The sequence below is a fragment of the Diadema setosum genome, chromosome 20, assembly GCF_964275005.1.
Source record: "Diadema setosum chromosome 20, eeDiaSeto1, whole genome shotgun sequence".
Taxonomy (NCBI): domain Eukaryota; kingdom Metazoa; phylum Echinodermata; class Echinoidea; order Diadematoida; family Diadematidae; genus Diadema; species Diadema setosum.
Genome location: NC_092704.1, coordinates 18,608,607 through 18,751,795, shown reverse-complemented (window position 1 = coordinate 18,751,795; position 143,189 = coordinate 18,608,607). Strand labels below are relative to the sequence as shown.

General features: G+C 37.9%; 3 protein-coding genes across 3 annotated transcripts; 2 read left to right on the top strand and 1 right to left on the bottom strand.

Moving 5' to 3' along the window:
- Nucleotides 1-15,462: 15,462 nt before the first annotated feature.
- On the top strand, nt 15,463-43,894 carry LOC140243476 (uncharacterized). Its single transcript, XM_072323149.1, has 8 exons — nt 15,463-15,468; nt 29,800-29,850; nt 31,326-32,456; nt 35,662-35,736; nt 36,535-36,672; nt 38,044-38,238; nt 39,030-39,819; nt 42,242-43,894. The coding sequence occupies exons 1-8, from the start codon at nt 15,463-15,465 to the stop codon at nt 42,304-42,306; spliced, it is 2,451 nt and encodes an 816-aa protein (XP_072179250.1). The 3' UTR covers nt 42,307-43,894.
- Nucleotides 43,895-54,971: 11,077 nt separating this feature from the next.
- On the bottom strand, nt 54,972-56,321 carry LOC140243933 (BTB/POZ domain-containing protein 17-like). Its single transcript, XM_072323603.1, has one exon. It carries the CDS (start codon nt 56,319-56,321, stop codon nt 54,972-54,974), a length of 1,350 nt encoding a protein of 449 aa, XP_072179704.1.
- A 23,815-nt stretch (nt 56,322-80,136) lies between these two features.
- On the top strand, nt 80,137-133,144 carry LOC140243475 (retinol dehydrogenase 16-like). The gene is made up of 7 exons (XM_072323147.1): nt 80,137-80,153; nt 83,264-83,366; nt 101,207-101,346; nt 125,679-125,905; nt 128,744-129,002; nt 130,080-130,249; nt 131,961-133,144. Exons 1-7 carry the CDS (start codon nt 80,137-80,139, stop codon nt 132,182-132,184), a joined length of 1,140 nt encoding a protein of 379 aa, XP_072179248.1. The 3' UTR covers nt 132,185-133,144.
- Nucleotides 133,145-143,189: the final 10,045 nt, after the last annotated feature.

Below are 143,189 nucleotides of genomic sequence, written 5' to 3'. Positions count from 1 at the left end.
ATACTAATTAATGCAAACTAATACAAACCATTAGCGGTGAAAATTAGGGTGAATTACAGTACCTGGACCTGGCTCTTCGAGGCCACTCTCGCGTTAGTCCTCTCGAAACAAAAACTAGTATCGATCAAGTAATTCCATTCTATCGAAGAATGACTAACGCAACTGCTCAACAGTAAACACTAACTTGAAAAAAAAAAAATTATGAAAATATCATTAAATTCATATTTCTTGACCAAATAGATATCGTTTTGAATATATTTCGCTTTCAAAATTCAGAAAATGTAAAGCAGAATGATGCCCAGAAATACGGATATTAATGATCGATCATAAATGCCGAAATGATGTATTTGGATTTAGGAATGTGTTTTATCTGTATTGACTAAAGGCGGCATTTTTTCCGAGTTTAAGGTATGGCGTGCATGGGAGATTGGGGAGCGCGGCTCAGAAGGCCCGCGGCCACTCGTCTGAGTATTCACAGGGCTGGTCGGGGGCGTTTTCCGAGGAGTGTGGGGGTTAGGGATGCCATTTTTTCTTATCTCTTCTCCGGTCGCTTTGCGGTAATGTACCAGCTTAATATATTCTGCATTTAAGATGATGTCACAATGAGAACAGACAGGTGTGTGTTTTTTTTTTTCTCGCTCTCTCTTCGTTTGTGAGTGAGGGTTGTTAGTTTGTCAGCCATTATGGTGCAATGTACATTATCAATTTTAGCGCGAAGGAATTGGTGAAGGCCTTAGGGAGCTTCTACATGCAAATGAAGATCGATGTTTTATTTGAACATGTTAAACTCGTCTTGAAGGCAATGTTGGTTGCAAAGAGTCATTTTGTTTAAGATTTCATGTGTCATATGTACACTGCTTGAGTTTTGAATACTGATTGTTTGGTAGGTGGGGGAGAAGGCTGTGGGGTTAAGAAAAGATTTTCTGGATTATTGTTACTGGGGGTTTTAAGAGGTGGGCATCTGGTTCCGGGCAACTTCGTACTTTTCTGAGGTTAGGTTTGTTTTTGAGACATATTTCAGATATTTTTGATAATGAGTAATACAGATGAATCTGGAAAAGATTCTATAGATTGCAAAATGTATTCACTTAATGTAAAGGGAATTAGAGACAGGGGGAAAAGAGATTTTTTTTTGTGGTGTAAAGATAAAGGTGCAGATATTGTTTTTTTTTTTACAGGAAACATTTAGTACCAGAGATATAGAGGACAGATGGAGTTCGATGTGGGAAGGTCCCTGTTATTTTAGTCATGGTTCTAATCACAGTAGAGGGGTGCTTGTGTTAATCTCCCCAAAGGTTGATATTGATGTGTTTCAGGTTTTTCGAGACAATGAAGGTAGATATATATTTATAGATTGTAAGATACAAGGTACCAGACTGGTATTAGGTAATGTTTATTTTCCCACAAGAAATTATGAAAGTGATCAATTGATATTTTGGAAAGAGGTTTGTAAAACTCTTGCTAAAATTAATAAGAAAGGGTATCCGGTGATAGTAGGCGGTGATTTTAATATGATTAGGGATATTGAATTAGATTATTTTGGTTATTCTGTGGATAGGACTCCAAAAAGAATTAATCAAGTAGTTGAGGAATTTATGTCAGAAAATAATTATTTGGATATTTGGAGAATTAGGCATCCTTTGAAAAGGCAATTTACTTATACTCAAAAAAATCCTTTTATGCAAAGTAGACTGGATTATTGGATAATATCTGAAAGTTTGGATGAAGTAAGTATAACATGTGAAATAATTCCATCATTCTGTTGCTCCGGATCATCATGCAATATTTTTGCATTTATATAATAAAACAGGAAATAGATGGGAAAAAAGAAGAGGATCATATTGGAAATTTAATAATATATAGTCTTTGTGAAAATCAGGTATATGTATTAGAGATGAAAAAGGAAATCATTAAATTAAAAAATGAATTAAGTATGGAAATACAAGATAAAAGGTTGTTATGGGATTTTATGAAGATGAAGATTCGTGGTTTTACACAAAAAATTTTCTAAAAGGTTGGCAAAAGAAAAGAGAATGTTAAGAAAGCGATTGGAAAAAGATGTACGGGATTTAGAACAGAAGCGTGTGAATGATATGAGTGAAGAGATTTTGGAAAGACTGGAAAATACAAAAAAGGAATTAAGGGAATCATATGATTATGTAAATGAAGGTATAAAGATTCGATCACGAGCCTCGTAGTATGAAAGTGGAGAAAGGGATTCACGATATTTTAATCAGTTAATGCAAAGGAATAAAAAGAGAAGTATTATCAAGAAATTGAAGATATCGGAGGGTGTTATTTGTAGTGATGAAAAAATTATAGTGGAATTTTTATAGTAGATTGTATAGTACATTAGATACAAAGAATATAGAAGACTGGAATGTACGTTTTTTCAAGATTTACCAAAATTAAAGGAGGAATCTCGAGAATATTGTGAAGGTTTGATAAGTAATGAAGAGTGTATAGAGATATTAAAAGAATTAAAATTAAATAAATCGCCGGGGAACGATGGTCTGACAACTGAATTTTATAATATATTTTGGCCGGAGATTGGAGGAGTAGTAAGAGAAGCCTTAAATGAGGCATACAAATTAGGGGAAATGTCATCTTCACAGAAGCAAGCAGTAATTAAGTTAATTGCTAAGGATGGGAAAGATCCTTTTTTATTGAAGAATTATAGACCGATATCTCTTCTTAATGTAGATTATAAGATTTTAACAAAGATTTTAGCTAAACGGATAAAGGAAGTTTTGAATGAAGTTATATTGGGAGATCAAGTAGGTTATATAGAGGGAAGAAATATTGGGGAAGCCATTCGAATCATAGATGATATGATATTTCATACATCTCATTATAATTTACCAGGGTTTTTATTGGCTATAGATTTTGAAAAGGCTTTTGATTCTATTTCTCATCAATTTCTTCAGAAGGTTTTGCTTTCTTTTGGATTTGGCCCGTCATTTCAAAAGTGGGTACAAGTTTTGTATACAAATGCTTTGAGCTGTGTTTTGAATGAGGGGGTTTCTACCGGTTATTTTAAAGTGGAGAGAGGTGTTCGACAGGGTTACCCACTGTCTCCTTATTTATTTATTTTATGCATGGAAATAATGGCGCATAGATTACGAAGGGATAATTCTGCACAAGGAATAAAGTTTGGAGAGGAGGAAATTAAATTAGTTTTATATGCAGATGATATGACTATTTTTATACGTAATGAGAAATCAATCTATAGGTTAAAGATGTTGTTTGAAGAATTTGAAAAAATGTCGGGATTAAAGGTAAATATGGATAAGACTAAAGTATTAAGATTGGGATTATATCAGCATTTGAAATTAGATACTAATTTTGGAGAAACAGTTGATTTTGTGAAGATACTTGGGGTTTTCTTTTCTTTAGACGAGGGAATAAAGAAAAATATGAATTATAAAGAGATTTTGAGTAAGATAAAAGTTCTTTTGAATTTCTGGAAACAAAGAGATCTAACTTTGATGGGAAAGATTCAATTACTCAAAGTACATATTTATTCAAAAGTTATATCGAGCTTCTCTCACTCCAGTTCCTAGGTGGGTTTTTGATTCTTTAGACAAATTGGTTTTTGATTTTATATGGAAAGGAAAAAGAGATAAAATTTAAAAAGATATATTGTTTTTAGATTATAGACAAGGTGGGTTAAAAATGATAAATTTTGTTGATTTAGTTAAAGCACAGCGAGTTATGTGGGTTAAGAAACTTCTTAATAAAGATGAAAATATGAAATGGAAGCAATATTTTAATTTTGTTATGAGAGATATAGGAGGAGAATTTATATTTTTGTGTGATTATTTACCAGCGCTGTTGAAAGTGAGAGCTCCATTATTTTATAGGGATTTATTAGAAGTGCGGGTACAAACGAAACAAATGAGAAGTAATGTTAGTAGTAGTTTTTATAGTGGTAATGTTATAATATTTAATAATGAATATATACGATTGAATAGAAGTTGTATATATGATGAAAGTATGTATAAAAATGGAGTTTATAGATTAAAACATATATTAGGAAATAATGGTGAATTGAAATGTGATAGATATTTTAGAGATTTAGGTCTAGGAGTTAAAGATATTTTTTTGTTAAGATGTATTTATGAAAATATACCGATGGGTTGGAAGAGAAATATGAAAGAAAAAGAAAAAGATATTATGGAAACTGATTTTATTATAGGAGGGAAAACAATCGCCATTAGCAATTTAAGATCAAAACAAATGTATTTGCAATTTCTTAAGGAAAAAGAAAGTGCAGTATTGATTTTTGATAGAATTAATCAAAATTATGGGTTTTCTGTCAAGGAGATACAAAATATATTTTTAAGGCCAAGACAATGTACATTAAATAGCCGATTAAGAGAGTTTCAGTTTAAACTGATGCATGGTATTGTTTATACAAATCACCGTCTTTTCAGGTTTGGTTTTACTGCAAGTAATTTATGCTCTTTTTGTGAAAAAGAAGAAGAAACATACAAACACTTATTTTATATTTGTGAGCATGTGAAATTACTCTGGGAATCATGTGAAGAAATGATAGAGAATGTTGAATTTAAAAATTGTACTTGGGAAGAAATTCTGTTTGGGTGGAAGGAGGATAATAGGGGAAAACATCAGTTGTTAAATCACATTTTAATTTTGGTTAAATATTTGATTTTTAAAAGCAGAGAATATAGAAAGCCGCCTACATATCGTGAAATAAAAAATAATATTTTAGAGGATAGATTTGAGGAAAAGAAATTAGCATCAATGAAGGGAACTTTAACCATTCATTTTAGTAAATGGGAAAATTTGAAAATAAGTATGGAAGGACCCGGAGCCAGATGTCCACGGGGAAGGGGGGAAGGGAGGGGAAGGGCAGAGGGGAGAGGGAGGGGGAGGGGGAGGGGGAGGGGGGGGGTGATTACAATGGGAATATCGATTCCATTAAATATGGTCGTATATCGATTTTATTTGGGTGCATATTGATGTGTTAAATATTTCTTTGTATGAAGCACCGTTACGCTGAAAGTACAGCTCCATTTAAAGGCATAATTTACCATTTGCAGATGATTTAGAAACCCAGCATTAGTGCTTTAAAATAATTCTAAAATGTGAGTTAGGGACAGAAACAACCACTGTAAAAACCTGAATCCGTATAATTGATGTTAAGTATTGTTTAATACACAAAATGTGAACAATAGTTATAATAAGAATGCTTCCAGACTAAACCGTCTACAGTTACGGTTTATTGAGAAAAATACTGATATATCCTTATATTTTAGGCTTTATTGCAAAAATTGTATATGGTAGGATGTTTTGTGATGCAACAGATCTATACATGCGCATCAAATGTGATATCTTGAACATTTTTTAAATCACTGTTCCCAAAGGTAAACTGGACCTTTAAATACTTTTTTATATATATTTTTTTTTAATGAATGCGCTGTCATGTTGAAAGGACAGATCCATTTGATTTTAATGAAAGCAAGTAAGCAGTGTATGTTGGTTTTTTTTTCTCGGTGAATTGTATTTCCTTTGCTAATGCACTGTTCCTGCTGAAAGTACAGCTTGGTTTGATTTCATTATAATTGTGTTTTGTTAAATCGTGAATTCTGTAATACATATGATTCGATTTATCATGAAATTGTATTGAATATGGAATCAATAAAAGATTATGGGAAAAAAAGTATTTCTGGGCATCATTCTGCTTTACATTTTCTGAATTTTGAAAGCGAAATATATTCAAAACGATATCTATTTGGTCAAGAAATATGAATTTAATGATATTTTCATAAAATGTGTTTTTTTTTTCAAGTTAGTGTTGACTGTTGAGCAGTTGCGTTAGTCATTCTTCGACAGAATGGATTTACTTGATCGATACTAGTATTTGTTTCGAGAGGACTAACGTGAGAGTGGCCTCGGAAGAGCCAGGTCCAGGTACTGTAATTCACCCTAATTTTCACCGCTAATGGTTTGTATTAGTTTGCATTAATTAGTATTTTGCATTAGTTTGCATTGATTAGTAGTTTGTATTGAGTTTGCATTGAGTTTGTATTAGTTTGCGTCAGTTTGCATTAGTTTGCATTAGTTTGTATTAGTTTGCATTAGTTTGCGTCAATTAGTAGGACCCCACTTTATCTTATCCTGAGTGAGATGGCAGTATTTTTAACAAACTAGAGAATCACTAGTTTCGTAGAGGGTCTACTCCTACACTATTCACTGAACAATGGTCCAAATTAAAAATAGTCATAAAAATAGATCCCTACCTACAAATGTACTGATAGTTTGAACTGTTAAGTTTGATAAAACCAAAATTTTAGCTCATAAAGAGCTTTATAATCTACATGTATCTGTACTTTGGAAATTAATTATATTTCTTCCAATCCTTTCTTGCCTGTGTTACAGTATCTTCTTAGCTGCTTACCCATGAATATTAATGCATGCCTATCCATTATAAATATCATGCATTCACAACAAATAAGAAAAACCTAACAAATTAGTTAGACCCATATTATATTATATTAAATATTATACCTCTTGTGTGCAGGACGGGGCTGTGCCTATCTACACTAACTGGTTAGACCGATAAATTTGTCTCTTGTTCGGTAGCCTAATTGAATCTGTACAGTCTGTAATACGGTCGACTGCATTAGCGACCGTATAAATACACTTAACAAGAGGCTACCCGACAAGAGGCAGATTTATTGGTCTACCTCTACACATGACTGCCAATGAAATTAGCCAAGTTTCCATTTCTACGGTACCAGTTACATCTCAATGAATGCTTTATTTTTTTTCCCGGAAGCAAAAAAATAAAAAAATAAGACATAACAACCCCCCCCCCCCCCCCAGCATTTTGTGTCAGTTAGAGGAAACGGTTAGCCAATAGACAGTCACCTCTGCCTCGCATCAAAGGCTACAGTAACGTATACACGGAAAACGTTAGAGGTCTAGTACCGTAGTTTCTATGCCTAATCTTGATTGATGCAGTTCTCAAACACATTCCAAAATCCGAAAACGCATAACTTCATCAATTACTTCCCAATTCAACTCAGGGCCCAGCAATTGGACTTTAAAATTCGACCAATTGATAGCCATTAGCCATGATTTATTAAGGTTCTAACTAACCTTATACATGCAGTCTAGGGCAATCATGCACTTTGTTTTCTTCAAAATCATGAAGATGTGGCACTGTGCCCCTATCTTGATTAATAATAACACAGTGCACAGACTCTACAGTAACTGTTAGGCACAGCCATGCTTAATTGATAGTCATACTAATACTAGAACAGATAAGAGTTTATATGTAGACATAACTATACACAGCCCAGTTATTCGCACAGCGTATTAACAGCGTCTGGTCGGGCTAATGTAGACATTGTCTAATGACATGGTATTAGTAATGAGCAGACTCTACAAATTACAATACAAGTACCGGTACAACACACACAGAGTTCATAATATTCAGTCCCTTCCTAACCTTCGATGAATCATCTCTTGCTCAAATTAGGGCTACATAATTTCAAGGACCTACCTAATGACTAACATTAACAGATTAAGCTACACTCACTTCTGTACAAATTTGTAGTTTACGACCAACCCTAGCTAGTTGGAAAAGAAAACTTCTCTTCGTGTGCAAAGAGAGGCTAGCCAGAATCCTCTTCTACCAAGGTCCACAGTTACCAATTGTGCAATGTGAATGGTTGTACAGAATGCAGAGATCATACATTGTATCAGTGCCAGCTAGCTGCTGCGAGCTGCGTGAGCAACCCCATTCATCCGAACTTTCACACAGTCCAATATAAACATGTGGGACTGGATTAAAGAGGCCTCATGCACAAAACATCTCCTATATCAAAATAATCATCAAACGAGCGGCTATTCATGTACAAAAGAGAAATAATATAAGTCAGTAAATGAGCACTGTGAATAACGAATGATACAGTAATGTCATATGAATCGTAGTTGCAGAAAATCAAGCAATTTCCCTTCCAGAAATTACTCAAAAATCATCAGCAGACAACAAATGGCTAATTTGCATATTTTTGGATCGTACATCATTATTCAAATCGAATAAGTCAGTCTTAGCCTAAGATTGACTTTGTGAAACAGACTTAAAAAGTCGCACTTAGACTAAGATTGACTAGCGCTAAGTCTGACTTACTAAGTGCGACCTTTGTGAAACAGGCCCCAGGGCCGGCCCGGCGCCGGCCTAGTGTGGGTACAACCGGCTGCTGGACGAATTTGTTTTCATCTAACTTAACGTTAGGGCTCCTACTCTAACGTTAGCTCTTCACAGCGTTTATATGGATTAGAAACTAGTTTTCTACCAATTCTTTGGTTCGTCAATTTTTCACGGATTTTAAGATTGGATTTTTGTAACTGGATTATCACATGTGACGAGACAACATCAGTTCACAGAGACACAGCTTCTGTCGCGTCTGAGTTCTGTAAGTTCTATCTAGATTCTAACTAGTTCTAACAAGTTAGAGTAGAAGTAGTTTTCTAGAACCTCTACTCAACTGTTGGGCTAGGCCCTACGTTAGGCATATTTCTAGTCTAACATTTAACGTTAACAAGTTAAGATAAAAAATTATTTTAGATTAGGGCCTAACCAGCGGTTAGGCCTACACGTTTTAGGTGTAACGTTATAGATAGATCTATATCTAACAATTGTTAGATGATCCCATAAATAGGCCATAGGGCCTAACTTAGAGTCGTTAGGCCTACTGCGACTGGATACTATCTAACTTGTTAATGTTAGCTCTGACGTTAATGTTACTTCTACTTGTTAGACTAGAGTCTTTCTATTCATGTTACTAGTTAGTGATTTCCACATAACATTACTTGTCATTTGTAATAGGCCTAACGTTAGATTCTAACGTAAGGCCTACGAGTAGGGCCCCTATGTACTTTTACTATTACTAACGATAAAGGGGCCCTGAAATCCAATTTTATTTGAAAACATCACTTTTGCCGTGAAACAAATATCTCCATTGTTACAAGGGGGGTTCTAAGAAACATTCCATAGGCTCTAGCTTACTACTTTTTAACATTTTTTTTCTTCTATTTTTCTTGAGATAACTTGGGAACGCCCACAAAAAAATCCTTCAAAACTAACATGTTAATCAAGAGTTTTAACGTTAACGTTAACAGTTAGAACTAGGCCTAGATCCAGTCTAAGTATTATTCTGATATAAATATTCTTGAGATGACATCATCTGTCAATCATTGCTGAAGTACAGAAAATGAGAAATGTTTAACAAAAGACATTTGGAATGCACCTTCCTTTCGACTCAGCATAACTTAGATTAGAAGTTGCATGTTTCTATCATATAATATCATTGGGACTAACAAAAAACATGGCGAGGGAAGGTGTAGACCTATAAACTGTTATTCTAAATCTAATGTATTTTGTTAAATATTTCAGTAGGCCTACTTTAGTCTTTACCAATGACTGACAGATGAGGTCATCTCTAGAATAATATTGATTAGAAATGTCTTAAAGTAGATCTAGCTGTTAGCCCGTTAGAACTAACATGTAAGTTTGAAATGCGTGTTGTTGTTTTTTGTGGGCGTTGCCAAGTAGAACTCTAGAGTCTAATCTGAAGAATAAAAAAGAAAAAGTCGTTAAAAATAAATGGAATGTTTATAACGTTAGAATATTCGTTTCACCAAAGTGATGTTGAGAACTTGAGGGTATTTTAAATCAACACAAATCAACATGCATTTGAATTTCAGGGGCCCTTTAAATTAGGCCCTAGACCTAGAGAACCACTCTAACTTAACAAATTAAAATGTTCAGTAGTCTAACTGTTAAGAGTATTAAACACAAACGGCCTAACGTTACAACTAAACTAAGGATCGACTGCGTGTCATTGGATCTATAAGTAACGTTAGAACAAAGGCCTAACGTTAGGGCTAACGTTAACTAATAACTGTTAACTGTGTGTTAGACCTCTTTCTTCGGGCAGGTAGGATTTAATTCAGGTAGAAACTCGGGTCTATGGAATATCTACTACACTAGAACTGTAACGTTAGCGCTAGTAGTAGTACAATATACATAGTATAGTATTGTCAATAATGGAATGTAACAAGTTAGTCGTACTCGTACTACTACTAAGTCGTAGAACTAACGATAGGTTCTAGACTGAGTAGGGTCCTAGGTCTAGTCTAGTAGATCTAGCTCGAATCTAACGTTAACTGTTACTAGTGTTAGTTGCCTTGGTTTTAAAATCACAGCGCAACGGTGTTAAAATAACACCCCTGCCCCTGTTCGTGTGTCTTTTCTTTATGCTAAAATTCAGAATATTTTCTTTACAAGTTTGTCAAATCTGAGGCAAATTGTCACTAGTAACGTTAGAACCTGATACTCGGCCGCGTTGGAGACACCCAACTAACGTTAGATAAATAGCTGCAGCATGCATGCAAAACAATACGCTCATAAAAGTCATGGCCACATTACCGTACACGTGTACGTGTCAAACTGGTGATTGTCTTCCGGGTCAGTATCGGATTATTGAACCTGGCGTGTTTCAGCGCTGACACTGGAAACTGCCCCGGAAAGAACTACCTCATTAGACGGTTAAAGCCCAAAGAAAGTTCTGGTAAGCCTGCAAAAGTTGTCAAATTTTGCTCCAAAATGTGAACGTATGCCTAGGAAATGTGCGGAATAACGCTGTAATAACAAGATATTCGATGGGTAACGACGAAAATGGGAAATATTAACCAAAAACGTTCAGTCTCATAACTTACCCGAACGGGGTCAGGCTAGACTCGGACTCGGGGATAACTCGGTCTCGCTTTGCTTGACGGCGAGATGAGTTGTATTGGTTGTCCCTCTGTACCGGCCGCACAGAAACGCTGTTAGTGGGAGGTTTGTTAGCGCTATCAAGTCACTAACAAATCAGCCACTAACAGCATGAGCACCATGACCGCACAGAAAGCGCTGTTAGAGCGCTGTTAGACACGTGCGCTGTTACGGCGCTGTTAGTGAATTTAGCCTTAGAGTTAGGCAAAATCTACGCTGAGTCACAGTGGTAAAAATGTTATCGCGCACTTGTAGCAAGAGTACGCGCACTTGTAACAAAGGTTCGCGCACTATTAAAGCAAGCGTTCGCGCACTCAGTACGAGACACCTCGACAAGTGGCAATCATCACTAAAAAAATGTGTCACGGAAAAAGTCGCCCTGAGCCAACAAGTGCAGAGAAAAGAACGGGGGAAAACGGGAGGAGGGGGAAATACAGCAGTCGATGATCCTGATGTCCTCGATTCCTTGAATGATGATGAAAAAGAAATACTCTCAGTCATACCCCCAGAACAAATAATAGGTAGGACCCTTTTCCAAATGATGTTCCTATATCTACGGTGCTTCACAGACGTTCCTATAAAGGCGGACTGGGCCTAACTGATATTATCTTTTCGATTAAGAAAAAAAATACCAGATTGGTTGAAAGAGCTTAACTTGATTTTAGATATTTTTAACCATGTCAGAAAGTTTGCAAGTTTGACACTGCATGAAATGTTTATTTGTAAAATAACGTCATTTCTATGATGACATAGATTATTTGCAAACATCCTGTGAAATGTAACACTTTCTAACCAAACAATTGCTAAGAAATGATCACTTTTTAAACATATGACATAGCAAAGCAATTTGAACAACGCACACTGCGCCGTACACTGTCACTCTGTGAAATGTAACACTTTCTAACCAAACAATTGCAAAGAAATGATCCGTATCGAAACCGAGAAACTAAATGTCATGAAAGAAACTTTGGAAGTCAAGCAAAATCTACGTCTCCCGCAACCCGCAACATTCTCAATTATTTGTAGATCTCGGGTCATTTTCGGGCGAAGTAGGTTTACTTGGGAGACAACAACAGCGCATGCACTCAGCGCGCACGCTAGAAGCAGTAACATTGCCACTATCGGTGCCCCTGGCACTGTTAGTGAGTTGATAAAACAGCACCACTGTTGTTAGCTTCTGTGCGGCCTCACGCTGTTAGGCTAACAACGCTGTTAGTGAATTTGACTACCAGCACGCTTCTGTGCGGCCAAATCGGCGCTATCAGTGCTGATAGTGCGCTGTTAGCGCTAACAACGTTTCTGTGCGGCCGCCCCTGGATTGTACAGCGTTGTACTATGCATAATGGGAGCGGCCTGTATAAACTACTGTAGCGTTCTGGCTACTCGCAGTATTTGGTCCGAGTTGTTACAACGCGCGCATCAAAAACCTCTTTGGCGCGCATGCAAAATTAGTGTGCGCCTCTCAAGCACCTCTAAAAACAATCAAAAGCCATGTCTACACCTATCCAAAAACTTGTAGTTATACTAACTACGAGCGCAAAAATGCGTTCCCCTGACCACGACAAAACTTCGATGCCGTTCACACCTACATGCAGTTAGCAAAACCTCGAGGTAAAGATAACTACGATAGAAAATAAAGGGCGCCTAGTTTGCACATTGGGTTGCACACTATTGTGGAAAAAACTGAGCGTCGTGGTTAACAAAACTCCGTTCACATCTGTCATAGTTTAAGCGCGCTGCCACAGCGCGCTTAAACTACGCGCTTAAACCACGACAACACCCTAAGAAATCTTGTGGTGTTGTCGTGGTGTCTTCGCCTTAAGGTTTTGTCGTGGTTTTCTAAACTACATGCGTCTACATCTACGCTAACTTGGAGTTTAGTGCCTCGTAGTTTACAAAGCCTCGAGGTTTAGAAAACCTTAAGGTAAAGGGACCTAGGTGTGAACCTCACTACTGACGCTTGATAAACAACAACAAAAACTTCAAAGACCGCGCGTCTCAGCAACTGAGGTGATGTGCGTATACTATATAGGCTTGAGGACAGCGCGCTGTCCATTTGTTTTGTACAGGATTAGCACGCACTTTCCTGTCTGCTCATCAAGGCCTCGTTTGGTACCCGTAGTATAGAGTACTGATGAACATGGCGATCACGAACTGTGTGTAAATTGTCTGAAATAGGGTCGAGTTTTCCCTGAGACCGAGTTAGTCTGGAGCCTTCTGGAATAAAAGTCGGTCTACCGACTTTTATTATTTTTCTCAAAATACTCCAAAACGACTCATCATTCCGGCAAACCGCGTCAGCCAGGTAAGTTTCTTTGTAGACTCTTTCGATATATTGCAAGCAAATATGAAATGGTGCCAGACGGGTTCTCAGGCCCTTACCAGAACTTTGTTTTCACTTTAAGTTAAGCGGAATCGGTATCGGAATCTGCATCGGAAAGAAACCGTTACTGGTGTGTTTCTACAGCCCCCTCTATCGGATACAATCCGATAGACCCGGAATTTGGGGTTCTGTAGAAACACGCTGAAACATGCATGCGGCCTGACGTCACAATGCTTACACTAGTAGTGCGCACTCAATCAGTTGTTACAAGTGCGTCGCGCGCTACTATACGCGCTGTCAATCCTGTAAACAACTTCTAGGGTCCCGTTGCATAAAACTTTTTTAGCAACCTTAGAAAATTGTGGTTGGGATTTGCCCAACCTGAATTTTTTAAGGTTGCTAATCTAAGAATGTAAAATCCGTTGCATAAAAACTCTGGTTGGGAGCTTCCAACCGGAATTTTGTGATTTCAACCAGAAAAAAATCCGGTTGGAGTTTTATGCAACGGGCCTTAGTTCGGGCTGCCGGCCGCGTGTTTTTTTTTTAGACGGCACAGATTGGGGAAACTAAAAATCTATCGGGGACCCTATCCCTAAACCTAACCCTAATCCTAATCCTAACCCTAACCATCAAACCCTAACCCTAACCCTAACCCTAACCCTAACCCCAACCCTAACCCCAACCCTAACCCTAACCCAACGTTTTTCCCATAGGTTTAACACGCGCCAAGCCCCAATCTGTGCCGTCTTAAAAAAAAAACGCCTGCCGGCCGGCCTTTCTTGTGCATAACATGTGTGGCGTACGTACAGTACTTATGTGCGGGATTTCCGAGTGCGACGTGCGTAAATGTTTGGGACGAACATCTTCGGACATATCTTGATTCACAAAGGTACGTGAAAAATGCTGTTAGTTTTCGACCCATTTTATAAAACAAATGATGCACAGGACTGTGCATGTTTCACAATTGTAAATACCCTCGAGTGCGCTACATCTCCACTAACGCACTCTATCCTGTGCATCATTTGTATACAGTGATCGGCAGTATCATCAACAGCGCCCTCTACATTACCGGGACTATGCGCCTTTAAAAGTAGAATAACTGATGTACCATAAACCTGAAAAGACGGAAAACGTACCAATGCATTTGTTTGGACATTCAGCAGAAAGTACGTTCATGTTTTATTAACTGTCCTGTAAAATTCTTTGAACAGAGAGGTGGATACTGAGGTCATACATGTACCATGATCAGGGAGGTGTTACAGAAGGAGAATTAAGAAATCTTTCTTTGTACCCATGGCTGTGGCGCAGAGAAGTAAATGCACTAGCTCTGCTTTGACAAAAGACAGCATGTTAAAACTGAGCGCGGAGCACCGAGTAGTTCGCTGTTTCTTTCAAAATTTTCGGCGCGGCAGCAATTATATTAGTAAGTATAAAGAACAGTGCATGCGAACAAATATCAGTTTAAAAAAATGAAAATAAAATATTTTATTATACAATGCTATCAAACACGCAGAAACACGTATCAGCCAATAATCTGACACTTGAGTGAACAAAATAATGCACAAAATATAATGTGCGCATAATGATGTAACATGGCCAAATGTTGATTTTTTTTTTTATGCGATGTAACGACGTGTTCCTTTTTCTCAGTCCTGGTTGAGTATAGTGAAAACGAGTTCCGTAAACGTATGTATTACAACAAAAAAAAAAGAGTTCCATAGGATTCCAACATTTCCTCAGAAATCAAAATTATTAAAACCAAAACCTCTTATGTATTCTCAAAGTCAAAACTCTGTGATGTGGAACTACTAGCTGATGGAGCATGGAACATATAAACTAAAGCCCGACTGGGCTTATGTGTATACAACTCTGTACATGTAGTTACTGCCTGCTATGATGTTTATAGGCACAGCCCAGTCGCTGCTGTGTATTCGCGTAGCGTATTAACAGCGTCTGGTCGGGCTAATAGGCCCTATGATTTCTGTAATCTACATACAGGTAGTGGAGAACACTGGAAAGAAAATAGGTATCTACACTCGATACTAGCCAAGTAATCATCCATTTGAGAATTCAGGTTCGTCGAAATAGTTGAGAAGAATAATCATAAACATGACGTGCTCTTTATGTTGTGGGTGATATTTTTGTTCTCACTCGAAATATCTTACCGGTACCAATTTAGTATTGGAGCGAATGCTTTCAAAACGCGTAACTAGATTCGTCAGCCGCGAAATTACAATTCACATGGACGAAACTATACTGCCATTCGAAGTCCAGCCTCCCTAAATTCCAGCGAGATTATTATGTGCCATACTTTATAGTTGCATGAATTATGGAGGTAAGTAATGTTGGTATGTGCCGGTATGTTTTGATATTACAATCCCTGTCAATAAATCCAAATAAAAAGGTAAATTTTAGAGTTGTGTTCGTCAAATTGAACTCGCTGTAGTGAGGCCATTTTTTACAGTCACACCAAGCAGTGACAAATGTGCACGCCGTAACTGCCCGTTCGTGCAACCCAGTCCTCGCACGCTCCCACAGCTCGGTTCAGGTTCTCGGGCAGGCGCGCGTACATGTAGCTGCAGGCCTCTTCCTTCGGCCCTAAATGTTTGACCGACAAGTAGGCCCTAGTATCTATAGATCTATCTAATTCCGCGAAAAACTTCTCATTTATAATAATGACATTTGCTACAAGAATGTATGTCAGTTAGCGAAAAACTGACCCAGCAAATGTCATTATTATAAATGAGAAGTTTTTCGCGGAATTGGACATTATTAATTGGTCGGACCGGACTAAAAATTTACTTCCACAAACACAATAAAATCCCATAAAATAAGCATAAAATACAATTTTTTATGGCTTTAGAATAAATATTTTATACCAATTTTTGAGGTAACCTCTAAAGCAGAATGTGGCGATTTGTTTCATGATTTGTCAACCAGAACTTGAGTTGTAACGTTAAAGGGGAAGGCTAGTGTGTAGTAACTGATCAGTGGGAATCAGTGGAAATGCTGGGAGATGATTGTTCCAATCCTTATGGGATTCATTCAAGAGTTCATTGTATATCTATTGTTGTGTGAAAATGATTTGCTTCAGAACGGTCTCATATTCAAGTAATGTGCAGATTAATGCTCCGTCACTGACCAGGGACGCTAACCTGGAAGCATTAAACTGCACATTACTTGAATATGAGACCATTCTGAAGCAAATCATTTTCACACAACAATAGATATACAATGAACTCTTGAATGAATCCCATAAGGATTGAAACAATCATCTCCCAGCATTTCCACTGATTCCCACTGATCAGTTACTAGATCTAGCCTTCCCCTTTAAGGGTACACTAGGGCCCCGTTGCAAGAAAGTTGCAATCAATTGCAAATAATTGCTAATTTTGAAACGACAATTCTGATTGGCTCAGGGTCTTCCCTATTAAGAAGACATACATGCAACAATGATTTTGATTGGCCAGTGACAATCAGTTGCAAGTTGCGTTTAAACGCAAAGTTTCTAGCAACGGGGCCCTGGTCTCGCGCAGGGACCTAATGATTGCGCATAGCGTAACTGCGTATAGCAAGCGATATTAATTTACGCGTAGGACTAAGCGCAAAATTTGCCGATACGCCCATGGAATAAACAAGTCCTGACAACCGCTCAACATGAGAAGGAAGCAGGTAAGAAATTTTGATTTCCAACAAATTTTCCACTAAATTTCCAATTTTTTACCTTGTAATTTACCTACCTTACCTTAAAATCTGTTCTAAGGATGTTGTAGCCTAGACGTGTCGTCTCGCTTGTCTCGTTCGTAGTCGATAGAATTCGTAATTTGTTCGATCGATCGTTTACCACGTGACGTCATCATACACAAGAACAATGTATGCTGCCAGCTACGCTGAAATACTGCTAATAAATGTTGTTTTAAGTCAAATTTTAACACAACGATTATAATATTACAAAGGAATAAATATTTCAGTCTATCGAAGTTGAAGTGTGATTTCAATTTGAATTTGCTTGTGATTTCTTGCGCTAACTTGTGATATATTTGTGACAGGGGAGGGCCATAATGATACTGAAGAAAAATTAGATGAGAGTGTGACAAATGGGTGACGAAAATGAGAGGGTGACGAATGGGTAAGCACAAACACACACACACACACACACAAAATATATGTTCATATTTTACTTTCTTTCCATTTTATATTACGTGTATATTATTGGTTAAAGTGATTAGAAATATTGTAAGAAAACTTTATAAATGAAAATCATTAACGATTATGAAAATATCAATGATACAAATAATGATAATAAGAATGATAAAATGATGGTGGTGGAAGTGATAATGATAATGATGAAAATGATGATGATTATGATGATCGATGATGGTGGTGGTGGTGATAATAGTAATGATAATAATAATAACACATATAATAACAATAACAATAATATACACATTTTAGGTAAAACTGCTGTTGCTTAACAGGGACAAATTTAATATCAAGTGAAAAAATATTCTACGAAAGGCGGAGCAAGTTACAGCCGCAGAGGGGCAGACACTTTCACGCATGAAACTACAGAGGGCAGCTGCGCGATCTTTACATACCCCGAGAAATTGAACGCATAAAAAAAAGTCCGACATACAAACGGCGACAGCGCACTACTCCGTCATCGTATCATCAGGAGATTCTGGGAGGTGATTTTTCTGCATTTTCGTGATATTCATTGAGAAATTCAGGTACGATTATGGAATAACTTCTATTATAAGAGCATTTCAAATTTTCGTGCGCAATATCTAGACCCCTCAACCATACTAAGCGTGCAATATTCTATCACACGCGCGATTACAGCCCAAACAAAGTTCTGGTACGCCTGCAGAAGTTGTCAAATTTCGCTCCCAAATGTGTACGTATGCCTAGGAAATGTGCGGAATAAAGCTGTAATAAGATATTCGATGGGTAACGCCGAAAATGTGAAATATAAACCAAAAAGGTTCAGTCTCAGAACTTGCCCGAACGGGGTCAGGCTAAACTCGGACTCGGGGATAACTCGGCCTCGCTTTGACGGCGGGCAGAGTTGTAATACAACTTGTATTGCTGTCCCTGTGGATCGTACAATGTTGTACTATGGGAGCGGCCTGTATTATACTAGTACGTTGTAGCGCTTCGCGTTCTGGCTACTCGCAGTAAATGGTCCGAGTTGTTACAAACGCGCGCATCAAAAACCTCTTTGGCACGCATGCAAAATTAGTGTGCGCCTATCAAGCACCACTATTACAATCAAAGACGCTTAATAAACAACAACAAAAACTTCAAAGACTGTGCATCTCAGCAACTGAGCTGAGGTGATGTGCGTATAGGCTTGAGGACTGCGCGCTGTCCATTTGTTTTGTACAGGATTAGCACGCACTTTCCTGTCTGTTCAGTTAGGCCTCATTTTGGTATTATACTGTAGAATAAGGCGATCACAAACTGCATGTAAATTGTCTGAAATAGGGTCGAGTTCTCCATGAGACCAAGTTAGTCTGGAGCCTTCTAAAATAAAAGTCGGTTTTCCGACTTTTTATTTTTCTCAAAATACTCCAAAACGACTCATCATTGCGGCAAACCGCGTCAGCCAGGTAAGTTTCTTTGTAGACTCTTTCGATATATTGCAAGCAAATATGAAATGGTGCCAGACAGGTTCTCAAGCCCTTACCAGAACTTTGTTTTCACTTTAACCGCAGCAGCGACGCGACCCCAATACGTACTGTGTACAGCGTCCCGCGCCGGGTTAACGCGCGATGTGAAACTTGTGCGCGAGTCAGAAACATACGAAGACCCATTGGGGACATTTTCCAACATGACAAAAAACGAAACTTAGTACGTACGTACGTAATAATAATACATACGTACGTAATAAGTAATACGTACGTATGTAATGAATACTGCAAACGTGGAAATTTTGTCCGCCACTGTGAAGCTAGGCGCCGGACGAAAGTATACTTAATTTAGGGAGCTTTATATTTGCGAGGCGGATGTCCAGACCAAAGAGGTGTATAGATCGAAGTGCACGCAGTGTGCAGCATCTCAACCTCACACGGTTTCTCTCTCTTTCTTCCTTTCTCTCTCTTTCTCTCTCTCTCCCTCTCACTGACCCGCTCCTCTTGCTCCACTTTATCTTCGATCAACACTCTAATTCACTGTCTCGTTCTGTTGACAAACCCTCTGCATTGATTATTTGCGAGCTTCCGTTCGTAAAAGTTTTTATCTGCAATGTTATGATGGTTAGAGCAATTCTTGGTATTCAAAATAATTTGAGACGAAAGCAAGACGGCGCTTCTTTCTTCTTTGGTCTGTCAAAGGTCAACGACCGACCGCAATACTTCGATGCTGCCGCTAATGCTAATGCATAAATAGCTGTCCAATGTGGTGGTCACTGTCAGCAGTGACTTGTGGTTTGTGTCTTGTGATTTTTTTCCCTTTTTGACTAACAAGAGCATTCCTTTGTTTTAACTGCTAGTATACTGTATAAATGCTCGGTTCTTCTTTTGTGTGTGTGTCATGACGACTCGCTCAATCGCAAGACTGGAATGAACATCTCAATAAAACTCCGACATGACTCTGCAGGATACTTGTGTGTCTGACATTTCCTCTTTCTGCTAGTGAGTCTGACTGAGATGTGCAACTACGTGTATGGTGCAAACGACTTATAGCCTACACAAAACATCTCCTCTCTCAAAGGGTATAAAGGAGAAGTTCACCCAGAAGATGACTTGAGTTTTAGAAATGCAGAAAAAAATAAAGAAAAATATTGGTGAAAGTTTGATGAAAATCGGTTAAATTATAAAAGAGTTACGAGTGTTTAAAGTTTTAATTTTGTGACGTCATATGTGAGCAGCTCCTCCGTATGTTATGTAAGAATTATTCAATAAAATACAGTTTTCTCAGAAAAGTTCAGAATATTTTCATCTGTGCATTGGATATATTGTCAGAAATGTTATTCCCTATATTCTGAAGCCCCCCCCCCCCAATATTAATTTATCATTGGAACATTTAAAAAATGCAAATTTATGGAACCTTTAAAACCAAGGAAATGAAAGGGAGGCGGAATTTTCTCCATATAGGGTCGCCTGTAATAGACTCGCGATAATTCAGCATTGTAATTTTGTGTATTTATTGAATTGTGGGTGTTTTTTTGATATAGCATTGCTCTTGTTCTTTCCAAGAGCAATTTCTACAAAGTCGTTTCCATAGCAACCACGATTTTTTATGGGGAAATGTGACTTTGAATGACCAAGATGTTTATGGCGAACACAGATGCAAACTGAAATAACATTCTCAGACACTCACCGTCGTATATCGCATTTTTACATTTCATTATACATAATAGTTTGAGTCCAGGGGCCCGTTGCATAAAAGTTACAATTATGGTAACTTTGCCATCCAATGGTAACTTCCATGGAATTCTTGATTTTGATTGGCTGTTGAGTATTGTTGCCATGGTAATTACCATTGGATGGCAAAGTTACCATAATTGTAACTTTTATGCAACGGGTCCCAGGGGTGGTATTCTGAAATCCTTCCTAGGAAGAAATTTCTTCCTAAGTCAGGATTTTTTCCTAAGTGGTATTCTGAAAATCTTCCTAAGTTTCTTCCTAAGTATACTTAGGAAGAAACTTAGGAAGGGGGCGGGAATATGCAAATTTCTGACTTAGGAAGAAGTTGGTATTCTAGAATGCACTTAGGAAAGAATTTTAGGAAAATATTTAGGAAAGCCCCACCCCTGTCCTAAGTACGTTGTTAAGAATAGCAAACTGCAAGCATCGTGATAGGCGCGCTTGTCAGTCATTGCGCGCACATGTACTTTGATGCGCGAAATGAGCGTGAGAAAGGGGACATGCCGCACACTCGTGTATTTGACCCTACGTCATAGTAATATGTGATTGTCATTGGTTAGTTCCTTATGATACGGCATTTCGTATTGGCTTAGGAAAGGACGTGGGCGGGGATAAGGATGGCCTAATTTGCATTAAGAAGTGCCTCTAGAGGAAGAAATTTCAGAATACCAATTTTGTCTTTCCTAGGCACTTCCTAAGTTTCTGACTTAGGAAGAAACTTAGGAAGATTTTCAGAATACCACCCCAGGTATTTGAATGGGTAGCTGTAAGTCCATAGATTTAGCCACTGTTGTCGCAATTTTGATAATGTGTAATGAGAAAAAGTGCAATTTTTTCAAAAAATAATTCAGTTTTACCGAGGCAACAGAAGGCATCAGAGAATGACTGTAAGACTTTGATTGCCATAGAATGAGTAGTTCTAAATCTATAGATGTCACTGTGTTACATTTGAATACAATTTCATTTGTTACATTTTAGTACTATTTCACTGGAAATATGTATATCTTTATCCAAAGTAATTTGTTACCATGACAATGTTAGAAGACATCAGTGAATAACTAGGACTTTGATTGCAATTGAACAACTAATTCCAAAACTATGAATTGAGTCAATTTTTTGCATTTTATTGTATAATTGGAAATACATGATTTTTCCCAAAAATATTACCATGGCAACGGGTAAGACACCAGATTTCTAAAGGGCTCGATGGCCAAATATGTTTAGAATATCTCAGTCTACATGTGTGCCGAATTTGGTGCTTTTAGACAAGTTGAACAACTTGTTCACTACTAGTCATTGTACCCGTGGAGTGCTGAATCAGCCGAAGTGGGGAATGGGGGGGGGGGGGGGGGGCTATAATGAAGTTATCCATATGGGACCATAGTATATTTTGTGTGAATATACATCAGTTCAATAAAAATTTGGGCAGCATAGCCCCCCTCTCGGCGCTGGCCAGCAAAATCACTGATGATATTCAAATGACATGTAAAAATTCAGTACATGTCACTTGAATATACATCAGTTTTTTGTCCCACACAAAACAATAGGTATGGGACCACAGTATATTTTGTGAGACTTCTACTCGCGATTATCGGCAAAATCTCTCCACAAAATTATATTCAAACGAACTCGGGTGTCTCTTGAAAGGCTTCTCTTCCTTCCTTTTCGCGGTGTTGTTGGTGTATTGGTTGATAAATTGGCGGAGTCTCATGAAATCTGCAATAGAGAAATGTCGTGTAACATGGGCTTAAGTAGGCCTACACCTGGAAAATCCCCATTGAGGATATTTCTTGGGGAAATATGTCATACCGAGGTGCCACCGCATGAACCAATGCAGCCAAGCTAGGTAGGAAAAGTAAGAAATCAATGTAGCCCCCTCTATCAGGTGTCTGATTATTGCAGCTGACGAAGATTAGCAGTTATTTGACCTTTGACCCCAGTGACCTTGACCTTTCCAAAAATGAACCCCTCGAGCAATTTCGCGGTCCACCTGCATCCACCCACTAAGTTTGATGGAGATCGGACCAAGGACCTGGGAGGAGTAGAGGAACAAACAGACAGACAAACAGACAGGTAAACGTTGCTCGAATCATAGTATGATGTCACTGGAGCCTGGCATGAGAGAGAGGGAGAGAGAGAGAGAGAGAGGACGGCGGGGCGCATAATTGTTAGCTCGAACTTTGAGGGACTAAAAACTGGAAAATAAAGGTTTTTTCTTCATTCTTTTTCATGTTGGGTGTGTAAGTTTTTGATGCAAACGTTTAACTAGAGCCATTGTATCGGGTCAATGTGGCTAGGTTGACCTGAAATACCAGAAAAGTCATAAGACTTTCAGGAGTTGAAATGCTGCGCACATCCTCTGTCTTTGAAGAGTAGAAGCAAAAGAGGAAGAAATTTGGGCCAAAATGATGCAAGATGAGGTAGACAGCACCATCTTGCTAAATTAGAGAGTGGGTACTGCAATTCGAGAGGTTGTGGAGTCTTCAGGTGAATCATTACTGCGTATGTGCTTTATTTACCACATTGTAATAGCACTTATACACATTACACACGAAACATAATTTCTGAAACTAAAGAAATGTTGGGAAATGTCCCCAATGGGTCTTTGTACGTACACGTGCGTGTACACACTATTATTTGTTACGTAATAAATAATATGTACGTAGGTATTACTGTAAAAGTGGAAATTTTCGCGTGATTAATTTTTCGCTCTCGACGGACCATCGGGAATTTCGCGTGTTTTTAATTTCGCGCACATACAATGCACACTGACACAGTATGTAATGTGGCGCAATACTAGTAATGAAATACTTTGAAAATGTTCGCGCGTTTGTATTTTCGCGCTATCATCGGCGAGCAATGCAAAAATTTACAAGTTTACAGTATTTATTACGTACATGTACGTACTATTAGTTACCCCCTGCTTGTTCACGAAATACGGGAAAATATCTACGGTCTGGTGCCATATTCAATGAGGCCGAAGATTCCACGAGGCCGAAAGCCGAATGGAATATGGCACCAGACCGTAGATATTTCCCGTATTTCGTAAGAACAAGCTGGGGGTAACGATTTTATCTTTTTAAGTGTAATTGCTAACCTTCTCGCTGATTTCCTCTCGTGAATGATGTTGAAATCGCCGGCTGTCGGCCATGTCACCCCCATTGTTTACTTACGTCTCGCGAGCTGATTACTGTATGCGCGCATACGTACATGCGCAGCTATGCAAAGTCGCACATCACCTGAAGTTGCTTATCAAGCGTCTTTGCGTGGTCTCAGGTGATGTGCGTAATACGCTTCAGGACAGTGCGCTGTCCATTTGTTTTGTACAGGATTTGTGCGCACTTTCCTGTCTTTTCATTTAAGCGTCTTTGCTGTGTAACCTGGAATATCATGACGTCATATCACGGAAGTGGTTGTGGATTGACCAATGAGATTACAGAATTCACGATCACTAAAAGATAAGTATTATTATCACGTACGTACATATTATTTATTACGTACGTACATATTATTTATTACGTACGTACATATTATTTATTACGTACGTACGTATTATTATTATTACGTACGTATTATTATCACGTACATACGTATTATTCATTACGTACGTATGTATTATTATTACGTACGTACGTATAATTGTTACGTACGTACTGAGTTTCGTTTTTTGCCATGTTGGAAAATGTCCCCAATGGGTCTTCGTAGAATCAACAAACTTCAGTGTTAATCCATTCCCACAGACAATACACGCAGGCTGGCTACAACGTTCAAAATACATTTGCAAGGGTTTCAGTTAAAGGGACTGTACAGTACTGGTTGAGGTGGGGATTCATGTTTTGAACATTCCTAAGTGAGAAAATGAAAAGCCTCGTATGAAATATGAAAGAGCATGTTATTTCAAGAAGGATTCAACGTTTATTTGATGAAAATTGGTTTTCAAATGGCTGAGATATCCAAAAAAGTGCTAATAATAAAAGGCGATATGTCACAACTTTATTAGGATCTCTTTGTTTCACCTTGTTTTTGGATATCACAGCCATTTCAAAACTGATTTTCATCGAATTAACTTTTGATACCCCTTAGAACTGCATGCTCTTTGACATCTCACAGAGTGGTTTCTGAATATCTCACAAAACGTTAAAAGCTAAATCCTCACCTCGACCAGAACTGAACACACCCTTTAAGTTCTCTAATTACGACAAAAATTGATTTTGTTTGCTTTGCTTTGGAAGAACTGTTGCTGTAAGTATCATATTCAGAACCTCATCATTGTGTATTGGAATATTTTTATTGAGAATGGCAATGTGAAAAATTCATCTAAATCTCAACTTCTTAAGTGTCCGGGTACACAACCATGGGCGTAAATCCCGGGGGGGATGGGGGGGATATATCCCCCCCACTTTTGAAGGAGGGGGGGATGGCCTGTACAAATATCCCCCCCTGAAATTCTCCCAAGAAAAAGATGTAGGAACAAAAAAAAAACAAACAAACAAAAAGAAATGTGGTGATATTGATTTCAGCATGATGGATTATTGCATAGCCTATAATCTAGGCGGAGAATGCAATTATTGTTTTTGTAATTTGCTGTTAAGCTAAATGTATGATGCAGCGAGATAATTGTCTTTGCCAAGCGATACATCTGATGCGGCGAGACTACGAACAGTGGACGCATCTACCGCGTCCGCTAGGCGCCACGATCGGTGGCAGTTTTTTGTTGTTTTTTTCGTATAAGAAGACTGCCACCGATTAAAAAAAATGAGAAAACAACGACAAACAACTGGATCATAGGCGGTGTATTCGCGCGCATCCACTGTTCGTAGTCTCGTCGCATCAGACCAGCTGCATCCCCACCTAATAGGCTACATACTGTAATGCATGAGCCATGACGTTCGCACGCCCGCCTCGTGACGAGAGCATATACTGCTGAACAGTGCTAGCAGCGCTCGTGTACTTCTCTCGGACACCAATGCATGCAGTGGCGTATCTAGGGGGGGGGGGGGGGCAAGGGGGGCAAGGGGGGCACGTGCCCCGGGCGTCACTCCTTGGGGGTGCAAAAAAAAAAAAAAACGAAGAAGAAGAAAAAAAAAATTAAAAAATAACAGAAGAAGAAACTCGCCCGGAAGGGGGGAATGGTGGGGGGGGGGGGGGGGGGCAGAAAACCAAATCAAAGAAGATAAAAACAAAACATGATGTTGACGCGGACAAAATGACAATTTTCATTGCGTTCACACAAGAATTCCATGTTCTGTAAACTGAAATACAAAAATTTTCGGCTCGCTCGCTGCGCTCGCTCGCCAAAATTTATATAAAAAAAGAAGGTAAGAACAAAACGTGATGATGACGCGGACAAAATGACAATGTCTATTGTGTTCACACATGTCATTTTATATTTAGCAGGCAAAATGTTTCACGGAGCAGCGACTGCAATTTCTTTCGTTCTGAAGCGATCGCCAATTGGTTTAAAAGAAGGCGCCAACGGTTTCGAACATACGGGGGGGGGGCGCAAAAAAAAAACAAATCAAACAAGATAAGAACAAAACGTAATGATGACGCGGAAATATACAAATTTCGGCTCACTCACTCGTACTGATTTAGAGCATTTTTTCCAAGTCCTCAGTTTGTTGGTGTAAATCTTTATCTATATCGTCACTATATCTTGATTAAAATTGTAAGATGTAATAAGCAAAAAATGACAAGAGTTCCATGTTTTGTAAGCTGAAATACGAAAATTTTCGGCTCGCTCGCTGCGCTCGCTCGCCAAAATTTATCAAAATTCATTCATTTAAATCACCCTCAAAATGACCCCTTTTAAGTGCTTGAAAAAGCATATCATGTGGACTTTGTTTAAAGTCCCTACCGGGATGGGGTTGGGGTTGAACACTTTTTCAGAAATTAAGGGCGCACTTTTCTCGCTTGCCCCGGGCGCCGTTTTCCCTAGATACGCCACTGAATGCATTTATAGCAATATCGACCGTAATGCATGCTTCGGATCTTGAACTACTATCGTAGCCACACTACCAGATGACAACCAGCTGCATTCAACCAGGGAGGTGCTCTTCCCACCTCCTTGATGCAACACAGTCTGTAGGGCCATGGACGTAGGCGTGAATGAGTGCACCATGCCGAGCGCGATACGACTCACGTCGAGCTCCGCATGAGTTACCCAAAGATCTAGATAACAAACGAGTTCGTTAACAGCCTTGTACGAGTTTCAGTCGTAGGAATTGCAACGCATTTACCCTCTCCATATTGGCTCATATTTGCTCAGTTAGTATAATTCGTTTGCCTCCAGAAAAAAAGACAAAAACAAAAGGAACGGGTGTCGATTCCCATATTTTGCCATTTATGCAAGTACCGCCTTTAATCTAATGAACATTGCTTTAGATTAATGGTTCAGACCTATTAACCAAACGGCAGTTTTTGGACTGTAAAATGTCAAAATTTCCAAGCTCGCTCGCTTCGCTCGCTCGCATTGAATCGTCATGCCATTCTCCTGATGTTGCTGCCGGGTAATTGCCAGCAGTTGCGCCCGGTGCGCCCCCACCCCCTTAATTCCCTAAGCGAAATAAGTACAGCTACAAACGGCAGTTTTTGGATTGTAAAATGTCAAAATTTTCAAGTTCGCTCGCTTCGCTCGCTCGCATTTAATCGTCATGCCATTCTCCTGATGTTGCTGCCGGGTAATTACCAGCAGTTGCGCTCGGTGCGCCCCCCCCTTATTTTTCAAAGCGAAAAAGATATAGCTACAAACGGCAGTTTTTGGACTGTGAAATGTCAAAATTTTCAAGCTCGCTCGCATTTAATCGTTAGGTCATTCTCCTGATGTTGCTGCCAGTAATTGTCAGCAGTTGCGCCCGGTGCGCCCCCACCCCCCTTAATTTCCTAAGCGAAAAAATATAGCTACAAAATGCCGTTTTGGGACTGTACAATGTCAAAATTTTCAAGCTCGCTTGCTTCGCTCGCTCGCATTATATTAATCGCTATGCTATTCTCCTGATGTTGCTGCCGGGTAATTGCCAGCATTTGCGCCCGGTGTCTCCCCCCCCCCCCCTTAATTTTCAAAGCGAAAAAATGTAGCTACAAACGGCAGTTTTGGGACTGTAAAATGTCAAAATTTTCAAGCTCGCTCGCTTCGCTCGCTCGCATTTAATCGTTATGTCATTCTCCTGATGTTGCTGCCAGTATTAAATTGCCAGCAAATGCGCCCGGTGCGCCCCCTTCATTTCCAAAGCGAAAAAAAAAAAAAAAAAAAAATTAGCTTGGATATATACAAACGGCCGCTTTTGGACTGTACAATGTCAAAATTCATGATCGCGTTCATGATCTTCAGTGTAAGAATTAAGACAAGAAGTTTCTCTCCCATTTTATAGGCAAAATTGTTCAATAATAATCTACATAAAATGTACTGCTACCTTAAACATGTTGGACTGTTTCAAGTCGATAGAACACGCAAAAAAAAATGAATCAAATTGCACCATTTACAACATCAATATGCAAAAAGTTCTCACTGTGGGAGGGGGAAACCCCCCTCCCACACCCTCCCCCCTCGCTCGCATCGCTCCTTCGCATCTAATCGCTCCCTCTAAGATCAAATCCTGGCTACGCCGGTGATAGGCCCCACTATTTAGGCCTTCACAGTGATGTCGCACAGGCGGAGCAAGAGCTGAAATACCACGATGTAGTCATTCAATTATCTATGAATATTTCTTTTTCTTACTTGTTTTTTATAGGAAAAAATCCCAAATTTCACCAAAAGTGTGCACCAGATCGCTGAAAAAAAAAATGAATCAAATTGCACCATTTACAACATCAATATGCAAAAGTTCTCACTGTGGGAGGGGGATACCCCCCTCCCACACCCTCGCCCCGCTAGGCCGCTCCGTCGCACAGATATTCAAACTCAAAGTCCCTCCCCTAACCCCCATCATTAAAACGGAACGATGCCCCTGTGATGATTGATTTACTGACTTAAATCAAGAAAATTGAAGAATACAATTTATTAATAGCTACAGGAAAATATCTACTACGTTATTCAAGAAATGGATATCCTTATTAGCATTTTATTGACATTATTTGGGTATTATTCAGGGCTGCGCTACGTTTTGAAAGTCGGCTGACAAGGAAAAACAAACAAACAAAAACAAGAACAAAAAGTCGTCATATTTTTGCTGCCACTTCCCTCCACTTTGCATGGAAAAGAGTGGGACATTTGATCCCTGTAAAGTGTGTGTGTGTGTGTGGGGGGGGGGGGGGGGCAAGCTTCCCCCCCCCCCCCCCCCCCCCCCTGTGCGCGGTCCGTTATGGGCTTGTAATCGTGGTGATGGTGACTATCGCCAATCATCCCCCCACTCCTCAGTACGGATTTACGCCGTTGCACAACCCCCATAATACTTGTCGGTCAATATAAATGTAGGCCTATTTCATAACAGATGTCTCAAATTTGACACTACCAAATTGCACCAAAATCACAGAAAAAAATTAAATAACTTATTTCCAGTCAGTCAAGGGCAGTGAACCAAGTCAGTTAATGGGAAGTGTTGACGTGGACTTTCAATGTTGTCGAAAACGCTCTTCTGCTTCGCACGATATCGCGTCTGGCCACGACATACGTCAACGTGCGTGCAAAGAGCGAGTTCTGTCGTAGTTGTACGTAGTGAGTGGCAATATGAAATTCGATGACGATATCGATGCTTCTAATTTACCAATGTACTTCAAATTTTACGGGAGTGATTTGAAATAAAATATTTAAGTGTTTCCTGTGATTTTGGTGGAGTTTGGGTTTGCAGAATTTGAGATTTGACATGTGGATACAAAAGTGAGTAGATACCTCTACCGTGAATATATATCACCATGATTGCTGTGATTTGCGGGAAACATCACCAATATTATTGGAAGGTTCCCTATTAAATGCACATGAATAAAATGAGTTTTTATGTGTAGTGGTAAGTGATCTAGAATTCAGAGTTTTTGTACTACGCATATACTAGGTACATGTTGTCTTGACATCAGAAAGATACCATATGCCATGCCTAACGTCTTACACTGCCTTTTTGAAAGTATCTGTGAAAGAGCTTGAATGCCTCAATCATATCACCCCTTGCCCATCAGCAAGCTAAAGTTGGGAGTCCAATGTTTATCAGCCTCTGTTCATTAGACAAAGCTCTTATTTCCGATCCCAGTTTTGTGGCTCTTTTACTCCAAAGCCACAATTTCGTCTCTCCTTTATTCTTAATCTTTACTGTCATTCATTATGTTGATTTGCTTTGTTCTTTTCTGTCATTTCAAACTGACTGAAGGATTCCAATCAGCTGTTTCAACTTGACGAGGATGACATCTTCAGCAGTGATGTAAGTCTTTATACTTGGCACTCTAGAGCATGCAAATACACGTAATCTTGTATCAACTAGTACAGTGCTTCCTTAGTCGAGATAACTCTAGAGCATGTCTACTGTTTACAGTATGATGATTTATTGGTTGTAGGTCTCTATGCATGTTGTATCAAGTTTAAATGAATGTGTATACCGTTATTTTCTGAATGTTGTTAATTTCAACATTTGCCCACCAAACCATCAGCAGATTTTCCCAGTTACTGCCGTTAGTAGATCTACATATTGTGTATAAATAAGCCCCCCCCCCCTAAAAAAAAAAGACATCACAGACACATGCTGTATAGATTTGTTTTAATCAAAATGATACCAACAAGTTAAAGTGTAGGGTCTACACTGTCGTTATTTGTAATTAGTAATGTAGTAGTACATACGTGACTGACCTGAAGACTTTCCTTTTCTATCGCTAACTTGGCCCAGACACGTGTTGTACAATTGTACATGTAAAGTGCACTGTATGTCACATTGCATCCTCACACTCCAACTCTATGTCTAATCTTTTCTCTCTAGCTATGTACACTGTACATTTGTCCTTGTTCTAGTATATTACATGTACATTATGTTTGTTGTCCTTGTATCATGAAGCGCATATTTCTATACTAACTCGTTGAAGACGAGTTGCGAGTGTACTCGGGCAGGTGTCTATGGGAAATGCATATTGTAGCAAAATCAGCGGGTTAATGAATCATAGAACAACTGCTCTCAATGGCTGCCTGTCTTCTGCATTTTTTTACTTGAACTACATTTCAACTCTTGAAAAAAAGAAAAGAAGAAATGAAACACCTGGTATTCCACAAATAGCATGATTTCCTGGTTAATACAACTGTGGGATTACATTTTGCAGTGTCTTTCATGCTCATGTATGAAAGCATGCATATGAATGTGCGTTTTAGCTGGATAAAAATCAGAAATCATGTCAAATGGCAACAGTGAGGGTAGGCCACTCTTTAAACAACAGTTCCACATAAAATTTGAACATGTAGATATTCTATACTGAGTGCCATTGATGGTGCTACAGGGTACAGTTACTGTAGTCCCACCAGTTGATGTGACCAAAGCATAATGATTATTTGCAAGCTGAAAAACACTGACAGTCTCCTTCCTTATATCTTCAAATATTGAAAAACCCTGTGATTTTTTCATTTTTTACTTGTTTTTAATGTATTTTTTTAAACAAAATTGTATGAGACATCCGATTTTGACTTGGATAAATTTTCTGTAGCTCTGACACATACTGGTACATTGATATTAAATGCTAGAGACAGGTTTTGAGATTGTCTGTCCCTCCGTCATATGATTGTGTCATGTTTTCATACTGATGAAGGTGAATGTAAAGCTGGGATCATGAGGTGAACTCTCAATGGCCAGACATTACATTTTCTGATCTACACTTTCTTTTTTTTTCTGTTTCTGTATTCATTTCTCCCACTGCACAGAGCTTCCTTGAAGAGCTGGAGCATGCTGAGAAACAGGACCAAATCTCCACCACTTCAGAGGTGAATGATCAGCACCTACCACTCACAAAACCACATGATCGGGCATCAGATTACAAGGGGTATACCTTCAAGAGTAAGGTATCACCCATTATTCCTGCAACAACTTCCAAAAGTAATGATGCTATAGCAAACAATGCTGCTGGACTCACAGAGCCTGCATGGGACAAGTCAATTGGTAAATATCAAACTAAATGTGTTGGTGGTTCAGGTGTTCCATCAATTAAGGTTATTACTCCACAAGTAAATGTGACAAGGATTCCATCACCTCTATGTCGTCTCAGGCAGGGAAATAATTCACAATTCAGTCGAACACAACATACTTCGCAAGAACTTTCCAACCAGAAGCATCCATTGAATAGTGAGTGCATGAAACCTTCCCTTGGAGGTAGTTTTGGTAATCACCAAGGGCAAACACAGAAGCAGCAGTCAAGAATTTCAGGCAGGCATGGGCACCAAGTAGCAGGTGCACTCATGCCTGAAGGTGGATTGCATGTCACCAACACAAAAGTTTGTAATTCTTCTGGCAACAGCAGGCAACCTGAAGCAACTCATTACCACATTCATGAGATCAAGGCATCTCCTCAGGTCTCCAGAGGGGCGATGACTCCCACTTACAGAGATTGCAAGGGTCAGGACAGGAGACATGATGCAGGAACTCCAGTGCCATCAACCAACCTACACAGAGCTTCATGTGGGACAAAACTTACTCCAGGTTTACCAGGAAACCTGCAGACATCAAATGGTTGTGGTCAAAGAGGGAGCCCTCTGGCTAATGTTGGTGGCACACCCAGTAGCAGCAGGGTTGGACCTACAGGGCAATACATGACACCACGCAATCTTGGTCAACGCAGAGAACAAGTTCCAGGAACAGCACTGGGCACCAGACAGGCCCCTCCTATGCAGCAGAGGCAGGCCCCAACCCCAAATAGACATACACCAGGCCAAGGGAGAACTGTTCTTACACCTCGTGTGGCGCAGCTCTGCCGAAGCTCAAGCCAGGGAAAAGGAACAGGAACTGTTCATGGCGGCACAAGGAAGTTTCCAGGACCTGCTGGACTTCTTCCCAAACTGGTAATCATGCTTTTCTTCTTGTCTTTTAAAGGTGCATAGTCCCGGTAGTGTAGAGGGCACTGTTGATGATACTGCCGATCACCGTTAGCATTGATACGAAGATAGCCGAACTTGAGCTGTCATCAAGAGTAAAGCGCGTAGGTGTTGCTAAGTAAAGTTGCCTTTGTTGTCTTCTCTGCGCAACACGCAGTCTGTAGTAATGCCAGGCTGCGTGCATATGTGCTTCTTATTATGACATCACAAAAGAAGTTTGCTGAAGCTGTCATCCCCCTCAGCCGAATCAAGAGCCGAACTGTGATCGGACCACTGACTACAGTGAATCGGACTTCTTCGGACTCGGGGAAGTGGGCCAAAGCGTAAGCGCTAAAGAGGAGTCGATAGCGTAGGTCTCCATAGGAAACTTGCGCCGTGCGCCCGCGTACGCATTTGACTAAAACACTGGGACCATGCACCTTTAAATGTCACCCATACAGCTGTATAGAAGCATCTACAGGTATGCCATACAAAATAAATTATTATTATTGTCATTATTATTTATTTGGCTTTCAATCACAAGTATCATATTACATTTTTTGAAATCAAAACATACACTGAAGTGGTAAGGGTGTACCAGGTTGGGCAGCCCGGGTCTGGAAAGAGCCAACTAAATGACTTGGGCCCTCGGGCCATCCTCCCCAACCCACCTGGCGCATCCAAAACAGTCGGTTTACAATATAAAAGATACAAATTTCATTAAGAGGCATACATAAAAACAAACAAAAACATAAAACAACTGTTTCTTTGTAAGTGTCAATTTAAGATATGAGTAACTACCAATCTTCTTATTCAATTCAAATATCAGAGGTCATTTTCTACTTAAAAAAAACTAGCAAAAAAAAAATATTAACAATACATTGCATATATGTATGTCTGCTCTTAACCCTATCCTAACTGGGGGGGGGGGGTCAAATTGACCCCCCCCCCCTTGACGTTTCGCGCCATGATTCCGCAACGCGCAAAGATTTTGCCGCGTCGTTTCATGACTTTTTTCATTCGAGTCTCCCGCATATTTTGAGACCAAATTTGCGATGTCCGGGTACACCGTTCTGAAGTTATGCAATGTTTTGCATATGCATGTCAACCCGAAAAACGCTCAAATTCATGATTTCGTGTGCAAATCCAATGCAAACTGTGTTTTTTTGTTTAATTGATATATATTAGATTATTTCAACTTTTAACCATTGAAATAAATCAATTCTAATGTAGATAAGCTTGAAAAAGTGCCTCCAACAAATTTTGGCAAAAAAACAATAGAAAAAAAAAGATCGAAAAAACAATAAAATACATGAGAAATTAACAAAACAATAAAAAACAAAAGAAAATGATTTTGATTGCGCTATTTTTTTACTAGAAAATTGTTTGATGTGTCTTGAGGAACTCTGACACAAAAATTTAATAATCCTTCAGTCTTTTTGATGGAGTTATAGGTGAAAATATGATTTCATGCATTAATTTGCATAATTAATTTATTAAAAAATATGAAATCAAAATTTTTCTATTGTATGACCATGTAATCTTGTAGTTGACATCCGGCTCTATGTTCAGGCAAAATTTTGCGGCGATCGCGCGATCGGCGGCCGAGATCTGAAGGGGGGGTCAAATTGACCCCCCCCCCAGTAAAAACTTGGTCTCAAATAGCCCAGTTAGAATAGGGTTAAATGGCTACCGACATCAAAACCTGACTCACTTAAAAATAAATACAGTTACAGAGACTCCAACCCCAAGCACCTTCTGATCTGGAGATTCTCCCGCCTGCAACCCCTAGCAAACGGGAGACTCCAACTTGATGTGCGCAGAGCGCATAATCACGAGCGCGAAGTTCCTTGCGGCCGGGCCCTGGAAGCTCTAATAATTAGGGTTCTTGATGCTCTCTCGTGCTATCTAAGAGTTATTTTTCAACAAACGAAGACAAAAAGTAAGAAATCATTTCAAACGGTAGACACAGAGCCAGGGCGGGAGAAATTAATTCTCAAGCGGGAGAACGGGAGATTTTGTAAAATTGGGCTTTCGGCGGGAGAGTTGGAGTCTCTGCAGTTAATGCACAATGTATGAATTTGAAGTTTCCATGTAAGTCATATTCCCTTACAGCATTTCATTTTAACTTCATTATCCTTGGACAATTAACAAAACAGAACTGCAAGAGAGAGAAAGGTAGAGAGAGAGAAAAAAATAAATTCATAAATAACTACAACTATCACTCAACATGACTAACACCACCACCCAACACCCAAGGGAGCCAGCTCAACCAGCAGTGATTATCTGCATGCTTTCTATTGGGGGAAAAAACAAAAAACAAAACAAAACAAAAAACAAAACAAAACAAAACAAAACAAAAAAACTACCATGGCAATGTACCGCTCAACATTGAACAAATGCACACTTTGGTCACTAATAGTCACATGTTCCATACATCTGTATCTCAAATCAAGTTTTCATAACCCGAATAAGGTATTGGAATAAACAATTTCTATGATTTTTGTTAAAGAATGCTGTTACCATGGCAATTGAAGTGAAGGCATAATTATGCTTGCATCAAGTATGGTGCAGCACATTTATGGAAAAGTCATCTGACATAAAACATTCAAATGCATTTTTACAGCAACCAGAGGATATGCCATTCACTATCACAGAAAAGTACATGTATACCATCAGTGATGAAATAAAGGGAAATTGCAAAAGCTACCACAATTATACAAGAGATTTTGTAATCACAATCTATTCTCCAAACTAAACAGTGTATTAATGAGTGAATTATGGGTGTTCAGTGAGCTTACTAAAAGTTGTTTTTATCCCAAATTTCTTACATATTTGTTTGTTTGTTTTGTTATGCATAGGATGATTGCAACATGTATTGGGTTAAACTTGAAATCACTGTGTCACTTTTTGGTATATTGGCAGATTTGCTCTCTCCTTGTTTTCCCAATTTTATGCTCTGAAGTATGTCTATAAACTATTTGTGCCTGGGGAGCAGTTAGAGGCAGTTGAGGCTATACTAAATATGAATACCATGCAGTGTAGTACACATTTTTTTTTTTTTCAGTAACTCATGCATGTATTGGAGTCTCATCTGCTAACATCTTTGATTTTTACAACAGTTTAGCATTGTTTAGATCCACCACTATGGTAGCAACTTCATTATGTCCATTTGCTCTGCACTCAATCCTAGTGTCCAGGCCAGAAAGTTAAGCAAGCTGTTGTCACTGTACCAGCAGAGACGGTGGAAAGCAATGCTAAAAAAGAGGTATGTATCAAAGCCAATCAATTTTTGCCAATTATCTGTGGTCCTAGACACAGGGATCCAAAGCATTGCCTCAAAACTTATAACATTCGTGATAAAAGCATCTTTAGAGAATGGGTAGAACTAGAAGAAGTCTGTAATGGTATGTACATGTATACCTAGGTGTATGCCAGGGATAGTTCACAGTAGAACAAGCAATGATGCCAATTGACCATCAGAGTAGACACTGACCTTTTAACTTTTTCTTCTAAATGCATGATTAGAGTATGCAGAAACCATCCTCATGTGTGATGAATTCAGGGTTATTGAAAAGGTATGATCTCAATAGGGCCTGGAGACTGGGCTTCTTAGGGTGAAAACATGACACATTTCAATCATGAATTTTTCTGTATCCAGTGATAAGATATTGATGAGTGTCAAGCCCACTATTCCATCAAATGCCCTTTATACAAAATGTTAGAGCTGTGGGGGGGGGGGGGGGGTTAAGGGAGACTAGTTTGTTCGTTTGTTTGTTTGTTTTTTCGCCTAGTAGGCAACAGGAGGAAAATGTTACCAGCATTTGCATTTTTGGGTTGTTCATTTCCTTTTTTGTTTGTAATGGAGATTGTGCTGCTTCATTTTTTTTTCAATCTACAGAAACCCATTAAGGACAGACCCTCAATGGGTTACAAGATTTTTGAGGAGTGCATGCATGGGAATGGTGCTGTACAGAAGGCAACATATTCATTTGGCATATTAAATCTAAAGTTTTATCCAGGAGAGAGTAAGGCTAACTACAAACATTTGATATTTCCTGTTTAGGATGCCTTGGAGGAGGAGGTAGCTGTTGGGGACTTTGAACATGGAGCATGGTTTCGGATGAAAACTGAATTAGGAATCAGAGAGAGTGATCCTAATTCCATCCTGCAGCAGAATAACATTGCCCTTGTCATCAGAAAGGTAGAGAGCGATCCATGTTATTGTCATTTAGGAGTGGGTGTGTGTGTGTTGGTGTGTTTGTGTGTATGCAGTACAGTGCTTTGACCCTAAAAAGACTTGGCTATTTTGATGCCTAGCAAGACGGGGGGCTCATTCAGCCCCTAATCCACGTGCGTCACCCACAAGGTAATCTACGAACCTGAATTAATTTTTGATAGATTAATTATGCTTTCAATATTTATGCATGAAATGAAGAAAATTGGCTGATTGGCTGTAGATCTATAAATGGAGGTCCAGAACTGCTAGTTTTTGGTCTACGTACTCTTTAGGATTCTTATTGAATACCGTGTACATCCAAAAAATGGCGGTAGTAAAATTTTTGTCTTGTGGTATTTTATTGTTTTTAAAATTTCTTTATTTTCTTTCTTTACATCGTTGTTTTCGACTTTTTGTTTTTTTATTGTTTTTTTTTTCTGATGGAAATCATCAGCGACACTATTCCAATCATAAACAGCATGAAAGTAATTGATTTTAATCAGTAAAAGTGAAAATAGTGATACATTTATGAATTTTGGCTAGAAACAGAATTTGCATTGGATTTGTACATGAAATCATGTTTTTGAGCAATTTTGGGTCTGACATGCACTTACAAAATATTGCGTAACTTCAGAACCGTGCGCCCGCTGGCGTGAATTTGGTCTCAAAAGTTGCGCAAGACTTTAAAGAAAAAAGTCATGAAATGCCGTGGCACAAGATTTTTACGTTACAGATTTATTGTGAAAAATGTCAAGGGGGGCTCAAAAAGCCCCCCGTCCCCGTCTTTTTAGGGTTAAATTCATTGTGGGAGTGGACAAGGCTGTGTCACACCTGCATGCACTGTAGCAGGTTTGTGACCCATACAGAGTGGTCCACAGGGGGTTTCAGCGTGTTGCTGCAACATGCTCAAATTCTTATGCAACATTCTCAACTCTTGTGCATCATTCTCAGAAGCCAACAACATGCTATGCAACATCCTCAAGACTTTGCAACAAGCTCACAATAAAATGTATTCAAACATGTGAAAAACATATGCAAAGCATAAGGAACATCAAACTACCTGGCAGCCTACTTAGATATTTGTGTGCAAAATATGAAAGAGAACATTAAATATAAACAGCATAAAGAGAGATAAGCTGCAAAATACTGTGTACTACTTGCTTGTGATGGGCGCTCTGCGCACATACAATTACTGCAGTATTCTCAAATTCTGAGCTTGGAACATGCTCAAATTTCAAGTTGTGTACCACTCTGGACATAGTGTATGCGATGAGTTTGAAGAAAAAAATATAAAATTATAAAGTCATATGCCAGACAGTACGAAAATGGGTAATGTCATCGTTTGTTACCATGCAGGCAAGTCTGAAGCAGCTGACCAAGAACAAGGTCACTCACCTCTGTGTGATGCTGAAGACTATCTCCATCAACAGCAATGATGCCAGTGTAACTCTGTGCGACCCCAGTGGCCAGATGCAGGGTACCATCCATCGCAGGCTGGTGGAGGATCATCAGACAGAGCTTAAACCAGGCTCTGTCCTGGTGCTGCGTCAGGTCTCTCTCAAGTTTATGATTTAGCTTCTTTTTTTTTTTTTTTGGGGGGGGGGGGTTGGGGGGGTTCAGACAGCATGATTATGTTTAAATGCATGTGCAGATATGCAGTTAAGATAACTGTATTACTGTGTCATGTGCTCAGAGCAAAGATGGCAACCAAGTCATTCAATGTGTATTATCAAATTAGTGTGAACCAATGCACAAAGCATTTCTTTTTTTTTTTATTTTGAAGTAGTGTATTTCATGTACTGGCATGTATGTAGATAGTTATATATCATCCTTTCCTTATCCTATTAGACCCAAATCAGGAAAATGCTGCACTCAGTAAAGAACAGACCTACATGTGCAGAAAAAAAAAAAAAGACAGGAGCTTCCTTTAACTTTTACTGCCTCATATTTGTGAACTTTTGGTGATGTACACAAAAAAAAAGAACTCTCATGCCATTCGCTCCTAATTGTTGTGCTATAAGTTTGGCAAGTATGCAATGATTATTTGAGTATCATGTCTTGAGCCTGTGAGTTATATGCTCTTCCCTGTACAGTATTCTTGCATTATGTGTGCATGTGTGATGCGCTCTTTCATGTCACCCTCAGAGATTGTTGAATCTTTTCCAAAATATGTCTCTTTTAGGCGTAAAAAGTATATACATAGATTTCTTGAAAGCACCATCAAATTTTACAGTGACCTTTGAGAAAGCATTGATGAGCAAAGAAAAGAAGATATCCCTCATATTGCAGTCTCCCATGAATATGTTTTTCAGACTTTCATTTGATTTTTTATTCTGACACAGGTTGGGGTACTTAGTCCATCCCAGCGTAACCACTACCTCAACATCACACCGAGTAATCTGGTCCAAGTCTTTCCTACTGAGGGTTTATCGAGACCAGGCAGCCAGAAAACTCCAAAGAGATCAGTAGTGACTCCTGCTAGAACACCACAATTAAACAAGCTGGCAATGGAGGATGGGGGATCCCCTTCTGGAACAAGAAGGGATAGGATTTCATCAGAGTCCAGGACCAAACAGCAACATCCAACTGATCCTGCCGCTGCTACCAAAGTCACAACAACTAATAATTTAATTGCACAAGATACAGGACAGGGTACAGCAATTGCTGGGAATGTGTCTTATGCTTCTGGGGACAAACGGAACACACGGAGTGAAAGCATGGAGTGCATGTCCCCACCACTTGACAGTGCTCATCTTAGAAACTCAACAGAGCAGGCAGAGCACTTACATAAACATAGAGCTCATGGTTTTGCAAATGTCAGGCATCACAAGACCTTGCTCTCATCAAACACAAATAACAGCATGGAGCAATCGACCTCAGCATCTTTGTCGAACATCATGTCAGACAGTCATCCATCATCTACCAGTCACCAATTGACACTGCCAGAGCATGCTCCAAAGAGAAGAGCTGTGCCACCATCAGATCCCAGCTGTGCAGATGATAGGTTAAAACAGACATCTGTAGCCTGTGAGGAGACTAAGAGACCTTGTTTGAGAGACATTTCTTGCCAGCACTCTAATGTGTGTGGAGATTCTTCATTGGGCCAGATGAAGCCAAGAGGCTGCAGTGAAGGTAAGCATAATAAGCCTTGTTGCAATCAGCGGTATACTCAAATTTCAATAGAGGTTGCTCAGATCAGTCAGATTACAATTTGCAGATAACCATTTTGTTCTGTTCATCATCTTCATAAGAATGGAATGAAATGGAAGTGTTGTCAAAGTAACATCATGAAACGTATACATTGAAAATATTATGGCCAGTGACACCTTTCACTTTGGATGAGATGGTATCCTTCCAGGTGACATCCATGCAGCAGCTGCCTGTGTATAGCATGGCCTATGAATTACCAACAGATCGGCTTATACTTGTTAAATTGGCACAAATTTTGAAGTCCAACTTTGCTATCCCCGAGTCATACTAACCATTGCATACACAATTCTGGCTCTTTCTTTTGTTCTGGCATCTCTTGTGAGTCCTTTCCATGATTTTTCTCAGATTATTTGTCCCATCATGGTCAAACACAATTTTGCTTCATGTCTGTACACAAAGTCTGCATGGTGCATCAGCACTGAAAACAATCACTGAACTCAATGTGCTTGTCTAGTGTCAAATCTTCATGAGGGACAGCCCCAAAGTGGAGGTTTAGGAATGGTAGTGGCAATATCCGTAATGCTTACAATAAATGAGAATGGCAAGTAGTTTATAGCAGAGTTTGATTTATATTCTTCCCTCACTCTACAGGCAAGTTTTATCAATTATTGGTATCGAACTTGGGTTTTATTAGCTCACCTGAGCCAAAGGCTCAAGTGAGCTGTTGCGATCGCCCTTCATCCGGCGTCCGGCGTGCGTAAACTTTTTACATTTTCATCTTCTTCTTGAAAACCCCAAGACCGATTTTCATCAAACTTGGCAGGTAGCATCCCTAGGGGGTTAGGAACTATTTGTTAAAATGGGCACCATGCCCCACCCAGGGGGCCCCCAGGGGGGCCCAAACCCCCCAAAATTAAGGAATCTGTAAAAATCTTCTTCTCTAGAACCAGAAGTGATAGAGCTAAGTTAATACTATGAGTTAGTACATTGATGACTGTAGTTTCAATTTGTTCATGGCAGAATCAGGGGTACCCCCCTTGGGACCCAGGGGAGGGGGGTGGGGAGGGATCCTAATAGGGCCTAAATTGTACATTTTCATCTTCTTCTTGAGAACCCCATGACCCGTTTTCACCAAACTTGGCAGGTAGCATCCCTAGGGGGTTAGGATCTCATTTTGTTAAAATGGGCACCATGCCCCACCCGGGGGGGGGGCCAAAATGAAGGAATCTTTAAAAATCTTCTCTAGAATCAGAAGTTATAGAGCTAAGATAATACTATGAGTGAGTACATTAATGACTGTAGTTTCAAGTTTGTTCATAGCAGATCCAGGGGTGCCCCTCTTGGGGGCAGGGGGGGGGGGGGGGGTTGGGAAGGTCCAAATGGGGGCCTGAATTGTACATTTTCATCTTCTTCCTGAAAACCTCATGATGGATTAAACTTGGCAGGTAGCATCCCTAGGGGGTCAGGATCTCAATTTATCAAAGTGGGCACCATGCCCCACCCAGTGGGCCCCAGGGGGCCCCACAATCCCCCCAAATTAAGGAATCTTTAAAAATTTGGGCCCTTATTGTACATTTTCATGTTCTACTTGAAAATGCCTGGTCAAATTTTAGTAGAGCTGTGAATAATTTACATTAGCGACTGCGTGAAAGGTGAACTTGCGATACTCAGGTGAGCGCTAGACCCGCGGGTCTCTTGTTTTATATTTATATTTGTAAAGCAGAAATTCTCCTTGTTCAGATCTGGCACTTCAAAAAATGATAACTTTTATGTACACACCTATTCAGATGAGGACTTTACTCAAGGGAGAGAGACTCAGTACACGTCTTGTTCCATTCCGGTCTGAGATGCCAATCTGTTTATTCTCGGCCAGCATGGCTGGTTATATAACATGTCGAGTATATCGTATTTACAGTCATGGGATGAAGAGGGTGGGTCGCAGAGGAAATGAGATGAACAGGTGGTGGTGTTTATGCGAGGTAATGAAGCATGGTGGTGGCTGGAGAAAGGAATGTCGGGTTGACCGTGAGAAAGACAGGATAGAGTGACCAAAGCAGTGATGGTGGAATGAGAACATGTGATGGTACAATTCAGCTTCTTGGCATAATACATTTATATACATGTGCAAACACGATAATAACTATCAGCCACATCAAAAAGTAATGTTTGGATCACCTCACTTTCCATCTTGAATTGCACCTCAGTAGGCACCTTTGATTCATGAGAAACCTGTCAGTGAATCAGCACAAATATCCCTTGGATTGGTTTGGAATAAGCTGCCTTCTTGCTCTCTCTTTTTTTTTTTTTTTTCCTTTTTGCCAAATCAGAATTACATTTTATACTTACATTAAGAAAAATATAATTAGATTTATCTCATGTTATTATTTTATGCATTCTTTTATAGTTTCTCCAGAAATCATCAGTGACCTGCTGGATGGACTTGAAGATGAATTGTTTGAAGATTTCTGAGGCCAGGCAGGCAGAAAGGCATTGAGAGGATGAGAAATAGAGACTGATGGAAAAAATTCAGACACATTTGGTAGGCCTATAGTCCGTGAAGATTACTATGTACATGGTGCTATTCTGTTTCTTGCAAATCTGTATATTCAACACATACATTTTTAGATCAAGGGTCCCAAAGCATTGTCAAGTACTGTTGGCACACTGATAAGGCCCTCGGTACCACGAGTGCATGCCAGATTTATGAATTACCTACACAAAAAACTCTTTATCCATGTACACAAGGTGCTTAATAAATATGACTACTGTATACACTATATATTTCGCGTGGGTTTTATTTTCGCGAACTTCGCGAGTCGGGAGCTATTCGCGAAATTAACATCACGCGAAAATATTACTTTCCAAAATGAATCCCTTGCCTTGATGATACGAACATTTCAGTACTAGTCAGTATACCATGTCACGGCTTACTGAACAGACCATACTGGCTAAGCTTGCATGTTTACGTACATATAGCACATCCACGTCTAACTACTAGTATACACAACCCAGTCGCTGTAAGTAGCATTCGCACAGCACAGTAGACGGCGCAATACTATTTCTGTGAGAAATTCCACTTTCTTTTGGTTTTGTTTTGTTTTTTTTCATTGCGCCACAACGTTACGAATGCGCGGCGTGTCACCCTTGATTACATGTACTACTACTAGCTCTTGCGTTTGCATGCCGCTACATCTTTACAAGTACTGTATGTCAACTTTAGGGGCCGGGGCTTCGTATGCTCCAGCTGGTTGCGCTGAATTTACTCGCATCCCTCGTACCACTCGTCAGAAATCTAGCGCGATGGACTTAGGCCTAACCACTTCAAAAATGTTGAATTCTAACTTACTAGTTCGCAGAGTTTGGTAAGTTTTTTTCATGCAGTGTATAACTAGTATCATTCTTATTTGCTAGTAAGTTGAAAATTCATATTTTCTCTGGTCCCCCAATCGCGAATTTAACCACTCGCGAAAATGTGTGACAACGGCAATTCGCGAAAATTTATGTACACGAAAATTATAGCGTATACAGTATCATGATTATACAGACAAACTGTGTTGTAACGAACATGGATGCAAGAAGATTTTGTCACTGAACAGTCTTGGTCTAATATCAGATGGGTCTACTTCCCAGTTTGTCTAACACCACTACGGCTAAACTCATTTGGTCTACCATCAATTTCGTCTAATGCCCGTTTGGTCTTAGCCTCACTTGGTCTAATGTCCAGTTTGGCTAATCATCATTTAGCCTAATGACTAGATGGTGTAATTGCAATTTTGACTCCTTGGATTTTTTTTTTCCATTTTGTCTAATAAATTGTGCGCTGATTGTGGGTATTAGATGAAATGGGCATAGCCCACCTGGAAGTAGACCAACTGGTAATCAGGCTAAGTGGCAATTGGACTAAATGGTCATTAGATGAACTGGTTGTAGACAAAATGGGATTAGACCATGTGGGTTGAGACTACATGGCTATTAGACAAAGTGGGAGTAGACCAAGTGATAGATCACCATAATGCACACCAGCACGTAAAGGGAAATGGTGTACAATATGCGCACTGCTGAGTAAAAACAGTCAATAAGCAGACTCAGTTTTTGTGAACGTGCTATGTCGTTGTAAAGAGTTTATTGATCAGAAAACCAAGTGTTGAGTGTTTTCTTTAAAAAAAAAAAATAAATAAATAAAGTAGTTGTCCCTGGAATTATGTCACATGGCTGTGTATGTGATTCATGTTTTGAACTTTCTTTTCTCAAGATACTAATTCATATGACTTCAGTAGGAAGCCAAAAAATACAAAACATGTTTTCCATTGAGAGAGATTGTTTATGTTTGTTAAACAAGGTCTGGAAGCATTTGAGCTGAATTCATAATCATTTGTAAAACTGACATTTATGTCAGTTTTAAGAAGTTTGAAAATTTCATTGTCTCTTTCTCTGGATTGAGAGTGTAATGCATTAATTCTTATTTAAAATATCAGTCAATGTAAATGCAACTTAAGTTTTAGAGACAGATGCGTGCATCTGTACCCCCTTTATACAACTGTTATGCACATAGCGCATAATGTACATTGTACATGTATATATTGCAGTATAAGGAAAATATTCCATACCTGTACACCGAGGAAGCGTTTTGATAAGATTACATGTATCTTGTATCCTTTATTTAAGTGATGAAATAATTCAGCAAAGATGACTGTCTTGTACTTCTTCTCTTTTTTTTTTTTTTTTTTTTTTTGGTCATTATGTCATAATTAGGTTGTAGTTGCTAAATCAATAATCACAAAATAATTCCAACAAATTGTTTATACAAAGCTGTGGCCAAGCTTTGAGTTAAAGGGATGGTATAGTTTTTGTTGAGATAGGGATTCAGGTTTCAACTTTTTGCAAGATGATTAGAAACCCTGTTTTAGAAATATTAAAGAGCATACAATCCTGAGAGGAATTAGAAGGTTTATTTAATGAAAATCGGTTTTGAATGGCTGAGATATCCAAAAACAAAGAGGGTGGGACCCATCTTTTATTAGGACCTTTTTGTTTGATACACTGTACTGTATAATGTGAACTGGGGAGTCTAACAAGGTAAAAGGTCAAAATGGTCAATGAACTTTATGTGATATGCGTTGTACTCATATTATCATGGTGAACTCTCAATTACTTTCCTCAGCTTTGAGCTAATACCACCAAATTTGTAAAAAGATTTTAAAAGGCACCTGTCAATTCAAACATGGTTGGTAAAGTCTGACAAGGTCAAAGGTCATAAGGTCAATGAACTTTCCCCGACAAGCACTGAAAACATCATGGTGTGCTCGCAACCACAGCTTTGAGCTATGACCTCAAAACTCACACCACAGTTATTATAGGTCGTACATCACCTTAAGATGCCAGTCAAGTTTGGATATTGGTAAAGTCTGACAAAGTCAAAGATTCAAGGTCAATGAACTTACATTGCAAAACACTTTACTCACATATTGCGATATGCAGGCCAGGCATTACTTGGTATTTGCCTTGTGTTGTCATCAGTTTTAATCTGCCAAAAGTAGATTTGAACATGGAGTTTACATTGCACTTGTGATTTACATCTGATTTCAAGACTGATAAGATAAATGACAGAACAATACAGCTGTTACACGTATAAGCATCAGTAGTGACTTATAGAACAAATGAATTTGATAAGATAATAAATAAGCTGATATAACAAGGCAGTTTTTGTCCCCGCCGAACGAGTTCGAGCAGGGGACTATGAAACGGGCTCCGTACGTGTGTGTGTCCGTCTGTCCGTCTGTCCGTCCGTGCGTCCGTGTGTAATCAAAATGTTCAAAATGCTACTCCTTCGCCATTTCTAAACCGATTTTGATTCTGTTTGCTTTATATGATAGCACTGCATGGGAGCTTTGAAACTTCTATACAGAACTTCAGTTGTGACCTTTGACCTTGACCTTTGACCTATATTGTACATTTTGCTTCAAAATGCTACTCCTTCGCCATTTCTAACCCGATTTTGATTCCGTTTGCTTTATATGATGGCACTAGGTGAGGGCTTCAAAACTTCTACACAGAATTTTGACCTTTGATTTCTTTGACCTTTGACCTTGATTTTTGACCTATATTGTACATTGCCTACAAAATGCTACTCCTTCACCATGTCTAACCCGATTTCGATTCCGTTTGCTTTATGTGATGGCACTAGGTGAGGGCTTCAAAACCTCTACACAGAATTTTGACCTTTGACTTCTTTGACCTTTGACCTTGATTTTTGACCTATATTGTACAATTTGCTACAAAATGCTACTCCTTCGCCATTTGTAACCCAATTTCAATTCCGTTTGCTTTAAGTGATGGCACTAGGTGAGGGATTCAAAACTTCTACACAGAATTTTGACCTTTGACTTCTTTGACCTCTGACCTTGATTTTTGACCTGTATTGTACATTTTGCTACCAAATGCTACTCCTTCGCCATGTCTAACCCGATTTCGATTCCATTTGCTTTATGTGATGGCACTAGGTGAGGGCTTCAAAACTTCTACACAGAATTTTGACCTTTGACTTCTTTGACCTTTGACCTTGATTTTTGACCTATATTGTACATTGGCTACAAAATGCTACTCCTTCGCCATTTCTAACCCGATTTCGATTCCGTTTGCTTTATGTGATGGCACTAGGTGAGGGCTTCAAAACTTCTACATAGAATTTTGACCTTTGACTTCTTTGACCTTTGACCTTGATCTTTTTACCTATATTGTACATTTTGCTACTAAATGCTACTTCCGGCGGGGACATATATTACGCACCGCGTAATTTCTACTTTTCCTTGTTGTTTTTAAACAGGTGATCAGTAAGATAAAATGAGCTGGTTGGTGTTGATTAGATCTTATCATAGTGGCTAGATTTTGCACACTATCTTTGTTATTATTGATTTTCTTAAGTAAAAGATTATAATACAGCTGTATAAGATTACTGACTCATGTTCTTGGATAGCCTGGTCCAGAAAATTAGGGCAGTCAACCAGTTAACTTATAAATGCATTAAAATCTTATGCATACCTATTTCACAAAGATTAATCCAGACAATGAGCTAGAAAACCAGCTTGCCCTGTGGCTTGCCCTGACATAGCAACAATAGACCAGTTCATAATTCCACGTTGTGCATGAGCAGCAACAAGGTCATTTGTACCAAGAGGCATTTTGGTTTATTAATTCACTGAGATAAGCATCTGTGATGTGATGATTATTCATGTGATCCTTATCTAAATAGTGCTTGCTAGCACATCCACCTGACAGCAAGCCTGGTATTTGGCAATATAAAAAAAAAAAAGTTGTTATTGCATTCAATACGAAACAATGAATTAGATGCCTGCTAAAGTGTCAGCTGACGGACTATTCTGGTCACCTGGTCTAAACTCAAGTTCATACTTTGTTTGAACACGAATTCCATAAATTGTTTTGTCGGGCAAGCTTATGCATTATACCGCTTTGAAAACGAGTGAAGTGCCTAACCAACTGAGAAAACACAAAGGTCATTTGTACCAAGGTGTACATGAGCTAATTACGAACTGGCTTATTAGTGCATGCAACCTAGATTACATTTACATGCCTTGATGTGAATTTGTTGATGGTGAATTGTATAGTTAGCTACTACTACATGTAGTAGCTCCTTCCTCAAGGATATCCATGAATTTGATATACACGTGCACTATGCACTCCTGTTTTAACCCGTTGAGGACTGTTTGACTTTGCTACAACATGCATTTCCCATAGACACTTGCCCGAGTATACTCGGGACTCGTCCTCAACGGGTTAATGAACATGGTTTTAACAAAATTCTGTTTACAACAAAGTAAAGATTCAGGTCCCCAAATTATCGTCTATATATCTTTATATACAGCCATACTTAAATTGTTTGGTTACACAAAATTTCAGTACACTGTATAACAAAAGAAAACTATCAGTCCCAAGGACTTCATGATATCAGGAGTTGACTTCCAATAGTAAGTCAGTCCGATACCAGAGTCCATTCAACCTCAACAGAATCAATCTTGATATTTCAAACTTTGATTCCCTACAAGAGGTATGGCAAACCTAAACTTCCATTACTGGTGATACAAAAAATTGCCCATAGAATCATTTGTAGCCATCACATTCTGTTTTCAATCAAATGTTATCAAAACAACCCCTGCAAACAAGACTGCTCTGAAGTGTGAAATTAGAGTCTACCTAGTACGGTTGTAATACATGTAAATGTCACAAAAAGAAAGAGAAAAAAATGCTGTGATCTTATTCAACATAGGTACAGTATAAGGCATATTGTTTCACACATGTTATGGTTTCTGTTTTTTTCACTCCAGCCATGAGATAAAGTCAGACACTACTTGTGATGTAAGAGTGGTGTAATTCTGCCCCAAAATTACTGTAAAGTACATGTACATTTTACATTCAAAATCCATATCATAGTGCCCAAGTACACCAAAATTATTAACTGTACTAGGTATTTAATATACAGTAATGCACAGGCACTATGTAGTTTTGTTCTTTTAGTAAAAGGCAGATACTATGCTATGGCAGATTTTACACTGACTTCCACACTTACCATGTGTACACTCTATAAATGTATGCCATTATTATACTGGCAACTTACACTTCAGTATTATGACAAAGGTGATTAACTGATGATTTTAAGTATATGTATTCATTGTGCTTGTCAGTCAATGAAGTACTGTATTGTGTCATTTCTGTTATACACTGTATACATGTTGTATATATAAAATATATAATCATAGGAAATACAGTGTAAGACAGATTCTGATGTGTCCTTTGTATGTCTATTTGACTTTGTGAGACAGGTCATCACTTTTACCTGAGGACATGACACTTGGTTTTGTGATCACAAATTTGTTGCCATGTGTAAAAGCTGCTTCAAATATGTTCAACTTGCTGAGTGTGAATAATATTCATGAATACAAACTGTACGTGTACATACATGTATGTACAAGTATTGAACAGGTTTTAGCAAAGACTTACATATGTATACAGGTATCAAGAATTGAGGAGCCACGCTGGCATCCTGTATGTGTCATATTGTATTATAACAGTGTACAATTCAGTTTGATAAGGTTTAAATAGCAATAGTATTCAAAAAAAAATAAAAGATGAAATTTTATTTCCACCTGCTTAGGACCTACTGTGGTAAAAAGCAAAGCAAGCATGTTTAGAAAAGACTTAAATCCAACACTGTCCTACACGTTGCGTATGCCAGGTACAGAAATGGTACATGTAGACAGGGAGGTGTTACAGAGATGGAGTGGCAACTCTTCGTAATTCATGCAAACGCATGTTTGGGTTCAAGGCGTTACAATGGGATGTCTAGCATTCCATTACGCTTTGAAGTCATGCTCGGCGCCGCTCTGGTTTGCAAGACGAAGTTGGGAGACGAAGAACGCATTTCACCTTTCGTTGAATTACAAGTTCTATTTCACTGTAAAATTTTAAATGAAATAGAAATGTCTACTCGAATTGATTTAGAATAGTTTAGGAAAGAATTCAATATTATAAACATGTATTTCTAGTTTCTTCGTAATGCGCAAATCAAAATGAAATGAAAATTAGGCCCTCTTAAAAACCTAATATTTTTCCATAATGCGCATATTTGTGCATGTTAGTTTTGTAATCTTTTAATCTGGGATATTTTGATCTTTCAAATACAGTACTCCGCTAAAGCGTATTCCAGCGTGCTTTTAAACTATTTGCTGTTAAAATTGTTAGTTTTACACTGCATTTTGGTTCGCTGCTCCAATTCAAGTTACACAAATTCATTGTTGCCATCACATTGAAAGAGAGAGCGAATTGCAGTAGGGGCAAGTATTTCTAGATGTGAGAGCGCTAGTAACCGGGGGGCCAAAAGCTGAAAACAGAGGTCGAGTTGCACTCTCTCTACAAACTAAGTAGACCATGCTTATTTTCAAGTTTTTATTGTAACAAACACTATTCCACTGGTCTACCTCAAAAAATTTGTTGCGAAAGCCTCCAAATCCAAGATGGCGTCCAAGATGGCCGCCATATTTACTGAATTTGTTATTTGAATGATAGAATTCGATAGAAACATTAGATTTCAATAAATGAGATGTCATATGAAAGAGAATAAAATTATCTACAAGTTGATACCATTTTTGTGGGTTATTGTTATAACTGGATTGAGATTTTAAGGAAAAAACACTCATTTTTTGACATTTTTCTGAAAAAAGGAAAATCATGAAAATGCTTGATTCAGCATAAATCAAAGAAAGACTGAAGGATTATCTTGAAACGTTTCAAGAATTTTGTTTGACATATAATTAATATTTGGAGAAAATTAGAAGACAGTACCACTTTCGGTTCAGGAGTTATAATGTCTCAAACTTGAAAACTCACTACGTAAAAATGGCCACTTTAGTTGTGACAAAGACCTTGTTGGTCATAAAAAAGTCTGCGCGCGCCAAGACTACTACACGCACCACTGGCACTGGCGCTTGTAGCAGTGCCAGTGGTGCGCGTAGTAGTCTTGGCAAATGCAGACTTTTTCTTTGACAAACAAGGGTTTGTGCCTGCAAACTAACTTTTCATACCAAGTGGTAGCTCAGGTGATACTGATCGCTATTATTTCAAAGTAGATTGTTCTGAAGCAGATGAGATGAAGCAAAAAAAAAAAAAAAAAACATTTCAAATAGAGGTAATAGCTTGAAACTTGGCACCAATCTTGTTGTAGATAGTTTAAGACAGAATTTAGATCAACCGCTGACAAAAAAAAAAATCAAGATGACAGCCATCAAAGTTGACATAGTGTATTGCGCCAAATTAAATGTATTATTTCGATTTTGATACAATTTTGTCTGTTGCGCTATCTTAAACCGTCTTAAGTTTTTATGGACATATTTTTAAAACCAGTGATCTTCTACTCTCCGAAAAAAAAAAACCCAAATCGAGTGGAAGTTTTTAATTTTGATGTGAGGATTGAATAACAGAAAACGGTGAATTCAGAGTGAAATTGGAGTGACTTTTGAGTGAAAATGTTCATTTTCACTCATTTTAGAGTGACCTTAGGCAGGGCCTCACACGAACTTTTATTTTTGGTGGCCCAAAGGCAAATATCCGACCTTTTTCGTTGGCCCGATCAGGCCACCAAATTCTTCATTTCTGACATTTTGTTGGCCCGACGTGCGTTTTTGGTGGCCCTGGGCCACCGGACCACCGTTAGTGTCGAGCCCTGCCTTAGGGATCACTCGTCACTCTTCGAGTGATCCACGAGGTCACTCTAAAATGAATGAAAATGAACATTTTCACTGTCGAGAGATCCTTATGTCTTATATGGGAAAGCATCTAGACATACCAATGGCATAAGTTCAGATCAATTGTGACACTATAACCCACATGAAATCAGCCTAAAAACAATGTAAGAAAATCTGATAACAGTAAATACAGTTTCAGCATGCTTATTTGTAAATGTGAATATACAGCACGAATAATAAATTTGGACAATTTTATTCGAACAATATACTGAAAAGTAATTTCGCACAAGACATTTAAGAGCAAAGTTGAGAAATTGCCGCCATGTCGGATTTGTTTTGTTTTGTTTTGTTTTGTTTTTTTGTGTTTTTTTTTTTGGGGGGGGGTTCGGATCAGAAGGGCTTTCAAAGACATCTGCGGATCAGACATTATTACACATATACCATCATCATTCACGTTTCTACAACAGCAGAGTAACATACAAGTAAAAAAGCATATCTTTGATACAGAAGCATTTCTTTTTTTTTTTTAATCAAAGATTGGGCCTTACCCAAACACTGGAATGAGCTCCATCCCCCCCCCCCCCCAAAAAAAAAGACCCTCAATATGGTTTACACTACTACAATATCGTTCGGATGTACAGAAACATGTAATAGACAGCAATATAAGAAGATTAAAAAATATATCAAATTATAAGTTACAGTGTATAAGTTGAGATTTAACTTTTACGCAACACACTAAAGGTATTGTTTACCATTGGGAGAAATATCACATTCGATTTATATGTGCAGGTTAGTTGTATCACAAAACATTCTACCATGTAAAAAAAAATATATAATAAAGCCTAAACCATACGGAGATAACACCATTTCTTTTCAAGAAACCATAATCATGATAACTGTTAACAATTTAGTATATAAAACAACATTCTTATCAGATCTATTTAGTATATCTAACAATATTTAGCATTAATTATACTTATTTAAGTTTGTACATTAGTTGTTCTATCCCTAAGTCACAGTTTAGAACTAGTTTGAGACATTATAAGTAAAGCTGGGTTTTTGTTTTACGTGCACTAATGGTAAATAATGCCTTGAATGACAACCTTGATTAATTACCGCCATCTTGAATTTTGTGTGGATACTATGTTTATCGCTAAATATTACACATTGGCAAAATTTGTGTCAAATTCCAAGCTCCTATCTCTTTTGGAAAATACTTCCTGTTCAATCTTATCTGCCTCAGAACAATCTACTATGATGAAATGCCACAGTATAGCGACACCTATATACCACTTGGCATGAAAAGTTAGTTTGCAGGTACTTGCAAGTCACTAAATCATAACAATATTGCATGTGACCATGTAAACACATTGTATGCAAAATTTATAATGCATAAATATAATATTTTCAAGTTTTAGATTTTAACTTGTCAACAGTGTATGATATTGCCTATAATTCCACAAATATGTATTATGTCTCAATCTCAGTAAATCTCAAGCTCAATCGAAGGTTTCAAAACAATTCTTCAGTTTGTCTTTGATAAATATCAAATCATGCATTTTTACATTTCAACCCCATTACAACCCCCCCCCCCCAATTTATCACAATACACAGCTAAAGTGGTATCAACTTTTATGAAGTTTTGCTCTCCTTCATATGACATCAAATTTGTTGCAATCCAATGTCTCTATCAAATTTTATGTTTGAAATGTTAAATTCAATAAAAATGGCGGCCCTATTGGACCGCATCTGTACTTTGGAGGTTTTTGCAACAAATCTATTGAGGTGTGCTTACGGAACATTGCTTAGTATACTTAATTATTATATGTATGATCTTGTTTATAGAGAGAGTGGAACTCGAAAAGTAAGCACGATCTTGGATTTGACCCTCTGTGACGTCTTTGGGAACAGATGCGTGCAAATATATATCATGTAAAATTGGATTTCAAGTTTGAGACATTATAACTCCTGATCCAAATACAATACTGACCCCTAATTTTCTCCAAATATTGATTATATCATGGCAAAGATGTCAATTTCTGCATGGTTTTCATAAACATTTTTAATCTTTTTTTTTTTTTACTTTTTAGAGAAATATTCATGGTGCATTCTGAAAAATGTCTCCATAAAAACCTAAGATGGTTTGAAATACCATTAGAATATTCAGAATATATAAAAACCATATAAATAGACAGCAAAACAGACAAAATTGTATCAAAATCAAAATGATACATTTACTTTGGCGCAATACACTATGTCAGCTCTGATGGCCTGCAATATTGAATTTTTTGAGTGATTGATCCAAATTTTGTTTTAAACTTTCTATAGCAAGGTTAGTGTTTGAAGCTTCTACCTCTATTTGAAAGATATTTTTTGCTTCATCTCATCTGCTTCAGTACAATCTACTTTGAAATAATAGCAATCAGCGTCACCTGAGCTACCACTTGGTATGAAAAGTTAGTTTGCAGGCACAAACCCTTGTTTGTCAAAGAAAAAGTCTGCGTTTGCCAAGACTACTACATGCGCCACTGGCACTGCTACAAGCGCCAGTGCCAGTGGTGCGTGTAGTAGTCTTTGCGCGCGCAGGCTTTTTTCACGACCAACAAGGTCTTGTCACAACTAAAGTGGCCATTTTTGCGTAGTGAGTTTTCAAGTTTGAGACATTATTACTCCTGAACCAAAGATGGTACTGACCCCTAATTTTCTCCAAATATTAATTATATGTCAAACAAAATTTTTGAAACGTTTCAAGATAATCCTTCCGTCTTTCTTTGATTTAAGCTGAATCAAGCATTTTTATGATTTTCCTTTTTTCAGAAAAATATCAAAAAATGAGTGTTTTTTCCTTAAAATCTCAATCCAGTTATAACAATAACCCACAAAAATGGTATCAACTTGTAGATAATTTCATTTTCTTTCATATGACATCAAATTTGTTGAAGTTTGATGTTTCAATCAAATTCTATCATGCAAATAACAAATTCAGTAAATATGGCGGCCATCTTGGACGCCATCTTGGATTTGGAGGCTTTCGCAACAAATTTTTTGAGGTAGACCAGTGGAATGTAGTTTGTTACAATAAAAACTTGAAAATAAGCATGGTCTACTTAGTTTGTAGAGAGAGTGCAACTCACTCCTTAAGTAAGCGACTTTTTGGGGTTTGGCCCTCCGGTTATAGTCCCGATTATTGATGCTCTCTTTTGCCAAAGCACATGGGTAACACCTGTAGTTGAACGCATAACTTCTCGGCGGCGCCGCGCATGACTTCAAAGGAGAGCAGTAGTTGTCTTTTCTTCTCTAGCACCTCCCTGATGTAGATGATTTCAAATACCGGTACATGTACACTATGTACGCTATACACTGCACACATAACATGGCATAACACCTGTAACTGTAACAAAGCCGACAGTCATGTCATTACTCAAGCACAGTTCCACGCATCCAAAGTAGGCCTACAGTGTATCACATACATATTTATCTTTGACTGACTAGAATCATTTTCAGTAAATCAAAAGAATGTCAATTGTAGTTGCATTATGCATGAAGAAACAGTTAATCAGAGGAAGAATGCAGAACTCTGTTTGTAACAGATAAAAGCATGAACCAAGCCTCTTACAGTTTACATACACTTGCATCATTACACTAGGGCACAAACCCCTGCAGGGATCTTAATGTGCCACAAACTGTCTAACGGTTATAATTGCTCATGAATGGAAGGAGCTGAGCTCAAAAGCCTTGAGATAAAGCAAATATCCCAAAAATCATTTGATGTAACAGGGCACTACATATTCATGTGCATAGCATCTTATCATCCCAGGTTGTATTGGATATCATCTTCAGACACCATCTACACTTACGATATAAGTACATGTAGTACTACACCTATTCATTAAAACCATGCACAATGACAGCAGCCCTAATTTTGCAAGTGGAATTAACGCCAACGAGGGGAGGACAATTGGTCTTGAATTCAAAGCGAACACCTCTTTCTACACCTGTATTTCCATGTGTTGCCAATGACTTTTTTGCCATGAAAAAGTGAGAAGATCCGTCCTCAAACTGGACCTGAATCGCCACCACTGCGGTTCTCTTGTCCTCGGATCTAACTCGATTATCTAAACTGAGCGTAATCGGCTTCTCTGCACTTGCATCTGTGTTGCCCATTGGATCTTTTGAAATCATGATCCTCCACTTTGAGGATTTGTTGTACTGGTAGAAATGTGCATCTTCTCTAGATTCTGTGAGACATTTTGTTTCTGTAAGTTCATTGGTGATGTACTGCGGGGAACGATTCGTAATCGAGATGAAGCTGGTTTTGTCGGGCTTGCCCGTTACAGTAGGATTTCCACTGGGTATGCTACTAAGTTTGTCAAGATACAGGCGGGGTAGTGGGATGGTCCCCGTTAGCTCACTGAAGAAGGCCTCGCTGTAAAGGGCGTGTTTCTGGAAGGCTTCCACCATGAAAGTAGGGTTGTCTTCCAGAACACGCTTCATTATGTCTGACCGTGAGATTTGTGTCAGCTGGATTGCAGACATGAAGGGAAATCGGATACAGGAGATGACCTTCATCAAGGCTTCTCGATCGGTGCAGGCTTTCAGCCATGGTTCCAGCTTGGTGAAAACGCTGAATTCGTCAGACACCACAACCTGCTCATCGGGGTTATCAAGTAGCTCGACTAGCGTCGTGTCGTCAAGATGCTGTAGATGGTTGCTGGTGACCACCTCAAAATTGGTCCGTATGATGCTGAGGCATGACTTTATGGTCTCTCGCATCCCAAATTTTGTTGCTTGTTGGAGGACAGAGACAGCAGAGCATACATCCTTTTTCACGTCTACCAGATACTTTTCGCAGAGCTGTACTATGTCATGGATGTCATACTTGACACCAAGCTTCAGCAGCGGGAAGAAGTTCTCGTTCGATAGGGCCAGCTTTGCAGTGTACATGAAAGATAAGAACTGATCAAACACATCACAGCAATCCTGGTCTTCCTCATCTATTCTGAGAGATACTGAAGACGTTTGAGACGAGCTCTGACCATGGCTAGATAGATTATTGCCTGGAATAGTTGTCGGGATAATTTTTGACTTGAAAACATCACTCCACGAACAGAGGATAATTCGATGTGCATGGAAGGAACGTTCTCCAACTTGAAGTGTGATGTCGCTGAACTCTGCGTTGTTGATGAGGCGATCAAAAGGGAGTGTTACCCTATGTGTATGATAGTCTTTCATGTCTTTCGCTTGTCGGAACTCCTGTAGGAATACGTTAACAGGAAAAACAATGTTAGTTTTCTTTTTTTTTAATAGCATTCTTGATATTGCAATATACAAAATATGAATGATATATGACGCCTGACAATACATTTAATGGTGTTATTTGTCTTCTTTTTTATTAATCTATTTCATTGTGTCAGAACACGACGTTTGCGTTTAGTAGAGCAGATAAGCCCTCAAAATCACGTGAATTGTGCAAAATTTGACTAAAGCATGAAACTTTCACCAGTAATAGTACATACCATAAGATTTATTTTAAGATCGGGAGGTAAGTCTGATTTGACCTCTGATGACCTCCAGAGGTCAATGTACTTTAGATATCAGAAAATCAATGTTTTTAGACATTTGCGAATGATATATGTGGTTATGTTGCACTAAACATGCATTTATACCACAGAGAAATCATTTCCAGATTCAACAGAGCACTGACAGGTTTTTACCTTTGACCTCTGATGACCTCCAGAGGTCAATGAACTTTAAATATAAAAATATCAATGTTTTTAGACATTTGTGAATGATATATGTGGTTATGATTCACTAAACATGCATCTATACTTCAGGGAAACCATTTTCTGATTCCACAGAGCATTGACAGGTTTCTACCTTTGACCTCTGATGACCTTGAGAGGTCAATGACCTCAGAATATCAGAATATTTAAGTATGACATCATTGGTGAAAGGTCAAACATGGTAAAGATGTACAAAACAAGCATATCTGTGTACAATGACATCGTCTTCATATTCCAAGGCACACAGACGAGTTTCTGCCTTTGACCTCTGATGATCTCGAGAGGTCAATGACCTCAAAATATGAGAATAGTTTGGCATCATCAATGGTAAACATGATGATGTTCTAGGGAGCACTCGTAGGCCCTGCTTATTAACGAGCCATTACCGTTCACCTATGAAAATCACACAAGGTCAAATACCTTGAATGAAATGTGAGGATGTTAATATTGATATTGCGATAGTTAATAGTTAATAATTGTTTATAATGTAGGGCTTTACAAACCATGCATTTCTTTTACCAAAAAAGTGGCTACTCATTCCGCAGAACTTTTCAGGTAATTATCTAAGTCGGGTATGTGCACAGAGCAAGGGGTGTCGATCTGTTTTCACGTGGGGGGGGGGGGGGGACTTGGAAAATATGTAAAAGCATAAGTTCATGGTGCAAAGGAATGAAGCGGAGGGGGAGGGGAAGGATGTGGGTGGGGGATTGGATTTTTGCAGGTTTAGACCTGAAATCAGTGATTTAGTGTAGCTCTTGTTTAATGTGTGCGTCATCACTTATACGGAAGTTGATGGGGTGTGGGCGCATCTCACCTACCCTCCTCCCAAAGACGAAGTTTTTTTTTTTTTTTTTTTTTTTTTTTTTTTTTTTAGAATCTGATGCATCCGTTTTGGGGAATATTTAGAAAATTATGGATCACCAAGGTGTACCAAGTCTATATGGATGGGAACCCAGCAAGCGCAGCGTTGGCGAGGGTAGGGTATTCCACTCCCATTCGAGAGAGCTCTTGTATTCTGAGAAATGAGATTCAACGACCTGGCACATAGGCACTTTTGAAGGAATACCTCGAAATTTGTATCAAAAAGGTGTAGTAAGTCAGCCATCTATGGAGGGAGACCAATCGACAGAAGGATGTGGGTGGAGGTATCCCCCTCCCACATTATGGAGCTTTTGCATTCTTTTGTTTACAATTCAATGATCTCGTGCCACTCTTGGTTGAACTACCATTTTGAAAAAAAAAGTCCATACCCAAATGTGTAGCCATAATCAATGCATGGAGGAGAGGTTGATACAGCGAGAGGAGGGTATGAAAGGGGCTGTCCCCCAATCCTTCCCATGCGAGGGAGCCTTTGCAGTAAGAATAGAAATGTAAAAAAAAAAAAAAATCTAGTATACACATTTATGATGGAATATTTGGGAAATTATCAGTAAAAGGAATGTACCAAATCTAAGGGTAGAAACCGAGGAGGGATTGTTAATTGAAAGATACACTACCCCCTCCAACAAGAGAGATTTTCTTTAATATGTCGGAACTGAAATTAAAGATCTAGTACATACTTTGTGATGATATAGAACAAAAATGGGACAAAAGCACTGAGCGTATATGGAAGGGGACATAACGGGGTATGCAAAGGAGATTCTGCCTTTTAATCTGGTGCATACCCTAGCTGAAATGTTCAGTGACAATTCATTTTCTGTCAAAAAAGTGAAGAAAAAAAATCTCCATCTCAGGAAATACTTAGAGGCAAAGTTTTATGTCCCCACCATTCCCCCTCCCATATTTTCTCGGGAGGCGGGGCAAATGCCTCTTGCCCTCCAAAATGAACAATCGTGCATATATAGGAAAGCCTTTTCATCTTTGGAATTCAAATAAAAATATCTCTTAAAAACATTTTTCATAGAATAAGGGAAATTATCATTCCCCAAAGTATGTTATATCTGTGGAAGGAACCAAGCAGGGGGAAGGAGTCTATCGAAAGGAGATATCCCCTCTCACAGAAGGGAGATTTTGCATTTCAGAATTAAATCTTAACAATCCGATGCACACTTAAAGAGAAAAACTTGGGCAGTTTTCTGTCTAAAAAGCAAAAAGCAAAAAACAACAACAAAATTAACAACAACAAAACATAGTCCACATCTCAGAATTTAATGGGGTGGGGGTCAACTATCCCTGCCACCACCCCACCCCTCCTCCAAACTGATGCCCCGGTATGTGCATGTGTTTTATTCCACTTGTTGAAAAGAAGAGAGAGTTTTAAGAAACAATATTGTTCAGTGGTCGCTATCCCAGTCAAGTAAATTGTTTATCAATAAGGTGATTTCCTTCACCTGTATACGTTAAGATGATGTAGGCATGGTATTTGCCTTGCACGTTATTACATCTATTTCTTTTTTAGTATTCTCGATTATATTTTGATGTGAAAGTTGTTTACTTTGCCAAGATTTTATTTGTACATAGAAAAAATAATCCAAGACTGAAAATGAAACTGATACAATATCTAATGATTGACATGATGCACATATTGTGTATTTCTATAGCAATAAAAGTGAGCAATTCAAAAGGCGTGTACTCATTTCACATGAACATTAGCGATGATCCTCTGACCTCTGGAGGATATTGAAATATATGCATCAAAATGTAAGAATATTGATGTCTGGTCTCATTGGTTTGTAATGGCCAGCTGCTTATGAAATAATAATTATATTAAAAAAAAATGCATTTTGTGTGTGTGTGTGTGTTGTGTGTGTGTGTCCAAAATTGTATGCAGAGTATTCAACACACAGTTCAATTTTGACTTCCATCTAGGACAATGAGCGGTTACTTTTTTCTCAACTACACTGTAATATCAAAATCTATTGAAAAAACACGGTGGCGGCTGGGTCTAACACATTATCATTCCTTTTCGTTGGAGATCCATGCGGGATGGTCAAAACAAACATAAAAAAACAGATATCTCAGACCTAATTGTTATAACAAAGCATCATATCCTCATATACCCAACCCAACCCTCTATGCCCAGACAATGTAAACCACCCCATGGACTTACTTGGAGCTTTAGAATATCCTTTGTCAACAGAGAGAGACATCCAAACCTTTGCAGTGCCGACTAAGATCTGCCATGGAACTGACTGGTATTGGCTCTGCATCATTGACAGCAGATCTCGTTTCCTATTCTCCTTCTTCTTCTTCTTCTTCTTCTTCTTCTTCTTCTTCTTCTTCATTATATTGTGTAATCTTGTGATATTCTGCCATGCAGCCTTTTCTTAATTGGTTAAAGAAGGTATCCAAAGAGCTATATGAAGCAAAAGACAACAAACAAATGCAAAAACAAAAAGAGAGACATATGTATCTTTAATAACAGAGCTGAATATTGAGTATCTATCTCCTGAAGTGTTTCAAAGAGATACAAGAGACAGTGGCCGAGAGTAGCCGCCACCTTTTTTCGGAGTAGGCCTACTTTGTGTTCTGGCAAATGATGCCTGACATTTTTGGTCATTTGCCCTTTTTGAAGAATGCAGCAATAGAGCCACAACTTCCTGTGGAGTGGATATTGTGGGGTTCTTGATGCAGAACATCATCGCTGAATTTGCCTGTGCTGTACGTTCTTACAGGGATTGCCATTGTAGTTTTGTTTTGTTTTGCTTTGTTTTGTTTTTCAAGTGTGCCTGTAACACTGCTTGTTTTGCATATGATGGTCATTGGGCTCAGCTGCAGCTAAAGAGTGCGTATCTTCTCTGGATCATTCCAAACTTCATGATGTTTCACCTGGGTGAATGGATCCCAGATGATTCATGCATATTCCAGGACAGTCCTGAGCGGCATGGAGTAGCAAAACACCTGAACTTTATGATACTCGTATCTTCGTCTGGAGAGAGTCTTTGGTTGAAGTATAACCTTTTTAAGCTGCTGCGGCGATTTGATTCCAGCTGAGCCTCCTATTGGAACTCCAAAATATTTTGCACAATCCGCTTTCTCCATGGTTTGCCATGAAGGCTTATCTATTCCCTGGGTAGGTCTCGGATGGCAATAGCTAGTTGCAATACACAGGATTGCTTCATGTGGAATGCATGTTGGGCCTCACAGTATGTCGAAGTTTTCAAGATGGTCCATGATGTCGCAGCTGTGGACTGTATACTCCAGGACCATGAGTCATTCATCGCAGTCATACTGTAACAACCCACCAGCTTTACACTGGCCAATACAGGCCCACCAGCTGGAAACTATGCAAATATTGCCCATGAGCTTGACACTTAGGCAAACCAGTCCCATAATGAGTCCGACAAATGGGGGAAAAAAACTATGAGACTTACACTGAATAGATTAAACACTCTGTATATCAGTCTCGTGGGCCTTGTTTTCCTCGAGTGTCGAGATAATGGCCATATTTGCCTATATTTGCTAGTCTTCATAACTAACCCAAACATAACAGTTATATTTGAGGTCACTGCCATCACTCAAGAAACTTAAGCTTTATTTCTGAAGTAATTGATCTCTCACATTTCAGAGACCTGTTACTATAAACCAATGCTCTGTGGAATATGCATACATACTTTGATCAAAACGTCAATGCGTGATTTGTACATGATTAAGCATTTACGATTACACCAATGAAGCCAAACATCAATACAGGTAAGCCTACACATGTGACCTCAGTGACCTCTCATTGTCCTGAGAGGTCAAAGTTGGATATAATGCACAGGCTAATGACCAATGTTCCATGGAATGACAAGATTCTTGTATTATAGCATAAATGATTGTACATCGGGTATTACAAAGTTGACCATTGACTATCGATAGAATATCAATATTCTGATATTTTGAGGTCATTGACCTGTCACCTTCCTCAGAGGTCAAAGGTAGAGACACGTGAGTAATTTCTCTTGCTCTGTGGAATAGGAAAACGATTCAATTGTAATACAAATGAATATAACATCTAAATCATGTTTGTCATCAACCAATTGCACCAAATATCAACGTTCTGACATTTTGAGGTCATTGGCCTCATCATAGGTCATCTGAGATCATCAGAGGTCAAAGGTAGAAATCTGACTCGAAAGGCTCAGTGGAACATTGAGGCAATTCCTCTTACAAAAATTAGTTTTTAGTACATAACTATCGTGTTTCAGTTATGAGTGACGCGTTAAAATATCAATTTTCTGACATTTTGAGGTCATTGACCTCTGGAGGTCATCAGAGGTCAAAGATAGAAACCTGTCAGGGCTCTGTGGAACATAAAGACAATTTCACTGTGACAAAAATTAAGTTTTAGTACATCATTACTGTGTTTATCATTAACCAATGACGCAAAATATCAATTTTCTTAGATTTTGAGGTCATTGACCTCTAGAGGTCATCAGAGGTCAATTCAGACTTACCTCCCGATCTTAAAATTAATCTTATAGCATGTACTAACAATGGTGAAAGTTTCATGCTTTAGTCAAATTTTGCACAATTCTTCGGCTTATCTGCTCTACTAGTTGTCACATTTCTCTTTACTTTACTGTAGTCTTGTGATTCGTCATATGGCTGTACATTAATTGCTTTTGTTGATATCACTCGAATTTGCTCGAGTACGTGTATCTTATTTCCTCTTTCCGTGTTACAATCGTTCCTCATCATCTTTTCCTATTTCTATCTTATGTTTCATTCTTTATCATCCAGGCACATGATAAAGAATGTGTGCACTTATGTACAATTATTAGGAGCCATACATATATTGTTTCCTACTTCGTATTGTATTCTGATTGGCACTACAAACTTCATCGTGTTATTGTGTTCGTGTTCGTGAGTTCGCGTGATTTTGTTTTCAAGAAAGATAAATTGTTAGCAGCTAGACAAAAGTTCCTATGCATATTCGCTACTCTGTGCGATGCCTACTACTTCGCGAAAATGAAAAGGATCAACCGTTGGGTTACTCGCGCAGAGGACCATTATGAAAAGAGTCGAAGTGTAATCCTCGACGACCGAGTTTCATTCATCAAGCTTTACCTCCAGTTGTCGCGCTGTGTCTTCCTCCGACACCACCGGATACACGTCCGTAGCGGTCGACCGCTGCCCAAACGGAGGGCGCAATGTCCTCCGACAACGGAATCCAGGCGGAACCTCATCAGGATCGTGTTCAGTCAAGTCATGCTCGACGTACTCCTCCCATGCCCACATGGTGTCAAAGGCCACGTTACACGACTACCAAAGATTTACGTGAACAGAGAGAAACATGTGAATAAGGCATTTGAATTGTTGTTTTATGACGTTCCGTAATTTATCATGCAAAACAAATTCATGCTATTATACATTACAAAGGGAATAGCTAACATTGCTTCATGTTTTACGTTTAGGTTAGGTAATTAGTATCCGTCGAAAATAATGTAGAGTTTTCTCGACAAAAATGGAAAATTCCACCATGGCAAATTTAATATACGCGTATATGTAATGAGCTAGTACAACATTATGCTGTGCTTTAAAGAAAGAAGAGAGAGAGAAAAAAGTTGGGGCCCTATATATACGACAAATAATTTGCCCCAGACAATATTAACATATAATAATATTAAATATACCATGATGTCTCCACGAGGGAGCTCATAATGTCTCCAAAATTCATAACGTCTACATAATGTTGCTACATTATACAGTATAGCAACAATTTTCAGAAATATACCTTGCACCCCACATGTATAAGTTGACATCAATGAAACAAACATTGTGCAAGTATACGTTTCATAGGAAATATTGTACTCCCATAAGAAAGTTGTACCAACGTTTCACACATTTTCAAAAGAAAGTGATATCGGTCGAAACCGCGTATAAGAGGCATTGATATCATCGCCTCACAGCAGTGTCTTAGTGGTTTATTTAAAACACGCACACACACACAAACACGTGTATATCTATACAAGTAATTATAATTACATATACTTCACATTTTGATTTACAAGTTTATGCTAAGCTCAGTAATCTTCGCAATTATGTTACCTAGTGTATGAACACTCAAATTTCATGGAATCTGCGATAATATTTTTATTGACAGTGACGTAGGCAGGTCCGCTTCTGCATGAGGGGAACTGACAGTGATTGTTTGATTATAGGCCTACATGCATGGCAAATATAAAGACATACAAATACGTCACAATAGGCAAGATATGAGATTAAAACATAAAACAAGCATATGGAGTGATCCAGCGTTGAAAGTTTTGCATTTATCATTTTGTTATCTATAATTTTGCCTTCAACTAAATTATTACAGGTGATGCATGGACCAATAGAATTTTTCCAGTTCTTACCCCCCCCCCCCCACCTTTACATTTTTAGCGTAAAATTGTGTGGTATACTGTCTTGACGAAAAAATGTCAATGTCAGCGAGCCGGCTCCGCCCGTCATCATGCCCGTGCGTCTAGGAAGATACTCTATAATGGTTAAATGCGCTTATTTTATTAGTATTTTGAACGAAGTCGGCGAAATGAAAAAGTTTTACAAAAGCAAAAAGTAAAAACAAAACAAGACATGATGACATCTCTGTTATTCATTCTCACTGACACACACACACGCAAACACACACACACACCAAAAACCTCTCTCGCCTTGAAATATCGTAGAAATGACTGCCAAATCATTATAATGATTTGGCAGTATATGATATCACGAATGATATCACGAATATTTTATTTCGCTTATTCTCCCTACGTCCTCAACAAAGTAATTTCCTTCGTTAACGTATTCCTATCTTAGTCATATCTCAACTTGTTACCTACTTTATTATGCACGTTCGTCGGCTCAAAAATGTGATTTCTATAAGTAACATTTTTTATTTCATATGATTGTAATATAGCTGCAAACCCGGAAATAAAATTAGAGTGCCTATAAATTTCCCTCTTCTTTCTCGTTCAGCCATCCCTTATAATCTGTCTTTCGTATTCGTCTCGTTATGCGTCATGTCACATCCAAAGCGCAGGCATACGTGAGAGAGAGAGAGAATTAAGACTTCAGGAGATGATAAAAATAAGGGGTAAGATAAGGGAGTTCTCAGAGTATACCGATTCCATTTTAGTGTTCCACAAGAGATGACAGTTTACAGGATACCACGCCTTATAAGCTTATAAAAGGTTCTGTCAAAAGAGCGTACGATATGGACTGCGGAACTGATGAGCTGCTGGATTTTGGGGGATGCAGCCCTCCACACTTGTTGCTTGATATCAAAACAATTACAGCGCTGTAAAAAAAAAAATTAAAAAAAATTAAAAAAATAGAAATGTCGCTATGGCGACTGGTATGACTCTGCCATAATGTATACGATTCTCCAAATAGGTCTATAGTACGTCTTGACAGTGTGTGATGACAGTTTCATCTAAATGGGAAAATATTATGTTTACATGTTATAATGCGTTTAATGTCCGCTTAATTGGATGAATGGCTACAATTTCTAAGAGAGTATGTATTTGGGGGATTCAGGGACTTTTACTTGACTTTTGACCCTTTTATAAGTCTCTATGCTTTGAGTAATTTTCAAGGTACAGAGAAAAAGTGTAATTTCTGCATTAAATACAATAGTAAATTATTAGCATCTTGACCTGGCCTTTGACCCTTGACCTTTGACCCTATGACATTAAAATTCCTATGAGAATCACTGTCAGACACAACATGCATATAATTATATTAGTTTCATGATGATACCTTGAGCCACTTCCAAGATATGGAGGAAGAAGTGAAATTTAGCACTTTCACTTGACCTTTGACCTTTTGACCTTTGACTTTTTGGCCAAAAACTTCACAGAGAATCTCTATTGGGTAATACATGTAGCCTACACACCAAGTTTCAAGAAAAATCCGGCAGGCATTGCATAAATATTGAAAAGTAAAATTTAATGAGTTGATCTTGACCTTTGACCCCTGATCTTTGACCTCATGACCCCGAAATTCCCTAGATAATCACTACCAGTCAGTACATGCATATGTACTATGTTCCATGAAGATACCTTGAACCATTTCCAAGGATGGAGAGAAAAAGTGAAATTTTTACATTTTTACTTGACTTTTTCCTCATGACCCCAAACTTTCACCAGAGAATCTGTAATAGGTAATACATGACAATACACAAAGTTTCAAGAAAATACCATCAGGCATTGCATAGCTATGGGGGAAACAGTGAAATTTGAAGCACTTGACCTTGAACTTTAACCTTGAGCATCTGCACCCAAAACTTGATAGGCACAACTTCACCACCTCATACATATGCCTGCCAAGTTTTATTAGGATACCTCAAACAGTTTTTTAATTATGCTGTCCACAAAACGGACGGACGGACGGACAGACGGAAGGACGGACAACCCGAAAACATAATGCCTCCGGCGACACTTCGTGGCGGGGGCATAAAAAAAAAAAAACATAACGATGTTTCCACCTTCTCTAGAGACTCCTCGCACACAGAGCACTTTAAAGTATTGGTTGAGGTGGGGATTCATGTTTTGAACATTCCTAAGTGAGATAATAAGAAACCTCTTATGAAATATGAAAGAGCATGTAATTTTAAGAAGGATTCAACGTTTATCTGATAAAAATGGCTGAGATATCCAAAAGAGTGGTAATGATAAAAGGCGACAGGCCACGCCTTTTATTAGGATCTTTTTGTTTCACATTGTTTTTGGATATCTCAGCCATTTCAAAACCAATTTTCATTAAACTTTTGATACCCCTTAGAATTGCATGCTCTTTGACATCACATATTAAGAGTGGTTTCTGAATATCTCACAAAACGTTAAGCTAAATCCTCGCCTCAACCAGAACTGTACACACCCTTTAAAGTCTATAGATTCATTTAGGCGTACAATAATTTTTCGTAGACTTTACTGCTCTGGTTACAGATTTAGAAATGTATAAAACATCGTTCATCGAGTAGTAATTTCAGTGAATAAAATCAGTTTCGAGTCATATCACATACAAAAGGGAAGGTTCAGCAGCACGACAAAATAGTAACACAGTGCTTCCGTCCATTTACATAGTCCAAATTAACGCGCTATTGTATTGATCGCCGTAGATCGTCCTAAAATCCCGACGGGAGGGTTAGTGGATTGGTTTCGCGCATGCCCAGGCTAGTTTTGTGGTCAGCTTATGATATTACTTTCCATCAGGTTCATTTTAATCGTTCGTTTGCGAGAGATCTTTTGTCAGTGGCGGATCCAGGCAGGGGCGCCCCTTTAATGTTTGAAATGTATGTCTTATTTCTTCTTGTTTTCTTTTTTTCTCTCTCTCTCTCTCTCTTCTCTTCTTTTTCTCCTCAAATTGCATTTTAACCTATATAGTGCTGGGTATAGGCACTAGGCAGGGACGCAAGGGGCAGGCGCCCCTTTATTTTTCATTATTTATGTCTTTGTGATTATTCTTTTTTTATATAGGCCTATATACTCGTCAAATCGCCCGTGATTATAACGCCTATACTACTTCCCCGATCTGATATATCGATCTGATATATATTATATAGGGGTCCAGATCATGATAGTGGAACGGTGACTTAAGTTCATCATTTAAAGTAAGTTTTTCTGTGGTTACTATATAAAAGATAAGAGGTACAGATGTATGCATTTCATTTTCCTTTTTGTGTATACCACAAACAATTCTTTTATTCATTGAATAACAATTTGTTTGAGTTAATGTTTGTCCTCTAAAAGTGCTCTGAAATGCAACGTTTGAACATGATTTTTTTTTTTTTTTTTTTTTTTTTTTTTGTCAAAGTCCTTACCATGGGGAGCCCCTCGCTCAGTTTTTCGCTCCTTCGTCGCTTGCACCAGGGAGATGGGAAGAGACTCTTCTCACCTCCATGACCTCCCTGCTTGCACCCCTCGATCCCCCGCCTTTTTCAACATCCTGGATCCATCAATGATTGTGACGTCAAGAGATACCCAGTTATCCCCCCCCCCTCCCACACACACACACACACCTATACTAGCTGTATAGCATTTAGTTGTCATATGCCAAAGTGCTGGAATTGGTGTCATTCTTTCAATGCGCATAAAATCATAAAGATCGGTGAAACTCACCACTCTTCTGGTTTCTTCCCCTGAAGAAACAGCTGACAATAATTAGGGTTGGACCTACTACTAATCGACCGCCTAATGTTTATTTGCTTGATAAGAATATCTAACACTGAAATTCACGTAAAAAACTTGACCTACGTGATTGAGAAAATCCAGCTCTATCAAAATGCCGTTGTTCCCTTTTCGATTCGAAGTTTCAGTGCAAAAATATCGCCGACGAACTTGCGTGGCTCGTTTCAGCTCCCCGCGGTAAATCGCGTTTTTAGGATCGACCGCTGATTTTGCATTGACAATGCACGTAAACCGAGTTCATTCTCGTAACTTACGATAATTTTTATCGAAATTTTGTGTAGAAATCAGAGGGTCCAAGAAAGTCATCCTAACCCAACCCATGAACATACGTGACTGCAGTCACGTATCTAAAACCATACGAAGTAGGAGCTGTCATGGAATGATCGTACGTGATGGATGGAAGGCGTTAAGGACGGGTGCTTAATTAATATGCAATAACTCGCATGCACTGCAGGTCTTTGTCATCCTGTACAAGAGCGTATTTATTGTGATATGATATACAATACAATGTATACTGTATGGACAAATTTAAATGCCTATGTGTTCAACTATAATAGGCTGATCCCCTTTCCTTGAGTTTTCATGTCCATGCTACATCCAAATCAAACAGAAATCTCATCCGACATTGTACTCACCTTGTAGAGTGTATAGAAGTATCCAGAAGGGCCTGTTCCTAACTGACCTTTAGTGCAAAGTGCTAGCAGAAACTGTGGAAGTTTTCCGAATGTTCGATGTCACACCATAGAATAACTGACAGTATACATAACTCTTGCAATATGGCCTACAACGTGACGAACAAAGCTAATACTATAATACAGTATATACCTTATTGGCTGGGATTTCCCGCATGGGTGAGAGTTCACTGTGTGTATTTATACTCTGGGAATCCCCAATTTTTGTTGTGACTTAACACTCGATAATCAACAGGTGACTCCAGCAACGGCTATATGTATTTCCAATGTATGAATGTTTATTTTGTGTCTATAGTAGACAAACCCCCCCCCCCCCCAAAAAAAAAAAAAAAAAACATTCTTGAAGTCTATTGCATACCTGCTTCCTACTAGCAAACACCTCCTCGACACACTAAAATATGGACCAAAATGCCCAAGATGTTGACTGAGATTATTTGACTCGGGACTGGAAAATAGTATTGCGTCCCTGCATACGTCAAGCTGGAAATTATTAGTGATGTTTGATCCAGAGAGCAAATCATCCCTCCCCCCCCCCCCCAATCTTATTTCGGGTGATGTTCATTATTGCGAAGGTTTGCTAATCCAAAAAAAAAAAAAAAAAAAAAAAAGGAAATATATTCGTTGTTCCAAACCACACACAATATATTCCGTATACAGTACCTACACGTTGTTAAAGGGTGTGTACAGTTCTGGTCGAGGTGAGGATTTAGCTTTAAAGGCTCAGCCATTTGAAAACCAATTTTCATCAAATAAACATTGAATCCTTCTTAGAATAACATGCTCTTTCATATTTCATAAGAGGCTTTTCATTATCTCACTTAGGAATGTTCAAAACATGAATCCCCACCTCAACCAGTACTGTACAGTCCCTTTAATCCGAAAGTTTTTGGCATCATTCCCAATCATCGTTAATCCGAATAATCGTATACCGAAAATGAAAAAGTTCGTTATTCCGCAGATTTGTTAATTCGAAAATGAAAAAAAAAAAAAACAGTAAAAAAAAATGTTAATCCGAAAATCATTAACATCGTCTTTACATTATTTAAAACGTAAAGACGGTGCAAATAATACGAGCCTCCGGGAGAACGAACCTATTTTCCATTTCGGATTAACGAACTTTCGGAAAAACGAACCTTATTTTATTTCAGATTAACGAATCTGCGGAATAACAAACCATAATTCATCTTCAGAATTATGAACCTTCAGAATAACGAATCTGTAACCGTTAAAACTGCACTGATGGCTCACTGTTTAACCCGAGGAGACTGAAAGTTAAAAACAAGTCAAGACAGACACCATTAACGAATTTCTCCCTTCTGGTGAGTGCACTGAATGCTGCCGCTTAAGACCTTACAGTTTGACACATATTTTTGTTCCTGCACTGATGGCTTCAAGATAAATGAACACACAAAAAGACCAATATATTCATACAATGCAACAGCGAGATGTGAACTCGAAACAAGCACACCATCATAAAATATGGGCAGCGAGTGAGTGCAGAGGAAATGTTCACCTATGATACTTGGCGGTAAACTTTCAAGAAAAGTTTTATAGATTATGAAGTATCGCAAGAATGACATTGTGTGGAGCAGGCCGGGCATACAGTAACACAACACGCAAAAACCACTTATGTATTTAAAAAATATACAGAAACACAATTTACTTTGGTATTATTACCAAGGAGGTACCTCCTTGGTATTACTGTACACGTAACAGAATGAAAAATAGCGATATGTTACACCATATAATTATATGATATATACACTGGACAGCTAAAGAAAGTACCCACTTCTGTCAAAGGCCGCACACAAATATTCACCCCCAGAAATAAACAATTTTTGTACGCAGGTGTGCTACAATGCCCCTTACTATCACATGCACATGAGCAAGTGAATGTCTTCATAACAAATAAGAACTTGACATGCACAGCATCTTGGTCACCGAATCAAAGTCCCACACAAAAGCACTTTCAAACGCAAAAATGGCCACTGAATGGACAGCATCTTTAAACAATCAACATTGATCAAGCTCTGCAGGAGGAATGGACAGAACTACCCCAGGACTACGCCAGACAGCTTGTCCAGAGCATGCGTCAGAGATGCCTGGAATGTGTCCAGGCACGAGGAGGACATACACATTATTGAAAATTGATGTTTGTGACTGCTTTTTTCGTCCTGTGACAGTGATTTTTGCGTAAAACTTGTAAGGCTCATTCTGTTACATTTTGTGACTTTTGATTTAGTGACCAAGATGATGTGCATGTCATTTTTTTTCTTTTTAATAAAGATAATCACTTGCTATTGGGTATGTGATTCCTTTGTGATTCCTTATGGATATTGCAACATACCTGTGTACAAAAAATTGTTTATTTCTAGGGGGTGAATTTTTGTGTGCTGCCTTTGACAGAAGTGGGTACTTTATTTTGCTGTCCAGTGTATATACACACACATATATATATATATATATATATATATATATATATATATATATATATATGTAAGGGCCCTAAGATTGGGCACCCCTATTTTTTTGTTTTGTAATACTTCATGTGAGACTATCCATCTCTTCCCTCCATCTCACCTTCTCTCTCTCTCTCTCCCCTTATCTATGTCTCCCTCTCTCTCTCTCTCTCCTCTCTCCCTCTCTCTCTCTCGTAGCCCCATGTTTGTCAATGAACGTGTTGTGTCTGAGCAGGGAGATCTCTTCCCACCTCCCTGGTCTGAGAGATAACAAGCTGAGTGTAGGTGTAGCACCTTCCAGTTCTTAGAAATTTCAGATGTTATTGTTAAACTGTTGTTATTATAGTGCATATTGTCTGGAACGATTAGATGTGCTAGGTTAAATTACAAATGGAACGAATTGTGTTGATAAACTCTGTTCCAATATCGGGTTGTAATCACTAGCTCTATGAGATTAGAATCCTTGGTTAAAGCGGGATACACATACCACTACTGTGGACGAATTGAATACATGTCACAGATATAATCAGAATACGAATGATAATAATAATAGTAGCAAGGTGTATTCAGTTATATCGTGTAAAGAAGAATGAGTCGAAGAATACATAATCTAATATGGTTGTGATAGAGTAATTTTATCGGTATTGGTATAATTAGGAGTATGGATAGTTATACATGGTTTAAAGGTAACATTTAGTGATTAATTTTTAGTATGTGTTAATCTCTGTATTCGATTCTCATATCAAGTACAGAGCACAGTAACGGATTGAGGTTATTAAATATTTCTGTTGTCAATTAGAAATACATGTACGTTGTAAAGTGATTGTGAGATATCGTAGCAGAAGGCTATGTGTCATCAGTGAAGACATGATAGATAGATAGATAGATAGATAGATAGCTAGATAGATAGATAGATCACAGACGTTAGCGAGTATGTAGTTGGTTCGTGTAAAGAGGATTTAGTCAAGTATAATTCAGATGCCTTATCATGTCATGAGTAGAAAGACGATCAGAGTCACACATGATGGTTCTTGAACATAAGGTTAGATTGTGATGACTCCTGATTGAGTGGTATAATTGGTAAAGCCAAAGAAATGAAGAGATATGATTTGAAATTGATGATGGATTCACATGTTTGGACAAAATTTTATGTTCAGTGAATCTTTGAAATCAATGATCATTATGCTTGATGAGACTTTCACCAACAGTAACCTGAGTGCCTCCTCTCCTTTATTTCAGACTTTTCCTATTTTCCCCTTACCCTCGCTGGGACGGGGTAACATATATATATATATATATATATATATATATAGAGAGAGAGAGAGAGAGAGAGAGAGAGAGAGAGAGAGAGAGATAATTATATATAACGTTCATCTTGGAATTTTCCACTTGTTGGACTTCGAATGTTATAATTATAAGATGAGTCTCAAATGCGCCATCTGTAGATCCAACAAGAAAAACCTTATTGTTGGATCTACAGATGGCGTATTTGAGACTCATTCTTCTTATGATTACATACATATATATATATATATATATATATAAATATATATATATATATATATATATATTGTGTAGACATCCTATTTTGGTCTTTAATTGAACCACTCCAACTCCCGCTTCAGCTATGTATTAGCTTGCCAAACACATTTTTTTTTTTTTTTGCGGAATATAGCAGCAGTTATACTTTTCTTTTTTATTGCACTTGTAGCGATTTTTTTTTTTTTTTTTTTTGTGCGTCGGTCAATGGGAGACATCCCCTCATCATAATGAGGATTTCTGGGCGCTATACTAAAATCGCTGCCTTCTGAAAACGTGTGAAACAGAAACATTCCAGTACTTTCTCATTTCACTCTATAGGGTTTAAGAATTTACTGAAACCGACACCATTCTATTCTTGAGACTTTTATATACTCTGCATTTATCAAAGCCAATATGAACACGGAGATGGCAGTTTTCGATACATTAATCCTAATGCAATCGATGTATTATTCAACTATTTATTTCATAAAATAAAAGACGATGATTTGTATCATCACAGTATACGTCCGAGTGATGGTGATTATCAATACTGTATAAATACTTTTCTTTCTTTTTGTATAGGCAATCTGCTTTAGTTTTATTAGTTCAAATAACATCACATACTTTCTTTTCAGTTTTGAGCATGACCAAAACATTTTCCGAGTGAGTCGCGGAGATTGCCTGCAGAGGTCCACGCAGAACACCAGCAGGATCGAGGCCCGTAGCTGCCGCAAGTCCAAAGCAGTTTACCCGTTTGAAGTACATAAGTTGCCTGTGGATCTGTGCAAATCGAATTCCTTTAAAAGGATTCCTTCACCAAGTTGTCAGCCTTCATTCGCCACCCATGCGCCTGACACGCAGGTCACACAGAATGCACTTAGGACGAACGTAAGTAGCACGGGTCCACCATGTAGGACGCAAGTGAAACTCGCCCAAAGCCTTGTCCGCCCGCAAAAATTGTCCTGCGTGCAAAAAAAAAAAAAAAAATCCCCACACGTAACAAGCCCGCGTGGCTTGCCCGAAAAGGTGTGTCAGGGCCTAAACTTGACTGCGGGTAAATAGGACTTGCGTGCGCAACTCCGGGTAACTACGGGCGAGATTCATACTAGGTACTGTCATGTGCGGGTTATCTGCGGGGACTTCCATGTAGCAAAAATAAAACCTTATTGTTCTTCGCAAGTCGCACGCAAGGCTTGCCCGAAATGTGTGATAGTACGGTCTTTCCTTTTCATGCCAAGTGGTAGGTGACGCTGGTCGCTATCATTTTAAGTAGATTGTTAAGAAGTAGATGTGGGAAGATTGAACAGAAAGTATCTTTTAAAAAAGAGATGAAAGCTTGAAATTTTGCATCAGTGAATGATTTTCCAATGTGTCATATTTGAAGACAAAAATAACATCCACACAAAAATTCAAGATAGTAGCCATTTATCAAAGTTGCCGTTAATGTGTTACGTAAAAGTTAATTCTCAACCTATAATTTGATTAAATTGCCATTTAATAAGATAGTTTTGCTGTCTATTCATTTGTGTTCATACGCATTCGAACAATATTATACTAATGAAAATCATGTTAAGGGTCCCCTTCACTTTTTTTTTCTTGAATGTTACTCTGTTACTAATGTTACTTTTACAATAATTTTGGGGTCAGACAACTTTCTACTTTACCATAGTCGTTTATAATTTTGCCACAGCAAAGTAGGATAAAGTGGAAAGAAAAAAGATATCTGGAATCCAGACAAGTTTGTTTCTTTTGCCTTTCGTGCACATCACCCATTGTAGATCGGATCTTTAACTACCTACCTCAACACTATAAGATTAGCCTGGATAAAAGGGAAAAGACGCCCAAGATTTTCCCTCATTCTCTCCTTAGCATTAATTCATTTCTGCACATTTTGATACAAATTTACATATTTATCATGATTTTTCATTTTATTCTAATACTTTTTTTTACAATAGCTTACAAACACAAAAGTATGATTTCAATTCTTTGATGGATAATACAGCGTACGCGTATATTCCTTCTTTAGAAAGGAATTTATCTGCATTCTTGAATAAACAATCAATTGCTTTCCTCTGCTCTTTTCCAAGGTTGTTTCGAATAACCATCGCTCTGTAAATACTCCAACGAGCCAACATTAGAATATCATTGGCTTTTCTCTCTGTATTCACATATATTTTTAAGGGAAATTTGTGTCCATACATTGCTAAAAACTAGATTTGCCTGTACTTTGAAGTCAAATTTGTGTTGAAAGTACGACGGATGCAACTTTTTCATGCATTTTACTATTCAAAAATGATATCTTCCTTTCAATGGCCATTTTCTCAAAATGTGTTTTTATATGCCTTTGTTTACAAACTTTGCTGTAACTTGAGAATACTTCAATATTTTCTTCCCATGTGAGGTACACTTATGCAGAAGGACATGCTTATTGAGCTTTTTGAAAATATGGGCTTTAGTTTTTAATTAATCGGCAGCTGAATCCTGATTGGATAATACTGGTTGCCATGGCAACAGGAGAAAACTTTTTTACAATAAATTTTTTTAATTGCATCTATCTACAAAATAAAATGAACAAAAAATACCTAAGTTTGCAGCAATAGGAGGCATTTTTGGGTTACCAATCACCTGTAGGCATCTGGTTACCATGGTAACCATCCACAATATTATACCTTACTGTGTATCCCATTGTTTTGCCGACATCTCTAGCAACTTAAGTACATATATGGTTTTATGGAGTTTTGATGAATTATTCATGAAATAAATGCAAAAAAAAAAAAAACCTGTGATTATTTTGTCATTTTCAGTGCCAAGCGTCACCGACCCTAGTCTAGTTTCTAGCCGTTTTTATTTCGTCTTTACTTCTCCGAGTTGCAGCTTCTTCTTCTTCTTCTTCCGATTAAGTCTGCCTCCTTCAATAGACTGAAGATTCTTGCAGACTGTGCTATTTACATTATAATACAATGTATTTACAAATATTTACAAGCACCTATAAAATTTGACGAAAATAACTAGCCACTGTGATCAACCGTTAGACGGTTTCGAAATGATCCCACAGATGGCGCTGAAGCAATTTCTGACGACAGGGAATTCCAGTTCCTTACAGTTCTTGGAAAGAACGAATGGCGATGCGATTTAGTTCTCGAGTATGGTACCTGATAGGAGTGTGGTTGCGAGGCTCTCGTCAACTGAGTAGCCTGTTTAATAATATAGTCCTGTGCTGAAAGAGGAGTAAGATTATTGTGTATTTTGTACATCATAATTAGCCTGTCATTTTTTCTGCGTTGTTCCAGCATGGAGCTACTAACTTAGTAGCCCCATGGTTCCAGAGTGGTCCAATCAAGTTCTTGTATATGTGTTGAAGCCCGCTGTATTGCGCTAAGCCGGGTGAGGGCGCATACCCAGTGATTGCGACGCCCGAACGGTTCGGGCGTCGCAATCACTTGGTATGCGCCCTCACTCGGCTTGCTGAAACTCGGAGGAAACAAAGACGAAATAAAAACGGCTAGAAACTAAACTACACTGACTCCAGCTTGGCATGAAAAGTTAGTTTGCAGGCAAAAACCATTGTTTGTCGAAGAAAAAGTCTGCGTGCGCTAAGACTACTACGCGCACCACTGGCACTGGTGTCTGTAGCAGCGCTAGTGGTGCGTGTGGTAGTTTTGGTCTGCGCAGACTCTTTTTCGAACGATAAGGTCTTGTCGCAACTAAAGTGGCCTGTAAAATTTTATTGGTACCACAATTTGGAATCACATACTACCTAGGGGTGTTCCAGAGGGTCCTACCGACCACCCCATGCAGTCAAACCTTTTCTGCGGGGTGGGTTGAACGAAGTCATTTTTTCTGGGTCCCTGCGCCTTGACTACAAAATGTAAAAAAAAAAATCTGTGTTCTGCATGTAACACCAAAAAATCATGAAAATGGGCATTTTTAACCATAAAAATGCTGTAAAATGCCTAAATTCGGAGCGGAGCAATGAACCTGAAACCTTGTCTGGAGCTACTATGCACGAACGTATGTACATGCTACTATGCCTTCAAAAGTGAAAATGTCCTGGTCACATTGCATAAGTTTAATTTAGAATTTTCAGAAGCACACTTTTGCACATTGTATATAGAGGATGCATGCAATGCACACAAGTCTATGGGAAGTATTCATCCCATATCAAGCTCTGCTGGTTTATGTTGATCTATTGTGTCAGATCTCTTCCTCCCTCCCCCCCCCCTTCTCCTTCCTACCCCCCCCCCCCATCCCTCTCCTCTACTCCCCTCTATCCCTCTCCTCTACCCCCCTCCCCCAACTCTACTTGGCTACATTTTTTTTCTTATTATGTTGTTGTGGTACTAGACCTTTGTATATAGCAGTCATCAGTATCACACAACTTTGAATGACTGTGTTATTTTAATGTATTTCTTTGTTTTGGCTACCACTGGAACAGGTCAAAATTCATATAGTTAGTCTGTTTGACAAAACAAAGTCTTTTAAAGTACTTTGTAGGCAATAAGGTGATGATGACACCCCAATAATCAAGGATTACTGCCTGCATCCGTGTATTCATCCTATGAACAACTGATCAACACTGCAAGATTTATTTTTAAAAAAAAACCCAAAGGACATGATTTTCAAAAGTGTCCCTTTGAGAAGCTTCATAACCCTTGAATGTGTAATTTCCCATATGATGTAGGGGCAAATATCATTAAAAACACATTTATGATGTTAAAAAGTCAAATGAGAAATATGACCTACACTATAGGGCTCACACCCGTAAATACAATGGAATGTCCCAGACCCCTTCACAAATTCGTACCAAAGATACCAAAATGAATGAAGGAAAAAATTGATTAAAAATCAATGATGTAGTTTGGCAAAAAACTGAATAGCTGTAGATATTGAGTATGAATTCCTCTACAAACTGCATTTTGGCTGGAAGATTAAAGCTTTTCTGATGGAATTTGTGGAGACTATATTTCATTGGGTACGTGTACGGAAAATAGGTGATTTTTTGAGTGACAAGAACTCGTAGTCTGGCTTTGCGGACCCCTGGACAGACTTTGGACTGAAGAATCCACCCTGAAATTTTTTTCTCTTTTTATTTTTTATGCAACCATAAAACAAACAAAACACACAATATAAACAATGTACAAATGTCCAGCCTATAGCATTAAAAAGGGTTCAGTAAACAAGTCACATTAAACTATCTGCCATAATGGAATAACACAAGAAGATGGATGTCTATGAGATATATGAAAATAGAGGATCAACCATTACAAAAGCATGGACCACTTCCTCAAATGACATTGTAATTTACCTTTCTTTTGTGCTATAGCATATTCAGTTTTCTGTTTATACTTTACCAAAGCCATAAATGCATCAAAATTCAAAGTTGAACCTTGAAATCTACATCTATAAAAACTTAAGACAAAGAAATAAAAAATTTATACATGTACAAAATTCTACATCATTATTTACACCAAACATCATATTAAAAGGCAAAAAGGTATATACCTTTTTGGTCTTTTCCTCTATGAACTCAAATATTTTTTTTCCATAAAGGTAGTGTTTTAGGACAGTGTACAAATAGATGAAAAGCAGTTTCCTGTTCTTGACTACAAAACATACAGTATGGGTGTTCTATTTTTTTAATCTTAAATAAGAATGCATTTAAACCAATAACATCATGAAAAACCATAAAATGAAAGGAACGAAGTTGTGTTTCAACAGTACATTTATAGTTATTCATTATGAATAACATCCCACTGAACTGTTTCATCATTAATGGAGAAGAGGTCTTTCCATTTACCTATTCTTTTCTCACATGAGAAGGCACAATGTACATTTCTTATTACCGGATAAGCATGTTTAGAAATTTTCTTTTTTTCCACCAGCTCTGACACTATTTTATCAAACATATCTTCATCGGTATCCAAGGAAGAATCAAACCATGAAAGATAAATACCATTCATTAAAGAATTATATTTTCTCCTATCCTTAATTGCAATATCAAATTCCAGAACTAGCTCTTCAAAGGTTTTGACACGACCCCCTATGTGCAAATCATTAATAAAATGAATTCCTTTCTCAAACCAGTCAGGGTAATAGAAAAAAGGTCTATGTTTCAAACTAACTTTCTTATTCCACCATATATAGTCCTGTAAATGAAAATTTGAAAGGCCAAGGTCTTTCAAAATACCTTCTCTAAAATGTACCATACTTTTAAGGTTTCAACTAATTGAGAATTCTTAAGCTTGTTCAAAACACAACCTGGGGCGTTTGCTCTCCACAAGACTAAGCTATGTTCATGAAAATTCAATAGCATTATCTGTTCAATGTCCTTCCATGTATTTGAATAATAAGGATCTAAGAATTTTGCAACCCATGTCATCTTCTGAGCCTATGCATAAACCAAAAGATCAATCATACGCAAACCGCCTGAATCATAATCATTACATATTAACTCTCTTTTCACTCTATCTCTACCCCCTTTCCATATAAATTTAAAGAGCATACTATTCAGTCGTTTAAAGAACGACTGAGGTATATTTAAACAAAGCACAGTAAACATAAAAGTCAGCTGAGGTAAGAGCAGTGCTTTGACCACAGCTATCTTTCCTAATAATGACAAATTTCTTTGTTTCCAACAATTAAGTGTATATTCTATTTGTACTAACTTGGGTACATAATTCAATTCATACAAAGATTTCGTATTCAGCGAAAAGAGAGCACCTAATGCTTTAAATGAATTCTCCTTCCATTGTAAACCTTCCAACTGAAGAGGATGAAAGGTAGACTCTTTTAAAGATCCAATGTGTATAGCTTCAGATTTTGATAGATTTATTTTACATCCAGAGAATATTGCAAATTTGTGTAACAACTCAAACAGATTTTGAAAAGACTCTGCATCACCATTCAAAAATACTGTTGTATCATCTGCATACATACTCAACTTTTTTTCATAATTCCCAGTGGGTATACCTTTAATATGTTCACTGCTACGAATAGCAATACCAAGAACTTCTATGGCTAAAATGAAAAGTATAGTGGGGATATTGGACAACCTTGGAAAATACCTCTAGACAAAGAAAATGTGATCAGTGAAAAAAAACATTATTCATCACAAAACTTCTTCTCTCATTATAAAAAGTTTTGATCCACTGAATGAAGTTGTTTCCAAGGTTAAATTTCTTAAGAATTTCAAATAAAAAATTATGTTCAACCCTATCAAATGCTTTTTCAAAATCTAGAAGCAAAATCGTTCCTGGTGTCTTCAATATGTCCGTATATTCAATCATGTCCACAATGGTCCGAATATTAGCACTTATGTTTCTACCTGGCATAAAGCCTTGTTGATCTTCCTTAATTATGGTATGTAAACTCAATCTTAATCTATTTGCAAAAAGCTTTGCAATTATTTTATAATGTACATTCAGTAATGATATGGGTCTGTAATTTTTCACTAAATAAGGATCCTTATCTTTCTTTGGTAGCAACGTTATAACACCATGTCTCAGAGACTGCGGTAACAAAGAGTTTATAAATGAGAAGTTATACATATCTAACAATAAATCAATAATATCGTTAAAGAAGACAATATAAAATTCGACCGGAAGCCCATCCAGTCCTGGAGTTTTATTGGAACTCATTGCCTTCAATATAGCCCAAATTTCTGATTTTGTCACTGGGGCATTTAATTTTGTTTTTTCTGTCTCTATCTGGGGAATATCTATATTGTTCAAAAATTCTGAACTATTTTCTGAACTATTTTCCGTACCCGTACCCAATGAAATATAGTCCCCACAAATTCCATCAGAAAAGCTTTCATCTTCCAGCCAAAATGCAGTTTGTAGAGGAATTCATACTCAATATCTACAGTTATTCAGTTTTTTGCCAAACTACATCATTGATTTTTAATCAATTTTTTCCTTCTATAGGGCTCACACCCATAAATATTTCCCCATAGGGATGTGTGTTAAAAATCAAATTTCAAAAAATTCTGTAAAATAGCTGGGAGAAATGAGGTCTTTCAGCTTCACTAACCTGGATAAGTGAGATATACCCTTTCATCCATAAATTTTCAGGGTGGATTCTTCAGTCCAAATTCTGTCCAGGGGTCCGCAAAGCCAGACTACGAGTTCTTGTCACTCAAAAAATCACCTATTTTCCGTACACGTACCCAATGAAATATAGTCCCCACAAATTCCATCAGAAAAGCTTTCATCTTCCAGCCAAAATGCAGTTTGTAGAGAAATTCATACTCAATATCTACAGCTATTCAGTTTTTTGCCAAACTACATCATTGATTTTTAATCAATTTTTTCCTTCATTCATTTTGGTATCTTTGGTACGAATTTGTGAAGGGGTCTGGGACATTCCATTGTATTTACGGGTGTGAGCCCTATAGTGTATCCTTGATCTGAGCCATGCACAACAGCATTTTACACTTTTATAGGAAGCACTCACTTTAAATTGCTTTTAAACCAATTTTGGTTCGCGTGTATACACACTAGATAATTGCTGCCGAATATGAAAGGGGCAGCAAACTGCTGCTCGCTCGGTTTGTTGTGATTGAGGAATGATGTCTCTTTCTTGCGTCATGCGATATAGAATGCATAACCTCTCAGCGGCACGGAGCCGGGTATCTCCCTCCCACCCCCTAAAAGGAGATATTCTCGTTTCCTGTAACACCTCCCTGATGAAATGAGGACTCGAACGTCTCGCATGGGTGTTACGTCAGGTTACAAACTTTGTACTGAAGTTTTAAGAAGTGCAAGGTACTATAGTAACTGGTATCTTGTCGTTCGTTATTGTTTTGTCTCTTTCGAAGTCTACATTAATTATGTTATATTTTTGTGGGCCTTTATAAAGTATAGGCCTTATATGCTGGTGCCTTTTGCGTTAGTTCTATATTGCTGCATGAAGTCTACACCTCCTGTCTCGCGCATAAACGCAAGATATAATGTGGTACCAGGGTGGTGCACATGCCAAGATGAGACGAATCTAAATACTTGTGTAAATAATTATCATTATACTGAATAATGCGTGCTGGTAAAGCATGGACCTATTACAATAACAAATTGACTTTTACCATATCCAACCACTTCGAAGTATGAGATCCGTCGCCACCTGATTATGCGCCGATTTAATGAGTACATAATCAGGGCCTATAACATTATATGTCTCGAAAAAAAAATGATGATTGTATAATGCATCGTCACTGACAAAGGAACTGCTTCCCTATAATCCCGGTCGTATTTTGATTGATGCGCTTTTTAAAACTAAAAACGAATTTGTGTCACTGGATTGAAAATGACCGGTTCTCTCGCTGTCGCTCACACGATATACCATAATGACCTTGCCTAATACTTTCCCTTATTTTCTAGCTGTTAGTGACTCTGGGGAAAAAAATGTGCGGAAAAGGTGGCAAATGAAACACAAAGTATGATAAATTAGTAGTAAAAAGTTAGCTTTTTTCTTTAAAAGTAACCTGCATTTCGCCCCAAGGCATTTCGCTAATGAAAATGTCTGAGCGGTAATCAGCTGGTGGTATTACAACTGCATGCAGCATTTTCCTTGATTGAAGACAGTTATTTTAATATCTTCTTCGTATAGTTTAAAGAATGCTAATTGGGCCATTAAATCTTTCTAGAAATTATACATGGATTGATTTATAAATATGTTCCTGTGAGGAAGAACAATGGGAAATATCATACAAAAAAAAACCCACCATGGATGTGTAATAAGACACATGTTGCTGTATGGGGGAAAAAAGAATGCCTGGAGGAAATTCAGGAGACAACCATGTGATTCAACATGATTATCGTACAAGGGTGCAAGAAATCATGCCACCAAATCTATCCGCCTTGCAAAAGAAGAGTTTGAAAATCGGCTTGCAGAAAACATTAGGTATGATTCGAAGTCACTTTGGAAATACATTCGGGCCAGATCAAAGACCAAGTCTACGGTGCCTCGTGGGTAAGGTTTGCACTTCTTCAGGTGATAAAACTTCATCTGACCATGAAACAGCAGAGTCACTTAATACAATTTTGTATTTATTTTTGCAGTATATTTTACAGAAGACATTCAAAAGCTTCCTGTAGTTGATATTTTACAGATCGCTTAAATTTTGTCTGACTTCGACATCACTACTAAAGATATTGCAGAGAAACTTGGCAATCTCAAAGAGGGTAGGCTAAAGCCCAAGGCTGTTACGGTCTTCATGTTAAATTCCTGAAAGGAGTTAGGAGGGAATTGCAATTCCTCTGCAGATTATTTTTCGCAGTCGTTGAAACCTGGTATAGTGCCAACTGATTGGAAGAATGCTAACACCAATCCATAAGAAAGGGAGTAAATCTGATCCTGGTAACTACAGACCAGTCAGTGTGACAACATGTGTTTGTAAAACTATGGAATCCATTATTCGTGATCATAATATTATTACGAAGCATCTTGACAATAATAATCTATTGAGTAATGTACATAATCGCGATGGTTTTTGTTCCAAACGGTCATGTTCTCTTCAACTCCTGGATTGCATGGAACAGCGGTCAAGAGCCCTTAACAATTAACTGATGACAGTTTTGATGTACTTTATCTAAACTTCTCAAAGGCTTTTGATCGTGTCCCCCATAGGAGGCTTCTCATCAAGCTGAAAGGGAACCTCGGCATTAATGGGAATGTGTTGAGCTGGATTGAGGGTTTTCTCGCTGATGGATGCAAAGGGTCATTGTCCGTGGTGAGGCTTCTTCGTGGAGGGCAGTCCGTGGTGGTGTTCCACAGGAAGTGTTCTTATAGGCCCGGTACTGATATCTACCTAATATTTTGTGAATTATATTTCTGAAGATGTTGACTGTAATAACAATCACGAGAAATGTCATGTTCAGTTCAGCTCGATTATATTTCTGCATTTTTTTTCAAGGAAATCATATATTGAAAATGACAACACGTGTATCTGACAACAGAATATAAAAACAATATTAATCAATAGTATCATTATCACAATCTTTAAATTATAAACATAACAATGAGATCAAAGAAATCGAGGATACACTTGTTTCAGAATAAAGAAGAAGAAAAAACATGCAGGAGCCCGCCGTCTTTAAGCACATGCTTGATAGTGATGACAGCCTCAGAATCTAAAAAAGGAAATAGAAACATGATAATACATATACAAAATGGGCAATTTCCCATTGAAATGCTTTGTGCACCATGGTCGTATAATCCTCGGCATCAATATCAGATGCATTCAAATGACGAGAATGGTACTGTTGAGGTTATTGAGACAGTCAAAGAAGAAAAGGATCTATAGGAGTGTATACTTTTCTCCTAACCTCAATTTTACTCTTCATGTACACAAAGTATAACAACTGCAAAGGCGAATACTTGGTCTGATCAAAAGGACTTTTACTCATCTGACTGTAAAGGGATGTGTTTGTCCTACTGTAAGGCCCTTGTTAGACCGCTCTTGATATATTGCTCTTGTATATGGAATGAACTTTCAAAGAGTAATAAAAAAAAAAAACTTGAATCTGTTCAGAGGAGAGAAACAAAGTTGGTATCTGAAGTTAAATTGTAATTGTCTTATTCTGAGAGACTTAGGTATTTGGGATTTCCATCCCTATAGAGTATCGACATGAACGTTCAGATATCGAATGATTCAAGTGCTCAAAATTTTGCATGATGTGGAAGACTTTGATCCAGCTGTTTTCTTTGTTACCAATGATCAGGTTACACGTGGTCATAAGTTTAAGTTAATAAGAGTTAAATATCAACCATTCAACTTATTTGGCTCACACTTCACCAATTTTTTTATGCCCAAAAGATTTTAACGCTGTATGATAGATATAAATCAGGTACTCTTAAGTATTTATAGCACAGAAAGTTTTTCCCAATTCTCTGCTGCATTATTTCACTTTAAATTGCCATATTCATCCCTACTTGTATATACATTGTACCAGAAACGCTGAAAATTTTCACATGCTCAAAGTAAGAACATATTTCAGAAATCTATGTTTTATCAAGGTCCGTTTAATTTATGGAATTCAATACCAGACGATATTCGTAAAGTTACCTCTTTTAATGTATTCAAACTTAAACTTAAGGAGAATTTCATACAAAATTATTATTCATAACTTCTTGATATGCTTGGCTGGCATTATTTTATTTCTAATGATCATAACTCACTTTGTGTTTGTACTGTCTTTGTAATGTAAATATACTCTCTAAAAAAATCGAGTGAAAATTTTCACTCTAAAAAGAGTGAATACAAAAAAGAATGAATTTCGAGTGAAATTGGAGTGAATTTTGAGTGAAAATGCTCATTTTCACTCATTTTGGAGTGACGTCAGGGATCACTCGAAGATTTTGGAGTGATCCCTGACGTCACTCCAAAATGAGTGAAAATGAGCATTTTCACTCAAATTTCACTCCAATTTCACTCGAAATTCACTCTTTTTAGAGTGAAAATTTTCACTCGATTTTTTTTAGAGAGTAGTGTTTCGTGTATCATTGCCGAGGATTTTTTTTTTCTGTTCCTGCATGTATTTTGTTCATCTCTTTGTTTTTGAAAATGATTACCACTGATACATTTTTTTTCTTATTGCTTACCTGCATGCATAGGTCGGCCAGATTTTAAGGAAACATTTAATTCCTGGTTGGCTGCTTCCCTTCAGCTTATCATATATTATGTATTCCACATCCGACTTTACTCTGTGCTTGTCATGATTGTTTATCATTGTCATTCTTTGATTTTTTATGCTGAACAAATAAATTCAATTCAATTCAATTCATTTCAAGTTGTATAAAGAATTAAAAGGTGTCGACGAGAGAGTAGTAAATACTTGAATAGCTTTTGTGCGGAAGCTGTCGAGGCAACATCAGTTCACAGCTTCATGTCTAAGCTCAATGATCCCTGGAAACAGAAATATAACAAATTTAATCCAGATTGCTTAAACTGACCATCCCTTGGGTACAATGCAATCATGGAACTCCTCAGGCTCACGACTGAATCCTTTGAATGGCCCTCTACAAGTCTTCAACTTAATAATTCACGGTAGGCCTAACTAATTCAGATTGATTTTTCCATGCTGGGCTGTTTTTGCTTGCCGGGGGCGGAGACCATAAGATCATAGCAGGGGAGAACGATTTTAATTATTTGGTGACACTTTCGACATAATAGACAGAGGTAGGCTCCTATCTATGTATTAATTTATTACAAAAATGAATGTCTGTAGTGGGTCCGTGGTTGAAGCAAGGGCCGACAATGAACGCTCGCGTGGCCATATTGATTATAACATACTCTGTAAAGATTCAATCTCGGGTTCAGTCATTACAAGATAATCACAAACGCACTCACCTTCCCTTTACTCCAATCGAGAGGAAGGTACCAAGAATGCAAATAATCGTATCCGGGCAATTACCCCAAGAGGGCAATTACCCCCCCCCCCCCCCCCCCCCCAGCTAAATACTGGTTAGTGGCAAGGTTAGAGTAAAGATTAGGGTTAGGATTAGGTTCAAGATTAGGATTAGGATTAGGGCCAGGGGAAGGGTCCGGGGTAATTGCCCAGGGGGTAATTGCCCTAGATAGACCCCATATAACTGATAGACGTGTACAAGCGTCTGCTGCAGCAGACGCTTTGTCCTGTACGAGTGTCGTCAACATCCTGCATGTCACGTGAGTCCAAGGACTCGGCGGCTCGACGAGGTCTGATAGGAGCTCATCTCATCACACGTTACGTTTACGTGCATAGTACAGTGTGCAATAGAACAACGCATCTTGAAGACCTGCCGCTGACCTGCCTGCTGGGCACCGCAACACTAGATGATCATCGCTGATCGCAGATGAAAATTTGTGTCGCATGCGACTGTCGTGCGATTTGATGAAATATTGTCACGTTCACATTGCAACCAATTAACCTGAGCTGGAGGAAAAACAAAGAAACGGTAGGCCTACCCGCCATTCCTGTGTAGGGCTTAATGTATATGGCTTTGCCTTTGCCTTCGGGATTCGGTCACCTAGGCCTATAGACCCCGATAGGTAAGAGGTCACTCAGCTCCGGACGACGCGACGGTGCTTGCACTGCAACGGTACACCGGTCGAATCCGCCCCTATTTACGTTCACTGTCGTCGTGTCGAAATCTTTGGCAGTCCCTGCTCTCTCCCCGCGCCGACACTGCTCTGGTATAGACGCACGGGGTTGGCGTTTTCCTACTTCAACTTTGTCGAGCGAATGTAGGCCTGCGTCTAAGCGGTGGAAGCCTAAAATAGGTAGGCCTAGATCTTCATTTTTATTCTGTAAGTTTACAGTTCCAAATAAAGCAGCGTTTCTCTCACGTACATACTGCTTTATTACTGTCATAGTCATACATTCCCTGATCCTAGAGACGTGGCTTTCTAAGTTTAACAAATGTGAGTAAATTATTTTGTAATAGTGAGGCGCGAGGCTTTTCACATCTGATACTAATAAAAAGCCTGTTTGACGCTGATGTACCATTGGCTGTTTTAAGTTTGAGCACAGGAAGCTGAAGAAGGTTGAGTTGCAGGTTGTAGGGTCTACATTCTGCATGGTAGGGCCTAGTAGCTACTGGTACTGCCTAACGTTACAGGTATATGCATGTAAAATGTATCTAGAGTCTAATAAGAAGTGATGCAATGAACTGAAGTGGCTGAGGATGAAAGCAGACAGAAAGCTGGGTGGGTCAAATAGAAATTAGGAAGGGCTATCTCATAAAGACAAGGAGGAATAAGTATTCTGCTATTCTGAGAATACACAACAATACCACCACCACCACCACCCCCCCCCCCCATGGCCCCTCCTGTTGATTATGATGAAGAGCATATGATGGTGCAGAGACTCCAACCCCAAGCACCTTCTGATCGGGAGATTCTCCCGCCTGAAACCCCTTGCAAACGGGAGACTCCAACTATATTCACGACTCTACGTTCTAGATGCTGTCTCGTGCAGTCTATGGCTTATTTTTTAACATACGATGACACTAAGTAAGAAATTATTTCAAGTGGGAGACACAGAGCCAGGGCGGGAGAAATTAAATCTCAAGCAGGAGAACGGGGGATTTTGCAAAAATGGGCTTTCGGCGGGAGATCTCGCGTCGAAAGCGGGAGAGTTGGAGTCTCTGATGGTGAGTATATTTGTTTTAGGTCCATGCCATAGTCTTCATGGAACAGATGATATCTTAGGCATTTGCATCTCGGGTGATGAGGCGTTGACTGCAATCAATAGAGCTGATGCTCTAAAATGTCAAAGTAAATAAATAGACTCCATGGAAACCCCGCAACTTGCCATTTATCCAGCTGTTATACTTCCTGTTGGAGGGAATTTCTCTTCTAAAAACAGATAAATTCCACATTTTGACCAAGTGTGATGGACATTACATCTCTGTAGGTGGTGAAATGAAGGAGTAAATGTATAGGCCTACACTTCTTTTCATCTGGATTCCTTCCCATATCTGTTTTCATGAACAAACATGAATGCTATGTAAGCTTATGAGATTGCCTCATTTCATGAATGCTGTGATTGAGATTAGCAAGAACATTATCAAATTGTTAAGTTTAATTTTGAAGATATGCATACAATTTGCTATTGATAATCATAATCTGTGGGGTAATTGCCCCACAGAGATCATCTGTGTCGAAGAGGTACATACTGTAATCATCTCTTTCACTTCAAGGAGAGGGGAACAAAAGTGGCATTAATGTTGATGTAATGAAAAAAGTAATTGATAACTATTGACCTTTACAGGGGAATTTGTATGTGAATCATCCATGAAAAATTTGATTATTTCTCACCTCAGCCAGTGGACCGTGAAGCTGCATGGGTACCATTGGTCTTCACTTTAGGCTCATTTGAAACTGAGGCCAAAGTGAAATTGTGCAATGGCTTATTAGGTGATCCGAGTATCCTTCGGATCACCTTCTGTATCTGTACGGATTCTTTGTTTTCCTTCTTCTTTATTTCTGGACAAAATTTGTGCACATCGGTTAGCTCAAAAAGTCCTCTTTCTATCAATGTCAAAATCATACCATCTATGTATCATGTCCCAAAGACGACGGGTCAAATAAAATCATAGTGATCAGTCGACCGTGACGTCACTATGACGTCATTATATGAAAACACATTCTCATTCATATCTCATTAATGGAGTGGAATTTTTCAATGAAATTTACATCACAAATAGTTCAAATTAAGCTGATTCTACTCATCTTTTCAAAATTCATCTATACCCTTAAAACGTGCGCGTACGCGCGCATTGAAATATTTGTATGCTCAAATCGAGCTGAAATTTTTTTTGCACACGTTTCAGACCATTTGGAGCATTTTTTGAAAACTTGAAAAAATCGGACGGACGCGCACGCGCGCGCGCATATACACATGCACAGCTCATATGCAATAGAAATTTCCTGTTTTTTCACACCGATCGGATGTCTGAAATGTCAAGGAATATTTCTACCAAGTTTCAAGTCAATGCGACTCAGTATGACGTCATACAGGCCAGTCAAAGTTGAAATTCCGCGCGCGCGTCAATGGCGATATACAGTGCAACTATGCCAAAAAACCGCCAATTTTAAATCCGATTTTACTCATCAGGATGGACAGTGACCCCCCATTTTCTTTACATATTTTGAAAGCTGATGAGTTGTACATAACATTTCATGGGTTGGCGATACTGAAAAAATTAAAAAATATCGAATTTCTTAATAAAGTAAAAAAAAGTAAATTTTCAAAATGACGTCATCAAATTTCAAGTTCACTCGAGCGTGTCTCACTTATCCTTTGCCAATTTTCACCCAGTTTTCAGTATGTTGTAGCTTATTAAATTTACTTTCAAATTTATAATTACAAAAGTTTGATTGGATGACGTCATCACCTCGTAAAAATGGATTGAAAGTATCCTTGTAAAATTTGACCAGGTTATGTGTTATCTCTATGGGAGAGCAGTTTTTCTGGAAGTGAAAATTGACGTGACTATCTTTTTCGAGCACTAGCTCACTTATGCTTCGGTGAATTTCTCCCAGATTTTAATATGTTGTAGCTGAGACTTTGGGTTATCGTGAATGTGCCCTTTGTTTTTTCATACCATGTCGGAATCACGTCAAAAAACTTGGTTGAAATTAGACCTTATCTACGATGTATTGGGATATTTCTTTCTTTCTGCAACTTTTTTTGCAATAACTCAAGAAAAACAACCCCTATCACCCCCATGTTTTGCACATGTTTAGTTCATGTCACGTACATCATTTCATAAAATAACAACTACTTGATCGGACAAAATCTTGGGTATGTAAATTAGGGTCAAAGGTCATAAATGCTTCATCCTGTATCTTGGTGAATACCTGTCCTATCTTTCCCATATTTTGCACACGCAAAGACCATGTTACAAAAATAATTTCACAAAATAACCACTTTTTGCTCAGATGCCATCTTGGGTGTGCAAAGTGGGGTCAAAGGTCATATGTACTTCTTTCTGTATTGATCTTCGTTATGACGTGTTATCTCTGTGAGAGGGAATTTTTCTAGGTGTGAAAATTGACATGATTGTCTTTATCGAGCACTAGCTCACTTACCCTTTGGTGAATTTCTCCCAGATTTTAATATGTTGTAGCTGAGACTTTGGGCTATCGACAGTGTGCCCTTTGTATTTTCATAGGGTGTCGGGATCACGTTAAAATACTTGGTTGAAATTAAAGGTTATCTTCGATGTATTGAGATAATTTCTTTCTTTCTGCAACTTTCTTTGCAATAACTCAAGAAAAACAGCCCCTATCACCCCCATATTTTGCACATGTTTAGTTCATGTCACGTACATCATTTCATAAACTAACAACTACTTGATCGGACACCATCTTGGGTATGTAAATTAGGGTCAAAGGTCACAAATGTTTCATCCTGTATCTTGGTGAATACATATCCTATCTTTTCCATATTTTGCACACGCAAAGATCATGTTACAAGAATCACTTCACAAAATAACCACTTTTTGCTCAGATGCCATCTTGGCTGTGCAAAGATGGGTCAAAGGTCATACGTATTTCTACCTGTGTCTTCGTAAGACGTGTTATCTCTATGGGAGGGAATTTTTATGCCTCCGCCACGAAGTGGTGCCGGAGGCATTATGTTTTCGGGTTGTCCGTCCGTCCGTACGTCCGTCCGTCCGCATTCGTTTACGCGATAACTTGAGTAATATTTACTGGAATTTTACCAAACTTGGTCCAAGTATGAAGTATGATGGGGCAATTATTTGATTAGATTTTGGGTGAAATCGGCTAAAGGTCAAAGGTCAAAGGTCAAGGTCAAATCATGAAATTGTATCCGTTTACGCGATAACTCAAGAATGGGAGGAGCAAATTTCACCAAACTTTGTTGGTGGATGATGTATGATGGGACAATTACTTGATAAGTTTTTCAGTGAAATCGGACAGAAGTCAAAGGTCAAAGATCAAGGTCGAATCCTAAAATTTATCTCTTTACGTGATAACTCAAAACTGGATGAAGCAGCTTTCACCAAACTTGGTCCAAGGATGATGTATGATGGGACAATTAGTTGAGTAGATTTTAGTGACATTGGCAAGAGGTCAAAGGTCAAAAGGTCAAGGTCAAATGCTACAAATGTTGCAATTTACCCCATATCTATGCAATGCCCGATGGTATTTTCTTGAAACTTGGTGTGGACATGTACTACTACGTAAAGATTCTCCAGAGAGAGTTTCATGTCATAAGGTCAAAGGTCAAAAGGTCAAAGGTTACACCTGTAGGTGAAAATTGTAATATTACTTTTCTCGCAAATGGTTCAATGTATCTTCATGGAACTTGGTACATATGCATGTACTGTCTGGCAGGGATTATCTAGGGAATTTAGGGGTCATGGGTCAATAGTCAGGGGTCAAAGGTCAAGGTCAACTCCTCAAAATTTTACTATTTCCCTCATATACTAGTACATGCAATGCTTGCATTATTAGTTTCAAAACTTAATACATGCATTACCTAATGGAGATTCTGTGGGAAATTTCCAGCCAGAAGGTCAAAGGTCAAAGGTTAAGGGTCAAAGGCCAGGTTTCAATGCCCCCCCCCAAAAAAAAAAAAAAAAAAAAATCTATTTTGTACCGTCATCACACTCTTTCTTCGTACCTTGGAAATTACTCAATACATAAACTTCCCCAAAATTCCCCAAATATGTGTACCTGCAATCCTAGAAAATTATAGCAAACCCAGTTCAAAACATTTCTGACAAACCTGTCATTTCAATATTTTGCCAGTTATGCGAAACTATCATGGATCACACATTGTGAAGACATTGTACTATACGCCTATTGGGAGAATCATGCATTATGGCGGAGGCATCAGTCGCCATAGCGACATTTCTAGTTCTAGATATGAAAATTGACATGACTGTCTTTATCGAGCACTAGCTCACTTATCCTTCGGTGAATTTCTCAAAGATTTTTATATGTTGTAGCTGACATTTTGGGCTATCGACTGAATGCCATCTATTTTTTCACTGGATGCCGGGATCACATCGAAAAACTTGGTTGAAATCGAAGGTTAGCTTCGATGTAGGGAGATATTTCTTTCGTTCTGCAACTTTCTTTGCAATAACTCAAGTAAAACAGCCCCTATCACCCCCATATTTTGCACATGTTTAGTCCAGGTCAAGTACATTATTTTATAAAATAACAACTACTTGATCGGACACCATCTTGGGTATGTAAATTAGGGTCAAAGGTCATAAATGTTTCATCCTGTATCTTGGAGAATACATGTCCTATCTTTCCCATATTTTGCACATGCAAAGACCCTGTTACAAGGACCATTTCACAAAATAATCACTTTTTGCTCAGATGCCAATTTGTCTGTGCAAAGTGGGCTCAATGGTCAAATATACTTCATTCTGTATCTTCGTTATAGTGTATACGGAATTTGGTGCTAAAGATGGCAGACCTGACTCCCTTTTCTAAATGAGAATCCAAACATCACTCGATCAATGTCCCTAAACACAGATGAAACCTGTATGGTCATGCCTATATTGGGATCAGGACTCAAATCATTGATTTTCGAAAAGATCGGATCACCTAATTTGTCAGTGTTGACAAATTCCAAGTCTAGTTACAATATTAGCTTGTACCGGTATCTTCCAACCTCCCCAAAACCTACCACAACACAAGCCCAAGGGAAGAGTCCCTCCTCCCCCTCCCTACCCCCCCCCCCCCCAAAAAAAAAAGTTAAAAATGGATCTATTCATACACATAGATGAAACACTGCATATAATATGCTCTTAGCAGTTCAACTTCATAATCTTGAAGCTCAAGTTTACCCAAGACCAAGCTAGGTAGAATGTGTTGTGCAGAGACAGGCTCTGGGAGAGTACTAAGGTATAGACCTTACATGTACACATGTGTAAACCTTCTTCTTCGCTGGTTCAACCAATCGGAGCCTTACTCACACCCAGACCAAAACCAGAGAACTTTCACATTGGTTACAAAGCCCTATCTACTCATAAACTGAGCCTAAAATAGGTCTGAAGAGAGAGAAGCATCATGGGTGCGAACCAAACTCCTGATTAATTGCCACATTGATACGATAATGGTGTGACACGATTCTAAGTGTAGGGATGTGCCTTTGTGAAAAGTACTAGTGCCATTCCATGCCCTCTACTGAGCAGTATCACTTTCAAGGTGGTGTTGAAATGTCTGGGAATTCAATGAGACTTTGGCTTTTGGTCAAGATTAAACATTGTTTTTAGAGTAAAACTCAGCATTTTGGTTCTTAGTGTTGGTACAACTAGGAGAAAATAACTTTGTGTGTCATGTTTTTTCCCTTGATAGTGTCTTGCATTTATTTCAATGATATAAAAATGGTAATGATTAACCATGCACTGTATGTGTATTAATGATACCCTATTTACAGTGAAAGCATAGAATAGCCTTGTGCATAATTCAGTGGTCAAATGAGTGAAAAGGCTTTGGTAGTGAGGGAGAGAAAAAGAGAGGGATATGGTTGCAATGCATGCGGGTAGACACTGCTCACAAATGAGTCATGGTGGGATATCATGTACTGTGCGCCTATACAATGTATGTGTGAAGTTCATTGTATTCGGCTGCAATCGCAATGTTTGCAAGAAGCAGAGTGAGACATCGAAATGTGATGCAAATTCACAATTTCGTCAAGCGTGACAACGTTGGTGATAGTGTATACTGAGGGAGCAGCTGCAAACATTGAGATCGTGTAAGAAACGTGCTTTAAGCGATATGTGTAGGCGGTACAGTACAGCAAAGTGTCTGCAGTGACGGGTGTATCTGAAGCTAGGTACACTTCTGTTCACTCATTGAAAGATGGGGGAGGGGTAAATTTCTTTACTTAATAATAGTTTGTTTTATTCTTCTGCAGAAATGAATTGTCACCAAGTCTTTGTCATTAGCACATTATTATAGCACTGTAGCATTTCACAACATGCAGTGATAAAAGAAATTTTAGGTGTGTATCATTTCCATACAGCATTTGATAGTGTGGAAATATTCACGTATCCTGCAATGTGATACAGTTTACTCCCGTTATAACAAAGTCCTGGGGACCGGCACTTTTCTTTTGTTATATCAAAATTGTGTTATAACCAAACAGTATCATAGTCTCTTTATAAAGATGTAGATGATAATTTTGGGATCTGAATTTTTATTTTGTTGTACATAACAAGAGTTTTGCTATAACCGTGTTCATTATAACAGGGGTGCACTGTACTGATGTAAAAAGAAACAATTGCAAATCACTAGTTACTGTACATTTTGCAAGTCTAAATTTTCGCGTATTGGTAATTCCCGACGATTTCGCAAGTGGTTAAATTTGCGATCGTGGAGTCCTATACAGAACAGAGAAATGTACACGCGGACGTCACATCCACATCGGGATCAGAGTCAATATTTTCGCGTGGTTTTAATTTCGCGAATAGTACCTGACTCGCGAAATTTGTGAAAATATAAACCTCGCGAAATATTCGGCGTATACAGTAAAGTAACTTTACATTGTGTGTGTGAATAATGTGCCACAGTCAGGGGAAAAAAAAAAAACCAACATGAAATTCATCTTACTTTCAAGACTCGGCATGGATAATTGAATGAGCCAAATTTCTCACTTCTATCAAACATGATACATCTAGATTTCGATATTTCCTGTTTATGTAAACCAATGAACTTGTCAGAGGCCATTACCTTTTCATATTATAACAATAATGATAATAGCATGCATTGATATAGTATGCAATCCATTCATTTTAATTTATGAGGGTTTTCAATCAATTAGAACTAGGTAATCATAAAGCATAAAGATTGCCAAACCTACAATCACATTGTATTGATGTAATAGGTATTGAGAACATTAATGGTAGCATTAGTGATCATTTGCAAGAGGTCATAGGTTCAAATTCTGCCAGGTGTGGGCCTCCTCAGTTGAGATGGATTACCCAGAATGTCCCAACATACTGATTATGATAGTACTGTGTAGGCCCCAAGGCTGGAAAAGGATAGAAAACAATTGTATAGCCAGGGTAGAACTTATCATATTATTACACTATCATTCTCGTGTTTAGCATTGTTTTAATACCTTTTTTTTTTCTTTTCTAATCAGGCTGTGACTAATTCCATTTTAGTCACTTTCATTACAGTGAAAGATCTTACAATATTAAACCTTGCCCGAGTATACTCGGGCAAGGGTCTATGGGAAATGCATATTCTTGCAAAATCAGCCTGTCCTCTGCAGGTTACATGTAAGAATGAATATTCTGACAATGATATTCTTTACATTTTTGCACATAGACACATAGTTGTGCATGTCAAATTTGTAGTTTGATGCTTGACATAATTTACAGTGTATAAAGTGTGTTCATAGAAAACAAAAGTGGTAGAGTTACAAGTGTACACCTTGTAGTTTGAAGAGTACATGTATGTCCACACTTTGTTCTAGTGTCTTAACATGTGCTTCTTTCTTTCTTTCTTTCTTTCTTCCCTTCTTTCTTTTTTTCTACATAAAACCTGAGGTATATTTTGATGGCTGTAAGAAGCCATATAAACCTGGTAAAGTTTTAGGAAGTCATCAAGGGAAGTTGCAAATTCATTTTGCTTTAATTATATTATGAGCATGACAAAATGTCTCAAAATATTTGTCCCCCTCCCCCGCCCCCCTAAAAAAAAGTGCATGCAATATCATTTGAATGGAGAAATATGATATGAGTCCATATTTCCATAGTACATCTATATCTGTGTGGTGGTGTTTTGTTTGTTGTTATTTCATTGACTACATGTATGTCAACTTAGTATGTTTCTCTTTGGATGTTAACTGTGTCGAGGCTTTAATGCTTTGTTTTGATGTTTCTTTCTGTCATGAGAATAGACCCAAGGATGATCTTAAACATGAGGTTTAGCTGTTTGCATGAAAAGGAATTGTGTTGTACATGAACATATGTTAGTAGAGCACTCATTTATCAGGAACCATAGTCCCGTGCCGCTAGATACCTGGGTCTGTGGTTCTTGATGCTCTTTGGTGCTATTTTTTCATTATTTTTCACATTTGACCACATTGAACAGGCTGTAATGCAAAGATACGATCTTCAACCAGATTTTGAGCAAGTTTCCGGACACATTTGATTCATTTGCAAGTATCTGTTTTTAGTACTGTATGTCATAAATTTTTGGCATTGTGCCTATAATGTTGCACGATATTTAGGACGTTGTGCAAAAAAAAAAAAATAAGAATGTCACTGTGACATGCTGAAACCTTTTGTGGACCACCCTTGGCCCCCACCATGATCATAATTAACTTGGATTGAATACAAAGGAAATTGGCATTTGATGGGAAAGGAAGGAACCCATTCTCTGAGCCATCCATAGATTATCTGAATGTGGCATTCAATATCAAACTTTATCCTTACATTCCTCTTCAAACTGCCCTCATTGGGCTGTTTTTCCTTTTTCCAGACACCCAAAGTGCTCGCAAATATAAGGACAACCATCTTCAAGATAGAAGACAACACAATCGATGACTTGAGTTAAGAAGCACATCTGTATATTTGCCAGTAATGGTGACCGTGTGGAGGTAAGATATCACATAATTTCAGAAGGAAAGCAGGTGTGAAGCGGAAGGTTGTTATTGCAAAGGGAGTGACTGACTTATGAGCCTGCAAGACACATATTGTATGTTCAGCAGTGGAAATCTTCATTGAAATATCCTATTTGACTAGTTTCTCTGTGTCTGTACTTGCTTGTTGTGTATTAACCATTGCAATAATGTATGTTACACCATACAACGTGTGAAATAGAGACATATCTGCAAAGTAAGCTGTACATTTTTATGCCTCCGCCACGAAGTGGTGCCGGAAGCATTATGTTTTCGGGTTGTCCGTCCGTACGTACATCCGTACGTCCGTCCGCTTTCGTTTACGCGATAACTTGAGTAATATTGACTTGAATTTCACCAAACTTGGTCCAAATATAAAGTATGATGGGGCAATTACTTGATTAGATTTTGGGTGAAATCGGCCAAAGGCTAAAGGTCAAAGGTCAAGGTCAAATCATGAAATTGTATCCGTTTACACGATAACTCAAGACGGGATCGAGCAAATTTCACCAAACTTTGTTGGAGGATGATGTATGATGGGACAATTACTTGATTAGTTTTTTAGTGAAATCGGACAGAGGTCAAAGATCAAGGTCAAATCCTAAAATTTATCTGTTTACGTGACAACTCAAAACTGGATGAAGCAGCTTTCACCAAACTTGGTCCAGGGATGATGTATGATGGGGCAATTAGTTGAGTAGATTTTAGTGACATTGGCTAGAGGTTAAAGGTCAAAAGGTCAAGGTCAAATGCTAAAAATGTTGCTATTTCTCCCATATCTATGCAATGCCCGAAGGTATTTTCTTAAAACTTAGTGTAGACATGTACAGCTGCATAAAGATTCTCCAGAGAGACTTTCATGTCATAAGGTCAAAGGTCAAAAGGTCAGAGGTTAGGTGAAAATGTTGCAATATCACTTTTCTCGCAAATAGTTCAATGTATCTTCATGGAACTTGGTACATACGCATGTACTGACTGGCAGGGATTATCTAGGGAATTTAGGGGTCATGGGTCAATAGTCAGGGGTCAAAGGTCAAGGTCAACTCCTCAAAATTTTACTATCTCCCTCATATACTAGTACCGTATATGCAATGATTGCATTATTAGTTTGAAAACTTATACATGCATTACCTAATGGAGATTTTCTGTCAAATTTCTAGCCAGAAGGTCAAAGGTCAAAGGCCAGGTTTCAATGCCCCCCAAAAAATCTATTTTGTACTGTAATTACACTCTTTCTTCATACCTTGGAAATTACTCAATGCATAAACTTATAAAAGGGTCGGTCAGAAGTCTAAAAATTCTCATTTCCCTAAATATGTGTACCTGCACTCTTAGACAATTATAGCAAACCCAGTTCAAGAAAAGTGTAACATTCAAGATATTTCTGACAAACCTGACATTTCAGTATTTTGCCAGTTATGTGAAACTGTCATCACACATTGTGAAGACATTGTATTGGGAGAATCATGCATTATGGCGGAGGCATCAGTCGCCATAGCGACATTTCTAGATTTTTTTATGGGTCTACAACAAATTTTTTTTCGATGTTCTTCCTGTATAAAATTATAAGAATAAACACATTTTGCATGATTTTAACAATAAAGAATAGACCATTATAAATGTCATGTCATAATACCAAATATGATACTTAATAGAACACACGCACACACACACAAATGTTATTTCTTTTAATCTGTGTCGACGTCAAATTCAGGTATAGCATGAGTCCCACATGCTATTTGCACTTTGCTGCATTTCATCAACCTTGACCTGATGTGTCCTTTATCATTGTAGAGGTTGCTGTTGAAATGAGACACTTCCTGTGTGGATGCAAATCAACCTGGCTGAATATAAACTTCCATTTCCTCATGCAATATTTATTTTTTTGCAGTGGAATATTTTTCTTTTCTACTCGAAAAGTACAGAGCTTGTAAACATGAAAGCCCTTTTGAAAGACATCTTTGTTGGAAAAATTAGTGAATACTTAGAAGTCACTCAGTGGTCAGTTGATGTTTTCAAATTATTTTCAGTGAGAGCACATTTTAGTAAATGTTGGGTTGAATGCACAAAGTTTAAATGACACAAATTTAACAATTGCTGCAAGTATGAACATTTTGGGAAAAGGAATTATAATTTTGGCACTAATAATTGATTGAAACACTTGTCCTTTAAAAACATACCTTTTATTTGTCATTTGAATAAAGATTGTTTGAGCCAAATTTTAGATTGTATGTATTGTGGCTCCTAATCTGCCATGTCCTTTTTAAGTTCCTATTGTGTTTGTCTCCACTGAGCACATTTGGGTGCCTCCTTAAAAAAGGAAAAATAAGATTTTTGACTATCAGTGTATTTTCTCTATAAACATCAGTTTCTAAGTCTCTCATCAGATAAATGCTGGAATAACCTCCCTTCCTCAATCAGACATGCATCATCAATCAACAGTTTCAAAAATCTCCTTAAAACACATCTATTTCATGAAAGTTTCCCATAGTTACAGTTTAGTACATTATCGACATGGTTCCCAGATATCAGATATTTTTATGAAGTATGATTATGCAATTATCAGTCCCTTAATTGTATTTTTTTATGTTATATGATTTTCAGTTTAGATTGTGTTACTTATGAATCTGATTTTTTTTTCTTTGATTATATCTTATTGTTTTATATGCGCAGTTGAGTACCTGTATATGCTTCATAGAAACTGCGCAATATAAATCCACAATTATTAATTATTATTGTCAGGTTGAAGAGGTTATCATACTCTCTGCCCTTTAAAATCAAGTTCCATGTGGTACAAGATTGTAGGATCTCTGAGTGGGTAAGGTCCAAGGAGGAAATTGAATGATAGCTTATTTGCATTAGTTTACAGGGGAAAGGGTATTGTCAGTTATTAAACAAACTCTAGGCACATCCGTGAAATCATTTTAGAAATCATTCTTTGCCATCATGATCTTCTGTGATTGGATGATTAAGACAGAATCAAATAAGCCAGGTTACTAGTGTATTCAAACTGATATTTTTTCTCAAAGGATCTTTTCTTGTCGTTTACAAATCAGGTGGAGCAAAGAGATAAGCATGTTTATTTTTCTTTTCTTGCAAATGCCTTGTTGACTATACAATAGTAATTAAGATTGATTTTTAAATTTGCATTACTTTGGAATGAATCTAATGTAGCTTTTATTTATAGTCAGTGGGTTTGACCCTTACATTTCTTCTGTCCAAATAGGTAAGATATAAAGATTAAACAGAAGTGATCATTTCATTCCACCTAAAGCACAGTTTTAGATATCATCTACACTTTTTAAAATTATTTTTTAACCACACTTGCTATATGATGACAATCCCCAGTGATTTGTGTCTAGTGCATGTGGGCACATTTATGAGTAAATGATATTCGCTGATTGCATTTTAGAGTTCTTTTACAAGGATGCATATATCAACATCATTTTATACATCAGCCATTTCAACTGTGTGCATTTTTCTTTGTGTAGGCCTATGGTTTGTTACATTCAGTACATTGGTTGCTTGTTTCATTCTTGCATATATTTCTTTTCTTATACAGACACATGTGTATCAGATTGTGAGGAGAGCCCTATTCAATCAAATATCAATGTTGAACCTCATGAATTTACTGGAGACATTTCTATAAAAAAATTTAATCCTTATACAACGGAATGAGCAAAATGCATATCGCCTGAGTTTGTAAGTGCAATCTCTTATTATGAATTAGTTCCAGGTGAACTCTTGTTCACCCCAGTGAATTATGATTTATCCATGGCGGCTTTGTGTAGCTGATGTGCGTGGATGGTGTTTATATTGGAAAACCAGACAGACCTTCTTTTTTTTTTTTTCTGTGCTGCTTGTGTTCGCTCCTTTTCCGTTTGCGAAACTGACAAAATAGAACTCTCTTGCCCACACACACATATACACACACACACACACACACACATAAACTCTCATGACACACACTCTCTCTTTCTCTCTCCCTCTCTCTTGCTCGGTCAACTGAATACCCCAGATGACACTTGGCAGTGGATCACGGTCAGTACGGAGGCGCCGATGAGTGAGTGGTCTGTCAGATGCATGAAGTGTGCTCCTGCTGGAAGTACTTGCCCCTTTTGGAAAAGGACACTTGGACCTCAGCAACCATAGGAATTTGCTTCCAGCGAAAGAAGGATTGAGCTCTGCGGCATTTTGTTGCCTTGCAGTGCTGCCTAGAAACATCTTCAGTGTTCGTGGCATGTCGTCTTTCATTGTAACATAGGCAAAGCATCCCCACACTCACTGGAAAGGTTTTTGATTTCATACAGAGCCTACCGATTGGGAACGGCAGCCAGGTGTGAATGAAAGACAAGCCTGTTTTGATGATCCTCCGCTGCCTTCATGTTATATGCACAGTGTGTGACCTGAGACGTTCTTGTGTGAGAGGCTCCAGTGCTTTGAAATCTACCCATTCCTCCAGGTAGAGAGTATCACAATCACGTCGCTCACAGCCATGTGGTGTTTCTTGTGCTATGCTGCCATAGTCCTCGCCTTTGCTGTTATTGCCAAACTGATAGAGTGGCAACTGAGAAGACCTTACGTCGACAAACTAAATGAAAGGTGAGTCATTGCTGCTCTGTAAGAGACCAGTATTATCTATATGGGAATTTGTACATACATTTTATCCTTCTGTATTACATGCTATTCTATTTTGTTATGATAATTCTTACAGACTGTCAATTTTACTGATCACTGAATGAGACAAACTGAATGTAAGACTCAAGGACATTTAGGATAAAGCGAAGAGTCATAGACAGATTTAACCTACACTGTATCACATTTTTCCAGTGACTGCTGCAAGGTGACTGGATGGCTATGGGTAACATTATCAGGGCAAGATCAGAAATAAAAACTTGTTCTGCATGTCTCAGACTTTGCGAGTAGTAAAATACACTTTTTTTTTTCTTTTTCTTTTTTCTCGAATTGCAGCCGCCGGCCTTTTTGCAGCATGAAGTTTTCATGAATCGCCACTGGCATTCCATGCATAAAATGTAGACAATAACTTTCATGTACATTTTAATTTTTGCAAATCTTTGATCTCACAAAAATCACGAAATCAAAATGTATGCAAACATTTCTGATTTTACAAGGAAGAAATATCATCATTATGAGAATATTAAGGGAAAAGGTGTTATGTAGTAGGATGTGGATGTGGCAAGAGAATGCGAATAGATCAAAAATGAATTATCTTGCTGTTCACTATTCACTGTTTTGTTAACACACAATATACTCCTTGCTATGAGGCTGCATCTTGAATTGACGCAAGATTGAAGAAAGTGGTCGTCCAGCTTTAAGGTTCAGTTATTGCACTTTTCTGTGTTTTAATATATGTCCATAAAACACAACACATGTAATAATTCCTGTGAACAAGAAAGGGATGAATAATCCTTTGACGAGTGGTGTTCTACGAGAAGGCAAAATTAAAGATGAAATTTAGAGAGAAATAGAAAAAGAGAAGAATAATTTGCTAATCCAACGTTAGGAGAGCGAGATTATGTTGAGAGAGTTGGCAACTTGATGTTTCCAGTGCTTTCATGTTGAAAGCTGGTCAAGAAGTGTAGGCAGAGATGAAAGGATAGAAAAGTTTGAGGGAAGTTCCTTCTCTGAGCATGCAGAATACATTGTTATGATTGGTCGAGCTCCTTTTCAATACTCGTAACCTGTAACCATGCAAACGGAGATGTGGCAATTGCTACTTTATGTAGCAAGGATGGAAAGATGTGTGGTCAGCAGGTTTGGTTGCAGACATGGCTGGCCTGGTTTAAAAGAACAAACAAAAGAACTCCAGTTTTGGGCAAAATTAATGAGGAGTTCCTACATGGGTAACATGCATGACAATATGGTGTTATTGGAAGAGAATTGGCATCCAAAGATTATTAAGCTAGTAACACAGTATAAAATGACTTTGCGTAAATGGGTCATTCCATCGGGTTGGGGCAAAAATTGTGACATCAGAGTCCAAAAATAGAAGTGTGATAAATGAATTGTTTTGTTTATTCCAAGTTTTGTGGGACAATTCTTCAACTAAATCCACTCAAGGCTTCATAATACTGTCCTTCATATTTGAGTAAACTGAGAAACAAGATTTGACAAAATACCACCATTACATGGACATCATTTATCATCCTTGCTAAGACTATACTTGCTTACCTTCAAAATAAAAGGAGTTGATCTCAATCACTCCTAAGAAACTTTTTACTAACAAAATTGTTAATCACTTTGTTCCACATTTTTCAACATGGTGCAAGTATTTTGACAGATAGAGCATCAATAAATGGAACATGAGACTCCTTGTGTATAGCAGTACCATGTTCTGTGTTGTTCTTTTTTCTCACCAAGCAAAGAAATTCAATTTATGATGGAATGTAGAACTAGGTATTGAAGAGAAATCATGCCTAATCAGAATGCAATAATTTTCATTGGAAATACTTGACCACTTTTTCTGGCCTGACCTTCCATTTTTTATGTTACCACCATCACACGGACATCATGTCTCTGTAACAGAGGTATAATTGGGAGCGTTATAACTAAATGTCCATCAAGGGTCATTACATACCAAATTTCACTTTTTGCCACAGGAGCAATTAATACTACTACTGTTGTACTAGCAGAAAAACACCTTGAATGTCAAATTCTTTGGGTGGAAATAAAAGGACTAAATATTAAAGTTGAAACGAGAATGTAAGAAATCATTTACAAGTGATTTTCAAAATCATACTAATCCTGTTCAAGTTTCCACTTCAGTTTGTCTTTTGAATCATGTCTTTTTCTGTGTAAATGCAAAAAGACTGTTAAATCTTATAATTTCTAAATCTTTGATTACTTTAAAATGTCCATATCTCTTTTAAGACATTACCTTAAAATGTGCATGCATCTGTTACATGGACATAATGTCCCCGAAATGGTGGTACAATGGCACAGAACTAACAGTCTGATAATGGTATAAAACTTGTGATACTTGAAATGATATCAAATGTACACATGTGTATGGCAAGTTGCATCCTGGTGAAAAAAAAAAAAAATGGATGAATGCATGGCAAAATGTTTATTTTTTGGCACAACGTGTGCATCCCCCCTTTTTTTCTATAAAACTGCAAACATTTAGATTTTATGACTTTGTCCGAGCAGTAGATGTGTACAACTCCGTACTTTATTCTCATTCACATAACTTTTTCTTGACCTGGTAAATGAAGGAGAGTAAGAACACATAATGTTTGAGTACTCAATGATTGGTGTTTGACAAAAATAACTTATTCAACTTATCATTTTGATTTGTATTACTGTTACATGGATATCATGTCCCTGTAATAGTCATATCGAATGGTATTACATTACTGAATTTTGATAGTTGTCCAGTATCAACCACCTGATGCAAACTCAATATAAACTCAAACAAAGGTATACATCACATCCAGGCAAGCTTCTAAAATGTGTAGCAATGAACAGGTAATAGTTTGTCTTCCATACACAATTATAACTCTGAGACCTTTGATGCATTACCGAAGAGATGTACGAAAAAATGTACTAGTTTATTTCTCCTAAACTACAAGTATGTCAAGACATGGCATTACGACAGCACATGGTCGATACGTTCCAAAAATACTGTAGCTTGTTGAATTTGATTACTTTAATTTTCCTCACTTACATGGACACACAATAGAATTGAATATTCATTGCAGTATAATGATGTCATCCCTGAACTTATTAGTGGATAAAACATTAAATGTGAACATGCAAAAAATACTTGGTAAGCACAAATAGTTGTTAAAATGAATACATATATTTAAAATCTATATATATTGCATTAAAAATTAACATTGAAAACAATCTCACATGCTTTTGCTTTTTCATATTATAACAAATACCCACTCCAAACAAATAGAAGATAAATTTCAAGGATAGTGAACTGAAAAAAAAATAATAATAATACGTGCTGACAGGTTGATCAACATTCTTCACGAAGAAGTTGTGACTCCATCAACTTTCAGCACTCATCATTCTTCATTTGTTGTTTTTTTATCACTAATATTGTATTTCATATCAATTAATTTGTTTGGAGAGGGTGTAGTTTGGGGAAGGTTACCAAAATTATTGACCGATAAATCTAGCTCTTGTTCGGTGGCTTCATGCAAAATGTACTGTCGGCAATAAAGTCAGATCCACTCCTGACCGCAAAGTTAACGAGAGGCTACCAAGCAAGAGGAACATTGATTGGTCTACCAGAATTATAGCTTAAAATGAATTGGACTGTGGTCATGCATCATTATGCACAAAGTAATACTTTTATCCTGACACAAATCCCACAACCAGAACTGATGTTTCACAGGACATAGAGAGACTACCTGATCTAGTGCCAGTAGACTACCTGATCGTAGTCGGTTTCTGAGGATTCAGTCCATACTAACTTAACATATTTTGGTGGAAAAAAATATGCCTAATTGCAAATGAAACATGTTGGCTAACAATCAAAACCTGTCTGTACAGAATTCTAGTAATAAAGATATCACTTTCTTTGAGGCCTTTATAGCAAATCTGGAATAAAACGGGCAATGTCTCACTTACAGTTTTCACTTACACGAAAAGAGGTATGTGGGACTGTTATAAGAGATTCTGGACTGTTGGGGATAATTTTTTTTTTAACTTAAAAACACTTTCTCCATTATAATATGTTGACACATTTTTATGATAGGTTAAATTTATGTCATGAAACAAGTACCAATATATATCGCCTCATTTATGTCACTTTAAAAAGGAGAACTTCTTGGAAATCCAATCCACCATTACAGGGACATTGCTGGAAGATCAGCCACTGCAGGGCTTCAGAAGGCACAATATCAGATTGATTTATGTGCACATGGTTTTCAGCTTACCTCCCATCCTCCTGATACAGCAAGGTCTCTTCTCCAGTCTCTCTTTTTTTGTGCATGCCATGAAATGTGATCCACCGTTACAAAATCAGCCAGGACATCGCTCAAAACACCAGTGACCCTCCATTAGTTTACATAACATAGACCTATGTTTTCAAAGCTGATCTTTTGATGAAAAGTTGCCTACCACCTGCCCTTTATTTCTGACACATAACCATGGAAAGGATAATTTATGAATGCAAGTAAATCTACCACAATACCACCGTTACCAAAAAAGTTCAACTAGGACATCGCATGTAACGGTGGTATGCCTGTGGTTGAGGAATGATTTATGACCTGAAGTCACTTTTCATTTGCTATCCTATTACTGTTTTGCTGATAAACAAATGTTGCTTTATCAATTGTGACCATCTGATTCTGACTTTGTTTATCTGTCAATCAGATATTTTCAACTGAAAACAACCTTTTTAGATGTCACACTTGGTACCCAAAAAAAGAGCATGGACATCATCACTAAAGGACACACCGGCACCAACTCTTGTGATTCAACATTTTTATTTCTTCGTCAAGTAATCACCAACACAATTACCTTCCCACAAAACCACATTGCAACATCAAATACCTAATGAAATTTTCAGGATAAAGCGAGCAATTCCTTAGGAACACAAAAAAGTGCTGTTGCCCCAACCCCGTGGAATGACCCAAATGTCATAGTTTATTAGATACGATTTCCTATGGGAAAGAAGTATTCTTCAACACACAGGAAGAAGCCACTTAGTGTAATTTGAGGTTAAGGGTTTTTTTTTTTCCTATTGTGTGTATGTGTGTTTTGCAGATTTAACCATTCAGAGGCATTGCACACAACAACATGGCAGCCAGATGAATAGATTGCCAATTTTGCATTATGAGTTTGAAATGTCAGGAAGTGACATAATGAAGAAATCATAAAATGTAGAGGAGGGAATGAAAACTGTAGAATTTAGTGATGTTCTTTTTCTTATCATTGAGAGTTTACCTACTGGGGACTACTACTTTTTAAAGGCAGCGAAATGGTGTGGAAAGCATTAGTAACATCAGAGTTTGTATGCGCAGGCACAGGCAAGCTCATGATGCATTCTACACCTGATGGATAATAACAACTGCAATAGATTAGATTTGACAGGTCTATCCTGCAATTGACCTGCTTCTTGTTCCCTGTATGCCAAACGGTCAGACAAGGTTCAGATTCACGTCTCTCACTGACTGACTGTCTTGCTCGACAGTTCATTTTGTTAGTCTTCAAAGAACTAGACCGGAATATGTTTTGGCTAAGGTCTATGGATCATGTGTCTTATTAGCAAAACCAAATCATTGATAATAGGTAATTAAACAATCTAAACTGATCTTGACTCACCTGCAGCTAACCTTTGATTGAATGCAATTTAATACGGCTGTATCTACACGTAAATGAAGTAATATTGCCAATAGTCATTCAAAGTCTATCCTTCATGCTTTTCTCTTTTTTTAAAGGACAAGTTCACCTTCATTAACATAAGGAGTAAGAGAATGCAGCAATGTTAGTAGAACACATTGAGTGAAAGTTTGAGGAAAATTGGACAATCGATGCAAAAGTTTTGAATTTTTAAAACTTTTGTGTTGGAACCGCTGGATGAGGAGACTACTAAGGCTCGTGATGTCATATGAGTACAACAGTATAAAGAAAATGTAAAGAAAATTAACATATTTTCACTTTTTTCGCACAATAAAAGAACACTAAGACTTACCTCTTTCTGAAGGCAATGGGAATAATAGTACCCATATGTCAGTAACGAGTCAAGGGAATGTGTACTTTTTTCAAAAGATGAAATTTTGTTAAATTCTCTTTATATTTTCCTTATATTGTTGTATGCATGTGACATCATACACTGCAGTAGTCTTCTCATCCAGCGGTGACTGCACAAAAAATTCAAAAATTCTTAACTTTTGAACAGATTGTCCGATTTTCCTCAAACTTTCAATGGTCAATGTGTTCTACTAATATTGCTACATTCTCTCAATCCTTATGTTAATGAAGGTGGACTGGTCCTTTAAAAGGGCATTGTACCGGTTTTTTATTTTTTTATATGTTGTTCTTTTAATTCTAAAAGACCCAGCGGTGCAAACAGAATCAAAATTTCATAACGATTTAGCCCGTAATTTCATGTTAAAAATTGAACTTTTTGGTGAGAATTATGCTAATGAGCTGACGAGCCCGGATGTCGTGACGTCACAGGTGCCAACTATATCACTGATTACAAGCTCTCACATACGCGTGCGTTAAATCGTACCGGGTAGCAGACGACGCTTAGGCCCAATTTAGCTAGCAGGCTGCACTTGTGTACTGTCCTATTCATGCAGCTGTCTCAAATTTCGCTGAACCAAATCCCACCAAAATTACAGGATATACTTATAAGCATATTTCAAAATACTGTCCTATATGTGAACGAAATTGGTAATCGAGAAGTATCAATATTGACGCCGACTTTCAAGTCGTCACTCAAAAAAACTCACTCTTCGCGAGAGATCATGGTAAACGCGACATGCACAATCTAGAACTGAAGTTAGCCGACTAGTACTTTGCGAACGGGGAATTTACGCAGGAACTAAACTAAAAAATGCCATGATTTTGGCGATTTGTGTGATTTACGAACTATATTTTTCATTCGACTTAGCTCAAATAATTTATAAATTGATTTTTTGCTCCCGATTACTTGAAAGATTTGTCTCATCATATTACATGGCTAACTTCAGTCTGTGCGTGCGCAGGCAGGTAGGGCCTATGCCGCGATCACTCTTGTTTAGTCGTACAGAGCAGATTATTTGTAGCGACGACAGGAAAGTCGACAACTTCACTTACGCTTCCCAACTTGCGATTTGGTTCCAATTAGCGTGAGCAAGTGGACATGAGTCATAAAGTATTTCCTGTGATTTTGGTGCAATCTGGTTAAGTGAATTTTGAGATATCTACATGGATATGGAAGTACGCTAGCACTATACCTACACCAGCACTTGGATCGCGAAGCGGCGGCACTGTTAATATCTAGGTGGTCAGGCCACTCTTCCGAGGTATGGGTCCTACTAAAACTAAACTAGATCTAGATCTAGTCCTTGGTGTTAATACGACCACCATGAGATTTATCTCGACTACAAAAACATTGAAAATCCATAAAGCAGATACCTTACCTGCAAAATTCAGCACAGAAACAACAGGGCCTGCAGCACAAGGGCCTAGATCTAACGGCAACGCTAACCTTGGAGTCTGGACTTTCGTCTGGACTTTCTTCAAGTTCTGGCAGCAGGGCAGGGGTATGTATACTGTAACGTTTACGCTGTGCCTATTAGCGCTGTGCACGTACAGCTGTCGACGGGGTGGCGAGTGAGTGTAGGGGCCTACTCATCAAGACTTGAACTGCCACGTAACGTTAGAATCTACTCGCTCCTTGACTGCTCTAGTTCTAGTCTAGAGTCTATGTGTACTGGGTTCCGTTTTCTTCTAACTAGGCGTAAACCGTGATTGCCGTTGACTATCACTCAGTCCTCATCTTCGTTAGATAAGTTTGAACTGTCGAACCATTATCGCTCATCATCAATGCATAGTATAGTAAGTGCAACATTACTTACACACAGTTTTCTATGGGCAGCACGTTCGGACAATGATGCCAATTTCATTTTGCATATCTGCAATATTCCCCACAAATTTTATCTAAATAAAAAGCTTTTGAAGAGATTCCTTTTAAAAATTAATTAATATTGTTTAACATGTTTATTTCAGCTCCATAATGCAATTTTATTATATAACAGTTTTTGCAGTACTTCATGTGAGATTTCATCAGTAAATTGACATGTGTAGTTCGTTTTGCTAAAGTCGGAGGGTGGCACCTGTGACGTATGCCAAATTGTGTGGATCGTTCCTTGGCTTGCTCATTTTCATTTATTTTCAAAAAATCATTACAGGCTTATCCTGGGTTTTAGAATCCTCTCTTTCCAGTTGTAGGCATCAAAAAATGTAGATTAGAATTATCAGACAATTAGAAAATGTCAGTACAGTTTTCTTTTAAGTGACTATCAGTTGCAACTATTTATCTACTGAGGCCCTGTAATGGGCCAAGTGAACTGGGACAAACATAAATCATGTGGTACATGACATATACAGTAGTGTGTGATATCACAGACTTCTTTGCAGAAGATTTACGTAACAAAATGTCTTTGATTGCATTAACCTCCAAACCTATGTTTAACATCTTCTCACACATATAAGACTGCTTGAATTTGTTCAGAAGTAGCCGTCTTAGATTCTTTGAAAAAGTGGAAAATTTAATGCTCTTATAGATTTTTAGAAATCTTTGCGGGTAAAATTTATGCTCAATATCAAATATCTTGTCTGCTGACGGAGTTATTTGTTAAACTTGTTATAAGAGATGTGTTTTAGCTGCTCACTTGTTATCTGCAACTTGATTAGAAATACTTCTGTCAACATGGCAAATCACTTTGTCATGATTTTAGATCACTTTGAAGATTTGTTTTCTTATGGATTTGTACTTTTTATGTACAAAAAGAGACAAAGTACTTTGAACCTTTCTTCTTCATTTTGAAACAAACCAGTTTTTGCACTAAACTCAGTCAATTTTTTTCTGGAATTTGTTTTTATTTTTCTCACATTTACAATGGTGGAATCTATTCAAAATTTCACCCATCTACATCTATAGCATTGTTCCTTGGAAAATAGAGAGCATTTTAAAAATTTCACAATGTGATCACTCTTGATGCTGATGATCAAACATATGAACTTTTAACTATCACAAACCTTTTCACAACTTCACAAACTAATTCATTTGCCTTCAATTTATACCAAAGACACAGATGATATTACAAAGAATGAAGGAGAAAGGACTCTTTATGCTTTAAATACAAACAAATTCCAGAAAAAAAAAATTGACTGGTGCAAAAACTGCTGTACAGTTTTTATGGAAGTCATTCTTTCAGGAATTTTGGATGCAGTGCATCATTTATTTTGCAACCTTGTGTTACATTGTTTGTGTGTTGGATTGCTATTAAATCTACAGTATCATTTGAACAGCCGTATGTTACGTTGTTTAAATGTTTGATTGCCAAGTAGATTTCTAATCATTGGAACACCTCTCGGTGAAAGGACATAAACAGTCAATGTCATAAACCTGAATTACACACCCTTAAATTCTTCATTACCTTCTTAACATATTAAGGTTGCAAAATAGATAATGCCCTCTCTCTTTACTTTGGTCAAGGCATCTGTCTTGATTTTTCTCTGCTCAACAAACATTATTTTGGTGTTCATGTGGCATAGTTTTGGAATGTTTACAGCTTGCTGACATGCTACAAACATCCCTACACATTCTTTGTTCCAAACACTGGAGATGATGAGCCTCATATACTGTATATTCCTTCCACACCATGCAAATGAAAATAACCTTTTGAGACTAGCTTCCAGGAAATATTTATGTTGTAATGCATTCCACAGGCACTGACCCTGCCATGTACGTGAGCGAGAAAGTTGATGAACTTGTTGAGGTGTACATGTGGATGATTTTACTGTGAAGTTGGTCAGTGAGACATGTACAGGGCACCTGCACCATAATTTCTCTATCCAGTATGAAATGAGAATCCATCCACAATTTAGTGTTCACTCTCAAGCGGTCCTAATTCTAATGCATTAATGTGCCATAAACCAAAACTATATTTCAGTGATAGATGTATACTACTTTGACCCATAGTGACACAGTAGAAGCATCTAGTAGGCCTATTTATTGTTCTGATTGAGACTTTGAGTTGAGTTGGTGGAAAGAATCTTCCGAGTGTGTGCATTATTTGATCAAAAGAAATTATTTAAAATTGGCTTTTGAACATGAATATCAGAGGGCTTCAATCTTTTGATTGAAATTTAACTCAAAATTATAACAGTATGCTAGCTTTCATCAGTGCGCAGTTCTCCAGAGTCATTTGATTATCTTACTAGCAAATCATTACAGATAACAGTTGTAAATGTGGATATATTTTAAGTTGTTATCTTAAAGAAATTTTTTAAAAGGGTCTAAAGGGATTGTCCATTATGTGACCTCTTCAAGTTAAGTTGGATATTGTCCGATTCCTTTGAATCAATAGCACCTGTGTACTTTTACATTACTGTATGATTATGCACAACAGTACTTGACCTGATATTACCCCCAGAGACCTTGCAATAAACACACTTCACCACAATGGAGATTGATTGATTACAAAGTGGTCAGACTTTGAAGTAATGTCATCCCCACAAGATCAATGCAAGCAGCCTGAAACCCTTTTTGACTCTGTGGACACAGCTGACACTGGCCTCAATCACAATGAAAGCACAGTATAGGGAGATCTGCACAGCTTTGCTCTAGGCTATGTAATGCTGGCCTTTGCTGTAGGCTGACGATTTGCCTGTTTAATGAGCATGTGATTCATTCATGAGGGAGATATACTCTATATTATTAAAACACAAGTCAAGAATGGTCTCTCATGAGATACAGACTGAATCATAGTTGTTCATGAAAAATCCTGATTATATTGCTGACCCACATGACTAGTGAATAACAATCATATAATGACCCTTTAATGTAGATTGGTGTATATTGCTGATGCAATTATTAGTACATTGTACTTTGATGAAATGGAATGTACAAGTGTACAATATCAAAATTCACATTTTACAAATTTAAGTCAGAATGCAGTTTTGGTTTTTACTGTGTTTTCCTTGACTTTATGAATTTCGTCTGTAATGTTTGGTATCAACATATGTTTGTATGGTGATACTTACCCCAAACTTGCAAAGCATATAAAGACAGTTAGCTCATTGCAGCTGAAGACACAAGCATATTGTTATTCAAAACTACATAATGCACATTGCAATGTAACATAGCATACATTTACGTGAATTCATTGTTACAGTGTAAACTCAACCGCACACATTATTCACTCTATCATTGTGAACAAAGAGAAGCTGCCTCAATTTCAAGGATTGGCAGAAAGAAATCATGAAATACCTGGCTTTATTTTTTCCACTGCCATTTTCAACTTTATATGACATTCAAGCCCATGGCCTTAGTCCTATGATATATGCTGATGACATACACTGTACAGGTTTATGTATTCAACATTCCCAATGAGTGACAGAGAGACTGCAGAACAGGGCATTAGGAACTGTATCACTAATCCAAATTTCATGGTCAATCCAGACTACCGGTAAGTTAATAATTAATGCATCTGAGACTGAGGTACAACATTTCATGTCTAAATTTGCTCCTACTCCTCTGGTTGTACATACGTGTATAAGTGTTGATGGTGTAGAAATCTCAGCAGCAAGAAGAGTTTGAAACTTGGGAGTTATCAGGAAAAATATGGTACAAGCCTATGTACCAAAATGCGACCTGCACACTCCAAAATAATCATTTGTTTACAAGCAGAGCACCACTACGACAAAATATTGAAAGGTTTGAATCAAATGCCCGGGGCTGAGCCCTCCGCTGTAAACATGCAGAATTGTGGGGCTGAGTACCCTACTTGAGGCTGTGCTTGGCCTCGGCTCGGCCCAGCCCTGCACTTTAAAGGGGGTCTTAGACCTTGAATGATGCATGAGAGTATCACAAAAGTAAAAACTTTCATGCAATCTGTACTATTCTGATACAATGCAGGTCTTGACACTAACTCTTTCTCTGGTGGTTTGTTCAAGCCAAGACTATAACCTAAAATTTTGGGGGCCCAAATAAGAAATGGAATGGCCGAAATAATAACAAATGTAACATTTCATTTTGAATCTTGTTACCCTATCAGGCCACCAAAACATAACCATTTTTTAAATCTGGTGGCCAGACATCAATTTGTAGTGGCCCTGGGTTACCACTAATGTTGAATCCTTCAGTGGAAAAGTAATCTCATCTTGGACCTTTCTTTTGCACTTGTTCAATAGGCTGCAGAACTAAATTTCCACACAATGAACTATTCCAGGATTGCAATAACAGACCTACCGTAATGATGATGACCAAAGGATAATGAAGAGTACAAGATGGCGTCTCTTTACATTGTGGGTCATCAACTTTGATAGTTCAAACAAAAACAGGCTGCCTGCTTTGGGGGGAAAAAAATCCAATCCACGGTAAAAAATAAGAAAAAGAAATCCACAATTAGACTAAACATAACTGTTATCAAACTCAAGGGAATGGCTGTGATTATAGGCTTTTATTTTGAATTTGCTTCAAGACTGTACATGTGTGCCTGAAATAGTTCTACATATCTGTGTTTATTTTCACAGCAAAAATAAATTCCAAACTCTGTACAGAGTATAGTCTTGGCAAGTGGGCAGACCAGTACAGCCCTTTCTACACTTGTGTTTCTTAACCCCGGACTTTCTCTGACCCAGGACTATCGTTAGTCCCGTACCAATTTTTTCAGCTTTTTACACTGGCCAATTAGTCCCGTACTATCTCTTGTCTGGGGCTAAGGAGAAAACTGACCTTTTTACACTCGTATTTCTTAGCCCCGGACTTTCCAAACCACATGAATATTCATGATTACGCTGTGCACTGTACACGTACACGCACGCACCGGCAGCACTTGATTACCTCGTTTTTGATTGGTCAGTGGGGGTCGGACTTCGTCTCCGTCGCTTAGCCCCGAATTATTTTTTCGTTCTGTTTACACTCACTTGCTTGGCACCGCAATTGCGGTGCTAACCCTGCTATTTTGCAGGGCCAGATAGTACAGGATTATTGGTGGGGCTAGCCCACTTTGGCAAAAAGGAGTGTAAACAGAAAGTGGGCTAAGGATAGTCCCGTACCAACGGTGGGGCTAAGGCCCCCCCTTAGCCCCACCGTTGGTACGGGACTAAGCAAAAATTTACAAGTGTAAAAAGCCCTTACTATGTATTGTTCAAACCTGAAAGCATTCCTGTGTGAGTGTGATACAATGTACTTTTAATAAATAACATTGAATTATGACAACAAAGTTCAAAGTGGAACTTTCTAGATCAACATAATTAGAGTCTGGATATTTGTAGCATTTTTCTGTGTACTTGTGATATACAGAAAATAGAAATGCATTACTATGAAATTAAGATTTGTACAAACATACAATTGTACTCCCATCCCTGAAATTTAATGTTCATAAACAAGTGAAGTTAAATGAATATTGCAACATTCAAATAACAATTGCCATAAAATTTGCACTTTTGCAAAAGCAGTTTTAAACTTGTTCTTATGTACTGTATGTACAGTGAAACCCTGTTATAGCGAGGTCCGTGGGACCGGCGATATTACCTCGTTATAAACGGTACCTCATTATAACCGTATGCATCAAAAACAAAGAAAAACATAAGCACGAAATCATACCCATCAGTCAAACTTATAAGAACATCCTTTGCATTGTTATTACACAATTATGGATCATTATTATTGAGACAATAAAGGGAAATTATTTGTGAATTGATACAATGTACATAAAAAAGACAGAAAAAGTGGGGGTTGAAATGCGTTAGTTCTTTATTTTTCTTCCAAAAATCTCTTCGCATAATAGTTCACATTATGTTCTTGAGAAGTAGGCCTACTCGGCAAGATCATATTATTCATGATTCTTTCTGCACCTATCTCTTCCTCTTGTATCGAACCATTCTGAAAGAATGTTTTTTCGTTTGTGAAATACAGTGAACATTGTAAAATGACAATGAACAAAATCAGATTGTATAAAATACTTTTGTTAAGTTTTTCTAAACACCAGCGCAAATAGAGTAATATACATGTACATGCGTTGTTTATCGTAACTTAGCGAGGTATGTTACGCTGTTGGTGCCCAGCGGGAATGCGATGATTTCATGAATCATTTCCACTGTAATCCTATAAAATCATCCTTGCGCCCCGTAGGGATAAAAAAAAATGCGTTGTTTATTTTCTTCCAAAAATCTCTTCGCAATTTGTACTCCCGTTCTTGAAAAATATGCTACAAGGTTGAATTTGGAATGTTGTGATCCTTTTACGCAAATCTGTACCTCATAGACCATTCTGAAAGAAAGAAAATTCTTCATTGTGAAATGCAGTGTTAAATGATAATGAACAAATGCAGATCTATTCAAACTGTTGAATGCGTTTGTTTCTTTTTCTGAACACCAAACTGAATTACGGTAAGTAGATTAACATGCGCTACTTAACTATTTTTATGCTACTGTCACCCGACGAGATCGCGATGATTTCATTAATTATTTCGGCTTTAATCATACACACTCACATTTATATTATCATTTGTTACATGATAATGAACAATCCCAGATCAATTCAAACTGTTAAATGCGTTTGTTTCTTTTTCTTAACACCGACTCGAGTAGATTGACATGTGATATTCAACTGTAAATTACGCTACTGTCGCCCGGCGGGATCGCTATGATTTCATTAATTATTTCGGCCTTAATTATAATACACTCATACATAGTTACTAGCCAGCAAAACAACTGGAAGTCGGAACTAAAAATGGAAAGGAGATAATGATGAGTTCCACACGCATTCCAATATTATTGTCCATTTTTGCCACGAGTGTCACTACATGAAAAGTTTTTGAATGCGTTATATTTTTTTTTCTCTCATTGCCCTGTGGTCTGACCTAATATCATGTACATGTATGCATATCTCGCGAAAAACAAAATCGAATGATTTTTTTCAATAACTTCGTATGAACATCGGAAGGTACGGCTGTGTCTTATCACGTGGTTTAGAAGAAAACATTAACTACTCTGCAAAACGGAAAAAAGACATGGATAGTGTGAATTTGGTTTTCAATGTTCTGTTTGTTGCATGTTTGAAAGCAGCAAGTCAAGAAATGGAACCTCGCGAAAAAGAAAATGGAATGATTATGATTATGTTATGTGGTTTAGAAGAAATATGGAAGGAATGGTACTCGGTTATTCGTCATGGATAATGAGCGGTAAAGAAAGATAATGGCGGGACTTAAACATGCTTGTTTCTGAGTCACCTGCTTCAAATAGTACATTTTATGTAGAGATCAAGATGGGACGGGCACTTGTGCAATGTACTGCGTTCTACGTAAAACGGGGATAGCATGAAATCGCTTTTCAATGTTTTGTTTGTCGCGTGAATGAAAGCGGCAGGTCAAGAAATGGAACCTCGTTATATCTGATCAAATTGCTTATGTTTTTCTTTATCATGATACATTGAAAATGTCCTCGTTATAACCGGGATCTCGTAATAACCGAACTCGTTCTAACTGATTCGTTCTGCCATAAGTTTACACGCAGAGGAAAACGGGACCGACGCGATCACCTCGTTATAAGTGGTTCCTCGTTATAACCGAACTCGTTATAACGAGGTTTCACTGTAGTTGTTTTGACTTGTTAATCTACGTCTATAGGAAACAGGCTAATGTTATGATGAATATTGAAGATGTAAATAAAGAAATGTGTCATGTGTAAAATCAACTCTAAATGGAATCATAGAAGAATGTACTTTTTGCAAATATAGATACAGTCTTGAATAGGGATCAATGCAAACAATCCTTTTACAATACAATCTACATTATCTTCATCTACAAGTATTTTATAAAGTTCTAAATAAAACAGCGAACAAGAAAAATCAGAATGTAAGTTTCAGAGTAAGAAAAAAAAATGTTGAATAGAGGAATGAATTCAATTCAATTCATTTCATTTATTTTCATTCTTTTTTCCAACAAAACATAACACCTCATAAATCAGGAATTATATCATAGGCATACATTCAACTGTGCAAAGGATAAATGACAGTTAACAAATGAAGACATACATGCATACAAGCAAAATACAAAGTTATGTTTTGAGGGGGAAAAAAAAAATTTAGAGGTCTTCACTAGAAAGCATGCTTGTATACTGTGAAGCACTCAAAGGATAAGGATGCACACATTATGAGAATAGGTTAAGGTAAAGGTTAAACTGATAATCATAGGAGATGCCAAAGAGAGATAACATTTGTATTGAAATTAAAAGTTGCACAAAAAGTTGTAATGACACCTATCCTAACATCTGTCTGGTGTCTATGTATTCCTGTCATGGTTCTATGGACAACATTTAGCAGAACATGTCATAAGTTGCAGCAGCAATTGAAAATCATCAAACCTACTCAGATTTCTTGCAGAGCTGACATTTTTATGTTTCACCAAAGCCAGAGAATCTTACAGACAATATTCACACTGAATTCAAATTGTTTGTGACATAAATAGAAATGAATATGTATTGTAAAGTGACAAAATTATGTGAAATTCATTTTTCCTATGAATTCTGTATCTGTTCTATTCAGAATATTTGTGTCCATGTACATCCACACAAGACAAAATGCCCAGATCACAATCGTCACTGTTGCTATACATTAATTGTCTGTAGATATTGCACAAACCACACAAAGAGACCAAGAAATTAGTTATCTATTAAAATTAATCACTCAGGTGTGACTGATTAGGATGACAAAAAAAAGAGAGCGCTTGATAAAATGTAGCAAAAAGTAGTACTGTACTCATGATCAATCACAAAATGTACTCTTGAAAATGCCATACTTCATTTACACAATGAACACGATGCATGAGATAAAAATCAAGACTGATGTGTTAAGATGTCTGTATCAATGTACACTTTGGTTTTAACCATAAATCATATCAGTCATTAGATAGCTTTGTTACTCCCTCTTTGGAATCTTATAAATCATGTACTTGACTAAATGTTATCTGCAAGGACAAGCCACACTGTTTGATCGTGAACTAAAGATATCTTTGTCACCTGTACTTTAAACCAAGCAGCGAACCTGTATTGATAGATTTGTAAATACAATATTATGACCCCTGATATTTCACTACTACTGCCTGTTTCTTGTATTGCACAATGCTTTGGTACATGTAGCATTAAAGGTCCAGTTTACCTTTGGGAGCAGTGATTTCAAAAACGTTCCAGATATCACATTTGATGCACATGTGTAGGTCTGTTGTATCATAAAACATCCTACCATATGAAATATTTGCAATAAAACCTAAAATATAAGGAGATATCAGGGTTTTTCTCAATAAACCGTAACTGTATACGGTTTAGTCTGGAAACATTTTTATTATAACTATTGTTCACATTTTGTGTATTTAACAACACTTAACATCGATTATACGGATTCAAATTTCGACAGTGGTTGTTTCTATCCCTAACTCACATTTTAGAACTAATTTAAAGCACTAATGCTTTCATCTGCAAATGGTAAATTATGCCTTTAAATACTAGTATTGTAGATCCAGTAGTTGTGACACAGAGGAATGATAAACACATTCTGTGTTCTAAGTACACACACATACAGCACACATTCCCTTAAGATGTTTTGAAAGGGGATATGACAGTTTGCTCAAGGTTACCGAGCATGAAAAAAAAGAAGAACATATTGCTTTATTTCAATAAGTTGACTTAATGAAATTGAAACACTACAAATAATATTCATTGTTTCAAGTGCAAATTCCTTACCAAAATGGGAGTGGACAGTTAGTGGTTTTATCGTTCACATGACATCAGCTTACATTTGGTGTGCAGATTTTAATATACAAATGGTAACAATGTACATTCTGTACCACTAATCTCTGATTCTGACTGGGCAATCAACGCACAGCCAGTAGATTACCACACTAGATACGTGCATGAATAGGCCCGTTCACAAACAACGAAAATCGAAATTTCAATCGCGATCCAAATTTCGATTTTTTTTTTCGACCGTTCATACACAGGGAAAAATCGCACTTCGCAGCAAGGAAAGAACGATCAGTGGCCAAACTGCGCATGCGCGAATCTTGCATGACCGAAGACTGACCCCGCCGCAGTCCCAATAGAGTTTCGCACGCGCTACGAACGATGGGATTAAAAATACCGATTTCCGAATCTCGATCGCGCTCACACACACGACGCTTGGCAAAATAATCGCGATTATTCTGAAAAATCGCACTAATAGTGCGAGTTGGATCGCGATAAGGATCGCGGTAATTAGTGAAATTTTTCTGTCCACACTGGAAAAAATTTCGAAATTTTGATCGCGATAAGAAAATCGATTTTTAAATCGCACTTTTTCCCTTGTGTGTGAACGGGCCTAATGATGCATGTATGCCTTCAAGTGAGGCAGTCCTCACGAATTTAAAAAAAAAAAAAAATATGTTGTTGTTGGTACCTCCAATGAACTACTGTATACGCTGTTGTTTTCGCTTACAGATATTTTCGTGAATGACGAGGCCATAGACATTTTCGCGAGATGTTGTTTTCGCGAATTGACGCCAACGCTTACATTAATGCACTATTAACAGGGCGCATGGAGTCATTTTCGCGTGTTGTTAAATTCGCGATCCAACTGTGATTCGCGAAATTCACGAAAATTAAACCCTCGCGAAAATAACGGCATATACAGTACTTTCACCAGAAACAAACTTTCAAATCACCAAATAAGCTCGTAAATTTTTGTTGAAAAATTGTGAATCTGCATGGTGAATATGCTAATGAGCAAGTCTTGGCGGAGAGTCCGATGTCACCGAGGCACAACTCTTCCCAGCTGTGTTTTGCTCATTATGCGTACACTAATTGTTACCCGGATGCATGAAGAAGGCGATGGCTACTAGTATTTGACATTGTTTTTACGTAGTGTGTGTGTGTGTGTGTGTGTATGTATTGCGTATTGTATATTCGCACAGTACACCAGTTGACGGCACTACAATACTACAGATCTACGGTAGATACCCCGGTTGTGTTTGCCCTTCCAGTCTACACACAGCGCAGCCCTGTCGCCACGCATGCAGTTATACATTTGACGTGGACAGGCAGGCTGTGGCCCTCGGTTATAAGCCGAGAAAACTGAAGCTAGCCAGATGCAATCCCGACCTTATTTGCTCATGAGTTATAAAACAGAAACACCTCGAGCATCGACTTCGGAGAGAACCGAGGAAAGGAAGCGTAAATGTTAGAGAGGTAAGGAAAGTGGCTAGCTACTGGTATGTGTCATTTACGGTGGGGCTGTAACCGGGGTTGGACTGCAGTACAGTGCCACTGCAAGTGCCGACTGGACCTGCACAGCAAAGTGGAGCGAAATCATATTCCTGCGGTCCCCTATTTTTACCCTGCCCGGTAGAAGTCATATTCGTTTGATATCTGAGTACTTACAGAAATATCGAGATAGAAACAATATTTCCTTTGAAGAATTTGAGTCTCTTATCCCCAGGTAATCTTCGGTCTGAACGCCAAACTCAGCTACACAGAGTACTGTGTACATTAGTATGATAAGAATTTGCGCGCGAGAGTGGTTTGTACGCAAAGTAGTATGCAACACGGACAGAAGCTAGAAAAGGACCATGCCTATTTGATGTCAAGTACATGGTATATATGATTTTAAAATATTTATAAATGTATATTTACAATATTAATTTACATCTCATAGCTTATACATAACTAAGCTTGAAATATTTTTTTTTCAAATAATAAAATCACATATTTTCACATTTTATGATAACATTACAACTGATCATTTGAACACTTAAATTGATTTTTAGAGGCACGGCTGTCAACTTGAAAGTAGGGCATCAATGGCGTAGCATCTTTTTGCAGGCTCTTACACGATCGCCTGCAGGAATTATTTTTCAAAAATCGCGTATGGAGACAGTTTTTAATTTCCATGCATATAAACTGGTGGAAGGTTATATTTTTTACTCTTCTGAATTATTAGTACAGTGAAAATCTCAGGACTGCCTCCCTTTAATGTACTGGTATGTGGTTTAGCAAGGTGAAGCAAATCCAAGTTTGAAAAGGCTGAGTGGCTGCTAGCTTGGGTGCGCTTTCACCCCTTGCCTTGCAGATGAAATACAAATGGTGAATGGTCATGAGTGTGATGGTACAAGATTTCGCACGAGGTGAAAGTTACAGGTGCTCTATTCAATGAGGCGAAGCCGAGTTGAATAGTGCACCTCATCTTTCACCGAGTGCGAAATCTTGTTCCATTGCATGAGTAAAGACCATACACTGTTTTATACAACACCTTGAACGTCAACAGATGTGGTCCACAGATTCTTGAATTATGCACAGAAATGGCTACCATTATCCGTGAAAAACTAATGAGTAGCCACACAGTCACCATGTATGTACGTATGCGAAGCGGATCGGTTTTAGTTGTTTACAAAAATGAGTGACAAAAGTGCGCGCTTGTAAGCGTGCTTGTAATTGTTGAGTGCATGCGGCAAATGTTTGTTTAGTATATTGTGACATCAGAGCAGTGCGACGGAACAAAAACTTCGAGTCAATCGTGAGAGTGACACAGGAATCAATGGAAATGGGTGACGTCAGCCATGAGCTATCCATTTTTGCTAAAACAAAATTGCATGGCTGACAGCCACAGCTGCAATGTAACTAAATGTCACATGATGGGCAATTGACCAATCAGATAGCTACATTCTAATTAGGTGTTGTATAAACTCAAATAAGTTGTGTCACGATGTAGAATACTGTAAAACGAGGAATGTTCACGTGCATTTTAATTTCGCGAGAGCGAAGATTCGCGAAATTAAAATGTACACGAAAGTTCTTGTCTACACTATATGCATTGAATACCAGTGGCAGTTCGCGAAAATTTCATGCCGCAAAAAAAGGCCGTGGGCTCCAATTCGCGAAAAAATCGTGCCGCGAATATATCATGTTTTACAGTATAAACCTATGCCATGAGGCGTGACAGAAGGCTGACATTGTGGAAGATAAGCAAGCTATAGTAGGTCTTTGATCACTCTTGTCAGTACAGTTTTAATATAATCAAGGAGGTTCGAGAGATGGAGTTACAACTGACTATGATTATTCAATCAGCTGTCAGTTTTCTATGGATGGACAAAAGAATTCCACAGGTGCATTTGTACCTTTGATGTTCGATGCTTGAAGCCGCCATCTTTCTGAGCAATCTGAAGATTCATTTTTAACGCTAACATACTATCGGGTATATGCTGCTCATTTATATATAAAATGCAATGAAATTTCACCTAATGATAGAGCATATAAAACAAAAGTCAATTCTGTTCGAAAATATGTGCAAAAGTGTAAATCTGAGCTGTATTTTGTGAAAGTGTTTGAAATTTTACCCTCATGGAAAGCCGGTTTTATCACGTTTCTCCTTATTTCCGCCAAATGAAACTAATATGGTATCATCTTCAAGTATAGTTCTTTATAAATTAATATGTCAGATTAGCGTACAGACACGTACAGACGAGTAATTTTGATATCTATATTTCAGCAATATTTGAGCAATTTCTACTCGCGCATCCCCGTGCCTTTACCATTGTCTACAGCCCATCGTTTGTAAGTAGGGATGACGAAAAGTAATTACCATCACAAAGACATGTCTTCCTTGGAAAGTGGCTGGTGATTATGCAATGAGACACGAGTCAATTGTCTTCACATCTGAGCGGCAGATCCAGTTTGACACATACTTCAAATATTTTTGAGTGGTGGCTTCGAGCATGGGATCAAAGCGAATAAGACTGTTGTGACTCCATTTCTCGAACCTCCTTGATATAACTCTGTTTAGGTGCTCTAAAACAGAGTGCAAAGTCTGTCAACAGTGAATGTCAAGTAACCTAGGCCTCAAGAATGACCATGACTTTATGGCCTTGCCTGGCAGCAACCCATTGAAAATTTTGGTAGATCATAAATATATGGGGGGTTTTTTTGGCTGCCATTTTATTGGACACTTACAAATTGTACATGGCGTTTCACTTTTTAAATATTAGCAGCATTCGCGTACAAAATAGTGGGATGATCCATATCTCAAATTGTGATCCATATCTCAAGATTTTCTGCAAGCATTCACATGGACAGAAATAGTGGGATAACAATTGCAATCCAAATTGGAGATTTTTTGCAAGCGTTCACATAGACAGAAATATCCCGCTAATTGGTACACACAGTGCGCTTCACTATGTGCGCTTCTCTGTGCCCTCTGTTCTTGCTTGTCACAGTCAGTGGTGTGGTGCGCACGCTGATGTGATGTGCGCTTTGAATGATGGGATATAAAATTTTGAGATTATTCAGTCCAGCATTCACAGAATCACTGCGTGGTGAGATTTTCAGAGATAAGCGGAAGATTTCTTAGGATTTGCATCGCGAACCGGACCATGATAATTGGTGGGATTTTTATGTCCACACAGGCAAATATCTTGAGATTTCGATTGTGATACAAATCTCAAGATTTTTATTTCGCTAATTAGCATACCGTGTTAATGCCACTGTTGTCAGTGTTCTGTTATCACATTGAGACGAATGTAATGTCTATATTTGTCCAAAGTTTGATTGTGCATTCCATCAAAATCTTATTTGATACAATACACTGAATTTAGTGTGATTGATTTTTGTAAAGTAAATCTGGAAATTCATGAAAAAGTGAAATTACATGTATTCATGTAATTATTACCTGTGTTTAAATTTCCAAATTTGTATTCAGTGTGCATACCAGGTAGTATGACATCGATCATACTCCATGTGAGTCAGTTACGGTACATGAAGCAAGCATTATGAATGATTATAGAACGTTACGGGTCAAGAGAATCCTGCAATCTTGTTGGTCAAGAGCCATGTATAAATTTTTAGTGGTAGCACGCTTTGATCACTGGTGATTGATGCAGTAAACATGTCACGCGTACTTGTAACAAAGAATTCACGAATTTAGCAAGAGATGGATTGCCGTTCATACAGTGATAACAAGTAGCCTGCGATCGCCCACTTGACAAGAGATGGCTAGCCATGCATCAGTACCATGCATCAGTAATTGCTGATGCATGGTGTCATCTATGGCAAGCCAAAAGGAAAGACTTGCATGTTGTCAGAAATATGAATAAAACAATGGATTTCTGGCAAAATTTGTTACTGTTCAATAAAACAAATGATGTACGGTATGTGTCTTTTCGTGCATCAGATGGAATTGTGTGTATGCGGTAACTATGGAATTTAGCCTAAACCCATGAGGCAAAACTCAGCCTTGCCTCATGGGTTAAGCATTCCATATTTAATACCTTATGCACACAATTCCTACTGACAAACTGAGACCTGTGCATCATTTGAATACTGTAGTGATTCACTGGAAGAGAGGCATGCTGTAGGGGACAGTCTGGAAGAGGACACGCAAAAAAGAGATGATTAATGTTTGCACCACAATTTACACATGTTTTCCACTTTATCTTCAAGAGTGCCCATTCAGTGTAGGGTATCAATTTGGGAAGATTCACCATCAAAAGAATGGGAAAAATTATTGAGGAGGAGGCAAACTATAATTCCTTCCATTGTTAAAACCTCCGTGTATCTGCACAATGGCATCTCGTGTCAGTGCTTGCTTCAGTTGAATTATAATTCTGTGTGTAGCCCAAGGCAAGAGAGCACATACAGTACAACTTTGTGAGTTGTTGGTTTTTTTTTTTTTTTGTTGTTTTTTTTTTGTGAGTGTGTGTGTGTGTCATTAATACTGCACTGTGTGCATTACTTTAGAAATTTTTGGAGCTTTCTCAAGAACATGGACTTTTTTCCATCAGCAGCATCAGCATCTAATCTATTCATACAAAAAGTTTCTTTCATAAAAGCTTTGCTATTAAGTCAAAAGGACAAATGTGAAATGTGACATTGTGAATGTTTGGGAAATTATGGTAATCATCATTAGTCAAGGATTCTTGGCAAGACTGAATTAACATTCAGTACTTGTTTGGAATTGAAAGAGATGCTAGCATCCTATACTTCAAATTACAAACAGGCAGTAAATGACATCTCATGAGTTAATAAGCTTACAAGTGGTTGCATCTTTCCACTATTTTCTTGCCTTTTACCAGTATTTGATAGTCACTGCCTATCACTCTGGCACTCCTGACATATTATCTCTGTAATGGACTAACCAAGGTTTGGTTGATAGTTAATGACTTGGTCTGTGTAATACCACCTTTTTTATAACAATTTATTGCATCTTTGAACAGATATGTGCTGATCACAGGGTGTGACAGTGGGTTTGGCAATCTCCTGGCCAAGCAGCTAGAGTCACTAGGTGTCTTTGTCTTCGCTGGGTGCTTGACGGCCAAGGGGGCAGAGCAGCTTGATGCTGAGACCACAGAACGTACCAAGGTGCTGGTGCTTGATGTCACCAAACATGAACATGTGGAAGCAGCTTTAGATGAAGTGAAGAAAACAATACCCAGTGATAGTGGTAAGGCCAGCTGTTTAATAGGGGATGGCTAGTAAATGATCAGTGGGAATCAGTGGGAATGCTGGGGGATGATTGTTCCAATTCTTGTGGGATTTATTTAAGAGTACATTATATATCTATTGTTGTGTGAAAATTATTTGCTTCAGAACGGTCTCATATTCAAGTAATGTGCAGTTTAATGCCCTGTCGCTGTACAGGCATGCTAACCTGGAAACATTAAACTGCACATTACTTGAATACGAAACCATTCTGAATCAAATAATTTTCACACAACAATAGATACATAATGTACTCTTAAATGAATCCCACAAGGATTGGAACAATCATCCCCCAGCATTCCCACAGATTCCCACTGATCAGTTACTAGCCATCCCCTTTAAAAGTGGTATATTTTGCAAGGTTTTATTTTCGCAAATTATACACAAATTTGAAAACATGCGAGAATATTAAGTCTTATCCCTATCATGAATGTCACATGCACGCATGCATTACTTCATTCCTTATACTGTACTCCACGGATCACAAATTAAACCACTCGCAAAGTATTTGGGAAGTCCTGATTTGCGAAAAATTAGACTCGCTAAATATATGACGTATACATACAGTATTAATGTATCAGTGTGTGAGAGGTTTGACTGAGGGATTTAGCATCTATAATTTGTTGTTGTTGTTGTTTTTGTTTTTGTTGATACCCTCATGTTGAGTGGACATTGTAAGCTACAGAGATATAATAGATTGAAAGTGGTAAAGAATACAAAGTATGAAGTCCAAAAAAGTAATCTTGTTTTCAAATCTCCCCAAACCTTACCATTTCATCTCAAAGTTACATAAATGCGCTAAAGTAGATGTAGGTTATGCTTGAAGTCAGTGCAAAAGCATCCCTTCCATTTCCTAATGACCGAATATCATCTGTGAAGGCTTGATACTTATAGTCACTTTACATATGATGCTATGTTAAATGTCTGAACTTCTTGTGGAAAACTTTTTGGAGCTGCAATCAGCCGATTGTGATCAGAATCTCCAGAAATGTGTGTGAAACAAAGGTAATAAAAATTTCCCATAGGATTGGGTTTTTTTTTTTTTTTTATTGTTATTATCATTATTATAATTGTAAGAGAGACCAAGTTGCAAAGTTTAGATGTTGTATTCTGTATGAAATATTGTGGAAAGCATGAAAATGTTTGCCTGTTTGCCATTTGAAGCTCAGCTTTTAACACTCTTTCTGTCAACTCATAGGAAATAAGAGGAAGGAAATTACAAGCACTACATATTTAGTGATTCCCTTTATTTCTAGATACAACAGTGTCAATTTTGTCAGACTGACATAAGAATTGAATAACATTTGATCGATATTGTCGGCAAAATAATGTCCTCATAAGCTTTGTATGGTCATTTGATATCTGTTGTCAAGGAAAGAATAAAGTTTCAGCAATTGTCAGCAGTGTGTTGTTTCATGACCAGAGCGCAAAATGTCTGCTTGCTTTGTGGATTAGTTTAACCAGGAATAATGCAAGATTGGGATGGAATTTTTTTATTGCACTTGAATTGAAAACATGCCATGTTACTCCGTTTGCCACCCCGCTCCATACACTAACATTGAACAAGCATATGGTGATATAAAACGCTTTTGTTGTGCTTGGCAAGGTTACAAGTGATCATGATTCATGACATGTGTCTTTGTATTCTCAGAGAAGTCTGGCTGAGCATTTATGTCAAGGCACAGAGTTAATCATCAATAACCATTGTCAAGTGGTGTCTATATGATACAAACAACATTACAGACATTGAGGAAAATGATTTCAGCAGAAAAGAAAAAGTTCTATGCTCCATTGTGATGCCAGATGTTGTTTGCAATGAAAGTTTACAGGGAACTGGAGAAAAAAACAAAACAACAACAAACTGCCCGGTACGTAAATGGTGACTAGGTGTTCTGTATTTAGTGTACTTCATAACACAGCAACCAAAAACTAAAGCTGTTAACTACATTCAGTCATAGAAATGACTTTGTTGCCCTTTTGAGAGCTCTTTTAGGCAAAATGCCAGAATAAGAAGAGAAAGACCAGTGCCTATTTGTCACTGCTTTGTATGAATTACCATTAATCTGTGACATATTAGCTTTCAGGTATTGATAGGGGGAGGTAAACTTTATAAGGAAAGACCAGCAGGCTTCAGTGTTCTGTCCTTCAGTCCCTGTCAACAGGAAAACCACTTTGAATGAATATTTGTCGATGTATTCATGTTTACCGAATTTTTGCTTCCACAGCGGCTTCACATAAGCCTAGTCATACTAGAGCATATTGAGCCAACAAATGCCAGACAAAATTGAACATTTCAAAACATGTTATCATCCTTTACCAAAACTAGAATAGTTCGTAACTTGTTTAACATTCTTTGTATTCATAAGCTATTTGGAAGAACTTGCAGAGATTTTTTATTTTGAACATGCATATACCGTGGCGAATGGTTAAAACAAAAGAAATAAAAAGAAAAAATGGGGGTGCATGAGCCCCCCTTTAATTTTGCAGAGGCGCGCCTTCCCTTTACGGAATTCCTGGATCTGCCGCTGATATCTCTGCAAATCCCTGTGAATGTGTAATGAATACATAGAAAGTCAAACAAGTTAAAAACTATACTTGTATTAGCAATGGATGCAAATGTATCTTGAAATGTCCAAAATGTTGGGCATTTGTTGGCTCAATATGCTCTAGAGGAGAGGAGAGCTGGTTGCACAGTTGTGATGATCATATTGGATTTGCAGTTGAATTGAATTGAATTATGAACAGTCAATCAGTTAGCTAACTATTTTGCCAAACACACAATTATCCATTCTTATGCCAGGTCTATGGGGTCTGGTGAACAATGCTGGCATCTCAATAGCCTGTGGTCTACAGGAATGGCACACGAGGGAGGACTACCGGAAGGTGCTGGACGTAAACACCCTTGGCATGATGGACATGACCCTGACCTTCCTGCCACTGGTCAGGAGAGCCAAAGGACGCATTGTGAACATGGCCAGCACAGAGGGACGCTTTGCCATGCCCAGTGGAGCCTATGCCGTCTCCAAGTTTGGTGTTGAGGCATACTCAGACTCAGTCAGGTATTCCTCATTAAAGGACATAATGCCCCCATCCCTGCTCATCTGCATAAAACACACATACACATTAGAAGCACAAACCAACCCAATACTTATAGTGGCTGGTATCTTCTTCCAGGAACCATTTCTAATGAGGTCAGCTGAGGGAAACTTACAAATTCTTTCAGATGGAAAGAAAATATGATATTCTTTCAAAAGGACAACTGCCACAAAGAAGTGATTTTGTACTATATTTGTAGCAGGTATGCTTACATGATCCAGCGTATAAACTGTGAGTGTGTTTTTTATGGCAAGAAAGTTGTGTGATTAGTTGCAGATACACAGCTTTTTATAGGCGGTAACAATTTTTGCATCTACATGCATTGAGCATATTTTTAGAGTCATCCTTAGCCTGACACAACTTAATTGATATCTTCATGCTTTCCATCTACGCACATTTCTCGCCATGAGCTGAATGATGTATACTTCAACAGGACCGTACTTCCAATCTCACTTTCGGAGATGAGCACCATCACTTGATTTTGACATGGTTGACATGTGTAAGGCTTATTGGTAGTTACAGTTTCTCTGCATTGCCAGAAGATTATTTACTTCCTTCCTAGAGAAAACGTTTAGAAATTCAACTTGAATGACTCAAATGTATTTTCCTTATCATTTAAATCCTTAGCCCTTGACCTGCTTAAAGCCTTCTCTCATAAAAATTGAGACTTGTCTGAGGCAATGTTGGTGGGATGGCTGTGTAAAAGTGTGGGGTGTGGTGTACAAATCAAGGTTGTATTACAGTGCTTGATTTGTATAATTTGTGTTTCACCCCATTCTGTAATACAATGTAATTGTAGAAAAGCAAACACATAGTCAAATGGTCAAAGCCAATGTAAACTTTTCAAATTTTTCTGCTTCCTTCATTAAGTAGAGGCAGGCTTGAAACTGCTAGAAACCTTTAGGATGCTAAAGGGTTGAACACACCTGGATTGCTGAAGTTTGGATAGAAAATGAGGCATTAATGTCATATTACCAAGCGGACAATATTTCAATGAAAATATGTTGACGATTGTTTTTCTATGTTACTTGTTAATGCAGGAGAGAGGCCAAGATGTTCCATTACGGCATCAGTGTTTCCATCATAGAGCCAGGCTTCTTTAGAACCAGGATATCTAGTAAGACCAACTTCACCAGGAACCTTGACATATCCTGGAACAGGCTGAAGCCAGAGATGCAATCAGAGTACCTGGAAGAGGGATACCAAAGGCGTAAGTTGAAAGCAAGACAGGAAATCATTTATTGTCAGATTAAGGTTCTGCTCTCTAGCATCTCATAGTTTTTGTTTTGTTTTGCTGTTTTGTTTTGTTTCTTTGGGGTTGGTTTTTTTTTTTTTGGGGGGGGGGGGCAGGAGGGTTACAAATTCTTAACAAAGATCAGCCAGCATATGAGTTATTCAGCTGTGTAATTGTTGTCTAACATCAGTTTTAAACAAAACCAAAGAAATACACAGGGGGGAAAAAAAATCAGTAAATTGAGGCTTATATGCTGCTAGCATGCTAGCATATGTTTAAACTTTCTTGTGTTCCTTCTGAGTTTTGCTAGGAGAATGTCTTACTCTGCATTATTTTATTTTGTTAGATTTACGTAGTCCTTCAAAAACATCTCATGCTGTAGTATTTTTGATATTTCTGTGTGATAAAGCCTCACCTTCCTGTCTGTAAACCCATCCAGCACAAGCTGAGAGTTTGCTTGGGTGGAAGCAGACTGTAAATCCAGAAATTTTTGCCTGCATGGAACTTTTGCGAATTTGGTGAGGAGCCAAGATTCTGGAAAATAAAATCAAAATTCATGCAAAAGATTTTGTCTACACAATATATTGAATGCCAGTACACTGCTGTAACAGTTCGACCTTGTGTCACAACCAATATGATTGCAAAGTGTGCATTTCCAAACTATGCTTGTTTAGTAGTGCCATGGAGGTATACCTCCTTGGTGGGGCACATTCAGTTTTGTTGTGCTTTTAAATATCGATCAACCTGCCATGCGTGTTCAACTACCGGTAATCCCTGTATTACTAGTACATGTAGTATGCTCATTTTTCTTTCATGGTCAGCAATTCACAAAACAAAAGTTTCACACCTTGAAAAAGACCATCGGCTAAAATTCGTAAAAGTTTCATGCCACAAATGTTTCTGGTTTCAATTTCAATTTATTTTTCATATTTCTCAATGAAAAAATACATTAAATATAACAAAATCAAATAATACTTGATATCCAGCTAGGAGACATACATAGAATGTTGCAAACATATAAAACATAGTGGTCAATATATGAAAGTTGGAATCTGAGAATGAATGCTAAGAAATATGAAGGAACCTACTTAAAAGCAAGCTTGTCGAGCGTAGGTCCCAGTTAAAATCGAGCTACAGATTGAGATTGACAGTAGGGAGAGAATGCCATGTATTCTTTGAGGAAATTAGCACAGCAAACTGATTTGAATTCTTTTTATTTGATCATTACTCTTTTAATTCTGCGTGTGGTCCCAGTTGATGTTTCTGATGTCTATTCATAGTATAGAGTCTTTTCCATGCCTTAGGTAAACCAGACGTTACAATGGCATAGGAAACACTATTCCAGATTGCACCTCCTGATAATATACACTTTGATAAAGGTACATAGACATTTGATGACCTGGGGACAAATTTTTGAAGTTGCGCAGAAGCTGGTACATAGTGCTGGAAAATATCCCTAATATCACAGTGCCTTTCATACTGCTTTGTGAATAGCATTATTAGAAACCTGCAATAATCACAGCAAAGCTCAAGACATGTAATTTGCTCACAAACTAGAAATTAAGCATATGAAATGTCTACAAACACTTTACATTTTCAGTGTGCAAACTATCGTAGGACTGTACATTTGTCTGCAATTTGCATTCTGATATTTCTGACAGCATTGCACTCTCGATTTCATACACAGTACGTGCAAATGTCAGCAGCGTCCTGGACAACCACACATCAACAAAAATCCACCGAGTCACTGATGCCATGGAGCACGCCCTTTTCTCACGATGGCCCAAGACACGATATGCTGTAGGATGGGATGCTCGGTTGCTATGGATACCGCTCTCCTACTTTCCAGCTTTCATTGGTGACTGGGTGATAAGCTTAAATGGTTTTCAGATTCTGAAGAACAATCGATGAAAACAGTATTTGGCGGTGATACTGCTAAAGGGGAACTACTTCTTGGAGCATTATGGTGTACTGTTGTGTTATAGCTTCCAGAATTCTACGATATGTGTAATCAGCACCTCTGCCATTCTATGCCGATGTTGTAGAAAAGATTTGCCAGCTTCAATGTAGTTCAGAAAAGTTTCTTTGATAGATTCATTGGCAAAAGCAGTTCATGCTGCAATATTGAAACATTATCACTCTGCAATCACATTTGATGTATTTCTGACTTTCACTATCACTTATACTCTTATGTGGATGCTTAGTGTGATTAGTTCTACATAGCAAATGAGATGCATCATCTATTTTCCTTTTCTGGACCTCTGGTTTGAAGCGTTTATAGATAGTTATTAGACACGCAATGCAACGAGTAACAAAACTGAAATGCCATAATTGTTTAAATAGTGGCACAGACAGAGCTGTATGTGCCCTTTGTATTCCCAGGTCTGTATTCATTCTTCATCTTTTTTTAAACTAAACATAATGACAGTTTAGAAGTTATTATATTATTGATTTGGGTAAAATAAAACACAAATATCATAGAAATTGTATATATCAACATCTATTTTGTATTTGTATTTTTAGGTAGCACTGCCACCATTTATGAGCAAGAACAGTTTAATACATTTTGTTGTTTATATGGATTGACTACTTTAAGACATATTGGTGAACTTACCATGAATGTTACACTTACAGCTATGACTTCCTAATGATTGTTACTCAGCAACTGTGAATGTTTATTATGTATACTTTTATGACGTGTGATATTATGCTTTATTGTCAATGACATTAGCAAATCAAGTTGATACAGTTGGGTCTTCGAATAGTTTGGTGAATATATGGATAATCAGGATATTGATTCATATACCTCTTTGTTCAGAGATTTCTAAGGATTCGTATTCATTATTACTGGTAATTCTATTTGTTTTTGTCAAAAAAATCATCTGTTTCTTTTGACTTCACTGTTTCTTAGTTCAGTAAAGATGGTATGAATGTTAAGCATTTGCAATTAAATCCTCTTAAGAGGAATAATTGCTATTTCATGAGGGTAAATTACAGATTTCACCGACTTGCAATTATTTCAAAATACTGCCCTAGGGCAGGTTATGTTATAGTGTATTCAAGAAAAGATGGATGTTTATACACATCCATTCACTAATGACTATGTTCATAGCAAAACTCATGATATAAGAGTGCAGATTCTTAACTTCTCATCCAGCTAATATTTTGTTGCATGACATTCCTGTCTGTGAATATTACTTCAGATTTTGCTTTTGTAATCCCCACAAGTACTGCAGGTCAGAATCTGTCTCTGTTTTGCTGCAAATACCTTAGCATGATGTGATAGTCTCTGTGATTTTAGATTCTGTTAACGTGTGTTGTTAGGAGTGGAGGGCTATGTACTGTAAAAGTGGAAATTTTCGTGATGTTGAAATTTGCGCACATTTTGCACAACCAGAAACTAGTGCAAAAATAAAAGCATGCAAATATTTTTGCTTGCCATGTGTTCCAGTAGTTGATGTCGATTCTGCGGAATTAAAAACACGCAAAATTCATCTTTTACCCGGCAGAGCGCGAAAAATTAGTTGCGCAAAAATATCTACTTTTACAGTATGTGTTTGTATACATAGAATTGAGATGATGTACTCATCTAGTGGTTTGTACAATGTACAGGTCCTGACATTGTGGCCATGTCACTGTCCATCTGGTTTTCAAGGAGGAAACTGGCTAGATGTTTGTTGCTATTGGTTTTGTTTACACAGATTGGTTCAACGGCACCAATACTGAAGTACAATCCTAAAACGAAATAATCCTGACTGGGCCTCAAACAGCAGATCTGGATATTCCATGATGATTGAAGACAGTGTCCATTGATGGGCAGCCTAAAAAGTACTGACTGATGGTTGTCTGGGGGAGGGGGGTGGGAAGTGTTGATTTTGTCAAGACTTGATTGAGCCTAGGGTGTATATCACTGCACATGTTTTGGGCTTTTTGTTTTATTTACTTACTTATTCATTCATTAATTCATTCATTTATTCATTTCATTATTTTATTTTATCTCATTTTTTTTTTATTTATTCATTTGTGGATTTCCTTCTCTTTTTTTTTCCTTTTTTTTTTTTTTTTTTTTTTTGGGGGGGGGAAATATACAAGAGGAGCAGTGACCAGGACTGTTGTTTTTATCTTCTCTGGGGTGGTTAATGGTGCTAGTGTAGCCTGAAATCATTTGCTGATAGTTTCCTCTAATGGTTTGGTTTGTAAAGACAAATGTTTCAAAATTATGCTGTATCCTGCTCCACATCTCCAATCATTTCTGTACCTGTAGGGTAGCCTGCAAAGTACTTTTCTTTTAATTTGTTCCTTACTTTTGACTTGACATGCATAACTACATGCACTATAGGTATCAAATGGTTAACTAGATCTTGCGTGAATTATCTATCAATCTTTCATTCTTCTTTCTTTCTTTTTTTGTAACCATCCATTCATTCCACATTACATAGGGTTATGTGTGAGATAGGTGTATGACAGTACTATGCAATGCTTTTTCCAAGTTCTAGCTTCAAACGTTATGCACTTAGGAAGTTCAAATCAAGTCTGGATATCTTGACTTTGCACAGTCAGTGCCAGTCAGACCGCAGCACCCGATAATTCGCTCGTATTTATTCAACTCGTATGCAAGCCCGCTCAAGGCTTGCATACGTAATAAGCTGCGTAAGGGGATTTTGTCCTTGGGCTCTCGGCAACAAAACTACAACTTATATTCACAAATTTGGTATCAAATTCAAGGAAAATACGTAAGCTATTGTCATGTGTTACTCAAATGATTGTAAATGAAAAATATCATAGCGTAATTTGAGCTTGAAAAATGATGAAAAAAGTAATTTGTGTAGTACACGTTCAAGACGTCAAAAAAATACCAAATTCACCTTGCGTCTCAATGGAAATGCATTATTTGGTAGTCCATTTCTTAGTCTTTGTATCCATGTAAATATCTTGACAATTTGTTCTTAGTCCGGTCAGGAACCAGTAAAATATACATCGATGTCAGTGCTGGTCAGCTTGAAACCGTGCAATCTCAAGAGTAAGCTCTCTCATTGGACAGCGCTTGCATTCAGCACTTGCATTACGTCATTACGCTGCTACGGTTTCATGCCGCGTGCGTGCATAGCGCATGCTTGCATACAGGCACGCGTGTAGTTCTGTGCTTCGGACTTGCGTGGTACGCGTGTAAGACAGACTAGAAGCTTGGTACAGCGCGCGCCAGGCACCGAAATTACACTCTTTCGCGCCACTGTACACTTTGTGTGGAGCATACTTCCGGCTTAGGAGTGAATTTTACAGACATTTCAAAACGGAAAAACTAGTATAAATCATGCTTGTGTCTCCTTGACTCCAATATATGATGAGCATCTAAGTTTCCTCTCTACGAAAAAGCCAAAATCAGAAACAACAGTTTCTTAATCCGGTCAAGAACCAAAAATGAACTTTAGACAACAAAATCTTCTGTGAAAAGCAGGTAAAATTTACGCAAATTCAACTGATTATATCGTCATGATAAGAACCAATATTAGACACCAATTTGGTATCAAAATAAAGATCAAAGTCTGGAGAACAACTTACCGTGACTTGTAACCATGATGAATGTATGTACAAGTCGCTACACTGTGAAAACCATAGCCCTGTCAAACTCTCGCAAAATCTCACACTCACGAGACACCTTCAGATCGTCAACGAGAGTGCTGAATAAATCTTGCCAGATCGGCTCATTAGCATACGTGCTGCGGTCTGACTGGTGTGGAGAATAGTGTTGTGGCTTGATTTCACATACATGTCAAGTAGGTACAAATTTTTACAATTGCAAGGCTTTTACTCCCTGACACTGACTAGTATGGGGCCATTTTTTTTTTTTTTTTTTGGGGGGGGGGGGGGAGGGGAGAAACAGACATCAAACACACTTGTGCTTATATAGTCAGTTGTGGAAAATCTTGCTTTTGTTCCAAACTCTTGCACATCCATGCACTCACGTTGTGATGGAGAAAGTTTTAAGGGTTACAGCTGTTTAGGTAAGAGGATGAAATTGTGAAGAATTCCATTGAGTGGTCAGGAGTGAACTATCCTTGATGTCTTGATATTGAACATGGAGTTAAGATTAACTGTAAACCACATCGATAGCTTCACTATATACATGATCAAACATGGAGCTAAAAATGTTTTCATGTTAACATGTCAAAATTGTGAAAATTGGATTTATGCCCATACATTTGTTGAAGAATATGTCAGTATGCACTGGCTGCCTGTCATAATCAATCTAAAGGAACATTCCGCTAAGTGGAAGTGTATTTGACAAAACTTTACATGTGTCTGAGGAAGATCACATGAAAATGGCTTGAAGGCCAAAGGGCTCCAAGAAAACAGTTGTGATATGATCTGCTCAGAGATAATTCTCTTTTTTCTCACATATTTTGGGAGAAAATGTGACATCAGGATCCATATGTGCATTATCTTGATTTAAACAAGAGATTTTTGCTTTTCATGTATCATTTTATTATTCTGCAATGTTAATGAGGAAGGATTTTCATCATACCAACAGGAATATCATATGAAAGCAAGAGATTATTAAGCACAGGGGTGAAGATTTGGAGTCAGAGTTTTCTTCATTATATGTCTCCCTCTGTACACATGGAAGAAAAACTCATACCCCACATTTTCACCCCTCTGCTCAATGTTCTCTTGCTTTCATTTAATATGCCTTGTCTGCCTTGGACTATTCAACATAACAATTTCAGAATTTCGGAGCTTGGGTATTTGTTTCAAGTTAATCGTGCCACTGCTGGCAACCAGAGATATAGCCTGGTGGTATTTTCGCTGTTGGGATCTTAGTAGATGACAGGTTCGATTCCCACTGGTTCCTTTTTTTCCAACATGTTTGTTAAAAATGTAGATCAGCAGTTGTGATCTTACAAATTTAATGTGTACAGAGGGAGACAAATCAAAGAAAAACTGATAAGCCATAGGAATGCCATATCTGGCCATGAGTGATTAGGGAAATATGTATATTATACAAATTATTATTGGTCAGATAAAAATTCCCATGTAGAAAAGCAGTGAATTAACATGTATCAGTAAATCAAAGCATAAGATGAGGAATGGCCATATAACTAACTTCATAGGAGACAATTTACTGTTGTGATGTATTGAGTACCACATATGCTATTGCCAGAAACAAATCTGAAGGAGGAAATATGAAATATGTGTGAACATGCATGAAATGATTTGCTACACCATTTAAAAATATTTTGGCAAATTTACGTGTTCTCAGAGTTGTTGTGTTTTTCTTTTTCTAATGTTTATATGAAGACATGTACTGCCAAAGACAGAGTGTCAATACATTTTGTTGACACCAGCAGCAATATTTTATGCAATTTTTCTCAACAATGTGCATCTAGCAGCATTTCAAGTATATTCATGTTTTCTTATTGACTGTCCTGTTGTGAATCATGTGTTCTTAATTATTGGAAATTCTTCTATGAGTGTATGATTAAGAAGCTGTGCATTGTACATATTAGAAAGTTAACATACCAGGCAATCTCATCAACATTTCATATATTATGGATTTGTGATGGGCTGAATATTGTGGGGATGTTTTCCCCATATAAGAACACTTTCATGATTGAATAATTGCATGTGTAGCACAATACATAGAGCTTTTTTTTTTCATTAATATTCTATACAATGCCATAACCTGAATGTCCAATGCATGTGATTTAGGGGAGCAGCACATGCATGATCTGCACATATGAGGTGTAACAGCTGCACTATGCACACATTGGGCTTGATGATAATGCTTTTAAAATGGCTACCACAAAATTTAAAGTTGAAGTTAGCATTACTCTCAAAGTACTTTGACTTATACCCATGTTATATAAAACATGTTGACTTTTATTGCCAAAATTATAATATTGAGTGTTATTGCCAAAATTATAAAATAGCGTGTCAAAAATCTTGGTTTTTTTTTTTGTTGTTGTTTTTTTTTGGGGGGGGGTTGGGTTTTTTTTTTTTTTTTGGTTTTTTTTTTGGTTTTTTTTTTTTGGGGGGGTTGGTGCTGTCAAGAAGAGGTTAAAGTCTGGAAATGAAATCAAGGGACTTATAACCTTTCATGATGGCATAACAAATCCTTTTAGATTTACATTCTCTATGCACCCTCCCTCATTAAGTATCATTTGTATAGTGTTGGCTCCAGCACTTTTCAGGTGGGTAGTCAGGTCATTAATAGTTCAAACACAAATTGTGCAAAATTAAACTAGCTCTCATCTTGTTTTAAAAGTGCATGTCATACTAAAAAGCTATACAGTGCACTCCTGTTATGACGAACATGGTTATAACGAAATCTCGGTTACAACAAAGTAATAATTCAGATCACAACATTATCTGCTCTATTTTTTCATTGTTTATTCGTTTAGTTATAATGAAATTTTGATATAACGAAAGAAAACTGCCAGTCCAGAGGACTTTGTTATATTGGGAGTCCACTATACATGACTTCTTCATACTTGATTACATAGAGAGACTCTAATTTTTTTTTTTTTTTTACTGTCTTGTCCTTGAGCTTGTATCTTGAGTAATCTTATATGAATGAATGTCTTTCCCAATCAGACTCATAGACGCAGCAACCTCTTACTGTCTGACTAAACTCTCACTAAATGGCTGAGTAGTACCATTTGGTTCAACTCGTATTGATGTATTCTACAGCATAACAGGTTGAAGTTTACTTTGTCCTTCATGCTAACACTTGTATAGTGAAATTATTGGAGTTCATGTATAAGTTACATACAGTCTCAATCTCTGTGTTTGTTAGAAGTAAAAACTTCATTGTCATCCTCTTGTAGCCATATTCATTTCACAGGCATTAGTAACCTTGTGATAGTCCAATCCACTTAAAACAGAAGCACACCTCAACTTACCTGCTTTCCTTCCCGAAAGTCAAACTGATACTTGATTCAAAGTACACAACTCAAAACTGCTATTGTGATTGGAGGCAGGGAAACCCCTCCAAATAAACCTTCAGTATTTATGAAATGGAGCTAAGTTTTTGTCACATCTTTGCATGACATACCTGTCTGTAAAATTTCTTCTAAGTTGTAATGTATGTGCAGATTTATAAATACATTTCCCACTCAGACTGGATAATGGTACGTTAACTGTTGTTTCATTAGATGCTGACAGTTCATATGTTTTCATTCTTATTCCAGTATGGGAGGAATGATTATTGTAAGATGTATCCATTGTGCTTCTACTTCAGGATTGCTTAAGCTTTAACATATAGCTGTTGTTTCGTGAGTGCCAGTAAAAAGTCAAAAACAGTCATGGTGGGGGGGGGGGATGAAAGAATGGTCTTGTCCTTTCCAAAGTGATGGAATAGTGTGTTGTGTGAAGGATTCCAACCATGTCAGATTTATCAGTGTCTTCTCCTTCCTTCCTATTAAACTCTGTACACTGTCAGCCTTGACAACCTGAGCAACAGAACAGCTTAGAACCATATGCTCCACTTTCCACTTTTTTCAGGGTCAGTAATATAAAAAAATTGAAGAAAAACAAATCTGGAAAAAAATCATAATACCCATTATTTTCCAAAGATTTCATCCTTGGATTCCTTCTTACCATTGACCTGCAGCCGCCGCCCAACCACCCCCACCCCCCCCCCCCCCCTCCGACCCTTCAAAAACGTTCTGCAGCTCCTGTAATGCATGCTGTTTGATGTCTATCTGCCAGCCACTGATACACTTTCTTTGATTTTTAGAGGCTCATTGCAGTACGGGCCCTTTCTGGCAAGCATATTTTTATTTTTACTGGAAAAGTATTGATCCTATTTGCTGTCAGAATGCCATTTTCTAAATCCTACCATATGTTCTCTACTTTGTGGCTAGTACAGCTGTTGATGAATGATTGTGTATCTATGAGACTTGGGTCATCTCAACTTTCGATGTTGCTGACAATTTTTTGTCAATTTTATGCACCTTTTTTATCCATTTCAACTACATGAGAACTCTAGATACTCAGAATGCAAAATATTCAGAATTAAATTTCCTTTGCAATTTCATTTATCCTATGCCTTGTCCGCCTTGGACTACTTAACATAACAATGTCGGAATTTTGGAGCTTGGGTATTTGTTCCATGTTCATCGTGTCACTGCCGGCAACCAGGGACAGCCTGGTGGTAGTGTCATTGCCCGGAAAGCAGTAGACGACAGGTTCGAGTCCCACTGGTTCCTTTTTTCCGACATGTTTGTTAATTTACAGATCAGCAGTTGCGATCTTAACAAAATTAATTTGCAGAGGGAGACAAGCTGAAGAAACTCACACCTATATTTCCTTTGTTCCTCTTGAAAAAAAAAGAAATCCTCCAGAAAAAAGGGAAAGGTTGAATCAATTTCTTATTTTAATGTCAAACATAGGGATTGGTATAGATCATTATTGCAATCCAGGCTGGGGATTCAATTTACCAACCCCCTCCCCCTACACAGAAGAAGAAGAAAATCAAGCAGTGTAACATTCTGTTCTAATGCAGTTCAAATTGTAGATCTGGCTAGAGGACCACTACAGTTTGTGTTTGTTTTTCATTCATGTTCTACCCGTGATGAGTGGACTTTTGCTCAGCATCTTGTGTCCGTGATTCACAGCCTTAATGTTGTTTTTTGCTCTGTACAGTTTGCGTGTATCACTACCATGACAAGTTTCATTTCCCATCGAAAATATTAAGACATTCCAGCTGCTTCAATTGGTTGTGCCAAGATTTCCCTGCCTAAAAGTGTAGGGTTCATATAATGTCTTTGCAAACTTTTGTGTTACACTAATGTAGCTCAAATAGAATAGTAGTGCATTTTTCTTCAGTTTTTTTTTTCTTCTCATGTTTGAAATTTGTTTTTGTACCTCTCTATCATAAGAATAGTGTAGAAAGTATTGAATGTACACTCATGGTAAGGCATATACACAAGTTTCAGTTTGAGGAAATCATGGTGTTGACAATCAAACACCACAGTGAGCAAAATGAGAAGGTACGTTGATCAAGTAAAGAACAGATCACCAGCCATGACCAGAACAAACTGTGATTGATGCTTTCTTTCACAGCGAACCGCGCTACAGATGCGCAGTTTCGTCATCTTATCTCATATTCTGCATGGTAGTTCTCAGGTGTTATATTACAATATATTTCAACATATATATAAGAATAAATTGATATATATTTGTAGTCTATATTTGTACAAATACTCGAATCCATTCAAGGTGATGAATGAGATGCTAATGTTTGCATGACCCTCAGGTATGAAGAAATTTTACAATTGTGAAAAATGAAGATGATTAAAGAAGATGTTTGTATGATGTCTTGAATTATTAGTTTGGGTAAATATAAGTCCTAAAAAGTATGTTTTTGTGTGATTGTCTTCTTGGTTGACTTTTGTCACTGTGAGCTCTGTCTCCCTTATAAGTCCATGCCATTATTCTGTTGCATTATGCCATTGTTTTGAATGCTTATCATCAGTGTTATGATTAAGGAAATAACCTCTGCAGATGTAGTTAAAGGGAGTGTACAGTACTGGTTGAGGTGGGGATTCAGGTTTATAACATTCCTAAGTGAGATAATGAGAAACCTCCTATGAAAATTATGAAAGAGCATGTAATTTTAAGAAGGATTCAATGTTTATTTGATGAAAATTGGTTTTCAAATGGCCGAGATATCCAAAAAAGTGATAATAATAAAAAGATGGCAGGCCACGACTTTTATTAGGATATCTTTGTTTCACATTGTTTTTGGATATCTCATCCATTTGAAAACCTATTTTCATCAAATAAACTTTTGATACCCCTTAGAATTGCATGCTCTTTGACATCTCAGAGTGGTTTCTGAATATCTCGCAAAACGTTAAAAGCTAAATCATCACCTCAACCAGAACTGTACAGTCCCTTTAACAGTAATAGAGTGCATTTCATTATATACCCTCATCAATCTCTCCCACACACATACAATTAATAAACGAAACAAAGTTTGTACACTATATATACCTAACTCGCCTGATCCAAAGACTTTTGTTTTTGAACTTTCACGTTCTCATCATCTATGACTAACCATTATCTTGACCAAGCTTGTCAGGAATTGTTATTCAGGGGTTTAGAGCTTGGCCCAAGGTCCGAATAGTGAATTTCAAAGAGATCTTCCAAATCCAGAAGTATAGTGAGGCCAAGCCGTATCGTATAGTACCCTCACACTTGGAGATGAGACATTTGGGCGATAACAGAAGAGTCTCAGAGGGCACCAAAAGACAAACTTGATTTTGACTACCGCTGCATGAGGAGTGATATTCGGAGAGATATGTTAATATGAATATTTGATATTTAGAGATATTTTACGTCCTCTGTGCACACCATGAAATATTTACTGATTTCCATATGTTATCTTCGACATAAACATTATTCTTCGACCGAGGAAATTTATGGCCGAAACCCCCGAGAAATTACCCTAAATTTTGTTGACTTGGCTATAGTTAGAAAATGAGAGTTGAAAGCAAAGTACAGTGATCTTTGACAATGACCTGTGACCCATCATTACTAATAATTATGTTCAAGCAAATAATGGAAGTGATTTATTTCGACCCTGTCCAACTCACATTATCAGTGGACATCTAGGTGAAGTAAAGCGACGAGACAGATGCTAGAAATGACCTCTCTGCAATGACTCGAGACTTATGGAGGTGCCTACTGTCCACATGTATACCACCATGTATTATTTAATGTCGATACAACGTAATCAGTGGCGGATCCATGACGCGGGGCGCACCGGGTGCGCCACCCCCCCCCCCCCCCTTTGATTTTTTTTTTTAAAACGAAAGAAGTAAAAAGAAAACAAATTGTACTTAATTGTACTTTTGTAAAGCCCACCCCCCCCCCCCCCTCCTTTCTTTACGGAACTCTTGTATCCCGGCCC

Coding starts and splice junctions, on each gene's coding strand:
- LOC140243475 (XM_072323147.1), top strand. Junction 129,003..130,079: donor GCATACTCAGACTCAGTCAG/GTATTCCTCATT, acceptor TTGTTAATGCAG/GAGAGAGGCCAAGATGTTCC. Junction 130,250..131,960: donor GGAAGAGGGATACCAAAGGC/GTAAGTTGAAAG, acceptor TTTCATACACAG/TACGTGCAAATGTCAGCAGC.
- LOC140243933 (XM_072323603.1), bottom strand. CDS start 56,321: ATGAAAGACTATCATACACATAGGGTAACACTCCCTTTTGATCGCCTC.
- LOC140243476 (XM_072323149.1), top strand. Junction 35,737..36,534: donor AAAGCAATGCTAAAAAAGAG/GTATGTATCAAA, acceptor TTTCCTGTTTAG/GATGCCTTGGAGGAGGAGGT. Junction 38,239..39,029: donor CTGTCCTGGTGCTGCGTCAG/GTCTCTCTCAAG, acceptor ATTCTGACACAG/GTTGGGGTACTTAGTCCATC.